The following is a 141,494-nucleotide window of genomic DNA, read 5'->3' on the forward strand; positions in this document are numbered from 1 at the left end:
CGGAAGTCTGGCCAAGGTCAAGTGTCAGGGCCAGGACTCAGACAGCCCACCTTCTCCGAGAAGTCAGTGCTCCTGTCAACACTGCCTTTCCTCAGTACATTTCAGTTAAATTCAGGAATGTGCCGGTGTGTAAAATGAATGACCCGAAGAGGGTCACAGAGTTGTTGCAGTGACTGAAAACTAAAAGGCAAAGGATCCAGCAGATTGGAAAACAGGCGCTGGGTCCTGCAGCTGGAGGCGTTGCTCAGTCGTCTCGGGAATCTTGCTGCCACAGGGGGACAGTCCTCTTCCAGGCCCCTCTGCCTTGCTTGTCCCTGGACCTTCCTGTGCCTCAGATGGCAGCCAACCTCCACGGGGAGCGCCTCGGGCCCGGCTGCTGTACAGAAGGCGTCTGAAATTCGTTCAGCCTCTTAGTCACAAGACCGCAAACATCCTCTCGGTAATTCTGCCTCGTCATGGCGATGAGACAGCTGGTGACTAATGCCTGCATAGCACTGGCTTGGGAGAGTGTTTTCTTGTTTTATTAAATCTGGGCACTCACACCCCAAATCTCCCCATGCCTACCTAATTGCTCACAAGTCCTCGGCTCGCGGGGCTGCCCTAATCAATGCCTTACTGTGTAATGAGGCTAATATAAGCAACCAGCTTGGCAGGGAGTGTCTGTTAAGGGGCAGGCACAATACTGCTTTATATAAGATCTCAAATATTAATCATTTTAGTGATAATGGGACCGTTTTGTTACTGAGCACCTACTTTGTGCCAGGCACTGTACTAGGTGGCTTACATGAGACCTTTGGGTCACATTTATTTCACTTCTCTTACAGTAACCAGGCATCAACCATTCAACTTATATTTCCCTAAGAATCCATCAAAAACATTGAAGGAATGCCTTTTGTGGTGTTTGGATCCTATAGGTTTATCCTTACCATTAAAACATGGGAAAAAGCCGAAACCGGTTTGGCTCAGTGGATAGGGCGTCGGCCTGCGGACTCAAGGGTCCCAGGTTCGATTCCGGTCAAGGGCACGTACCTTGGTTGCGGGCACATCCCCAGTGGGGGGTGTGCAGGAGGCAGCTGATTGATGTTTCTCTCTAACTCTCTATCCCTCTCTCTTCCTCTCTGTTAAAAAATCAATAAAATATATTTAAAAAAAAAAAAAGGAGTCGCCCCTTCCAGGATCTTAGTAAATCCCAATATTGCGTCATATTTAAAAAGAAAAAACATGGGGGAAAAAGAGAGGGAACAGATTAGGGCACAACTCGAGCCACTGGTGCCCAGGTTCCTAATTGGGGTGCTTGAAGATAGTTTTCTCTATTGGGGGGTACTTAAAGATAAAAATGTGGCCCTAACCGGTTTGGCTCAGTGGATAGAGTGTCTGCCTGTGGACTGAAAGGTCTCAGGTTCAATTCCGGTCAAGGGCGCACGCCTGGGTTGTGGGCTCCATCCCTAGCGGGGGTCATGCAGGAGGCAGCCAATCCATGATTCTCTCATCATTGATGTTTCTATCTCTCTCTCCCTCTCCCTTTCTCTCTGAAGTCAATAGAAACAGATATCGTATTTTCCGGCGTATAAGACGACCTTTTAACCCAGGAAAATCTTCTCAAAAGTCGGGGGTCTTATACGCCAGAAAATACGGTAACCCACCCATCATTTGGCAATAACTCACTTTAATTCTAAATTGTATGTACCGTATTTTCCGGCGTATAAGACCCCCCGACTTTTGAGAAGATTTTCCTGGGTTAAAAGGTCATCTTATACGCCGGAAAGTACGGTATATTTTTTAATTTTTTGGAAGGGAGCAGCAAAACCCACCAAAGATTATTTCCTAAATCAAATGAGTGTTTTGATGGCATAAAAGATGCGCTTTCTGACGGAAGCTCTTGTCACATTTACCACAGTGAAAAGGTTTTTCTCCCGTGTGTGTTCTCTGGTGTGTCAGGAAGTGGGAACGCTGGTTGAAGGTTTTGCCACACTCGGGGCACGGATACGGTCTCTCTCCCAAGTGGATCCGCTGATGGGTCACGAAGTGGGAGCTCTGATTGAAGCTCTTCCCGCACTCGCCACACCGGTAGGGTCTCTCTCCCGTGTGGATCCGCTGGTGCTTAATGAGGGCGGAGCTGTCGGCGAACCCTTTGCCGCAGGCGTCACACCTAAAAGGCCGCTCGCCGGTGTGTGTCCTCTGGTGCGTGACCAGATGGGAGCTCTGGCTGAAACTCTTGGGGCAGGAGGGACAGCTGAAAGGCTTTTCTCCTGAGTGCGTGCTCATGTGAGCCACAAAGTGAGAACTGTCGGTGAAGCCTTTCCCACACTGGGGGCATTTAAAGGGCCGCTCCCCCGTGTGGGTTCGTTGGTGCTTGATCAGATCCGAGCTTTGGCTGAAACTCTCCCCGCAGACATCACACCTGTAAGGCTTCACTCCCGTGTGGGTCCTCTGGTGGGTGATGAAATTGGAGCTTCGACTGAAGCTTTTGTGACATTTGAGGCACGTGTAGGGCTTCTCTCCGGTGTGGGTCCTCTGGTGCATGATGAGGTGTGGCTTCCGCCCGAAAGTCTTCCCACACTCTGGGCACTCGTAGGGCCTCTCGCCTGTGTGGGTCCGCTGGTGTTTGATGAGCGTGGAGCTGTCGCCAAATTTTTTCTCGCACCCACTGCACTGGTAGGGTCTCTCTCCTGTGTGTGTTCTGCGATGGGTGACGAGGTCTGAGCTCTGCTTGAAGCCTTTCCCACACTCAGGGCATTTATAAGGCCTCTCGCCAGTGTGGGTTCTGAGGTGTCTAATGAGATAGGAGCTCTGGCTGAAGGTTTTCCCACATTCTGCACACACAGGCTTCTTTCCTGGATATCCATCCAGGAGCTTGTTTAAATCCTTGTCCCGACGGCCCTCCCCTGGAAGGGTCCCAGGTTCTAATTCAAGGCCCCTCTCCCAGCTTCCTCCCCAGCGAGGTGTCTGATAAACATCTGTACTGGCCCCTTCTGAGGATGTTCCGCTTGGTTCTGCTGTTTTAGAAACATCCTGATGGAGTTTTTCCAGCTGACTCTCCAAGTCTGAAAAATTAACACAAGTGACTGAGAATAAAGTTGTCAGGAACGTACATCGGAAGGCAGCAAGAAATATTAAAATTAGTGTTTTTGCAACAGGCTGTACTTAATTTGACTACTTTGATTTTCACTCTGTGGAAAGTTTATTGATGTTCATTGAGCTCACGGAAAACATGAATTCCTAAATGCTTTTTATTTTAAGACTAGAGGCCTGGTGCACAAAATTTGTGCACGGGGGGGGTGTCCCTCAGCCCAGACTACACCCTCTCCAATCTGGGACCCCTCAAGAGATGTCTGACTGCCTGTTTAGGCCCGATCCTACCGGGCCTAAATGGGCAGTCGGACATCCCTCTCATAATCCAGGACTGTTGGCTCCCAACTGCTCACCTGCCTGCCTTCCTGATTGCCCCTAACTGCTTCTGCCTGCCTGCCTGATCACCCCTAACCATTCCCCTGCCAGCCTGATTGATGCCTAACTGCTCCCCTGCCAGCCTGTTTGCCCCTAACTGCCCTCCCCTGCAGGCATGGGTCCCCCCCAACTGCCCTTCCCTGCAGGCCTGGTCGCCCCCAACTTCCCTCCTCTGCTGGCCTGGCCACCCCTAACTGCCCTCCCCTGCAGGCTTGATCGCCCACAACTGCCCTCCCTTGCAGGCCTGGTGCCTCCCAACTGCCCTTCCCTGCTGGCCTGATCGCCCACAACTGCCCTCCCTTGCAGGCCTGGTCCCTCCCAACTGCCCTCCCCTGCTGGCCATCTTGTGGCGGCCATCTTGTGTCCACATGGGGGCAGCCATCTTTGACCACATGGGGGCAGCCATCTTGTGTGTTGGAGTGATGGTCAATTTGTATATTACTCTTTTATTAGATAGGATGACCAGATAAATCTTGCGAGGACCTTTACATCGTTCAAGAGTAAGCCACGTGTTGTCAAAATTAGGCAACTCCTTTCAAAGATGTCATAGTGGAAACGAAAGTGAGATGCTTACTTAAAAAGAGACTTTATTTGGTCAATTTGTGACTGCCCAAGAACTCAAATTTAAACTTCCAGTAGGAAGAACAAAACTCCAGGGCAGCGCTTCCAATTTTTCTCCCACCAAGTAACCCTCACAGCTCACCTGTGTGACTTCCCCTTAGGATGTCTCTTGCCTCAAAATGTCGGGGTGGTAGAAGCCATGACTCGTCTTTCTGTTCCAGCTGGGAGATGACACTGGGTCTAGAAATCCTGTACAGGAAGATGAACAGAGGCTGTGGATCTGAGCCAATCACACAAGGCCTGGCCAAAATCTAAGCCCTCCTCCTTCCCTAGGTAGAAGGGGACACCCAGAGAAACGCTCATGTGTGTTTTGTCTCATTAAAAGGGCAGCCACGATAAAGTGATCAAAAAGCGTGATCTCCCCAAGAGGCTGAGGAAAAGCCCTTTTCCTCCCATTAAAACAAACAAACAAACAAACAGCCCTGACTAGTTTGGCTCAGTGGATAGAGTGTCGCGGTCTGTGGACTGCACGGTCCCGGGTTTGATTCCGGTCAAGGGCATGTACCTTGGTTGCAGGCACATCCCCAGTAGGGAGTGTGCAAGAGGCAGCTGATCGATGTTTCTCTCCCATCGATGTTTCTAACTCTCTATCCCTCTCCCTTCCTCTCTGTAAAAAAATCAATAAAATATATATATTTTTAAAAAGGGCAGCCACGATAAAGTGATCAAAGAGCGTGATCTCCCCAAGAGGCTGAGGAAAAGCCCTTTTCCTCCCATTAAAAAAACAAACAAGGAAAAAAACAGCAGAATCTCAGAGGGAAGGCAGGGGAGGATGTATGGATGGGAGATAATCAACCAAAGACTGTGTATGCATATATGCATAACCCATGGATGCAGACAGTGGGGTGGTGAGGGCCTGGAGTGAGGGGGCTAGTGGGGGTGGGTGAGGGGGCTAGTGGGGGTGGATGGAGGATAAAAGGGGACATATGTAATACTTTCAACAATTTTTTTAAAAAAAATCAGACATAGGCCATTGAAACTCTAGGGTAAGTACAATAACTCATCTCGGAAGGCACAAGGCTAAACCCATGTGGAAAGATAACTTTATCAGAAACAAAGTCGCCGTGACCTCACCCTTAGAGAGAATCAAGGGAGTTAACTATAACATTGGCCTTTAAATTTTTTCCCAGAAGGACAGCAATAGATACAGCTATGAGAAAAAGACAAACACTTGTAAGAAAAAAAATAATGAATAAAGGACATGCATAGGCAATTCACAAAAGAAAGAAAAGTAGCCTATACATATATGGAAAATCTTACTATTAACCAAAGGGGAAATATATATATTTCAAAGAGAAAGGGAGAAGAGAGAGAGATAGAAACATCAATGATGAGAGGGAATCATTGACCGGCTGCCTCCTGCACGCCTTCCACTGGGGATCGAGCACACAATCCAGGCATGTGCCCTTGACCGGAATCGAACCTGGGACCCTTCAGTCTGCAGGCTGATGCTCTATCTACTGAGCCAAACCAGCCAGGGCTAGCCAAAGAAATTTAAATTAAAACGATTGTCCGGCCTGTGTGGCTCAGTGGTTGAGCATCAACCCATGAAACAAGAGGTCACTGGTTCGATTCCTGGTCAGGGCACATGCCCAGGTTTGGGGCTTGATCCCCAGTAGGGGGTGTGCAGGAGGCAGCCAATTGGTGACGTTTCTCTCTCATCGATGTTGCTCTCTCTGTGTCCCTCTCCCTTCCTCTCTCTCTAAAATCAATTTTAAAATCATATTTTAAAAAATTAAAACAGCTGAAACCGGTTTGGCTCAGTGGATAGAGCGTCGGCCTGCAGACTGAAAGGTCCCAGGTTCGATTCCGGTCAAGGGCATGTACGTTGGTTACGGGCACATCCCCGGTAGGGGGCGTGCAGGAGGCAGCTGGTCGATGTTTCTCTCTCATCGATGTTTCTAGCTCTCTATCCCTCTCCCTTCCTCTCTGTAAAAAATCAATAAAATATATTTTTAAAAAATTAAAACAATGATACACTTAGGCAATAAGTGTCCAGATGAAGAGTGTAAACTCAAGAGTCATATTGCCTAAGTTTGAATCCTAACCCTGTCTCTTACTATCTGTGTGACCTCAGGAAAGTTACTTCAATTCTCTGTGTCTATGTCTTTATAAACTAGGGATAATGATAAGATCTACTTTATAGAGTTATAAGGATTAAGTGGTAAGTCCTCAATAAATGTTAGCTAGCCCTACTAATTAACCCAGACTCTTTTTTTTTAAATATATTTTATTGATTTTTTACAGAGAAGAAGGAAGAGAGAGAGAGTTAGAAACATCGATGAGAGAGAAACATCAATCCCCCGCCTCCTGCACACCTCCTACTGGGGATGTGCCCACAACCAAGGTACGTGCCCTTAACCGGAATCGAACCTGGGACCCTTCAGTCCGCAGGCTGACACTCTATCCACTGAGCCAAACCATTTTCGGCTAACCCAGACTCTTAAAATATAATATCTACCATGATGGTAGACTAGAAAGAAAGGGACACTTTCATATAATGCTTTTGGGAATAAATAAATTGATTTAATCTTTTTAGAAGGCATTTGGCAAAAATACCAAATACCTGAGAAATGTACCTATTTGTGGACCCATTATTCTAATTCTGGGAATTGTAAGAAAATGAAAAATTAAAAGTTGTGCAAAAGGTATATTAGCTACTTATTAACTAATTATAATTCAATAAAGAAGACTTTATTAAAAAAGATAATTAGCTAAGAGTTATTTATCACAATACTGGTGAGAATCTGGAAATGACATAAATCAATTAAATGTCCCACAACAAAGGCATAGGAAAGGCATATTTGAGCCATACAAAACTGCTATTTATTTTTTTAAATGCGTTTTTATTGATTTTTAGAGAGAGATGAAGGGAGAGCGATAGAGAGATAGAAACATCGATGAGAGAGAAACATCATCCACCAGCTGCCTCCTGCAAGTCTCCCACTGGGGATTGTCAGAGTCTCCAAGCAGGAACGCACGAGGCCAAAAGGAGAAAAGAATGAACTTATTAGGTCATCTGGAAAACCAGATGGGCTGGGCCCCCAAATGGTGCCAGCACCCAGGGACAAGGAGTCAGAGATTTGAAGGGACTCTAGGTGGGCTTTTTCCAGGCAGAGAATTCTCTGGGCAGGACCAGAGGGGAAAGATAATGGTCTTAGCAAGTGGAATGTGATCAAAGCAAAAGGGAATGTGGTCTAAGCCAAAGGGAATGTCGGTGGTAAAGTGGTCTAAAGGTCAATTCCCAGCCCTAGCCGGTTTGACTCAGTGCATGGAGCATCAGCCTTTGGACTGAAGGTCCCAGGTTCAATTCCAGTCAGGGGCACATGCCTGGGTTGCAGGGCTCAATCCCCAGTAGGGAGTGTGCAGGAGGCAGCCAATCGATGATTCCCACTCATTTTTTTAAAATATATATTTTATTGATTTTTTACAGAGAGGAAGGGAGAGGGATAGAGTTAGAAACATCGATGAGAGAGAAACATCAATCAGCTGCCTCCAGCACACCTCCTACTGGGGTTGTGCCCGCAACCAAGGTACATGCCCTTGACCAGAATCGAACCTGGGACCCTTCAGTCCACAGGCTGACGCTCTATCCACTGAGCCAAACCAGTCAGGGCTCTCACTCATTATTGATGTTTCTATCTCTCTCCCTCTCCCTTCCTCTCTGAAATCAATGAAAATAAAAACAAATAAAAAATATTTTTTAATAATAAGTAAATAAAAATAAAGGTCAATTTCCAGGTGAGGGGGTATCCATTCAATTATTTGATCAGACCTAACAGGCATTGAGTCCACAATCCAGGGGCACCGGGAATCAAACCTGTGACCTCCTGGTTCCTGGGTTGAGGCTCAACCACTGAGCCACACAGGCGAGGCTCTTTCTTTTTTAATTAAATATTTTTTTAAAATCTTTATTGTTGAAAGTATTACATATGTCCCCCTTTTCTTTCCCCATTGACCCCGTCTAGCCCACCCCTACCCCTGCCCTGCCCTAAGCCTTCACCATCCTATTGTCTGTGTCCATGGGTTATGCATATATGCACACAACTTCTTTGATCACTTACCACCTACCCACCCTCCCCCCACCTCCCGAAACTGCCATTTTATCAGTAAAAAATGGTCAAATATCTACTTCAATCTAATGTAAATTATTGTACTCATATGACAAAATACTAAATGGTTATTTTAAGTAGTATACAGGAAGATATTTATTGTTGTCAAAATATATTCATAATATAAGGTATAAGAAAGTAGAATGGCCCAGTTGGCTTGGCTCAGTGATTGAACCAGGAGGTCAGGGTTCAATTCCTGGTCAGGGCACATGCTCGGGTTGTGGGCCCAATCCCCAGAGTGGGGTGTGCAGGACGCAGCCGACCAATGATTCTCTCTCATCATTGATGTTTCTACCTCCCTCTTCCTCCCTCTCTGAAATCAATAAAAATATATTTTTTAAAAGAAAATAGAAAAAAATAGGATGTACAACTGAATATACAGTCTGATCCCAATTTTTTCTTTTTTTTTCTTTTTCTTTAAAATATATTTTATTGATATTTTACAGAGAGGAAGGGAGAAGGATAGAGAGTTAGAAACATAGATGAGAGAGAAACATCGACCAGCTGCCTCCTGCACACCCCCTACCGGGGATGTGCCCACAACCAAGGTACATGCCCTTGACCGGAATCGAACCTGGGACCCTTCAGTCTGCAGGCCGACGCTCTATCCACTGAGCCAAACTGGCTTCGGCTGATCCCAATTTTTTCTTTTGTTTTTATATCATTTTCTAATTCTATATGTGCTTGTTTTTTAATTGTATAAGTATGTATGTGTATTATGCTTTTAATTTTATTTATGGAGGCATAGTAACTTTTCAGTGGTGGAATGGATGACTTTTGTTTTTGTTTTGTTTGGTTTTTTTCTTCAATGAGTATATATGACTTGTGTGTACATACTCCCCATTTTCCACAAAGACCTGATTTGAGCTCTCACCTCTGGCACTTACCTTAGAGTCTCAGTGTCCTGAGTTGGAAAAGGTGGAAGATAATACATGTGTCGAAGAGTTATGGTGAGATATTAACAAGATAATAAATACCAAAGACATCTGCAAACCATAAAGTGCCATAAAGCCCTGACCGGTTTGGCTCAGTGGATAGAGCATCGGCCTGCAGACTGAAGGGTCCCAGGTTCAATTCCGGTCAAGGGCATGGACCTTGGTTGCGGGCACATCCCCAGTAGGGAGCGTGCAGGAGGCAGCTGATCGATGTTTCTCTCTCATCAATGTTTCTAACTCTCTATCCTTCTCCCTTCCTCTCTGTAAAAAAATCAATAAAAAATATATTTTTTAAGTGCCATAAAAATGGAAGTCCTCCTTTCTTTGCCAGGGAGGCAACAGTTATTCTCACAGGGATCTGGAGCTCTAAGAGACCAGCATCCCAAGAGACCAGTTAGACCTAGGCACTTTTATTTTTTGTTTTTGTTTTTTAAGTATATTTTATTGATTTTTTTACAGAGAGGAAGGGAGAGGGATAGAGAGTTAGAAACATTGATGAGAGAGAAACATCCATCAGCTGCCTCCTGCACACCTCCTACTGGGGATGTGCCCTCAACCAAGGTACATGCCCTTGACCGGAATCGAACCTGGGACCTTTCAGTCCATAGGCCGACGCTCTATCCACTGAGCCAAACCAGTTAGGGCTAGACCTAGGCCCTTTTAAAATATAAGGCTTAAATCTAAAGGAGAGTAGCAGTCTGCCTGGCTGGGTATGGCTCAGTGGTTGAGCATCCACCCAGGAACACAAAGGTCACTGGTTCGATTCCCAGTCAGGGCACATACCTGGGTTGTGGGCTTGATTCCCAATAGGGGGTGCAGGAGGCAGTCAATGGATGATGTTTCTCTCTCATCATTGATGTTTCTATCTCTCTCTCTCTTATTCTCCCTTTCTCTCTCTCTAAAAATCAATAAAAACATATTAAAAGTAAATAAATAAAGGAGAGTAGCATCCTTACCCTTTGAGAGCCCATTCTTCTAACGGTGCTGGCTCGTATCCCTGAAGAGGATTCTCTAAGTAGTGCCCGTTCTTCCCTGAAGTCCCCAGCCACATCGTTGAGGGTCATCAGGCCCTAAAGCAACAGACCTCATTATGCATCCAGCTCTCAGGATATCCTCACCATGGTCTGAAAAGCAAAGGACAGCTACCAAGGATATCCGTATACTCAAACAAAGCCCCCCCCCGCCCCGCCACCCTCCACTAGACTAGCTCTCAGGTGAATTCTGTCCACCACAGAAGGTTTGATTTTCTTATTCTATTTCTATTTATTTATTTACTAGAGGCCCAGTGCATGAAATTCGTGCGGGGGGGGGGGGGGGGTGGAGACGGGGGTGTCCCTTGGCCCAGCCTGAACCCTCTCCAATCTGGGACCCCTCGAGGGATGTTCAACTGCCCTCCCCTGCAGGCCTGGTTCCCCCTAACTGCCCTCCCCTGCAGGCATGGTCCCCCCCAACTGCCCTCCCCTGCAGGCCTGGTCCCCACCAACTGCCCTCTCCTGCCGGTCTGGTCCCCCTCAACTGCCCTCCCCTGTAGCCCTGGTCCCCCCAACTGACCTTCCCTGCTGGCCTGATTGCCCACAACTGCCCTCCCCTGCTGGCCATCTTGTGTCCACATGGGGGCAGCCATCTTTGACCACATGGGGGCGGCCATCTTGTGTGTTGGAGTGATGGTCAATTTGCATATTACTCTTTTATTAGATAGGACTAGAGGCCTGGTGCATAAAAATTCATGTACTGGAGGGTCCCTCAGCCCAGCCTGCCCCCTCTCACAGTCCGGGAGCCCTCAGGGGTGGGAGGCAACCCGCTGATCAGGGGAAGGCAACGCCCCCATCACACTTCTGCTGCTGCCACTGCCACAGCGCAAGCCTCGGCCGGCCCTGGTTACCTGAGCCTCAGGCGGCCCAGGGCAGCTGTGCAGCCGACATCCAATGCTTGCCTGCGCCTCGGGCCGGCCCTGGGCGGCTGGGGGGCTGAGGGGACTGGGGGACTCCAGAGGCAGGCGCGCGGAGCGACCAGACCCGCCTGGGGATGGGCCTGGCCGTGCTGCGCCTGCCACCCCGGCAGGGCTGAGGGGACTGGGCGTCACCATCTTGTGGCTGTGGGCACTGCCATCTTTGAGGGCATGGCAGTCAATTAGCATATTCCCTCCTTATTGGCTGTGGGCGCCGCCATCTTTGTGAGGACGTGATGGTCAGTTAGCATATTCCCTCTTCATTAGATAGGATTTTTAATTTTTTTTTTGCACCTCACATTCCAATAAAATATTTATTACTTCAAGAAATAAATCTTTAAAAAAGAGAGAAAAGAGAGTCTATTGCTTTCCCCCAAAGGTCAGGTCCTTGGTTAACTGAGTGTCTGTGGCTGCAGGGCGGCCGGGCAGGGAGAGGGGCCAGGTGGGAGGCACCCTGACCCACCTCCTCCTGATTCTCAAGGCCCAGGGGCTACCTCCATGGACGGGTGGCGGGGCGGCTCAGGAGGGTGGTTGGGTGTTCTTATTCTATTTTTACATAATCCTACCCTTGGCCAACTTTCTCAACACTAGAGAGGCTTGGGCCTCCTCGAGACAGATGAACAGAATCCTGTCTTTGGACACTAACTTTTTTTTAGCATCTATAAAAATAAAAGCCTAAGTGACTGTTACGGTTGACCACTCACTATGATGCGCACTGACCACCAGGTGGCAGACGCTCAACACAGGAGCCGCTCCCGTGCGCTCCCACAGCCAATCTCCCATGGTCCCTCCCCACCTCTGCGTGCCCGCCCCCCTCCCGCCGGCCAGGCCGAGGCACCCCACCTGTGCAAAAATTTACACACCGGGCCTCTAGTGTTTTTATAGATTTCTTTGAGGAAAGGAGAGGGGGAGAGAGAGAGAGAAACATCAATGATGAAAGAGAATCATCGACCAGCTGCCTCCTGCACGCCCTCCACCGGAGGATGGAACCCACAACCCAGGCATGTGCCCTGACTGGGAATTGAACTGTGACCTCATGGTTCCTAGGTTGATGCTAACCACTGAGCCCCACCGGCCAGCTGGACACACTTTTTTTTTATATATATATTTTTATTGATTTTTTATAGAGAGGAAGGGAGAGGGATAGAGAGTTAGAAACATCGATGAGAGAGAAACATCAATCAGCTGCCTCCTGCACACCTCCCACTGGAGATGTGCCCGCAACCAAGGTACATGCCCTTGACCGGAATCGAACCTGGGACCTTTCAGTCCGCAGGCTGACGTTCTATCCACCGAGCCAAACCGGTTTCGGCAACACACACTAACTTTTTGAGGAACAAATGGTTCATGATGGACAAGATAAACAGAGGAGAGAATGTCCAGGTATAACTCGATTTCTGAAAAGCATTAGATTCTCTCCAACTACATTCTCCTCATCAAGCAAGCAACTGTTCATTTAATTATATCAAATATAGACATATTAGTTATGAGGACAGCGACTTCTCGCAGCTTGTAGATTTGGTGTCAACCTCAAGGGACAGAACTGAGCAGAAGCTCAAAGGGAACTGCCCTGGGCACCATTCTATTTCAAGGTTTACTGGAGTAAGAAATGACACTTAAAAAGACCTGAATAGCCCTGGCTGGTTTGGCTCAGTGGATGGAGCGTCGGCCTTCGGACTGAGGGGTCCCAGGTTCGATTCCGGCCAATGGTGCATGCCCAGGTTGTGGGCTCAATCCCCAGTAGGGGGTGTGCAGGAGGCAGCCGATCGGTGATTCTCTCTCATCATTGATGTTTCTCTCTCTCTCTCTCCCTCTCCCTCTCCCTTCCTCTCTGGAATCAATAAAATATATATTTTTTAAAAAATAAAATAAAATAAAATAACAAAAAGACCTGAATAAAAAATAAAATTATAAGGGACCTCCACGGCGCTGGCTGTGGAGACAACGCGGTTGGAGAAGAACTATTGGAAAGAACTCAAATTATTTTCCTACCGGAACACACTGAGTGTACCCCAGCCTTTATGAAAGCCAACCGAGAAACAAAGCGCCTTTTTGTGGGTGGCCTTGGCCGGAGCATTTCTGAGGTGGACCTACAAAACCAGTTCAGCAGATGTGGGGACGTTTCTGATGTGGAGATCATCACGCGGAAAGATGACCGAGGAAACCCACAGAAAGTCTCTGCACATATCAACATCGAAGTAGCAGAATCAGACCTGAAAAAAGGTATGTCTGCTTTAAATAACACAAAATGGGAAGGTGGAACACTACACACTCAATCAGCAAAAGGAAGTTTTTTGCACAGATTGGCCCGAGAGAGAGAAGCAGCACAGGCAAGGAACGAAAAACCAGTAAGAGGCAACACCAACTTGTTAGAAAAGCTGGGAGTGGTGGGTTTCCATATGGAAGCTGGGCCAGGGACAGAAGCACCAGGGCACAAAAACTGGGTTGTAAGTAACTTTGGGAGAGTCTTACCTGTTCTTCATCTAAAGAATCAACATAAACGTAAAATATCCTTTGCAAAAAAAATAAAATAACAGCCTTAGCCAGCTTGGCTCAGTGGATAATGCATCGGCCTGTGGACTGAAGGGTCCTGGGTTTGATTCCAGTCAAGGGCACATGCCCAGGTTGCAGGCTCGATCCCCAGTGCGGGGGGGGGGAGGGGGAAGGAGGCAGCCAATCAGTGATTCTCTCTCATCATTGATGTTTCTATCTCTCTGTCCCTCTCTCTTCCTCTCTGAAATCAATAAAAATATATTTAAAAATAAATAAAATAAAATGATGGATAAGCTGTAAAATCAAGTGAACTTCAATGGGGATAAGTATATAATGATCCTAACCACTGTGCTGTTGAAAACAATCATGAATACATTCATAAAATTGACAGCAATATCAAGAAAAAAATATTTTTGGGGAGATGACCAGATTACTGGATGGATCAGTAATTTCTTCATTAAGTAATATGTTGTAAGGCATTGGGAGTCGCAAAGAAATATGATAGATTCCCTCTCTTTAAAGAGTTTCCAACAGCCTCCCCAGTATGGCTCAGTGGTTGAGCGTCGACCCATGAATCAAGAGGTCATCAGATCAATTCCCAGTCAGGGCACACGCCCGGGTTGGGGTCTCCATCCTCAGTGGGGGGCATACAGGAGGCAGCCCATCCCCGTTTCTATCTCTCTATTCCTCTCTCTCTAAAATCGATAAAAACATATATATATTATATATATATATTTAATTATTCTTTTTTATTGATTTCAGAGAGGGAGAGGGAAAGAGAGATAGAAACATCAATGATGAGAGAGAACCATTGATCAGCTGCCTCCTGCACGCCCCACACTGGGGATGGAGCCGAAACCCAGGCACGTTCCCTTTACCGGAATCGAACCTGGGACCCTTCAGTCCTCAGGCCGACACTATCCACTGAGCCAAAACAGCTAGGGCCATATATCTTTTTTTAAAAGTTTTCAACAGAAACAAACACAAGTCAGCCACGGAACCTGCTACAAAAATATTCTGTGTTCCAGAATTCAGGATGGACCAGATGGGGGTGAGGAAGTTTTTACTCTTTCCCATCTTCGTCTCGCCCAATCAAAGCACCTAGAACTTCTAGGATACACACACACGCATACACACACACACACGCACACACACACACACACTTCTCATGGAAACATGTATCCATTTACAGCCACTGTTATTGGCCACTGATCAAGTCCTGCCTGTTTAAAGGACCCCAAAACCGTAGGAATACATTTCACCTCTCTGGCTTAAAACCTTCACGAACAAAAATCATGTCATCATAGACTGAAGAACCAGAACAGCATCGATCAGACTGTCAGACCTCAGAGGGAAGGGAGGGGAGGGTGGGGATAAGGGAGATAGATCAACCAAAGGACTCGTGTGCTTGCATATGAGCCTAACCAGTGATCACGGACAACAGGGGGGTGAGGGTATGCGTGTGGAGGGGTTTGGAATGGGAATGCGGGGTGGGGAGGGAGGTTGAGGACAAATATGTGATACCTTAATCAATAAAGTAATTTTTTAAAAAATCATGTCATCAGGGAGTGAGAACCGTGCTGAGCTTGGAGCAATCCTTTTATTTCTGCGTCCATTATAAATCGCCAGAGCAGCGCCCCCTGCAGGAGCCGGCGGGATGGGGACGGAGTTCCCAGCCGCGGGGACGGGGACCCTGCCTCCCACGCTGTCTCCGGGGCAGGTGACCTCAAAGGCCCCCCGAGCGCCAGGTGCGGTGCCCGAGTGCCTTTGTGCGAAGCAGCGGTTTGTCACCGGATTTATTAATAGAAACATGACCGCCCGGGACGGGCCGCCACCCATTCTCCCCCCGTCGCCGTGCAGCAGGCCCAATCGGGGTGCTGCGGTCAGGAGCGTGGGGGGGGGGGTGTCCCCCAAAGCGAGGCTGCCCCCCAGGACCACCATCAAGGAGCAAGAAAATGGATACGAGGGTTGCCATCGCGACGACAGCGCAGAAAACCGCAGCTACCGGTCCCCGCTGCTTTAAGGGACCCGCGGGCTCCGCAGGGCGAGCGCGGGGACCCGGCAGAGTCGGCGGCGTCGGGGCGGCAGGCGAGCCGCCCCCTCCGCGCTCCTCGGCAGCGCCCGGCTGCGGCCGCTGTCTCCTCTCTCAGACCCACTCACCGGCCCCCCCGGGGCCCAGCCGGGGACCGAGCGGGAAGGAGACTCCGCCGCCACCGAGCCGCGCCCGGCCCGCCACACCCGGCGCGTCCCTACCAGAATCCGAACAGGGGGTGCGTGACAGGACTGTGGAGACACAGGTGGGACCCGGCGCTCCCCAAGCCAGCCGCCGGAAAACACCGCCCAGGACCTCTTGCCATTGGCTTTCCAGTTTCCGTGACGAGAAATTGTCCCTGTCCGTAGGCTGGTCGAGCTGTCGATCACCGCGGCGCCTGCTGGGAAATGTAGTCCTGAGCCAAGGATTCGGAGTCCGGGACGCCCAGTTCGGAACGGTGACAAGCACTGTAAACACGATTCCCCAGCTACCCGACTGCGGGAACCACGTCTCCGGAGCTGAGAGGGGGCGGTCAAAAACTGTGTCCCCAGAGAGGGATCTGCAGATGCGAACCCCCTGGCCTCACAGGACAACCGCGGAGCAGCCGGCACCCAAGCCGCTGGACCGCGCTGCGCATCCTCCTCTGGCCACCCTCCGCCCCACCCTGCCGCGCGTCCGGGGACCGAATGACGTCTGCCGCCGCGGGTTCCAGGCCAACTCAGACTAAGCATGAGAAATCCCAAGCGGAAGCCGTTCGTGTAAGACAGCTATGCTTCTTGTCATTGACATCACCATTCTCAGGTTATCCCCCTTCCCTGGATGCATCCTCCTGCTCGTAGCCAGAGGAGGCAGGCGAAGGAATCCGGGGTCAGGGACCCGCGTTCTTGCTGTGCCCAGAGTTCTGGTTCTTCACCTCTCTGATCTTCCCAGGGGGTCAGTCCCCAAGCAGGGGCGTTCCCTGTCGTCTCCTTCTGCAATACTCAGGCTGGAAAGGAGCATCCACCGCAGGGACCTGTCCAGCCAGCACAGCTCCCGCCGCGGCTCCACCCGCCTTTCTCTTGCCCCCGGGTTGTCCTTGGTTTCTGCCACCTGGACCGGCCTGGGGAGTGGCGAGGAGATGGGAGGGACCGGGGAGGGACATAAACCTCTGGTCCTCCTTGCCCTGGGCGGCCCCGCCTGGGGCAGAGCCTGCCCTCTCCTGCCCACTTCCCTTACAGAGAAACTGTCACATCGCTGGGGCAATGGTTTCATTTCACCAATGGGTTGAGTCAACTGAGAACGTATTACTGGAAATGAATGAAAACGGTGTTTGCCCTCCGGGGACTCCCCAACAACGCATGGGCTCCTTAAGTTTTAAGGTCTTGAGAAGAAGCTAAGTTGGGGGAAAAAACAAACAAACAAAAGACTACACAGTGTATGGATCCCACCTTGTTTTATTGGAAAATTTGGGGACATAAATGAATATATTTACTTATGTGTTCTAAGCAAAAGAAGTAATTCTAGCGTTCTTTCTTTTTAAAAGAAAGGGTTTGCCCAGTCGGGTGTAGCTCAGCAGTTGAGCGTCGACCCGGGAACCAGGAGGTCACCGGTTCAATGCCTGGGCTGTAGACTCGATCCCCAGTGTGGGGCATGCAGGAGGTAGACGATCAATGATTCTTTCTCATCACTGATGTTTCTTTAAAAAAAAAAAAAAACTTTTTCAAATATATTTTATTGATTTTTTACAGAGAGGAAGGGAGAGGGATAGAGAGCTAGAAACATCGATGAGAGAGAAACATCGATCAGCTGCCTCCTGCACACCCCCCACTGGGGATGTGCCCACAGCCAAGGTACATGCCCTTGATTGAAATCTAACCTGGGACCTTTCAGTCCGCAGGCCGACGCTCTGTCCACTGAGACAAACCAGTCAGGGCCCATAACCTTTTTGTTGTTGTTGTTGTTCATTTCAAAGTCTTTCACTTTTTCCTAACAGTGAGCACTGGAGGAAAAGACCAGGAAATTAGAATATATAAAAATTAAAAACATGTGCCCTGACCGGTGTGGCTCAGTGGATAGAGCGTCGGCCTGCAGACTGAAGGGTCCCAGGTTCGATTCCGGTCAAGGGCATGTACCTTGGTTGCGGGCACATCCCCAGTCGGGGGTGTGCAGGAGGCAGCTGATGGATGTTTCTCTCTCATCGATGTTTCTAACTCTCTATCCCTCTCCCTTCCTCTCTGTAAAAAATCAATAAAATATATTTTTTTAAAAAATTAAAAACATGTGCATGATTGTGTATGTATGTTAAAACTCTTTGATATGTGCACTTATGATCTGTGCATTTCATTGTATATAATTGTACCTCAATTTAAGTAACTTAATCTTTAAAAATTACAAATTGAAAACTTGTAGACATTAAAATATTCGTAACAAACATAAAAGACAATAGATCAGTCTCTTCAATAAATACAGGGCTCACAAGAATCAATTTTTAAATGTATTTTTTATTGATTTCAGAGAGGAAGGGAGAGGGAGAGAGAGATAGAAACATCAATGATGAAAGAGAATCATTGATTGGCCGCCTCCTGCACGCCCCTCACTGGGGATCGAGCGGAAACCCAAGCATGTGCCCTTCACCAGAATTGAATGAGGGACCTTTCAGTTTGCTGGCCGACGCTGTAGCCACTGAGCCAAACCGGCTTGGGCACAAGAATCAATTTTAAAAATTAATACCCCAAGGCCCTGGCTGAGTAGCTCAGTTGGTTAGAGCAGCATCCCAACATGCCAAAGTTATGGGTCCCATCCCTGGTCAGGGTATATACAGGAAGCAACTAATGAATGCACAAATAAGTGGAACAACAAATCGATGCTTCTCTCCCTCTCTTTCAAAACCAATCAATCAATAAATACAAAAATTAATACCCAATAAATAAATAAGCAAAAGATCCTAACAGAAAATTTATAGAAGCAGGGACATAATTTTAAACTATTCATACTAGTAATGAATTGCAAATTTAAAAAAATTTCTTTTTCATCCCCACCCGCTGAGGGTGATCCAGTGATGGCAATAAGAAACAAAATGAGCCGAAACCGGTTTGGCTCAATGGATAGAGCGTCGGTCTGCGGACTGAAAGGTCCCAGGTTCGATTCTGGTCAAGGGCATGTACATTGGTTGCGGGCACATCCCCGGTAGGGGGTGTGCAAGAGGCAGCTGGTTGATGTTTCTCTCTCATCAATGTTTCTAGCTCTCTGTCCCTCTCCTTTCCTCTCTGTAAAAAATCAATAAAATATATATATTTTTAAAAAGAAACGAAATTATATCAGAAGGACTAGGCCCAGATCTTTGTGAGAGGCCAGATGCTCCAGTGCCTCATGGCGAAGGTGAAAAAATACAGAAGGAAGTTCAGATAGTGAATCTTCTTTTAGTGTCTAAGCTTGGTTTTGATAACAGTTACACATAGGCATGTGTAGGTGTGCTTTTACATTCTGTCAGAAAGAGAGCCTGAGCTTGAACTCTTAGTCAATAAAAGCATCAGCCCAGCCAAGCAGCGTGGCTCAGTGGTTGAGCATCGATCTATGAACCAGAAGGTTCAATTCCCACTCAGGGCACATGTCTGGGTCTCGGGCTCAATCCCCAGTGTGGGGCAGCCGGTCAATGAATCGCTCTCACCATTGATGTTTCTATCACTCTCCCTCTCCCTTTTTCTCTGAAATTAATATAAATTTAAAAAATTTAAAAATAAAGCATCAAATGGCCAAATATCCACCACCAACCTTCCTATATGTTAAAATAATAATAATAATAGCCCCGACCGGTTTTCTCAATAGTTAGAGCATCGGCTTTTGGACCTAAGGGTAGCAGGTTCGATTCCTAATCATGTACCTCGGTTGCAGGTTCCATCCCCTGTGCCCCAACAGGTATCGTGTGGGGGAGGAAACCAATCAATGTGTCTCTCTCACATCAATGCTTCTCTCCCCCCACCTCCCTTCATTCTACTCTCTCTCAAAAAAAAAATCAATGGAAAAAATATCCTCAGGTGAGGATTAAAATTTTTTAAGAAAAACAATAAAGCATTTATAACCTGGCCAAAAAAAATTTTTTCTTTCACTTATTCAATGATCAGAGATTTTTAAAAAGTGTTTTAATTACTTTTCATAAGGATGCAGTAAGTTAAGCTTCTGTATCCTGCTTGCTGCTGGTCGTGATACAGTATAGGCTGATAGACAGACATGAGCAGCGCAGGAACCACAGGCCAGGTACCAAGGCTGATGCTGTGGGAATGAAATTTTGTCTCACAGCCGCCCTACAGCGTCACATTGATTTGAATGTGCATTGAGTGACACCTTGTGGCAACTAAGAGTAATTGCAGATACAGCCACTGTCCAGAGTGAAGCCGCTTTGGGCTTTTTCCCCACAGGTGTGTGTGTCCCCAGGGCTGCTTTGTGTGTTACATAAACTCCAGGAGAAGGGGAGATTCACAAAGGAGGTTAATGGCTAATTCAGTAGAGGCTAGAGGTGATTTTAGTTTCCTTTATTTTGGAAAATAATTTAAAGGCATCCTGATGTTGTGGTACAGTTCATATTGGCCACACTCATGCATAGAAAAAAAGAATGAAAGGAAACTCACCACAATGGGACTAGAGGTTATATTTGGGTGTTGAGATGATACATAGATTTTTGTTATGTTTTTGAAGGTTTCTGTATTTTCTGTAAATTCGACAATAAGCATACATCATCACCTTGACTTTTCTTTTTTCTTTCTTTCCTTTTTTTTTTTTGGTTAGGTCTGATTGAATAATTGAATCAATACCCCCTCCCCTGGGAACTGACCTTTAGACCACGTCACCACCGACATTCCCTTTTGCTTAGACCAAATTCCACTTGCTAAGATCACATTCCACTTGCTAAGACCATTATCTTACCCGTCAGGACCCGCCCAGAGAATTTTCCATCCAGAAAAAGCCAGCCTAGAGTACTTTTTTTAAAAAAATATATTTTATTGATTTCTTACGAAGAGGAAGGGAGAGGAATAGAGAGTTAGAAACATCAAAAGCTGCCTCCTGCACACCTCCTACTGGGGATGTGCCCGCAACCAAGGTACATGCCCTTGACCGGAATCGAACCTGGGCCCTTTCAGTCCGCAGGCCGACGCTCTACCCACTGAGCCTAACCAGTTAGGCTGTTTTTACCCTTTTGAAGACCTTTCTATGTTAGCTTATAGAGATCGTTTTTAAAAGGCTAATAGAATTCCAAGGATAGGTGTTCCAAACATTATCCATATTTGCTTTGATTTGCATTTTTACAATTATTTGTGTGGTTGAGCTTTTTTCCCCCTGCCTCTCTCTGTCTCTCTCCACCTCTCTCTTTAACCTGCTTATGCTTATCCTTTGTTAGGGAGCTTGAAGCCTCTTTCGCACGCCAAGTGTATTGCAAGCTTTTACTGAAGGTTGCAAGGTTTTTTTCCCTCTTTCCAATAGTCAACTAACTACTCTAGTGATAACTTTCTTCCTGTGAACTAAACAGCGTAGGGAATGTGTGTGTGTGTGTGTGTGTGTGTGTGTGTGTGTGAGAGAGAGAGAGAGAGAGAGAGAGAGAGAGAGAGAGAGAGAGATTGTGTGTGTAGGCATGTATTTAAATTTCGTCCTTGCTGAAACCGGTTGGGCTCAGTGGATGGAGCGTCAACCTGCGGACTGAAGGGTCCCGGGTTCGATTCCGGTCAAGGGCATGTGCCTTGGTTGCGGGCTCATCCCCAGTGGGGGGTGTGCAGGAGGCAGCTGATCGATGTTTCTCTCTCATCGATGTTTCTCTCTCATCGATGTTTCTAGCTCTCTATCCCTCTCCCTTCCTCTCTGTAAAAAAAATCAATAAAATATATTTTAAAAAATAAATTTCGTCCTTCTTTTTTTTTCTTCCTATCTCTCTATAATTAGTTTTCATTCGTGATAGCTTGGGGGATATTTCTTTCTAGAGCAAAATCCCCTCTGAAACATACCCTGTCTCAAGCCTAGGACCATAGCCCCATTCAGTGAGTGGGGCTGCTCCTGCAATTGATTCATTTCACCAAACCACAGGGTGACAGAGGCTCTGTTCTGCCACTGGTGCCTCTGTGTCCCCACAGCACCCCTCACACGGGGGCTGCCTCCCGAGTCATTCCTTCCATCCCAGGGCACCCCTGCGTCTCCCCAGAAATACCCATGAATGGAGCTGTTCAGATCAGGCCATGGGAACTGGCCGGAGGCTGTAAATCCATTCTCCTCCTTCTTCTTGGCACGATGGGGCTAGAGAAGCCCAGGCCAGCACAAGACACGGGAGAAAGAGGAAGACCAGCCCTCGCCGGTGTGGCTCAGTGGATAGAGCATCGGCCTGCGGACTCAAGGGTTCCAGGTTCGATTCCGGTCAAGGGCATGGACCTTGGTTGCAGGCACATCCCCAGTAGGAGGTGTGCAGGAGGCAGCTGATCGATGTTTCTCTCTCATCGATGTTTCTAGCTCTCTATCCCTCTCCCTTCTTCTCTGTAGAAAATCAATAAAATATGTATTTTTTAAAAAGAGGAAAGCCAGCGTCTCTGGAGGAGCAACACTAGGTCCAAGGGCCTCCCTTTGCCACAATAAATACACATCATTCATTAAAAAAAAAGCCCTAGCTGGTTTGCCTCCATGGATAGAGCATTGGCCTGCAGACTGGAGGCGTGCAGTAGGGGGCGTGCAGGAGGCAGCCCATTGGTGAGTCTCATCATTGATGTTTCTCTCTCTATCTCCCTCTCCCTTCCTCTCTAAAAATCAATTAAAAAAAAAATTTTAAAGGAAAAGATACTGGTTGGTCTTGGGAGGGAAAAATTCCATTTAAAAAAATAAAGTCCTGCTTTAGTTTCTTTTTACATGGGGTGGGCCTACCCCTACCAAGTGCTCTTTCCCTGAATTGAACTCTGAGAGGAAGGCAGGCAGACAGAGATGGCTGTTTGCACCAGGGCCCACGGGTGGGCAGGCTGGACTGCTTCTGCTATGAGATTTTAAAATATATATATATTTTTTATTGATTGCAGAGAGGAAGGGAGAGGGAGAGAGAGATAGAAACATCAGTGATGAGAGAGAATCATGGATTGGCTGACTCCTGCATGCCCCCAGATGGGGATCGAGCCCACAGCCCAGGCATGTGGCCTTGACCGGGAATCGAACCTGGGACCCTTCAGTCCGCAGGCCGATGCTCTATCCACTGAGCCACACTGGCCGGGGCTGCTACAAGTTTTTTGCTGTGGTTCTTGGGGCCTTGCTCTGTTTCCTGGTTCCCAACGTCTCGAGCCTGATCCTTCGGCCCCCATGTACTGTGTGAGTTCCCTGATATTCTTTTACTTGCTAGCCAGAGTACCGTATTTTCCGGCGTATAAGACGACTGGGCGTATAAGACGACCCCCAACTTTTCCAGTTAAAATATAGAGTTTGGGATATACCCGCCCTATAAGATGATACCTGGCGTATAAGACGACCCCCGACTTTTGAGAAGATTTTCCTGGGTTAGAAAGTTGTCTTATACGCCGGAAAATACGGTAGATCTCTGAAGCTTTTAAGCGTGACTACTCCCTGGCAGAACAGAGCCTGTGTCACCCTGTGGTTTGGTGAAATGAATCAATTGCAGGAGCAGCCCCACTCACTGAATGGGGCTACGGTCCTAGGCTTGCTCACAAGAAACTGACACTATCTTGTTACAGGAAAGTTCTGGAGTCAGCCATCTCTGCCCTCTGCCTGATTCTCCAGGAAGTTGGTCCCGGCCCATGTCCTGTCTTAGGCTGGTCTTAAGGCTCTGGCTTCGTGTGGGGAAGCACGGGACTGGGTTGGAAAGTCTGGAAGGAGGATTCTCCGAAAGGTCCGGGGCCTCTACGGCAGCCCCTGCCTTGACTTTTCCAAACAAGTCCGAGCCCCCGGGGTATTTTACTGGTATCTCTATGTCAACTGTCCCAGGTTTAGATAGACAGTAAGACACGACCTTGCCCTGATTGGTTTGGCTCAGTGGATGGAGCGTCGGCCTGCGGACTGAGGGGTCCCGGGTTCGGTTCCGGTCAAGGGCATGTGCCTTGGTTGTGGGCACATCCCCTGTGGAAGGTGTGCAGGAGGCAGCTGATCGATGTTTCTCTCCCATCGATGTTTCTGGCTCTCTGTCCCTTTCTCTCTGTGAAAAGTCAATAAAATATATTTTTTAAAAAATTAAAAAAAGAAAAGAAAAAAAAGACACGACCTTGTCACGGACATGTGTTTCGGAGTAATCCATTCATCTGTTGCTCAGGGTCTGCGGGTCAGTCCCGGCAGTTTGGGGACCAGGTTATGCCAGAAATTGGTCCTTAAATGTGTCTTTTTTTTAAAAATATATTTTATTGATTTCTTTACAGAGAGGAAGGGAGAGAGATAGAGAGTTAGAAACATCGATCAGCTGCCTCCTGCACACCCCCTACTGGGGATGTGCCTGCAACCAAGGTACATGCCCTTGACCGGGATCGAACCTGGGACCTTTCAGTCCACAGGCTGACGCTCTATTCACTGAGCCAAACCGGTTTCAGCCTTAAATGTGTCTTACTGTCTATCTAAACCTGGGACAGTTGACATTGGCCAGGACCAACTTCCTGGAGAATCAGGCAGAGAGCAGAGATGGCTGACTCCAGAATTTTCCTGTAACAAGAGTGTCAGGTTCTCGTGGTCTAGGGTTGGCTTGGGATAGATAGACACAAGCAAAGGTAAGTGAACTCCTAGACTGCTGGAAAGTGTCAGTTATATCCCCACCCCAACCCTAACCAAACATATCTTGTCTTTTGTGTAAATTCACATCTCTAGTGAGGATGGAAAAGTGGAGAAACTAATCTCTGTTAGTACATGATTATCTCCTGGAATTACCATCCTCAAACAGTTTGGATATCTTGCACACTAGGAATGCTGACTGCTGGAGAGGTGCTGGGGGAGGTGGGGTTGGGCAATTCTGCATTCAAGCATTTAGTGCAGTTCTCAGGCTAGCCTGGAGGTGGCGCTGTTTGCACGTAGTCACTTTGGGCTAATAAGACACCAAGAGAGACAGTAAGATTTAACAGTGGAACCTTGCTTTGCATGTTTATACTTGGATTAAAGGGGTTATGATTAGTGAAAAGTGAGTGAAACTCAAGTAATCTTTGGAGTGGGGCAGAGAACTTTCTAAGAATCACAGAATACTCAGAAGCTATAAAAAGACTAGTCTGACAAAATTGACGTCATAAAAATGTCAAAGTTCTATATTTTAAAAACAGCAAAAAGCAATGAAAATATTGAGAAAAACAGCAGCAATTTCTGTGACAAAGGAATCACTTTATTTTTAAAAAAATATTTTATGTTTTTATTGATATCAGAGAGAGGAAGGGAGAGAGAAAGATAGAAACATCAATGATGAGAGAGAAATATGGATGGGCTGCCTCCTGCACAACCCTTACTGGGGAGGAGCCTGCAACCCAGGCATGTGCCCTGACGGAGAATCCAACCCTGACCTCCTGGTTTATGGGTCTACACTCAGCCACTAAGCCACACCAGCAGGACCAAAGGAATCATTTTCTTCACATACAAAGAGCTCTTATGGATAAATACAATTTAAAAAGCGGGAAGAATATAGGAACAATAAGTTCATAGAAAATGAGATTAAAATCACCAATAAACATAAAACCTTTATCAAACATTCACGAAATGAAAATTAAATTTCCATGAAATGAAATGTAAATGCAAATGAAAACAACAAATGTAGTCATTTGTGTGTGCCTCCAATACTTGCTCTGTACAAACATATACGAATTGTTCTATCGCAGATCTTTAAGATTGTCTTTCTCGGCCCTGGCCGGTGTGGCTCAGTGGATAGAGCGTCGGCCTGGGGACTGAAAGGTCCCAGGTTCGATTCCGGTCAAGGGCATGTACCTTGGTTGCGGGCACATCCCCAGTAGGAGGTGTGCAGGAGGCAGCTGATCAATGTTTCTCTCTCATTGATGTTTCTGGCTCTCTATCCCTCTCCCTTCCTCTCTGTAAAAAATCAATAAAATATATATATTTTAAAAAAGTGTCTTTCTCTCCGTTCTTATATTCCCCCTCGGGGAGACCTCGGAAGGTGTGCTGAGGACGGTGTCTCTGGGGGTTTCCTGGTGGAAACAGACGAAAGAATGGGAGCTCCTGGCAGAAGAGAGGACGGGGCATTCCTCTAGACACAGGAATGCCACTTGCGAAAACAAAGGTGTATGCAACGGCCAGGTGCACCTTTAAGTTGGGGGAGGGGTGCTGGGCTGGAGCGACAGGGGGCTATTACTATGCAGATGCCTTTCCTTCCAGGGCTGCTTTTGACCGTCGAGGAGCCTAATCACAGCTGAAAAGGACCTTCAAGTCCCTTCATCTAACTTTCACTTTTTATAGACAAATACAGGAAAGCCTCAAAGAAGTGTAATGACCTGTTCCAGGTCACAGCTCTGGCCAACCCTGCAGTCCTGAGGGCCAGCCCGCGGATTTTCTGCCTCTGGCCCTCGGGCACCGCCCAGACTCTCAACCCCAAACTCGGCTCCCAGGCCTGCAGCCTGGGTGGTCTGGGTGGATGGACTACATCTCCCACAATGCCTTCGGCCTAGCCTCCTTCCCGCCGCCGGCTGGACACCGTATCTACCAATAGGAAAGCAGAGTTTCAGGGGCCGTTCTAAGGTAGCCAATGAGGGCGGTTGGGGGCGGGCCTCTACCGTCCATTGTTCTCGGTGCCCCTCGGGCCGGAGCCGTCGCGACTCCCGGGGCCGGGCCGTGCCCCGGGCGCTTTTGCACCCAAAGCCGCCGCCGGAGCAGGATCTGGTCCCCCCGGGAGGTGAGCCCGGAGAGGCAGGCCTGGAGCCTCGCGGCCCAGGAGGGTAGCGCGAGGCGTGGGAATAACGGGCCTGGAGCCAGTGCTGGCAGCCTGCTGGGGGAGGGGCGTGGGGGGCGCTCCCCGCGGACCCGGGCGGGCTCCGTTTACGCGTTGGTCCGCCCCGCGAACGCGCGCGGGCTCTCCTCCCAGCAGTGAGCTCCCTGCCTGTCCAACCGGGGGCGCAGGGTTCGGACTGGATGCGCCCTGGGCGACGTCCCGCGCGGCTCCTCGTTTTACACGTGGGGAAACTGAGCTCAGAGGGGGCGTGTCTTGGCCCGGGTCGCACGGAGACTTAGCTTACTGGGAACGGTTTCCCCGGGGTTCTGAGTAAGAGTTCTGTTACTCCTGTTTCTTCTAGTCCTTGTAAATACACATGGGGAACTTCGGTTTTCCCACTAGCATTCCTATTTTATTATTTTTTAAAAAGCGTTCCCTTTTTGGGGAGGTGGTGTTATCTGAGTCTTTATGATATATTGATTTTTAAAAATAATTTTTCATTGCTTTTATAGTATTTAAATATTTTGTAATCTCACTGCTCTCAACATCTTGTAGGATTTCCATCCAGCTCTTTTATTTATTTATTTTTTAGTCTTGTGTGTGTTCATTTTTAAAGGGAATTGGGATCATACTATAACTATAGTTTTTTTTTAAAAAAAATACATTTTATTGATTTTTTACAGAGAGGAAGGGAGAGGGATAGAGAGCTAGAAACATCGATGAGAGAGAAACATCGACCAGCTGCCTCCTGCACACCCCCCACTGGGGATGTGCCCACAACCTATGTACATGCCCCTGACCGGAATCGAACCTGGGACCCTTCAGTCCGCAGGCCAACACTCTATCCACTGAGCCACACCGGTTTGGGCTATAACTATAGTTTTAATGCCTTGTTTTAAAAACAACAACAAAAAAACCCCGCCTTGCTGGTTTTGTCTTTATCCCTAATTTTCATATTGAGGCTATCTTAAATCTTTAATGATTAATAATCTTGGTCAGCATACTTTTAAAAATACTGTAAAATACATACAGCAGGGTGCACAAATTTCACATTTATGCTTTTGTGCAACTATCATCAAATCAAGATATAGAACATTTGCCGAAACCGGTTTGGCTCAGTGGATAGAGCGTCGGCCTGCGGACTGAAAGGTCCCAGGTTCGATTCCGGTCAAGGGCATGTACCTTGGTTGCGGGCACATCCCCAGTGGGGGGTGTGCAGGAGGCAGCTGATCGATGTTTCTCTCTCATCGATGTTTCTAACTGTCTCTCCCTCTCTCTTCCTCTCTGTAAAAAAATCAATAAAATATATATTTAAAAAAAAAAAAAAAGATATAGAACATTTCCAGCACCCCAAAAGAGGCTCCTTTGAGCTCCTCAGTCAGTACCTCACAAAGGTAGCCCTTATAATATCAGCATAGTTTTTAATACATTTTACTGTATGGATGTGCCATAGTTTATTAACCACACCCTGGCTGCTGGATTTTTAATGTGTCTGTTTTTTATTTTTTTGCAATTAGAATGCTATGGTTGGATGTCCTTGCAGATAAATTTCTCTTTGCAAAGATAGTTATTCTAAAAGAAAAATTCCTGAGGGGCCAAGGCTAGATTGAAGACTCTGAATATTTAAAACTTCATGAAAAAAATTTTTTTTTAATCCTCCCGAGGATATTTTTCCATTGATTTTTTAGAGAGAGTGGAAGAGAGAAGGAAAGACAGAGAGAAACATCAATTGGTTGCCTCCTGCATGCGCTCCGACCAGGGCCAGGGCCAGGGCCAGGGAGGAACGTGCAACCGAGGTACGTGTCCTTGACTGGAATCAAACGCGTAGGCCAACGCTCTTTATCAGCTGAGCCAAACTGGCTAGGGCAAAACTTCATACTTTTAAATGTGGTAATAATGTGGTTGAGATATTGTCTTTCTTCTAGTGAGGCTCAGTGTCTAGACATCTGAGCCATTGCTAATCCTTAAGATGTCCCCGTAAAATAAGAAGGATGGTGTTATTATCTCTGCTTAGTGGTGGTCATTGAGGTTGATGCGAGTGTGTGAGGTCAAGGTCACTCAGTCTGCAGCAAGTCTGAACTGACTCGGGGCAGGATAACTCCGTCCTGGATTCTTGCCAGGGCTTTGGATTTCTGTCACTCATGCTTCGGTCTTTTGGAAAGAAAAATGCTGTATATTTTGTGTTTATGATTCTTCTCTTGCCATAGAGAGAGATAGGTTTTTCAGGAATAAGCCATTTTGCCTTGAAGAGGGACAGGAAACTGGTTGATTTGCGGACGTGAGAATTACTTGGTGGCCTGGCCTGGGCTGCTGTGGGTTAGATCGTTTTGGGACAGTTGACTTATTGATCCTGGTTCTCTTTCTCTTTTCTCAGCTGGGCTGCTTGTTGAAGTTTGCGGAGGGACGTGTCTTCTCAGAGAGCTTGGCTGGATTAAGACTGAAGTTGAAGGCTGGAAGCCTGAGTGAGTGCCCCAAGAACGTGGGTGATGGCTGCAGAGGTGCCCAGAGTAACCACTCCCCGGAGCCCCCTGGCCCAGGTACCTCAAGAGGAGGACGACCAGGAGGCGGCGGTCGCCACCATGATCCTGGAGGACGACTCTTGGGTCCAGGAAGCTGTGCTGCAGGAGGATGGCCCCGAGTCCGAGCCCTTCCCCCCGGATGCTGGCAAGGGCAGCCCCGGAGAGGAGGTGGCTGGCGGGCCGCAGGGTGCGCTGGGCCGCCTCCGAGAGCTCTGTCGGCGCTGGCTGAGGCCAGAGGTGCACACCAAGGAGCAGATGCTGACCGTGATGCCCAGGGAGATCCAGGCCTGGCTGCAAGAACACAGGCCCGAAAGCAGCGAGGACACCGTGGCCCTGATGGAAGACTTGACCCAGAGCCTGCGGGACAGCGGTGAGATGCTGAAACTCATAGGGAGAAGGCGGGGGCACCCTCCGAGGTGGAGGAGGGCAAGGTGGTATCCAGGACGAAGTTTGGGGCAGCCCCATGTCTCTGTGCTGTCTGGGGAAAACCAGCATGTTGGTTTCCTGTTAATCCTCATTCGAGGGTATTTTTTCCCATTGATTTTTAGAGAGGGTGGAAGGGAGAGGGAGAGACAGAGAGAAACATCGATGTGAGAGAGACACATCGATTGGTTGCCTCCTGCACGCATCCCGACCAGGGCCGGGGAACCTGCAACCAAGGTACATATGTGCCCTTGACTGGAATCGAACCCGGGACCCTTCAGTCCGCAGGCCGACACTCTATCCCAGGGGTCCTCAAACTTTTTAAACAGGGGGCCAGTTCACTGTCCCTCAGACCGTTGGAGGGCCGGACTATAGTTTAAAAAAAAAACAAAACTATGAACAAATTCCTAAGCACACTGCACGTATCTTATTTTGAAGTAAAAAAACAAAACGGCAAAAACACCCGGCGGGCCGGATAAATGTCCTCGGCGGGCCGCATGTGGCCCGCGGGCCGTAGTTTGAGGACACCGGCTCTATCCAGTGAGCCACACCAGCCAGGGACCATTGTCACTTTTTTTTTTTTTTTTATTCCATTGTCACTTCTTTAAAGTCCTTGGGTGCAGTGACGTTTCCAGAACTTCAGCGCAGAAGGGGCTTAGAGGAGCAGTCTTGGAGCTGTATGTGCGTAGCAAGCCTGGTTTTTACTTCTGTGTTTATTCTGAGTGGTTGGGAAGCTGAAGGAGGCTTGGGGGGAGGGGCTGATGACCCTATAAATCACTCCTTGCAACCTTCCCTTGGTTGTGCAATGAACCCCCAAATGTTTGAAGTTCCAGCAGTTAGAAAAACAAATCCTACTTTATTTTTATTTTTTAAAAAATATATTTTATTGATTTTTTACAGAGAGGAAGGGAGAGGGATAGAGAGCTAGAAACATCGATGAGAGAGAAACATCGATCAGCTGCCTCCTGCACACCCCCCACTGGGGATGTGCCCGCAACCAAGGTACATGCCCTTGACCGGAATCGAACCTTTCAATCCGCAGGCTGACACTCTATCCACTGAGCCAAACCGGTTTTGGCAAAACAAATCCTAATTTAAAAAGTGATTATTTTTATGAAACCAAGATGAATGGCCAGTAAACCAGGGACTTTTGCCAAAACCGGTTTGGCTCAGTGGCTAGAGTGTCAGCCTGCGGACTGAGGGGTCCCAGGTTCGATTCTGGTCGGGGGGGGGGGGGGGGAGGAGGGGGCATGTACATTGGTTGCGGGCACATCCCCAGTGGGGGGTGTGCAGGAGGCAGCTGGTTGATGTTTCTCTCTCATTGATGTTTCTGGCTCTCTATCCCTCTCCCTTCCTCTCTGTAAAAAATCAATAAAATATATTTTAAAACAAAACAAAACAGAAACAGGGACTTTTCTGTGACACAGAGTCATGCTGGGCTCTGAAAAGAGGAATTACAAACGAGTTCATTGCAGCAGTTAATATGTTTGTCTCCCGACTCTGCCTCCGCCTGCTCTTCACTAGTCAACGGGACTCCCTGATTTCCAGATATTCACTTCCCTTCCATGCGTGCCCCCCGCACTGCTGCAGGACCCGTGGGAAACAGCCGCCCTGTGCTCATGAGAACTGCAGGAGGGGAGGCGAGCTCAGCGAGGCTTTATGGAGGATGTGGGACCTGAGCAGGAGTTGCAGGCTGGGGTAGAATCTGGAAAGGCGCAGGGCAGGCGGAGGGTGGCATCCGAGAGGAGCTGTGCGAGGCAGAGGCTCAGAAGGCTGGCCCAGCCTGGCCTAGTGCAGGTGGCGGTAAGAAAGGCTGGCTGATTGGAGTGGGAAGGGTGTGCTTTGGAAGTGGTAGGAAGTAGGGTTTGGGGGAAGGGTGGGTGGAGGCTTGGCCTCAGCAGGTTCTTGAACTGGGGCCCAAGGGGCAGGGGAGGAAGCCGAGTTGGGCAACAGGAAGTGGGTTTGATTAGAGTAGGGAGAGGCTGGAGGCAGGGGAGCAGCCAGGAAGCCACTTAGACATCAGGTGTACACGGGTCAGGCCCGGATGGGGACAGTGGGGGCGGGGAGGAGACTGGACACGTGTGAGAAAGAACTCGGTAACAATAGCTAGCGGTTATCCATCCCTTTTTGTGGGCCAGACAGTGTGCGTAGCATCCAATATGCAAAACTCGCCACCTTGGGGAAGGGCGAGATCATTACCACTGCACGACCTGGGAGTTAACCCTTTGCACTCGCTTGCTTTTTTTCTCGATTCCTTTATTCTACTCGGGATTTAATTTTTTAAATATCCCAGATTTTACAAAGCGCGGCAGTAGAATAAAAAACTGGAGTTTCTTTTCATACAAACTTACTTATTTGGATTTTTTTATATTTCAAATTATTGATACATTCAAAGAGTATAAAAAGAGCTGCTACCGATGCTAAACGTGTCGAGTCACACTCGACATCCGAGTGCAAAAGGTTAAGTGAGAGAAGTTCACCAACTCCCATGATGCCATGCAGCTAGCGCGAGGCCAAGACTGGAACTCATGGGCCTGAGCATTGAACTCATGTTCATGTCGTCTGTGATGCAGGGATAGTTCCCAGTGGGGTGTTGGCCGAGGGGACGCAGACAGCACTGAGACAGAGGTGACGCCCCAGGGTGTTTGGCCCTGAGGATCCAGAGGACTGGGAAGAGGAGAAAGGACAGAGGTGGTGACAACCTTCAGGGACTTGGGCGGCACGAGTAGAGCCGTCTTTTGGAGAAAGGGACGGCCCTTGAGGACCTACTGTGAGCCCGGCCCTGCAGTGGGCACCTTACGTGTCCCTCTCACTGACGACATTTTACAGGTGAGGTCATGGAGGTGCAGCAAGGTCAGCCCTTCCTTTTTTCTTTTAAAATATATTTTATTGATTTTTTACAGAGAGGAAGGGAGAGGGACAGAGAGTTAGAAACATCGATGAGAGAGAAACATCGATCAGCTGCCTCCTGCACACCCCCCACCGGGGATGTGCCCGCAACCAAGGCACATGCCCTCGACCGGAATCGAACCCGGGACCCTTGAGTCCGCAGGCCGACGCTCTATCCACTGAGCCAAACCGGTTTCGGCTTCAGCCCTTCCTTGAGGTCACCCAGCGGGTAAGCAGAGGAGCCAGGACTGAAACTCCAGTCTGTTTGCTTCCACATGTGTTGGGTAGATCCTAGGTGGTATCTGAGGCAAAGTACCTGATTTTCTTTGTTTTTGAAAAGTAGCTTTTAACTTTACTCCTATGTTTTTAAAAAAGACAAAGACATGCGAAACCGGTTTGGCTCAGTGGATAGAGCGTCGGCCTGTGGGCTGAAGGGTCCCAGGTTCGATTCCAGTCAAGGGCATGTACCTTGGTTGCAGGCACATCCCCAGTAGGAGGTGTGCAGGAGGCGGCTGATCGCTGTTTCTCTCTCATCGATGTTTCTAGCTCTCTATCCCTCTCCCTTCCTCTCTGTAAAAAATCAATAAAATATATTAAAAAAAAAAAGACAAAGACCTCTCATCCTATTTATTTATTTATTTTATTTTTATTGATTTGAGAGAGGCAGGGAAAGGGAGCAAGAGAGAGAAACATCAATGATGAGAGAGAATCATGGATCATCTGCCTCCTGCACGCCCCCACACGGGATCGAGCCCACAACCGGGCATGTGTCCTGATTGGGAATCAAACCGTGACCTCCTGGTTCATAGGTCAGTGCTCAACCATTGAGCCATGTTGGCCAGCTCATCCTTGGTTTACCTGCCTCCTGATGGACGGGACAGTTTGTCATGAACTTTAGGATCGTAGGCAGATACTGCAGGGAGGCCAGAGGGGCTGAGGGCTGAGGAGAGGGCTCCGGGGTTGTTGTTTGGTTGGGAAAGTCACAAAACATGAGGTTAGGTCTCAGCAGGTGCCTCAGGCGGTGATAGGCACCCACTGCGTGAGCCCTCCCCACCTGGCTTCCTGCTTCCTGCCATCGTCTCTCCTGGGACACCCAGATGTGTTTGTCAGTCCTCTGAAGTCTGCCTTTGAGATCATCTTGGTTGGTCTTTGTTTAACAAATGCTCCGACCTTCCTCATGATTACGCAGAGGAACCTCTGCAATTACCTTCCTCCCTTCTGGAACATGGACTCAGCATGAGACCTCCCCTCTGCCCAGCTTGGGACCTCTGGATGCATTCACCCAGGATGGTGGTTCAGTATTGACTAGCAGGCATGTATCTTACTATCCCGATTGAGATTGGACCTCTACTAATAAAGCGCCTCTGTCTCGGTGAGAGTTTTCCACATGTTAGTCCTTAGCCCTGATTCGGGCTCTTAGTATTTCTCCTGAACTCTTGCAGGACCCTCCAAAGGGAACCTGCTTCTTTCCCCTTCATTACAGCTGCTCCACTCCTACCTGAGTGATCATCACTCTTCTGCTTAAAAGTCTTTTTTTTTTTTTTAAATAATAAAGAGAAAGAGAGAGAGAGAGAAACATCAATGAGGAGAGAGAATCATTGATCAGCTGCCTCCTCCACACTCCTTACTAGGGATTGAGCCTGCAACCTGGGCATGTGCCCTGGACTGGAATCGAACCCAGGACCCTTCAGTCCGCAGGCCGACACTCTATCCACTGAGCCACACCGGCCAGGGCTCCTGCTTAAAAGTCTTCGTGAGTTTCCCAGTGTCTCCAGGTCTTTGTGAGTTCTCCAGCGTCTCCGAATCAAGTGTGACCTTGTTCTGCTGGGAGCCCGGGGCCTCTGAGTCCTGGCTCAGGTGGCCCTGCAGCCAGTTTTCCCAGGTCCCCTTGCGGCAGCTCCTGCTCCATTCAGACCTGGTCTTGCCCGCTAGCATTCACCTGTGCTCCTGAATTTTGACTTGGAATGCTCTGGTCCTGTCCCTGCGTGTTAACATCCCATTGTCGTTTGCGTGTACACCCTTGGAGACCCGCTCCATAAAAGCTGTCCTTACTTCCGATCTCTCTTCCCTGCCCCCGGCTCCACCCACCTGGGAGCATCTCGGATCACCTCTGCTAGCAGTTTTCCCTCCAGTGCATTTTGATTCTTCTTCTCTTTTGGCTTTTTATCGTATTCCATCTTATTTTCTATTTCTGTGAATACTTGTCTCATTTTTTTCTAGGAACCTATAAAATCCCAAAAAGGAAGAAACCAACCTTCCTTCCTTCCTTCCTTCCTTCCTTCCTTCCTTCCTTCCTCCCTCCCTTCCTCCCTCCCTCCCTCCCTCCTTCCCTCCCTCCCTTCCTCCCTCCTTCCCTCCCTCCCTCCCTCCCTTCCTTCCTTTCTCCCTCCCTCCCCCTTTCTCTTCTCTTCTCTTCTCTTCTCTTCTCTTCTCTTCTCTTCTCTTCTCTTCTCTTCTCTTCTCTTCTCTTCCTTTCTTTTCTTTCATAGAGAAACGGAGATTGTCAACCTAAAACCTACTCTTTTCCAACAGGTGAGCCACAGAGCCACCCCCAGCATCACCTGGCTTTCTGGGGGCACAAGCGACAGTTTGCCTACTTTGAGCTTGCAGCCCCAGCATAGTGCTCCCTTCAAGACAACAAACGAACAAAAACATTCATTTTACTTAACAAGAAGGGGAGCGGAGAGGGTTGGGGGCTTGGAAAGGTGTATGTGTTTTTAAAGCTATGATTCTCAGCCTCAAAACAAAATCACTTTGAATCCACTTAAGTATTGGAAATGTATACCATACAGAACTCTTAGATGTAATGTTACAGTGTGAAGTGTTTGGCAGTCATTCGTGTACGCTGATAAGAGAGCTCATGGCTGTTGTATCAGTGGTTAGTCTTTCAAGCAGCCAGAGTTCGAGGAACAATGTTCCCAGTCACTCAGGTGCGATCAGGTTCCTGCCAGGCTTTGATCAGGTTCCCATCAGGCTGTTCAGGGCAGCGCTCCTATGGGGAGAGCCCACGTCAGAGTGGGAGAAGCTGAGGTGGACACAAGCTGTATTGAACCTCTTCTGTATTTTATTTTATTTCATTTTATATATTTTTATTGATTTCAGAGAGGAAGGGAGAGGGAGAGAGAGAGAGAAACACCAGTGATGAGAGAGAATCATGGATCGGCTGCCTCCTGCATGCCCCACATTGGGGATTGAGTCTGCAACCCGGGCATGTGCCCTGACCAGGAATCGAACCGTGACCTCCTGGTTCATGGATCAGTGCTCAACCACTGAGCCACACTGGCTGGGCGCACTTCTGTGTTTTAGACCAGGAGGTCTAAATGCCTCTGAGCACCGTCACAGTCAGGTGGGAAGGGCTTTTGAGCCTGACCCCCCCCACACTAAACACCAGTTAGTGACCAATTCCATTGTTATAAATAAATTAGAGGACCGGTGCATGAAATTCATGCACGGGTAAGGTCCTTAGGCCTAGTGGCGATCAGGACCAATCTGTGGGGCGACTGGCAGGGCGATCAGGGGGCCCCCGCTGGCATCCGCCGTGGCTGACCTGGGGCCTGTGGGCTGGGGGCAGCTCCTGCATTGAGTCTGCCCCCTGGTAGTCAGTGCACGTCATAGTGACCAGTCGTTCTGCTGTTCGGTTGATTTGCATATTAGGCTTTTATTATATAGGACAGTGGTCGGCAAACTCATTAGTCAACAGAGCCAAATATCAACAGGACAACGATTGAAATTTCTTTTGAGAGCCACATTTTTTAAACTTAAACTTCTTCTAATGCCACTTCTTCAAAACAGACTCACCCAGGCCGTGGTATTTTGTGGAAGAGCCACACTCAAGGGGCCAAAGAGCCGCATGTGGCTCGCGAGCCGCAGTTTGCCGACCACTGATATAGGATGACAGTAAAATCAGGTTTATCCCCATATTGACATCAGTTTTCCTCACACCCATTCTGGTATGCTTTCTAGCATGGGAGGGAAAGAGGAGGCCTCTAGCCAGGCAGGGGGCCACACAGGGCCCTGTGAACAGCCACAGGAGTGTAATGTGCATGGGAGTTGAGAGTGTGGGTCGAAGATTGGAAAATACAAGAACCACTGGTTTAGACTGAGCTACGACTGCAAGCTTGTGTCTACTGACCCATGAGGGAAGAGGTCCTATGGCAATTCAAGAACCATTCAGCCCTAGCTGGTATGGCTCAGTGGATAGAGCGCTGGCCTGTGGACTGAAGGGTCTTGGGTTCGATTCCAGTCAAGAGCACATGCAGGGGTTACAGGCTCGATTCCCAGTAGGGGGAGTGCAGGAGGCAGCCGATCAATGATTCTCCCTCATCATTGATGTTTCTATCTCTCCTTCTCTCTTCCTCTCTGAGATCAATAAAAAAAAAATTTTTTTTTAAAAGAAAACCATTCAGTGAATGGTATTTAGACACTGGTCTAACCATTATGGAAAAACTAAAATTGAATCCGTATTCATAACTTACACAGAAATAGATACCTGCTCCTCAAGTTGTACGAAATCAATTCAGTCTTATAAATTATCTGGAAAATACCCATTAAAGCAAGAAACTATTCTTTTGCCTATTAGACTATTAGAAATTTAACAATGTTTCTAAGAATTCTCCTGTCTTGGCTATTGTAAATAAAGCTGCAGTGAACATGGGGGTGCAGATATCACTTTGAGATTGTGATTTTGCTTGCTTAGGGTACAGTATACACCCAAAAGAGGGGTTGTTGGGTCATATGGTAGTCTGTTTTTAATTTTTTGAGGAACCTCCATACTGGTTTCCGTAGTGGCTGCACCAGCTTACATTCCCGTCAGCAATGCACGAGGGTTCCCTTTTCCCCACATCCTTGCCAGCACTTAATCTCTTGGAGTAATCTTTTCCTAGTGTTTATTTTGTAGTATTAAAGACACGTAAACTTCAGTTACATGATTTGTCAATTTTAAATGCTATCCTTCGCCCGGCTGGCGTGGCTCAGTAGTTGAGCGTCGACCTATGAACCAGGAGATCACAGTTCGATTCCCGGTCAGGGCACATGCCCGGGTTGCAGGCTCGATCCCCAGTGTGGGGCATGCAGGAGGCAGCCGATCAATGATTCTCTCTCATCATTGACTTTTCTCTCTCTCTTTCCTTCTCCCTTCCTCTCTGAAATCAATAAAAACACATATTTAAAAAAATAAAATAAATGCTACCCTTTGAGCTGTCGGGTATTTATTACAGATAAGGCAATCAAAGAACATATCCTGTATTCCATCTTCTTTCCCCTCGACCCCAATTCTGATTCGTGTATCATTTCTACCTCTCTGTATAACAATTATATTCTGTTTTAACCCCCTAATTGCCATGGCTCTTGTAGACTTCTGTTCTAAAGTTATATGTATCAGATGTCCATCCCAAATCTTTGTGCTAGAGTTGCCTTTATCTCTTGGTTGAGTGAAATTCATCTCCTAATAGTTTCCTCTGGAAGGGCTCATGGGACCAATAGTCCATGAGATTGTGTATATTCAAAGCTGTTTGCCTGTAAACTGTATACTTGAAGGACAGCTCTGCTGAACATAAAATCCTTGGCATGCATTTCCTTTCTTACATAACTGGCAGCTGCGGCTGCACTATCTGCAGGCACGGAGTGTTACTGCAGAGAAATCTGAGACCCGCTGGTTTTCCTCCCCCATATAAGCGATTCGATCTTTTTCCTTGTTATCCTTCGTCTCATTATTAACCACCCTGGGTTAGTTTTCCTTGGCACACACAATGCCTTTCAGGAGTTCTTTTTTGCCGAAACCGGTTTGGCTCAGTGGATAGAGCGTCGGCCTGTGGACTGAAAGGTCCCAGGTTCGATTCCAGTCAAGGGCATGTACCTTGGTTGCGGGCACATCCCCAGTGGGGGGTGTGCAGGAGGCAGCTGATCGATGTTTCTCTCTCATCGATGTTTCTAACTCTCTGTCCTTCTCCATTCCTCTCTGTAAAAAATCAATAAAATATATTTAATAGAAGAGTTCTTTTTTTTTTAATATATGTTCTTTTATTGATTTCAGAGAGGAAGGGAGAGGGAAAGAGAGAGGGAAACATCAATGATGAAAGAGAATCATTGATCGGCTGCCTCCTGCATGTCCCACACTGGGGATTGAGCCCGCAATCCCAGGCATGTGCCCTTGACCGGAATCGAACCCAGGACCCTTGAGTCCACAGGCTGATGCTCTATCCACTGAACCAAACCGGCTAGGGCTTCAAGAGTTCTTATATCTTCATAGATTAAGATGTTTGTTCTGTTCCTTTGGTTTAGTTTCCTTTTTTGAGAATTCCAGTTATATTTATTGATTCTCTTTTGTCTAACTTCTGTTTCTGTCATTCTCTTTCATCCTTTTCACCTCTTCCTTTGTTTCCATTTTCCTTCACTGCTCTTCTCGTTTCATTCCCCCTCCATTTCTGTGCTTTCCATGGGGCCCGTATTCCTCTGTGTTTCTTCCCATTTGTGTTCATTTCTCTGGATTTCCCCTCCTTTCCTTCGCTTTGCCAGCTCACATTTTCCTGTCTCACCGTCTCTTCCTCGCGTTCTCCTTCAGGATCTTTCTGCACAGAGGTGGTTGCTTCATTTAACTTTTTTTCTGGATGAAAAATTGCCACTTTTCTCCATAATAATAATTCCCAGGACGACTGCCCGAGATTCAAAGGCGCTCTCCTCATGTGGCCCTTCTATGTGGTCCTGGGTGTAGCCTCACTTCCTCTTCTTCTCTGAACCACGGAGGCCAGCCTTGCCGGTCCCAGTCCCCAGAGGCAGTGTTGCCTAGAAGGCAAGTCCGTACCTTCAGAAAGTGCATTCCTGCCCGAGCTCTTGGAGATCTCCTTCCCCTGAGGACTGGCCCTCTCCTCCCGCTACTCTCCATGCTTGTTCTCCCTCTCCCTCCCTCACTGGCTGCTGCCCAGTCTCCGCTGTTTTTGGAAGAATATGCCAGCCCTTCCTGATATATTACATAAATTAGTGTCTGCAAATTAATCCTCTTTCTAATCTCACCGAAATGAAGCTTGAGTGTTTGTTTTCCCTGTTGCTTCTGAGCTCATCCTAGAACATACCAGGGCTTCAGGTTTTAAGGCAGCAAAGCCTTTAATGGCTAATGTTCCTACTCAGAAGAGAACAGTTCCTAAAGTCATAAAAAAATGGTTTTGGCTGAAACCGGTGTGGCTCAGTGGATAGAGCATCAGCCTGTGGACTCAAGGGTCCCAGGTTCGATTCCGGTCAAGGGCATGTACCTTGGTTGCGGGCACATCCCCAGTGGGGGGTGTGCAGGAGGCAGCTGATCGATGTTTCTCTCTCATCGATGTTTCTGGCTCTCTATTCCTCTCCCTTCCTCTCTGTAAAAAATCAATTAAATATATATATTTTTAAAATGTTTTTGGTTGTGTGACCTTGTAAAAAATAAACCATGGCCTCAACCTGGAAGCCCTGTTTTATAGCAAATCTCTGTGCTAGAAACTTGCAAAACCCTGTTGTAGGAAGTGAGGAACCAGAGACCTCCTGGCCCTGGCATGGTCTACATTGTGCCCGTCATGCCTACACCCATACCCTGGAGATCTAGGGGACGTGGGACAGAGGGCAATTATATGTACTCACAGATTACCAGCAGTGTATGTCAGTGTGAGCACGAATTGTAATTATATGCCTATTTGCAAGTTTAAATACAATTTTATATTGACTAAAGGCATGAGTGGAACCCAGGTTCTACCTAAAGGATACATGTCAAATTTAATCAGGTGCATAAATGGAAATTTACAGTAAGTCATATAAACTAATCACTGGCCGAAACCGGTTTGGCTCAGTGGATAGAGCGTCGGTCTGCGGGCTGAAAGGTCCCAGGTTCGATTCCGGTCAAGGGCATGTACATTGGTTGCGGGCACATCCCCGGTGGGGGGGGTGCAGGAGGCAGCTGGTCGATGTATCTCTCTCATCGATGTTTCTAGTTCTCTATCCCTCTCCCTTTCTCTCTGTGAAAAATCAATAAAATATATTTTAAAAAAAAACACAAAAAACTAATCACTGAATTGAGCATTACTGTACATATAGTTTATTAGCTTTAATAATGGAAATGTCACTAGGACTTTGTGATCATCTTGCTAATTATCTTCCCTGCTATGAATAGATTTTTTCTTTTTTAAAATATTTTTTTTATTGATTTCAGAGAGGAAGGGAGAGGGAGAGAGAGAGAAAAACATCAATGATGAGAGAGAATCATAGATCAGCTGCCTCCTGCACACCCACTACTGGGGATCGAGCCCACACCCCGGACATGTGCCCTGACCGGGAATCAAACTGTGACCTCCTGGTTCATAGGTTAACGCTCAACCACTGAGCCATGCTGGCCGGGCTAGATTTGCTTTTCTAAGTGGGGTCTGATGTTAGGTCTTAGAAATAATCAGGCTATGGTCTTTATCAATAAACCATTGATTTATTTCTGAATATGCTACAGAATTAAAAAAAAGAAAAGAATTGAAGACGCCTTATAGAAATCGTGCACAGGGAAATAATAATGAAAAAGAAAATAATGGGAGGGAAAAAATGAAAGAACACACACTGCATGCTGTAAAGCCATCCAGTGTTCCTGCTCTGAGTTTTTGGCTCCCAGTTTCCAAGCAGGCAATGCAAAGACGAAGCCACAGCCTGGGGAACGAGGCAGACACAAATTGGGTGCTCAGAAGAGCAGCGTTTCGGTAGTTTGGTCAAAGGGAGATTTCCCCTTGGGCTCATCGAGAGGACATGGTGTGTTAGAAACAATGTCATGGGCAACTTCCTGGCAGTGTCAATGCTTCTGACAGCCATTAAGTACTAATGACACTCCTTATCATGCTTGTCACAGTCAGCCAGAGCCATTACACCAACACACAGTTCCCTGAGCGGGTTCCCCGGGGGAGCCGGAACAGTGTGGCCCAGGCTTACAGCTTTCTGCTTAATCCTGGGATGGATTTATTAGAGTCTCTAATCTCAGGAAAGGCTTGCATATTCTTCCAGAAATCCTCCCTCGTGATTTCTTTCACCCAAACGCTTGGTAAGTACTGGATAGTAGAGGGCTTGACAAGCTTCTGGAAGGTAGCTATTTTGTATTACAGATGGGAAATACATCTATAGGCGCACTCCGTACATAAAGTTAAGGGCTTTTTATTTTATTTTATTTTATTTATTTATTTAATTTTATTTTTAAAATATATTTTATTGGTTTTTTACAGAGAGGAAGAGAGAGGGATAGAGAGTTAGAAACATCGATCAGCTGCCTCTTGCACAACCCCTACTGGGGATGTGCCCGCAACCAAGGTACATGCCCTTGACCGGAATCAAACCTGGGACCTCTCAGTCCCGCAGGCCGACGCTCTATCCACTGAGCCACACCGGTTTCGGCTTAAGGGCTTTTTAAACTGCCCACTTCCTAGTTCCCAGTCACCTGGAGGATTACAAGAGCCCTGTTGCAGGGGTCCTGTCGTCTTGTCTGTGTCTTACAGGCCAACTAAGATTAGAAACACGAGACACATTTTAATGCATGAGGTGATTACATAAGCGGCTTTCGAAAGGAGAGTCAGCTTTAGGGAAATTTCTGCGATGCCAATAAAAAAATTCACTCATCCAATTTAATTGAGCACCTACTAAGCATCAGGCACATGGTGTGAATTGGGGGTCCTGTACCCCGTTTCTTTCCCTTGATTAGGATCTTCAGATTTCTACTTGCCCTCATTTCCCAGTGGAGAAACAAGTAGAGACAGAACCCAGAGCTTTGAGACTTAGAAATTCTGGGTGATTACCAGCAAGTTTGAGGCCTGGTAACTAGATAACCAGTTAGAAGAAAATAAACCCGGTTTTTAAAAGTTTTCAGGATTCTTAAGCCTCTTTATTTTCACTAGAAGTTGAAGTTTTAAAAATTTCCCTCTTGGTTTCCTTTTTTCATCATCACAGGGAATTGAGTCTAAATTGTATGTTTTTTCTTCATTATTTCAGATTTTGAGATCCAGAGTGAAAACGGGGAGAACTCTAATCAAGACATATTTGAGAATGTGGAATCACGTGGGATCTTCTCAGAAACACCTGAAGGGGAAGGCGTTCCGCAGTCTGACTGGGAGAGTGACTTTGAGAGAGACTGTGGCTCTCAGGGTCCCCAGGGACAGGCCTCAAGTGAAGACCACAGGGATGTGCCCTCACAGGGCAGGGAAGCTGAACAGCTCATCGGCCTTCAGGGCACCTACCTGGGTGAGAAGCCCTACGAGTGTCCCCAGTGCGGGAAAACCTTCAGCCGGAAATCCCACCTCATCACGCACGAGCGGACCCACACGGGAGAGAAATACTACAAATGCGACGAATGTGGAAAAAGCTTTAGTGATGGTTCAAACTTTAGTAGACACCAAACGACTCACACCGGGGAGAAACCTTTTAAATGCAGGGATTGTGGGAAAAGCTTTAGCCGGAGCGCAAACCTTATAACCCACCAGAGGATCCACACGGGCGAGAAACCCTTTCAGTGTGCCGAGTGTGGCAAGAGTTTCAGCAGGAGCCCCAACCTCATCGCTCACCAGCGAACCCACACGGGAGAGAAACCATACTCCTGCCCTGAGTGTGGCAAGAGCTTTGGCAACCGGTCCAGCCTTAATACACATCAGGGAATCCACACTGGAGAAAAGCCCTACGAATGTAAAGAATGTGGCGAGAGCTTTAGTTACAACTCCAACCTGATCAGACACCAGAGGATCCACACCGGGGAGAAACCATACAAATGCCCCGACTGCGGGCAGAGGTTCAGTCAGAGCTCAGCCCTCATCACCCACCGGAGAACTCACACAGGAGAGAAGCCCTATCAGTGTGGCGAGTGTGGGAAAAGCTTCAGCCGCAGCTCCAACCTGGCCACACACCGCAGAACCCACCTGGTGGAGAAGCCCTATAAATGCGGGGAGTGTGGGAAGAGCTTCAGCCAGAGCTCCAGCCTGATCGCACACCAGGGGATGCACACGGGTGAGAAGCCCTACGAGTGCCTGACGTGCGGGGAGAGCTTCAGCTGGAGCTCCAACCTCATCAAGCACCAGAGGATCCACACGGGCGAGAAACCCTACAAATGCGGCGAGTGTGGGAAGTGCTTCAGCCAGCGCTCCCAGCTGGTGGTGCACCAGCGGACCCACACGGGCGAGAAGCCCTACGAGTGCCTCATGTGTGGCAAGAGCTTCAGCCGGGGCTCCATCCTGGTCATGCACCAGAGGGCCCACTTGGGGGACAAGCCCTACAGGTGCCCGGAATGTGGGAAGGGCTTTAGCTGGAATTCAGTTCTCATTATACACCAGCGAATCCACACAGGGGAGAAGCCCTACAAATGCCCTGAGTGTGGCAAAGGCTTCAGCAATAGCTCCAATTTCATTACACATCAGAGAACTCACACGAAAGAGAAACTCTACTGACGTGGCGAAAAGGAAAAGTGAGGGGGCTAGCCCAGGACAGGGAATTGTCCCACTGCGCCCAAGCAAGGCTGTCTCATTAGAAGAGCCATTCTTCCCGAATGGTCTTTGGGGATGTGTGCCAGAATCTCACCACTGCTCATCCTCATTCCTAGGATCCCATCATCTCAGTGGTCGGAGCCAAACCCCAAGAACAGTGTAGGAGTGGAAGGTCGGAGAGTTGGTTCTTTTTCTGTTTTGTTTCATGGCTTGATTGACTTTGTCTCTCCTGATCCCTCTGTGCCTCAGTTTCCTCTGTGGTAGACAGGGGAGTGTTTCTCCACATCCCACAGAGTCCTCAGAGAAATACTGGGAATCTATTGGTGCGGCCTGGTTGTTGTACTGCCCCTTGGTTAGGCCGAGGCGCCTTCAGCCCCAGCTGCTAGCATTCCAGGCCCCTTGTCCACGTCAGCACTAGCTCTTCCTGGTTCCGTCCTGGGCTTTGATTTCAGGTCAAGGTGGAGCGGCCTCTGTAATTCTGAGTCACCACCTGAAGGAGAAGTCCTCTCTACAAAGTGTCGGGAACACTGAGACACACCGTATATGTCCTGGAACCAGCGTCCCAGTAGCCTTTCCATTGTGAGAGTTGAACAGGGCCTGCCAGGGGAGGTCTAAAAGGAGATTTACATCTTTGCGTTGTCTCCGCTATTGTCCCGTGGTGAGTCAGCTGCCAGGGGGAAGGCACTAGTTTTTGTGGGGCTTCGTTTTTGGAGTGTGAAGGCGGAGACTCCCAGCTGTCCGCCCTGGTGGGTGGCAGTTTCTCTCTCACCGGGTTCAGTGAGGCAGCCCTGCACTCCGCGGGGTGGGCCTGTGTCTACCCCCACAGACACAAAGCTCCATAATCATTACTCTGTGCGCCTGTCAGTTCCTCATTCTTACGGTTTTTTTTATTTTCTACACGCAGAGCCCGAAGTCTGTCCAGCAGCTTTTGTACACTAAGAATGGTATTTTGAAGGAAGCGTTGGTTTTGAGGACATGTCATCTGTCCCCTGGAGAGATCTGGGCTTGAGTCAGGAGTTGTCCCACAGAGTTGCCTTTGCTTTTAGGGTGCCACCAGGGCTTTGTTCTTGGGTCCTGGAGCCTTGAAACAGTGAAGATGGGGTGATAGCAGGTGAAGGGGTTTGTTAGGAGAAAAGGCGAGTAGATAGGGTGTTTCTGGGAAATGTGAATCCACCTCCTATGCATGGGGCCTTGGTTCTCATAGGATGGATGCTCAATGTTGCCTAATAAAGTATAGAGTCCTATTCTCTTCCTGACTCTGTCTTTTTTTAAAAAAAAAATATTTTTATTGATTTCAGAGAGGAAGGAAGAGCAAGAGAGAGAGAGAAACATCAGTGATGAGAGAGAATCATTGATCGGCTACCTCCTGCATGCCCCCCACTGGGGATTGAGCCCGAAACCCAGGCATGTGCCCTTGACCGGAATCGAACAAGGTACCCTTCAGTCCGCAGGCCTATGCTCTATCCACTGAGCCACACCGGCTAGGGCCTGGCTCTGTCTTTTAATGTGTGTCAAAAAACCTGAACTTGACTGTCATTAGGAAACCCACACCTCACTTCCCCACCATCCCACCTCCTGCCCCAAGCTGAAAATGGTCCAAGGCCTCCAGGAAGTAAAAATCAATTACTCCAAAGAGCACAGGTTTGGGTGAACCTAGATCTGTGTGCTTGACCAGTGCACACACCTTTCCAGAGTCCTCTGCCACTCTACCCAATCTGTCCACGAAGACTCGGAGCCGCAGCGTTGGCTAAGGAGCCAGATGGCCTCCTGAATCATCTCTATCCACAATCACCTAAATTGGACACAAGGAGCAGTTTCTAACCTCGGTAGTGACTGTTGTTAAACCAACCACATTGGCGGTAACATTTGCATCATTAATTCCATCACTGCTAGGTACTGGGGAAGGTTGTGAACAGGAAGTCCCATGACCTGGCTTCATCAAGTTTTACTAGAAGAAAGATTCCCACCACCTCCTCCATGAGGCCTTCCCTGCACTTTCCTGGTAGGCCTGACCCTGCCTACCATACCCCTACCCTCTCCAACTTCAGTGCCTGGGACCTATTACATCTCTTTTTCCCCAATTTTTAAAAATTGATTTCAGAGAGAGAGACAGAAAAACATTGATTTGTTGTTCCACTTAATCGTGCTTTTTATTGGTTGATTTTTGTATGTGCCTGACCAGGGATCAAACCCACAACCTTGGCATATCAGGACGACGCTCTAACCAACTGAGCTGCCCGGCTACATCTCTCACATAATTTTGCCCCCTCCCTCTTCTATTTTTTATGTTCACACCCATACTGAGGTCCCAAACTCTGTCTCCAGCACTCAGCTCAGGGCCTGGAATACAATAAGAACTCAGTAAATTTTGGCAACTGAGTTCTCTTCATGGATATATGGGGTGTCCCATAAAACTGTATACACACTTTAACAACTGATGATTCAGTTTTCACTCCTTTTCAGATTTAACGGACACTGACTTTATAATCATTCAAAATATGTATGTATTTTTTTTGGAGACACCTTGTATATAAAATGCAAGAGGCAGGTGGAGTTCAAAATTCTGGCCTGAAAAATGATTAGATTTTCTACACTTTAGTAAGACAATAAATATAAGTTTTAACTTCAGGGCCACCTCACAAAAGTTGCGATCTATTGCTATTGATGAGACAAAGCTGAAGACATCTATAAAAACCAACCAGCCTGTATCCTAATGAAAACTTCTATTTTTGAAATGTCACAGAGCCTTAAAAGCCATTGAAAAACCAGTGGTGTGGTGGATGGAATCCTGGGAGCTGGACAGACCTGGTTCTAGACACACTTGTGCCACTAACCACACATTCTCATCAGAGATTGTACCATTCCAGGCAAGTCACAATGAGACTTCCTTTTTTCCGTGGGATTTTACTTCCCTTTGGGGTGCATTTGTAGTTTACATAAGCCACCATAGGTTATATAGTAACACAGTTTATGGAGTGGTTACTCTGCACAGGCTCTGTGCTAAGCTCTTGACATGCATGTCTCAGCCTTATATATATGTGTGTGTGTGTGTGTGTGTGTGTGTATATATATATATATATATATATATATACACACACACACACACACACATATACATACACACACACACACTGAGTGGCCAGATTATTATGATCTCTGAACGCATAATAATCTGGCCACTCAGTGTATATCCTATATAATAAAAGGCTAATATGCAAATTGTCCCCTTGACCAGCAGGCAGGCTGGCCAACTGCCCATGTCCCCTCCCCCTGGCCAGGCTGGCCGGACCCCACCCATGCACGAATTCATGCACCAGGCCTCTAATATATACATACACACACACACACACACACACACACACACACACACACACACAGAGTGGCTAGATTATTATGATTTCTGAATGCATAATAATCTGGCCACTCAGAGTGTGTGTGTGTGTGTGTGTGTATTGATTTCAGAGCGGAATGGAGAGGGAGAGAGATAGAAACATCAATGATGAGAGAGAATCATTGATTGACTGCCTCCTGCAGCCCCCTACTAGGGATGGAACCCACAACTCAGGCATGTGCCCTTGACAGGAATCAAACCCAGGACCATTCAGTCTGCAGGCCGACACTCTATCCACCAAACCAGCTAGGGCAATGACAACAAACCTATGACAGGTCTGTATCCTGACTCCCCAGCTGAGGAAGTGGGACTCAGGAAAGGTGAATAAGTGACTTACCTAGCACCTGTTACTCAACCACTCTAGTCCTGAAGACGGTTAACCCCATTGCATTCTCAAAGCCAGGAGCAATATCTATGGAACAGATTGAGAAAACAAAATGTTAAAAACAATATATTGGTTACATGGTTTGAGTCTTGTCCCTGGTTAGTGTCAAAATGATCCGTAACAGCAATTGGTCCTTGCTTGCATGTGACTAGTGGCTGCTCTTTCCAGCCCTTTATCCACAGATGGGGTTCCTGTCTCATAACCAAGGGGTTTAGCTGGGGCCCAGTATACTAGGTTTGCTGCACCCACCGTGTCCCAGAAGCCTCTGGAGTTTTTCTTTGTTTTGTTGTGTGTTTTTTTGAGCGAATGTAAAGGTAAAGGTTTATTATTATTATATATTTTTAAAATATATTTATTGATTTCAGAGAGGAAGAGAAAAAGAGAGAGAGAGAGAGAAAGAAACATTAATGATGAGAATCATTGATAGGCTGCCTCCTACATGCCCCCCACTGGGGATTGAACCTGAAACCCAGGCATGTGCCCTTGGCCAGAATTGAACCTGGGACCCTTCAGTCCGCAGGCTGACACTCTATCCACTGAGCCAAGCCGACTAGGGCAAGGTAAAGGTTTATTACAGAAAAGCTTCCTGCCGCAGGGAGGAGACCCAAGTGGGTTGCTCGGCCATGGAGTTCTTCAAGTTCAATTTGAGTTCTTCAAATTCAAACTTTGCTGCCTGGAAACTATTTCAAATCTTTGGACAGAATATTAGAGTCTTTCCTTTTTTCACCTCTTTTCTTGATAAAATAGCCAAAGGCCACAGAGGAAGTAGAAGTAGACTTGTACGGATGGTCAGACTTTGAGACAAGATTTCAGAACCTGGTGGAGAGCAGGGCTGGTGGTTCATTCCCTTTGGCTTTCCACCCAGTCACTGGTACAAATGAGCTCATGCCTCTGGCATCAGCAAGAGGCTGTGGCTCCAGGGCCCACCTGCCCTTGGCTCCCTCCTTCTCCCTCGCCCCTAGTACCAGCTGAGAATTTTCCATCTGTTCACAGGCCCAAGGCAGCTGTAGAACTGCTACAGGAAGAAGGGTCTGGCTCCAAGGAAACATTTGCCTGGGTCCCTCCTGGCTCACAGGCCTGGCAGCCACAGCATCGCTGCTGTTTGTTTATTCTGTTGGTGTCTGAGGGAGGGATGACTGCCAGGAGGCCTCAGGGGGTGGTACATCTTGGCAAATGTACCACGGCTGAGTTCTGGTCCCAGCCTTTCTGATGCAGAGACTGGGTTTCCTCAGTGCACTCAGAGGTGACTAGAACTCAGGTGCTAAGCTTCTGTTAACAATTTCCAAGAGACCAATAGATTCTGGAATCCTATTTATTATTGACAGTGGAGGAATCTCCAATACTAAGCCACCTGCAGAGGACAACCTTTCTCCTGGTCTCCGGTGACTGAAATGGTGGCTTTGTGATCAGAGAGTGGTTGATCCAACATGTAATGAAAGAAAGGGATCAAATGAGGGACAGGTAGACACCAGCCATGATCCCCCTCACTTCAAAGTCCTACTTCTCTTCCCTGCCCCCAGTGCTGTCTGCTCAGTGCCCAAGGTTCCCTCCTTAACCCTTCCAGGTTTCCCTGCTGAACATGCCCCTTTTGCAGCTAGGTTAGTGTCACTGGTTAGGTTGGAGTTAAATGGATGATCCAGCCCTAGCCGGTTTGGCTCAGTGGATAGAGCGTTGGCCTGTGGACTGAAAGGTCCCAAGTTCGATTCCAGTCAAGGGCACATGCCCGGGTTGTGGGCTTGATCCCCAGTAGGGGGTGTGCAGGAGGCAGCCAATCAATGATTCTCTATCACATTGATGTTTCTATCTTTCTCTCACTCTCCCTTCCTCTCTGAAAAAAAAAAGAAAAAAAAGGATGATCTAGTAGGCCTAGGAAACATTGACCTCCACTCATTACCTGTGGCTGTAATTAGTTGAATTCCTAGAGAATATGCCTATTTCCTTCATCTCAAAATCTTCTCTCCTTATGCACTGCTTATAGACCCCTCTGTGCATTACTTTTCTAAATATATCAGTGATCTAGAAACTCTTGCTGAAACTGACATTTGCCTCTCTCGTTGTCCCATATGGTGCTTCCCTTCAAAGTTATTAGATCCTGTATTGAAATCTGTGATGTAGTGGATGGAGTATTGGAGCCCAAGAGACATGACCGAGCTGGTTCTGGACACACTTGGGCCACTAACTAGCAGTGTGACTGGGGCACATCACTTCTGGAGGCCTCACTTCCCTCATCTGAAAAAAAATAATTTATTATTTTTTTTAAATTTCAGAGAGGAAGGTAGAGGGAGAGAGGGATGGAAATATCAATGATGACAGAAAATCATTGATTGGCTGCCTCCTACACGCCCTCTACTGGGAATCGAGGCCGCAACCCGGGCACGTTCCCTGACTGGGAATTGAACCGTGACTTCTTGATTCATAGGTCTATCCTCAACCACTGAGCCACATCAGCCGGGCTCATCTGCAAAACTGATGACAGTACTTGCTTTTCCCATTCCAGAAGGCTGCTGGGAAAAGGTAAGTCACTCTGTATGGCAGTGAACATGGACATCCTATTCTCTGTGATAATATTGATAACTCTGACCTACATGGGGCAGTTTCTAGATCATTGATATATTTAGAAAAGTAATGCACAGAGGGGTCTATAATTCTTTGCTTTCACCAAAGAATTTTCTGTCTAGCTTTCTTTTTTTTCTCTATATATTTTATTGATTTTTTACAAAGAGAAAGGGAGAGGGATAGAGAGTTAGAAACATCAATGAGAGAGAAACATTGATCAGCTGCCTCCTGCACACTCCCCACTGGGTATGTGCCCCCAACCAAGGTACATGCCCTTGACTGGAATCAAACCCGGGACCCTTCAGTCCGCAGGCCGATGCTCCATCCACTGAGCCACACCGGTCAGGGCCTGTCTAGCTTTCTGAGACTAACTGTCCTCTGAGGAACCCGGAAGGCTGCAAGTGGAAAAGCATCCCGTCTATGTAGACTATTGGGGTCCTTTAGTCCCAGTCTTTGGGACGCAGCTCAAGGACATGCATGCACGTCTTCTTCCTGAAGTACTGCGTGTGGTGCAATGGTGAAGGCGATTTAGGAGCTGTGTTCGGGGCTACCCTTTTCACGGTTGATTTCACTGCCAGTCAGAGTTCCATGTGCTCAGAAGCTCCCTGAGTTACAGGACTGGGCATGAACTTGGATTAGTTTGCAATTTTCTTTTTTTAAATAGTGGAACCTCTTTCAATGCAAAATCTTATAGTAACAGAAACATGTGGCAGCAGAGCTGCTGTGGTGACCAGACCTGGGCTGGGCTCTGCCCACCTAGCAGTCCCCGAGGCCGCCCTGAGGGACTCCTAGGCTGGCCCAGGGAATGGGTTGAAAGCCAGCGTGCGCGTGCCGAATGTGCTGGCCTGAATGTCCACAGTGGCCCTCTCAGAACCACTGCTCTTAAGGTCCGAAGTCCTCCTGGCCCAGACTCAGTGCTGGACTGGGGGCTCTCTGGAGAGCCCCGGTCACTCTGTCCGCCCCTCGCCCCACCGCAGGCTTCCCCTCCTGTGGGGAGGATCACAACTTCATCCACTTTCAACTGAATGTTGAACCTTCCATCTGTTACACAGGGAGTGAGCCCACACTGCAGGACTCATTGTCAAGATCCAAACCATCCTATATAATAAAAGACTAATATGCAAATCGACCAAACAACCGACCAACCAGTCGCTATGATGCGCACTGACCACCAGGGGGCAGACGCTCAATGCAGGAGCTGCCCGCTGGTGGTCAGTGCACTCCCCCAGAAGCGGGGCTCATGGCTGGCGAGCACATAAGCGGTGGTGCTAAGGATGTCCCATGGCCATCAGTCGGACATCCCCCGAAGGCTTCCAGACTGCCAGAGGGTACAGGCTGGGCTGAGGGACCCTCCCACCCCCACCCTCCAGTACACGAATTTTGTGCACCGGGCCTCTAGTATAAAATATGTAAAGTAGGTGCTCAAAGAGTGTCGTTTCCTGCCCCCTTCCCCCTAGGGCCTAGGCCCGTGGTCGGCAAACTGCAGCTCGTGAGCCACATGGGGCTCTTTGGCCCCTTGAGTGTGGCTCTTCCACAAAATACCACGGCCTGGGCGAGTCTATTTTGAAGTGGCGTTAGAAGAAGTTTAAGTTTAAAAAATTTGGCTCTCCAAAGAAATTTCAATCGTTGTCCTGTTGATATTTGGCTCAGTGGACTAATGAGTTTGCCCACCACTGGTCTAGGCTAACCGGCTTCCCTCAGGGCTCTCCCAGCCGCCCCCACTATTTCTCTCCTCACACTTGGGGCGCACCTCACTGAGCAGGTACCACACTCACCGGGGCCATTAGCGCCGCTCACAGCAGGGCTGAGGAGATGCATGCTGCTGGACGGCAGTCCAGTCCGTGAGAGGACGGTGTTTGCTGGGCTCGCAGTGGTCACCCCACAGCCCACGGCTGCGCGTTAGCGTCGGCGGGGTCCCCCTGCCTCTCCCAGGGCTGTGCTCACAGACGTGAGGGAGTGTGTGTGCGGGTGTGTCGGGCGAGGACTGAGGGGTGAAGCATCACCACAGAGGACAACCCGGACGGAAAAGGACTTTCTCTTGTGGCAAAATAACCGAGTCTCATGAGGCTCCACACTGAGCGGCCTCGGCCGGCCGCCCTGGGGGACCACCGGTGTCACTCGGGTCAGAGGGGCTCGCAGGGACAAATACCCGCTTTCGGCTGCCAGCTCCCCGAATTCCCGCTGTCACTTCTAGCTGTGGCTCCGAACCCCGAACTTACTGTGGGAAAGTCCCACCCCTCAGCCATGATTCGTCCGGAACAAAAAGGCGCCTAAGCCATCTCCAAGCTCTATTGGTTGACGCTGCCGTCAGTCTGCGGGCACAAGCGGAGACCTGTGGGAAATGAAGTCCCGGCGAAGCTCGACAACGCCTGGGGCTGCCGTTTTCACTTCTGGTGTTTGGTGGGGGTCCGAGGGCCCGATTTGGGGTCTGGACCAGGGTCCGAGTGCAGTGTGGGGCCAGACCTCCCGCAGTCGCAGGCCCTTGTCAGGTGGGCGTGGCGGGGATCCTGGGTCCAGAGCTGACCCGGGGCTGGATGGGTCGTCATGCCGGCGGCACCCTTTTCCCCACTGTCCCCCGGGGACGACCTCGCCCCCAGCCAGGGTACCCCGTGGAGCAGCGTAACTCAGGCTCTGCAGGCCTGTCACCCAGTCCATGGTCAAAGGGCAGAGCCATTGTCCCATTTCTTGCCATAAACCATCTATGTGACCTTGGGGGAGTTTTGAGTCGAAGCCAGAATATCTTAACTTTCCTTCCAACTATTAACACCCTGTGAACCTGTTTTTATCATCTTTGCTCTTAAAGCCTGTAACCTTAACCATGGTAAGTCTTCCTGTTTGGGAGAGTTATGGTGCCAGGACTGAGGAATCCTGAACGGGGCGCCCAAACCTGGGAACTCAGCCAGAAGCGAGGCAGCCGAGCAGTTGGAGCATTTGAATCCGAAGGGCCGAGCCGCCTCCACCCGCTGCTGCTCTCCAAGGTGCTGCTACGCTGGGCGCCCTCTGTGCTTGCCCTGCACATTCACTATGCAACACTGGTGACCAGTGGCGTGGGAGGGTGGCAGTTTATTGCCTTTGCCTCCTCCTATCAAACTTCTGGAGCTGCCTCCCCAGTGACAGAGGGCCAGACCCCACGGGCACCAAGACACGGGGAGGGGAGAACAGGAAGGCTCTTTCTTCACCTCAATCCTGCTGGGATGACTGACATTTGTGGCTTTCACTAGGGTCCACTCTAATGTATGCCTCTGGTTTTGGTTCTACTGAGTGGCTCCCCTCTGATGGCGGCTTCCCCACGAGGTAAAGAAAGAGGTTTTGATTGCAGAGCATGGTTATAAGGTTCTTCTCTCAGGTGAACAATGGCTGTAGCTGGGGACCAACACATCCAGGCTCCTCAAGTACAAGCAGAGCTTCGAATAGTGAAGCTGGAAGAAGATTCTCACTGTGAGCAGGAAATTCCCTTCAAGGGAGTGGCCCCGGACCAGGGACCTCCTGCCAGCGCTTTGGGCATTTCCACCATCAAGAAGCATCAGCACCCCAAGAGGCTCGCATCCAACTCCAGGAGCTCTGTCGCCAGGCGCTGAGAACAGAGAAATGTACGAAAGAGCAGATCCTGGAGTTGCTAGTTCTGGAAGAGTACCTGACTGTCCCTCCCCAGGGGACCCAGATCTGGGTGAGACAAAACACCCAGGAAGTGGAGAGGAGGCAGTGGCTGGAGGACTTGCAGAACCCGGAAGATGGGGGCTGCAGGTGAGATATGGAACCTAGTTCTGACTAATCAAAATAGAGGAATGTGAGAGACAGAGCAACCCGGATTGCCAGCAGTGAGGGGGATGTGTAATACTCCGCTGTTTGTGTCAAAGTGGCATTTGCTTATTCCTTGGAAATGCAGTTTTCCTCCCAAGTTCAGACGGACTCTTCAGAGCATGCACAACCTTGGTTGCTCTGAGCGATCCCTGTTGTTAAATGAAAACTTCTTAAAATGCTGATCCTTTGGGTCCTGTTGCAAAGTAGCTGTATTGTTGGATGGATCTCTGAGTTTTGTTTAGGGGTTGACAGGAGCAGCCCCAAGAGAGGGTGCAGTGGGCCTGGGCCCCAGACCTGTCTCTGAAGCCTTCTACACATCCACCCTCTGATGTGTCTGACTCCAACACAAGTGTCTTAATCACTATGTTGTATCAGCCTCCCAACTGTACAAAGTGCTGGGAGCCAGAGCTCACACAGGGATTGGGCTGTGAAGTCAGTACACCGGGAATGAGTGTGCATCGTCAGCATTCCTCTCGAGAAGGCCTCCCACAGTCCGTTAGGTGAGGAAGGCGTCTCTCGTGCCCAAAACCTGAGGGATTGACACCTGCTGGAAGCAGCAGGATCCTGTCGCCCACAACTGTCTGATCTAAGAGTAGCCACCAAATCTCTATCATGTGCCCTGACCGGGTTGGCTCAGTGGATAGAATGACGGCCTGCAGACTGAAGGGTCCCAGGTTCGATTCCGGTCAAGGGCATGTACCTTGGTTGCAGGCATATCCCCAGTAGGGGGCGTGCAGGAGGCAGCTGATGGATGTTTCTAACTCTCTATCCCTCAACCTTCCTCTCTGTAAAAAATCAATAAAATATATTTAAAAAAAAAAAAATCTCTATCATGCATCTTACCTGGTATTTTCCCATATATTTCTTCTAACTTCCCCAACCACCCTGTGAGGTAGTTACTACTATTCTCATTTTACCAATAAAGACACTGAGGCCAAGAGAGGCTGCTTAACTGGCCCAATGCCACTCCGCTGGTAAGAGGGACTGTGAGTCCTAAATCAGGACCCTTGTTGTACATACAGCAGCTCCTCTTCCAGGGGCCTGGCAGGAAGACGCCGGTGTCAGCGGGAGGCACGGAGGTCCACCCAGTCCCACACGTGCACAGAGGCATCACTTGCTGCCGACAACAAAGTCCTGGGCTTGCGGGGGTGCCAGGTGTGGGTGGTGACCAGTGGAGCAGCGCCTGTCCCATGGTCATCCAGGAAGACGTGACCTCTGTGAGTGAAGAGAGGTTCTACGCGGCCCTCCATTCCATCCTGAGACGTGACATCATAGACCTGGACTGTCCCATCAAAACCTGAGGAAGAATGAGAAATGAGAAGACCAACGATGAATCTCTAAAGTAATTTTTATAACTTGCTCTACGGCACCAAAACAGGCTATGGGACGAGGAACTTAATAGTAAACAAGATACTGATACTTAATGGCCAACCGAGGGCGTGGAACATCTGCCCACATGCCGGCAGCTGCCAACTCCACGGGGCACGTGACGACGAGAATCTGTAGTATATCATGTGCCAGGTCTGAGGCTAATCCTGGATCTACATTCTCTCTTTTAATTCTCACAACTGTATGAAGTAGGTACTAATACTTACCCCAGGAAACTGAGGCTTAAGACTTTTGTAAACCTTTCCACTTGCCCCAGATTCTAATCCATCTGGGTCTCAGTAAGATGGCCTCATCTCCACACTGATGGAGAAAATAGAAGCCTTTAGAGCAGTGGATCTCAACCTTTCTAATGCCGTGACCCTTTAATACAGTTCCTCATGTTGTGGTGACCCCCAACCATACAATTATTTTTGTTGCTACTTTGTAACTGTAATTTTGCTACCGTTATGAATTGTGATGTAAATATCTGTGTTTTCCGATGGTCTTAGGCTCTATAGCAGCGACCCACAGGTTGAGAACCGCTAGCAGGGTCGCCTAAGACCATCGGAAAACACAGATATTTCCATCACGATTCATAACAGTAGCAAAATTACAGTTATGAAGTAACAACGAAAATAATTTTATGGTTGGGGGTCACCACAACATGAGGAACTGTATTAAAGGGTCGCGGCATTAGAAGGTTGAGAACCACCGCTTTAGAGGAACATTCTCACGTTCCCCCCACGACCTAGCTCCATCTGCTTTCTTCTTGTAGGAAGCAAGTCGCTTTCCCCACACATGGTTCTTGCGCTCTTTCTGGATCCTGCCATTATCAATAATCCTTTCTTGCTCTCTCAACCTCTCCCCCTCTCAATGGATCCTTCGCATTGGTCTTTATTATTATTTTTTTTATATTATTATTGATTTCAGAGAGGAAGGGAGAGACAGAAACATCAATGATGAGAATCATTGATCGACTGCTTCCTGCACGTCCCCTACTGGGGATTGAGCCCACAACCTAGGCATGTGCCCTTCACCGAAATCAAGCCTGGGACCCTTCAGTCCACAGGCTGTCGCTCTAGCCACTGGGCCAAACTGGCTAGGGCCTTCCCATTGGCCTTTAGATACTCTCACTAAATATCTTCTTTCAACAAGATATTGCCAGGCCAGGAGCCTGCTGACCTAGGGGCTTGCTATAATTCAAAAAGCAGCCCTAGCTGGTTTGGCTCAGTGGATAAAGTGTCAGCCTGCGGACTAAAGGGTCTCAGGTTCGATTCCGGTCAAGGGCACATGCCAAGGTTGCGGGCACGGTCCCCAGTGTGGGGCGTGCAGGAGGCAGCCAGTCAGTGATTCTCTCTCATCATTGATGTTTCTGTCTCTGTCTCTCCCTTTCCCTTCCTCTCTGAAATCAATAAAAAAACTAAAAAAACACAAAAAACAAAAAGCAAATAGACTGATTCCACCCTTGGAATCCTATAGCCTCTTTCTGGTCGAGCCCCATGGCTGTTCTAGTGTCTTCCTATCTGCAGGCTCTCGACCAACCTCAGAACGGAATTCCTGCTAGGATAGGCAAGCCCTGCTCCCCTGTATGAAAGTTGTGTAGCCAAATGGGGAAGGGCCTGCCCCTGAGGAAGGTGGAGAGTTCATCTGGAGATTCTCGGTGAGCGACTTTAACTTTTGGGGCTAGCGGCTCCTTCCTCAGCACTCGATAGTCCCTTGGAAGAGAAAGCTCAAACAACAGATGCAAAATCCTGCTCAGCGTTACCTGAAATGGCCAAGCAGTTGTCCAGGCCTGGAGCCCAGGTCACTCGCAGCAGCTCTGGGTCAGGGCTGGGTGTGGACACTGGGCACTGCACTGAGCGCACAGGATGGCAGAGATTCCGAGGGTCAAGAAGACGGAGCAGCCCATCTGAGCACAGGCTGGCAATGTTGGGCCCAGGGTCCTGGCACTTGCCCCTGACTTCTGCACACCACCTCCCTCCACCAGACCCGGGGCCGACATTCTCTGCCGGCGCCCACTTCTGGCGGGTGTCAACGAGCCCCAGCCGGCCCGAGGTGCAGCAGAAGGCAAAGGTGTCTGCATCCAGGACCTGCAGGCTACTCAGCTCCTCGCTGTCACTGACACCTGGAAGACAGAGGGCGAAAGAGGAAAGCTGCTGGAGTCACATGGGTCTGGCAACCTGGCAGGGCTGGCTGGTCACAAGTCCCTTCCTATGGGAAGCATCCCCAATCCCAGGCAGGATAAACCACGTCTCTGCCCTAACCGGTTTGGATCAGTGGATAGAGTAACGGCCTGCGGACCGAGAGGTCCCAGGTTCGATTCCGGTCAAGGGCATGTACCTTGGTTGCGGGCACATTCCCAGTAGAGGGTGTGCAGGAGGCAGCTGATCGATGTTTCTCTCTCATCGATGTTTCTAGCTCTCTATCCCTCTCCCTTCCTCTCTGTAAAAAAATCAATAAAATATATATAAAAAAAAACACACACAAAAAAAACACGTCTCCCCTCTCCTGTTCATTTTACAACTCTACTCCACTGGGTGGTGCTGGTCCCAGCACTGCCCCCTCCAATCCTAGAAGGGGAGTCCCTCGAGGCCAGGGCTTGCCTCTCATTCATCTTGTGTCCCCAACATCCGGCACACAGGGTTGGATTCAGTTCAAACGCGGCTGGGTAGAGCTGGAGGAGCCGCAAGGGGCAAACGGCGTCGTACCTGAGGTGTACGTGATCTTCTGGGATTCCAGATCCACAACCTTCAGGCCGCTGAGCCGCGCCCCGTGGAGGACTCCAGGTGCCACTGACGAGCAGATGGCGATCCTCGGCCAGAGACTCCCCTCTTTCTCAGGCACAGCAATGGTGCTAACAGCTTCAATGACGTCTAGGGGCAAGGGGAAGAGGGGAAAGTCCAGAATGTTAGTGAAGGTTTGAAACATAACCTGCTGAAAGCCGGCCAGCGGTCTTCCCCTGTACAGACAGAAGGTCAAGGAAGAAAGAGAACTGACAGCTGGCTAGAGAGGATGTGGCATCATAAACACTCTGTGTTATATTTACACTAGAGGCCTGTTGCACGAAGATTCGTGCAAGAATAGGTCTTCCTTCCCCTAGCTTTGCTCCCGGCCACCTAGGAGCCTGCAAGTCCTTGCTCCCGGCCACCCAGGAGCCTGCAAGTCCTCGCTCCCGGCCACCCGGGAGCCTGCAAGTCCTCGCTCCTGGCCGCAGTGCCACTCCTGTAGCTCCCTCCTCCCCCGATCCTTCCCCTCATAGCAGGTGTCCTGCCCTGCCCAGCAGCTCCCGTGCCTGCATATGCAAATTAACCCACCATCTTTGTTGGGTTAATTTGCATACTCACTCCCGATTGGCTGGTGGGCATCATGGAGGTGTGGTCAATTTGCATATTTCTCTTTTATTAGTGTAGATTTTGAAACTGTCAGAAGCACTTTCATTTCTTTTTTTTTAAACTACATTTTTATTGATTTCAGAGAGGAAGGGAGAGGGAGAGACAGAAACATCAATGATGAGAATCACTGATCGGCTGCCTCCTGCACACCCCCTACTGGGGATCAAACAAGCAACCCAGTCATGTGCCCTTGACTGGAATCGAACCCGGGACCCTTCAGTTCACAGGCCGACATTCTATCCACTGAGCCAAACCGGCTAGGGCGCACTTTAATTTCTTTATAAATTGTCTTATGAACTGTTTTGCAAATGGGCGATAATGAATCTCAGATGCCATCTCAAAAGCCCCAGAGCAGTTCTGGCTTTTTATACTTTTGTGGAGTACAAATAAAAGGAAAGAATCCACTGATGGTGTCATTTACACTTTAGGTGAGGAAAATAACAGGAACAGAATTCATGAACTACCATTATTTCTTCAAAAACTTATTATACAACCTCAGCGCTTTGTAGGTAAAGGTCACAAGGCAAATGTCACTGTCTCCAAACACAAACTGGACCAGAAAGTCCATGTCCTTTTTACTCTGAACAGAAGGAAGACACTTGACCTCAAGTTGAATCAAATTTTAGTTTTGTTTGTCTCAGCCTGCTTTGTGGTACAGGCAGGCTCTCGCCTCTGCATCTGCAATTGAGGCTTCTCTTAACAGGAGCCAATTATAACATGGTTCACAACAAGTTGTCTACTGCACAAACTGCTTAAAGGAGACGCATACTTTCCTGCTCCAAGAGGGGACTCATGCCCTAACCAGTTTTGCTCAGTGGATAGAGCATCGGCCTTCGGACTGAAAGGTCCCAGGTTCGATTCTGGTCAAGGGGGCATGTACCTTGGTTGCGGGCACATCCCCAGTAGGGGGCGTGCAGGAGGCAGCTGATCAATGTTTCTCTCTCATTGATGTTTCTAACTCTCTCTCCCTCTCCCTTCCTCTCTGTAAAAAATTAATAAAATATAAAAAAAAATAATAAGAAAAAAAAAATAGGGGACTCATTATTTGGTTCCCACAATCCCTGAAGAAAAGGGAGACGTACGTATTTTTTAAATTCTGAAGGAGGTAAAAGTCAGCCTGTGAATAGAATGGATGAGGAACACGAACTAACATGACTTATGTAGCAGCAAGCACGTGAGCAAGGCCCCTCCAGACGGTTCACAAGCCAGGAGCGCACAGAAGGACCGGGGTAGGCTGAGCGAGAATGCCGAGGACCTGAGTGCCTACTGCTCCCCAAGCCCGAGGGCTCTCACAGCCCCGAATCCAGACTTGCTCAGCTTACTGCTCCCGCTACAGGAGCTGCGGAGGTTCACGCAGACACGACACCGGAGCCTCAGGACCGGAGTCTGCGTCGGGGGGAGCTCCAATGAGGCTGTGATCCAAACCAGCCCCAGCAGAGCTTCCAGGCCACACTCTCCCAGGCCGCACCGAAGCAGCTCCCTCTTCCCTTTTCAGACTCGGAGGAGCCAGGACCTGCTGCTCTGAGCCAGGGCATGGCTCTCAGATGTGATTTGTCTCCTGACGGGGAGGAGCGGGGGGGTGGAGAGGAAGCCTTCAAAGACGTATTTCAAAGAGGCTTTGGAGCCTCCTGATGAGAGCTGCTCTCCAATCACAGTGGAAATGCAGGCTTCCTCCTCCTCTCTCTCTAGGAAAATGCCCTCCTCTAGGACATCCACACCACACTTACCAAACCAGCCCTGCACTGCAAAGAGAAAGCACTACAAATCAAAGCAAAAGACTCAGGAAGGCATCTCCAAGAACTTGGCGACGAAAGACGGTTGTGTATGCAGATTAAACCAACACAGAGCAGGTCAGAGCAGCGGCAGACACATCCTTCAGGAGTCGGAATGGTTCCCAGACCGTCTGACTGAGCACACGCATGAACAGCTCTGAAGTGGGATCCAGGGGAAGGAGGGCTGACCAGCCAAGGGGTCAAAGAAAACGCTGAGGCCTGTCCGGGCCTCACCACACCAGACTGAATATTTAACTTCAAAGTGGAAGCAGCAGGTGACACTCAGCTGAGACCGTTAGATGTTTATTTATCCAGCTCAGTGGTTCCCACAGCCCAGAGCGGAGAGGAGGCCTCGGGCACTGTCCAGGGACTTGGACAGCAGGAGCCTGGGCAGCTGCCTTCACAAGTTTCATACTTTCTGCCTGAGAGAGCCACGAACACACTCTGGAAACCTCTGAGCTGATTCCTCTGGTGACGGTTACCTTTCTCATGAACCCTCTGATCCGGTTCGGTCTTCCACCAGCAAGAAGAAGGGCCTGCCATAACCGGTTTGGCTCAGTGGATAGAGCATCCGCCTGTGGACTGAGGGGTCCTGGGTTCGATTCCGGTCAGGGCCATGTACCTGGGTTGCGGGCACATCCACAGTGGGGAGTGTGCAGGAGGCAGCTGATCAATGTTTCTCTCTCATCGATGTTTCTAACTCTCTATCCCTCTCCCTCCCTTCTCTGTAAAATATCAATAAAATATATTTAAAAAAAAAAGAAGGGCCTGAAATATTCCATATTTAAGGGATACTTATTTTTTCATTATCTATAATAATAAAAGCATAATATGCTAATTAGACCAGATGTCCTTCCGGACGAAGCCGGGCTGCGAGGGAAGCCCGAGTCCGGGATGCCAGAGGGAAGCTGGTGCTGGCAGCCGGGAGAAGGCAGGCCTACTCTTACATGAATTTTTTGCAGCGGGCCTCTAGTAAACTAATAAAATTGCATTCTGGTTTATATGGCAGTCTCGTGAGTCTGATGGGTGCTTCTGCTCCTATGAACAGGTTGGAATTGTTTTAGATGTGCTGACAAAATCAGGTTTGAGACACCAAAGCTGTGGGTCAACACTGGACCCTGGAAAATTCACCCAAATAACACTATGCTTTTAAGTTTCCAGGAAAACAGCTGGCCAGCCTTCCCCAGGCTCTAGAATATTCTGCACTAATATCTGGGGAAGATAACTCTGATTTCCTAATCCCACACGAATATCAGAGCAGCCTGGGCTCATCAGCTCCCCTGGGCCTGGGCTACAGGTTCTACGAGGCGCCTGGTACCCCAGGCACTGGCAGGACAAAAGGCGCCTCCAAATGGCTGGTAACACTCCAGTCTCTCTCATCTTTAACCCTTTGCACTCGCTTGCTTTTTTCTCGATTCCTGCTACCGATGCTAACCGTGTCGAGTCACACTCGACATCCGAGTGCAAAAGGTTAAACCACTGCGGCCCCACACAGGCTACTTTTGGGCAAACTACAAGTTACTGGCATAAGGGCAGATATAAAGATCAATGGGCCAGAACTGAGAGTCCAGAAGTAAATGCTTAGATTATGGTGGATTGATTTTCAACAAAGGCACCAAGGCAAATCAATGGAGAAAGGTTAGGCATTTTGACAAATGGTGATGGAACAACGGGATATCCACATGCAAAAAGGTAAACTTAGATCCTTACCTCACACCATATACAAAAGTTAACTTGAAAGAGATCATAGATTTAAATGTTGAAGAGAAAAAAGCCAAAACTTCCTTTTGGGAAAAATAAAACACGGGAAAATTTATGCGTTAAATAAAGATTTCTTAGATATGACATGACAAGCATAGTCCCTAACAAAAAACAGTGATAAATTAGACCTCATCCAAATCTAACACTTTTATGTTTCAAAGGACACTATTAAAAAAACGAACATTGCCCTAGCCGGTTTGGCTCAGTGGATAGAGTTGGCCTGCAGATGGAAGGGTCCCAGGTTCAATTCCGGTCCAGGGCACATGCCCAGGTTGCGGGCTTGATCCCCAGCAGGGGGCGTGCAGAGGCAGCCGATCAATGATTCTCTCTCATGATGTTTCTACCTCTCCCTCTCCCTTTCTCTCTGACATCAATAAAAATATGTATTAAAAAAAAAACAACAGTAGCCCTAGCCGGTTTGGCTCAGTGGATAGAGCGTCGGCCTGCGGACTGAAGGGTCCCAGGTTCGATTCAGGCCAAGGGCACATGCCTGGGTTATGGGCTCAAACCCCAGTAGGGGGCGTGCAGGAGGCAACTGATCAATGATTCTCTCTCATCATTGATGTTTCTATCTCTCTCTCCCTCTCCTTTCCTCTCTGAAATCAATAAAAGTATAAACAAAACAAAAAACAACAGCAATCATAACTATAAGTAAGTGACACAAACACCTGGAAGCAACAAGAAGTGACAAAAAAGAAACAATAAAGGAAGGTGCAGAGGCTCAGTGACCTCAAAGCAAAGGAGCACAACAACCGCCTCTCTACAACGACGCTGGGAGAGAAGCCAACCCCGCGGCCAGTTCCTGGGAAGCATCCAAGTGAGGGCGGGGACCCGCGGGCAGGCACAGAGTCACAGGCAAAGGGGCAGTTCCAAGACCAACAGCCTGTGTGTCTGAGCCACTGTTCCACGCTGACCCAGGATGCTCTAACTGAAGGCGGGAAGGAAGGGCTGCATTGGGGCTGCAGGCTCTGACACCTGCCTGACCGGAACGCACAGAACTGCCCTCCAGCCCTAACAGGTTTGGCTCAGTGGATAGAGCGTCGGCCTGCAGACTGAAGGGTCCCAGGTTCAATTCCGGTCAAGGGCATGTACCTTGGTTGCGGGCACATCCCCAGTAGGGGGTGTGCAGGAGGCAGCTGATCGATGTTTCTCTCTCATCGATGTTTCTAACTCTCTATCCCTCTCCCTTCCTCTCTGTAAAAAATCAATAAAAGATATTAAAAAAAAGAAAAAAAAAGAACTGCCCTCCACTCCCAGAAGGAGCCGGAGTAGAGTGACTCCTCTGAGGGAGATGGGTCAGCCCAGCCTCTTGCTCACTCTGTTTTCCTTTCCTGCGGCTGCCAGGCTGGGCAAAGAGAGGTGACCTCCTGCGGCCTCCTCCTCCTCCACTGCACCTGCCCGGAGGAGAGGAAGCTCACTCCGTGCTCCGCCTATGACTGGGTTGGTAACCTCAGTTCCTGAAGCAAGTTACAGGAAGCTCCATTTGGGGCTTGTGTGCCATGCTGTAGTTGCTAATTTGTCTATACCTGCATTAAAGTAGACACTGAATTTTAATTCCCACCTGGCTCTGAGTCTACTTCTTTAAAAAAAAAATATATACACACACACACACACACACACACACACACACACACACATATGTACATATATATATACATATACATACATACATACATATATATATATCTATATATATCTATATATAGATATATATATATATATCTACACTAATAAAAGAGTAAGATGCAAATTGACCATATCTTCGCGACGCCCACCAGCCAATCAGGAGCGAGTATACAAATTAACCCAACAAAGATGGAAGGTTAATTTGCATATGCAGGAGCCAAGCGGCCAGGGGCGGGGCGGGACGCAGGCATTCCGCACTGCCCCAGCCACTCTGAGCCTCTGGGCAGCATGGGAAGGCGGAAAGGTGGCTCCGGGCTGGAGTGAAAAGGAGGCTCCAGCTGGAACAAGGGTGGTGCCGGCAGCCAGGGGAAGGAAGGCCCATTCTTGCATGAATCTTCATGCATCGGGCCTCTAGTGTGTGTGTGTGTGTGTATATATATATATTATTGATTTCAGAGAGGAAGGGAGAGGGAGAGAGAGATAGAAACATCAATGATGAGAGAGAAGCATTGCTCTGCTGCCTCCTGCACTACTGGGGATATGAGCCCACAACCCGGGCATGTGTCCTGATCAGAAATTGAACCATGACCTCCTGGCTCATAGGTCAACGCTCAACCCTGAGCCACGCCAGCCAGGCCTGAACCTACTGCTTCATTGACTCGGATTAGGGGATGGAGGTATGTGTCAACCGGCACCAAGTCAAATTCACTCACCACTGTCCTCCGCGATCTGCCACACCTGCAGGTAACAACCGGGAAGGCCACTGGTCACCAGCAACCTGTTTAGGAGGGAGAGGAGACCTCAGTTCAGACAGCAAGGAGCTCACCCGCCTCCCCCCAGCCTTTCCGCTCTCCAGCCCACTCAGCTTGAGGTTCCTACATGCCCACCTCAGGAAAGCTCACTGCACGAAGGGACTGTCCCGTCACCTGCATTTAACAGAGGAAGAGCAGGCTCACTCCACTTTAGGGACAGACCCACAGTCATGAGTCACGAGACTGAGCCCAGGCTTCCATGTGGCATGAGTATCCCAGACAGGACAGCAGCATGGAGCCTGAACACACAGCCGGCCCAGACTCTCAGCATCTGCCAATGGAGTCATTCGCCCCAGCCACCCACCATCAGCTCTCTGAGAAACTAAGAGCATCTTTCTACTCTCTATCTATTTGGAGCAGCTCTGGAGATCTGTGGGTCACAGTCATTGAAAGGTCTGCAGAGGGACCATGAAGCCGCCAAACAACAGGTTCTCTGTATTCCAGATTTCTGTGTGCGTGCGCTCACAAGTACCCATGTGCTCAGGGGTTAGGGGTGGCATGGTGATAAAGAGGCAGAATACCCTTGACATTTCCAGCCACTCCATCCTGAATGGGGGGGGGTCTGAGGAACAGAGCTGACCATACCTGGTGTCTGGCACGTGCTTCAGATCAAAGATAGACCTGTCTGAAAATCCTCCGTGGCACACCTTGAAATCTCTTTCGGGGAGTAAGCCCTGAAATGCGGAAGGGTGGCCAATCAGATAGAGCCTGCTCTCCGAAGGGACCTTTCAGACATGCTCTAGGTAAGGAGCCAGACCCCAGCCTGACAGGAGGCCACGGAAGCAGGAGGCCACGGAGGCCACCCTTCTGCTACCATTTCCCCGAGCCCCTTTCGTTCTAACACAAGTGTTACATTTCCGGCCTTCTTAGGGGAGTCACAAGGCTTAACAGCTTCATCAAAAAAAGCTAGAGCACGCCCTCGCTGGTTTGGCTCGGTGGATAGAGCATTCCCCTGCGGACTGAAAGGTCCCAGGTTCGATTCTGGTCAAGGGCACATGCCTGGGTTGTAGGCTGGATCCCCAGTAAGGGGCGTGCAGGAGGCAACTGATCAATGAGTCTCCCTCATCATTGATGTTTCTATCTCTCTCTCCCTCTCCCATCCTCTCTAAAATCAATTTAAAAAAATTAAAAAAAAAAGCTAGAGCCCTGGCTGGGTAGCTCAGTTGGTTAGAGCATCACCCAAATATGCCAAGGTTGCGGGTTCAATCCCTGGTCAGGGCACATATAAGAGTCAATCAACCCTAGCTGGTTTGGCTCAGTGGATAGAGCGTCGGCCTGTGGACGGAAGGGTCCTGGGTTTGATTCCGGTCAAGGGCACATGCCTGGGTTGTGGGCACGGTCCCCAGTGTGGGGCATGCAGGAGGTAGCCGATCCATGATTCTCTCTCATCACTGATGTTTCTCTCTCTTTCTCCCTTTCCCTTCCTCTCTGAAATCAATAAAAATACATTTAAAAAAAGTCAAACAATGAGTGCATCAATAAGTGAAACAATAAATCTATGTTTCTCTCTCTCCCTTCCTCTCTAAAATTAAATTTTTTAAAAATATATTTTTATTGCTTTCAGAGAGGAAGGGTGAGGGAGAGAGAGATAGAAACATCAATGATGAAAGAGAATCATTGATTGGCTGCCTCATGCACACCCCACACTGAGAATTGAGCCTGCAACCGGGCTTGTGCCCTGACCGTATGCTAGCCAGGCTAAAATTAATTTTTTTAAAAAGGTGGAATGTATGAGCCAACTAACATATCTCCATTTCTCATGCCACTTCCCATTGGAAATCAGGTGGGTTCTTCTAGTAATAAAAATATAACAACTACCAATTATCCAGCATTTACCGTATCAGGCACTGTGTTTATGCTTTACATACTTTATCACATTGAATTCTAGAAGTAGATACTATAATTAACCCTATTCTAAACTGTCAAAAATAGCCCTATATGGTTTGGCTCAGTGGATAGAGCATTGGCCTGGAGACTGAAGGGTCCCGGATTCAATTCTGGTTAAGAGCACACGCCTGGGTTCTGGGTTCGATTCCCAGGCAGCCGATCAATGATTCTCTCTCATCATTGATGATTCTACCTCTCTCTCCCTCTCCCTTCCTCTCTCTGAAATCAATAAAAAATAAATAAAATAAAACAACAACAAACACTATCCTTTAAATAAAATAAAATAAAATGTTAAAAATAAGGCCTGGGGAATTTAAACAAGTTTTCGAAGATCCCAGAGGGGATTATGTTGTGAATTTGAACCTAAGTCTGTCTACCAGTCCATGCTCTTAGCCACTGGATTACTATCTCCATGTGAGGATCTGGAGGCAGGGAAAAAGGAAGTGGAAAGAGGAAAGAGGAAAAGCCAGGGGTGAGGTGGGAGGTCAATCAGGTCTCTCATAAAGGCCCAGTTGGGGAGCTCCTGGCTCAAGCCTGAGTGGCGGGGATGCGCTAGGTTGGAAATCTCCCCCAGGGCAACACCAGGCGGCTACCAGCTCTTTTCTTTTGACACATTCTCTTCTCTTGGCTTCTGAAACACTGACCTCTTCTGAGACTCCTCCTACTTTAAAGATTATTCCTTCCTAGCATTGCTTGTGAGTTCATTTTCCTCTGCCCATTCCTTAAATGTATTTTCTAAAGTTCTGTCTTTAGCCACCTTCCCCTCTTATTTCTTACTAGAGGCCCAGTGCACGAAATTCATGCACTTGGGGGGAAATGGGTCCCTCAGCCCGGCCTGCACCCTCTAAGCTGGTAGTCAGACATCCTTAGTGCTGCTGTGGAGGCAGAGAGGTTCCCGCCACCACTGCTTGCCAGCTGTGAGCCTGGCTCAGGGCTTCAGGCTGAGCGGCTCTCCCCCTGTGGGAGCACACTGACCACCAAGGGGCAGCTCCTGTGTTGAGCAGCTGCTCCCTGGTGGTCAGTGCACATCATAGCAACTGGTCGTTCAGCTGTTGGGTAGATTTGCATATTAGCCTTTTTCTTGTATAGGATACATTACGCACATTCATTCTTAACCATTCTAAGGGTTTCATCCATCTTCTATACCCTAATGGCTCCAGGTATCTAATTTTGATAAACTAGAATGGACTTCTTCCTTAGTGACCCTCTGTAAATCATGGGAGGCTCCTTAGTACTTATCTATGTGCATATTTGCCTCCCTCTAGTACAGTGGTCGGAAAACTGCGGCTCGCGAGCCACATGCAGCTCTTTGGCCCCTTGAGTGTTCTAACGCCACTTCTTCAAAACAGACTCGCCCAGGCCAAAAACTCACTTCTGCGCATGGGCCACGAAGTTTCAATTGCACTGTACGTGCGTGCCTGCATGTGGTATTTTGTGGAAGAGCCACGCTCAAGGAGCCAAAGAGCCGCATGTGGCTCGCAAGCCGCGGTTTGCCGACCACTGCTCTAGTAGACCAGAAGGGCAGGCCCAGGGTTTCTCTCTCTCTCTCTCGCTCTCTTTCTAGTATCCAGGACAATAGCTAGTAGACAACAGGAGCTCCATAAAGGTTTAACAAATGACTAAAAGGAGACACATATACTCAGCATTTATATTTCAAATTACCTGGTTTTCTTTTACAGAAAGTCGGGGAGGTAATGTCAGGTGAAGAATTTCATTTTTTTTCAACTTTTCATAGCCAGCAACAAAAACTCCTGGGGGAAAAAAGAAGCAGAAGTAGCTGTGACAAACTGCTGGCAAGATTGTGGACCATGGCTGGCTCTAGAACAGGCGTCCTCAAATTACGGCCCGCGGGCCACATGCGGGTGTTTTTGCCGTTTTGTTTTTTTACTTCAAAATAAGATATGTGCAGTGTGCATAGGAATTTGTTCATAATTTTTTTTTAAACTATAGTCCGGCCCTCCAACGGTCTGAGGGACAGTGAACTGGCCCCGTTTAAAATGTTTGAGGACCCCTGCTCTAGAAACTCCGCCAAACCCGCTGAGGCAGATACATTCCCTTGTCATTGAGATGCAGCCTTGTGCTGGGGGATGGGAGAGATCTAGAACTTAGGAAGCGCTGATGGAGCACAAAATCGCCACAAGTGAGCGAGGGGCCCTCAGCAGAGTGGGCTGGGGCCCTCTGGGCTGAGGTCTCGAGTCCCAGCCTGAGTGGGATTCCATCTCCTCACCTCCGTCACCAATCCATTCAAGGACTCGAGTGGCTCCTGGGAGGTCGAATGCATGGAAATCCTGGTACCTGCAGAGAGGGACACCATGTCAAGAACTCTGAGAGGCATCACGGTTTGGAGGTTGGAGGCCCAGGCTCTGGAGTCAGGCAAACCTGGAAACAAGTCTTGTTACACATTCTGCTCCCTGTGTGACCGGGACCAGGCCAGTCACAATAACCCTGAGCCTTGGTCCTCCTCTGTAACACGGAACTCCCAGAGAACCCACACTTCCCCGGGTTGATGTGAAGAATCCATGAGACAGCCTAGCCGGTTTGTCTCAGTGGATGATAGAGCGTGGGCCTGCCGACTGAAGGGTCCTGGGTTCGAGTCAGGTCAAGGGCACATGCCCAGGTTGTGGGCTCGATCCCCGGGGCGTGCAGGAGGCAGCCGATCCATGATTCTCTCTCATCATTGGTGTTTCCATCTCTCTCTCCCTCTCCCTCTGCCTTCCTCTCTGAAATCAATTAAAAAATATTAAAAAAAAAAAAAAAAAAAAAAGATGCCAAGACCGGTTTGGCTCAGTGGATAGAGCGTCGGCCTGTGGACTGAAAGGTCCCAGGTTCGATTCCGGTCAAGGGCATGTACCTTGGTTGCGGGCACATCCCTGGTAGGGGGTGTGCAGGAGGCAGCTGGTCGATGTTTCTCCCTCATCGATGTTTCTAGCTTTCTATCCCTCTCCCTTCCTCTCTGTAAAAAATCAATAAAATATATTTTAAAAAAAAATATTTAAAAAAAGAATCCATGATGCCCTGACAGGTTTGGCTCAGTGGATGGCGCGTCGGCCTGCAGACTGAAGGGTCCCGGGTTCGATTCCAGTCAAGGGCATGTACCTCAGTTGTGGGCACATCCCAGTGGGGCGTTGCAGGAGGCAGCTAATCGATGTTTCTAACTCTCTATCCCTCTCCCTTCCTCTCTGTAAAAAAATCAATAAAAAAAATATATATATATATAAAATTTATTAAAAAAAAAAAAAGAATCCATGAGACAATTAATGTGGGGTTCAATTCAGAGGCTGGTGCAAATTACTGGTCACTTATTATTACCCAGCACAGCACTGCTCTTACTAGTACCGCAACACAACTTGCGCCCGCAGGGTTGTGCTGTCTCCCAGAAGCGGGATCCGAGGCCCAGGCGGAGTCCTCGTGCGGTCCCGCCCCGCCCCGCCCCGCCCCGCGGGCATTAACCGCCCGGCCCAGACCCGGATTCCCCACGCGCCAAGCCTCGCGCCCGCCCGCCCCGCCAGCTCAAACCCGAAAGCCCGATCCCAGGCCCACACGACGTACAAGCGCAAGGATTCCACCAGCCAGTCCTCCGCGGACTCCATGGCAACTGTCGCTCAGGTAGCTCACTTCCGCCACCCCACTTCCGCCTCAGAACCTTCCCGGCGGGAGGGGCCTTCTCGCGAGGAGAGTGCGCGTCCTGCTCCGACGCAGAGGGCGTGGCCTCGCGCCAGGGGCGGGGCTAGAGTTGCGGGAGCGCCAGTGACCCAGCTGTACCCTTTGCTAGGCTAGGTTAGGGGTTCTCTGGGCAAAAGTATGTAGAATCAGGGATTCCCAGGCTATCAGCTCCGGCCGGGGCCTGAGGGATCCAATACCGTTAGTTTTACGACCGGGAATTTGCAGATCAGAGGGCCAAGGCCAGATAAGATACAGGACGGCCAGTTAAATTAGAATTTTAGATAAACAACGGAACATTTTTTCTTGCATGTCCGTGCAACATTAGGGCATCTTATACGAAAAAAATGACTGCTTATCTGAAATTCGAATTTAACTGGGTGTCCTTTATGTTTTGCTAACTTTGGCAATCCTACGGAAAGCCAGAGAAGAGTGAGAGAGGACGGCAGGGTCTGGATCCCAGCTGGCCCTCACCCTTGTAGGCGCTGGGGGCTCCCCTCAAAGATTGGCACGATCATGAAATGAATGGGGAAAGCAAAGCCCTGAGTAATGTAGGGGTAGTGTAGGCAGCTCCATTTTATGGGCGAGGAAACCCGAGAGACTTGCTTGTGCCAGTAGGTGGCAGAGAGAGAGCAGAACCAATTGCCTGGCACAGGACCTGGTGTACAGCAGGTGTGGAGTACCTGTTTGCTGCATGAGCTAATGAGGTGTCCTGAGTCAGTACCAGGCTGGTACCATGGAGTGTTCTGGGCATTTTGGAGCCAACCCCATCTCCAGCCCCCTTCCCCCCACTCCACCCCCTCAAACACACTGGAAGGAGAGGACCAGACATTCTATGTAAAGAGCAGGGTTTTATTCACAACTTCAACAGGGAAGCAAGAAATACAGCAGGAACATAATTTGTGTCTGCACTGGTGATACTCCTGGTGACCCGACCACAAATCACAGTAATGGAGTAACAGAGATTTGAGCCCAGAATTTACATCCAGATGGGGCCACTACCAGGGTCCCCTTCAGCACCTTCCCGGGGTGGGCACAGTCTAAGCCACGTTGTTGTGTCTTCCTCGTTAATGGCATCACTTCTGCAGCATTTGCACCAGCAGCCTCCTATACTGAAGGGGAACACAGAACTGACCTGAGCACAGGGAGCAAATAATAGGGCATTCTGCCATTCCTAAGTGCTAGGCATCCACAGAGTCGGACAGGGACAGACTCTCGTCTGAGGCAGCCCCCCCCCCCGCCACCCCCCAGCACCTGAAGAAGGGTGATTTTCTCACATTAGCAGCCCAAACCTCAGAGTGGTCATGACATTCAAGGGAGACCATGGAAGTAAATTCCAAGTAGGTGGCTGGCCCTCTGCCAGGGTTAGCATTTTCACTCCCGCACACCTCACTTCTGAAGCCCGTCCCCAGGGCAAGGTACTGCTTCCTCTGAGGTTCTCTAGTTGGTCTGCATATTTCAGGCCTTCCAGACCAATGGCCCCAGAGGAAACATCGTCTCCCTTCAGAGTAGCCAGTCCTTTCACCCGAGGTCCCCAGGGGCGGGTGGTTCTGTGCATCAGGAGAGTCACAGCTGCACCTTCTCGAGGGCATGCCCCTCCCTTCTTTCAAAATGTACGCTTTACACACTAGGCACAGTGGTGGATTCAAAGGCGAGTCAGGCCCAGCCAGTGTGGCTCAGTGGTTGAGTGTCAACCTATGAACCAGGAGGTCACAGTTCGATTCCCTGTCAGGGCACATGCCCGGGTTGCGGACTCAATCCCCAGTGTGGGTGGTGTAGGAGGCAGCCGATCAATGATTCTCTCTCATCAGTGATGTTTCTCTCTCTCCCTCTTCCTTCCTCTCTGAAATCAATAAAAATATATTAAAAACAAAGGTGCGTCAGCAACAGGTGCTGCCAGGGATCTCAGACCATACCAGCTCCCATTTACTAAGCGCTTTCTGTGTGCCGGGCATCATGCTGAGCAAATGATATGGTCTCATTTAACGGGAGATGGCACTGTTATCCCCATCTTATGGGTGAGAAAGTTGAGGCTTAGAGGGGTTAAGTGACATTTCTAAGGTTACACGGCTACTAAGAGCTAAAGTTTTGAATCGAGCACACTGTCACCAGAACCCACACCCACCACTCACTCTGCCTTCCACACACAGCAACAGCAGACCTGGGAAGGCGGTGTGGGACAGGGACCGGCCCGGAAGCAGGGAATGGCTACAGACTAAGGCTGGCGTGGTCAACCAAGGATGATTTTAACTCCCACTCGTGTCCCCTTGCTAGAGCACCCGTGGCAACATCTGAAGGCATTTTTGGTTCTCACAATTGGGGAGGTGGGGCGATGCTCTGGTGGACAGAGACCAGGGATGCCGCTCAACTTCCTAGGATGACCCCACAGCCCAGACATTCTGTCAAGAGTGTGCTGAGGCTGAGAAACCCTGCCATAAGCCACGGAGGCAGAAGACAGTCTGGGAAGGGCACTGGTCAAGGTGGACAAGGTCGGACTCTGTCTCAGCTTCTAACTGACGCCCCCTCTGTGGGCCTCAGTGTCCCAACTCTAACCACAAGCATATTCAGGGCACAGCAAGGGTGGACAGGTGGGGTGGGGATGAGTCTGTCTAGACTGTGGGTGCAAGAGGCTGGATAATCCTAGGCTGTGACGTCAGACTGGGCAATCAGAGGGGAAACTCCTTCCCCTACTTCTTATTCCCTGGGGTTTGCTGGGAAGGTTAGCTTCCTTTCTCTCTCTCTCTCTTTCTTTATTATTTAGCTTCCTTTCTTATTTAAAAAATTTTTCCTTTCTTTTGATTTCTTCACCTTCCTTTATTTCTTTTTCTTTTAAAAACATTTTTATTGACTTCAGAGAGGAAGGGAGAGAGATAGGAATATCAATGATGAGAGAGAATCAATGATGGGCTGCCTCCTGCACGCCCCCTACTGGGGATGGAGCCCTCAACCCGGGTATGTGCTCTTGACTGGAATCGAACTCGGGACCCTTCAGTCCGCAGGCTGAGGCTCTATCCACTCACTGAGCCAAACCAGCTAGGGCATCACCTTCCTTTCTTTGGAGTCCTCTCCCTTTGAGCTCTGCATCACAAAGCGAGCCTGGAATCCCTGATTTCTGGGGCCCATCAGACCCTGGTTGGGCAGGCACTCCCTGATCCCAGCGCTGGACCCAGGGGCAGCCCTGGCTAAGCCTCTCCTGGGCCAGTGGTGGGGGCCTGGCTCACCTGGGCGTGAGGTGCTGGGCCGCCGGGTCTCATGCCCAGAGCTTTCTTCAGCAGGAGGATCCTGAGCAGATCATGACTCAGCTGCAGTCTCTGGTCCCCCAGCGAGACGTGGGGAGCTGTCTTGAGTAGGGATGAGCCAGGGGGCTCCAGACTCTTCTTGCCCATGAAGTGACCTAGAAAAGCAGTTCCGATTAAAAAAAAAAAAAAGAAAAAAAGAGGTGCCTGGACATAAGGAAGTCAGGGAGCAAGGATCCTATCACAGCCGGGAAGCTGCCCACCTCTCCCACCTTTTAGTTCTCATGGAAGGAATATACTCTTCACCAAGGAGCAGTAAAGACCCTTGTGGTGGCAAAGCCTGAACAGGTGGAGGGGGGGGGAGAGGATGGCGCAGCTAGAAGGTGGGATGGGCCAGGGTCAGAGCCAACTCTGCCAGCTGTGCTGCCTGCTTAGGAGAGGACAGCAAAGGGCAGAGAAGGAAGTGGACAGTGAGGAGGTTTCTGGAAGGAGGAGGGGCAGGGAGCAGACAGAAGTGGGAAGAGTCGGTAGGGTCTTGTTTAAACAAGAAGGGGCAGAGCTGTGAGGCAGAGGTAGCGGCCAGCCTCCGCTCTGCTTAAAACGAGCTGAGTGATCTTAGCCCCTCTCTCACCTGTCTGGGTCTCAAGTTCCCCATCTAAATTAGAGGAGTTCCAGGGTCCCCACCAGTCCAGACACCAATGTCTGTGGCTCAGGGGCGGCCAGAGAAGGAAAAGGGGGTGAGAGCATGCTGGTGAGGGGCGCCTGCCGGGTCCCAGAGGGTCCCAGACACTTACCGGTGGCCCAGAGGTTGCCTCGCGGGTGCACACGGATCTTGCCGGCCCGGCTGCGGATGCGGGGCTCCCGGAGATCCCAGCTGAGTGAGGCGGCGCTGGCAGCGAGCAGAGCGAAGAGCAAGACAGCGCCGAGCCAACGAGCGCCCCCCGCCCGCAGGGCCATCGCTGTGGCCTGGACGCACCGCGGGGCTGCGAGCTTCCACAGCGGCTCGGCTCCCGGCGGGCTTCCCAGCTTTTAAACCGGCGCCCCTGGGGGCGGAGCCTGCCTGAGCCCGCCCCCCAGTGCCCGCCCCGCCCCATCAGCCCTTCTCCCAGGTCTGGGTCAGGGGCCCCCACAACCTGCACGCCCGCAGTCCTGCCCCAGTGGCCACCGCCTCACGCTAAGGACCTGGCCCTCCCTCTCCACTCCCACCGGCTTCCGCCCCAGTGATTATTTCACCTCGAAGCCTCCCTTCATGAGGGCAAAACTGGGGGCGAGGATGCCTCCTCCCTTGTCGCAAAGGCGTTAGTGCCCCGCAAAGTGCCAGGTACTGGAGCTCCCTCCCCCTTGGGGGCTCTGGCCAGCACTCACCAGAAACCACAGCAGGTGCCTGGGATGGGAAAGGAGAGTGGTGGTGGGGTAAGGAGACGCCCCTCCCACCCCCCCACCCCGCCCCGCTGGGGAGAGCCTGGCCATCAGGTGGGGCAGGAGGCGGCAGATCTCTGGGTCAGGGACGTGAGCACTGGATTAGGAGTCCGTATACCAGCCGGGTGACATCCAGGAACTTCGCTTTCTTGAACTACAAGGTGGGAATAACTTCACTGCCCTGTTTTTAATCCTTTTACGGTTTCTGGCGGCTTTCGCGTGGCCGAAAGTAGCAGCCCCGTAGCACTGCCCCCTCCCAAGGAGAGGTCCAGTCGTTCTAGGAAGGAACTTGTGGGTCAGTGGCATTGCTTCCTGAGCAGCAGAGAAGCTGCGCTCCAGGGAAACACACTTCCTCTGGCTTCAATGTTGACTACACAATCATGTTCAGAGCACTATGCTAGGCACTGAAGGAGGGGGAACAAAAGATAATTCCCTGCCGAAACCGGTTTGGCTCAGTGGATAGAGCGTTGGTCTGTGGACTGAAGGGTCCCAGGTTCGATTCCGGTCAAGGGCATGTACATTGGTTGCAGGCACATCCCCGGTGGGAGGTGTGTAGGAGGCAGCTGGTCGATGTTTCTCTCTCATCAATGTTTCTAGCTCTCTATCCCTCTCCCTTCCTCTCTGTAAAAAATCAATAAAATATATTAAAAAAAAAAAAAAAAGATAATTCCCCGGCCCAGCCACAGTGGCTCAGTGGTTGAGCATCGACCTATGAACCAGGAAGTCATGGTTCTATTCCCAGTCAGGGCACATGCCCAGGTTGTGGGCTCGATCCCCAGCAGGGGGCGTGCAGGAGGCAGCCGATCCATGATTCTCTCATCATCGATGTTTCTATTTCTCTCCCTCTCTCCTTCTTCCTTCCTCTCTGAAATCAATAATAATTTTTTAAAAGGTAATTCCCTGCTCCCAAGGGAGTCAACCATCTCACGGGAGAGAGAGTACACAGGAGGAGGTGGACCCTGGATGCTTCCCTGAAACCCCTCACACTATGGCTGTGGAAGAACCTGGTCAGTGATGGCACGGCTGCCTGCTAGCTCTGTGACCCCCCCCCCCCCAAAGGGGAAGCGTATATGAGAAGCTGCTTGTCATGCTGAGCCCCGAGGAGCATGACACGCAGGGCAGGGACACTCCACCTCTAACCTGGCTTCCCCCCCCATCTCCTTGCTTCTCATCCCCCACCCTGGCATTTACACCTCTCGACATTCTTGTCACTGCTTAGCCACGGTGTACAGATACAGCTTATCACCTCCCGTAATAGTCATCCCCTGCAGCCCCCTCCCTCTCCGCTCATCAGTCACACGCCCACCCTATCTGCTCTGGTCCTCGGATGCAGTCATTGGAGGGAACACGCAGGCGCTGCAGAGTGCTTGAAGGAATCTTATTTGGTGGGTTTATTTCTCACTCGATAGCTGGACACAGCTCAGGGGTTGAGCCACTTGCCCAGACATCACACTGGAATCAGACTTCGGGTGCTGCCTTGCCTAAACCACACCCTCTCTGTTTTTCCACCCCAAGTTTAAACATCAAGTTCCTTTAGACTTCCCAAGGGGAGAGGGAGCAGGCATTGATTTCGAGTGTCACCTCTCTTCTGCAGGTGACCCTGGGATTCTGCTCTAAGGTTCATTTACACTTAAGCCAAGCCTCCTCTGACAGCCTGTTCACGGCTCCAACCACGGCCCTGAGACTGACCCCAGATGCCCTGACGATCATTTTCTGTCCACCTACAACAGGAAAAAGGGCTCCGAGGCCCCCGGGGAAAGCAGGGCGGCAGCTGCACGGCCAGTTATAAACACGGGAATGAGGAGCATCAGGCACAGCAGAGGGCGGCTTCCCCAAGACAGCACTTCTAAGTGGGATCTCCCGGGAGTACCAGGCTCTGGGTTTATTTTTTGTTTTCATTTGTTAAAACTTTTTAAAAAAAACATTTTTATTGATTTCAGAGAGGATGGGAGAGGGAGAGAGAGAGAGAGATAGAGATAGAGAGAGAGAGAGAGACACCAAAGAGAGGGAATTATTGATTGGCTGCCTCCTGCATGTCCCCTACTGGGGATCGAGCCCACAACCCAGGCATGTGCCCTTGATTGGAAGCGAACCCAGGACCCTTCAGTCTGCAGGCTGAGGCTCTATCCACTGAGCAAAACTGGCCAGGGCTAGGCTCTGGGTTTAGAACAAGGACGTCAGCTGCCCACAGCCTGTTCCCCAAGTCTACAATGATGGCAAGGGAAGTCCACGGGGAAGACCAACAGTGAGTCACATGGAGGCGCATAGGGAAGCTCAGAGCACCCTGGGGGCGGGGCCTGCCTGAGCCCTTCCCAGGTTTCTACCACATTCAAGGACATCCATGGACAATGCAAAGAAAACTCACAGGATAACCCAAGCGACAATGAAGCAGGAAAAGATACATGGCAAATCCTGTTATAACCGGTAAAACATTTCAACTGCACCATGGCTATTTTTTTTTTGTTTAATCCTCACCTGAGGGTAGGTTCTTACTGATTTTTGAGGGGGGTGAGAGGGACATCGATAGGTTGCCTCTTGTAAGTGCCCTGACCAGGGACTGAACACCCACAACCTAGTATGTGCCCTGACCGGGAATTAAGCCCAAAACATTTCAGTGTACGGCATGAGGCTCCTCCAAATGAGCCACCCGGCCAGGGTTGCGCTGTGGTTTTTAATCAAAGATTGCTTGAAATAAAGGACATTATTTGCCATATTTTCATTACATTGGAATCCATTTCAAGTAACACCTTTCATAACTGAGTCTTTGTTGCTTTCTAAAAGCACTTACACACATGCTCCTTGGTTACCAACATGATTTTGATGTAGTAAAGACTATTGAGGGTGGGGGGATATAGGGGGATAAGGACACATATGTAATATCTTAATTGATAAAGGAAAAAAAGGACTACTATTATACCCATTTTATAGATGAGTTAACTCATGCACAAGGCATTAATTGCAGAGAAACTAAACATATGGAGAAAACCAAAGTGTGGTGGTTTCCAAACACATGAAAGGTACAGAGGACAACAGAGAAAGTAAAAGCAGAAATTTTAAATTAGACAGCCATCTAATAAAAGAGTAATATGCAAATTAACCATCACTCCGCTACACCCACCAGTTACGCCCACCAGCCAATCAGGAGCGAGTATGCAAGTTAACCCAGCCAAGATGGCTGCAGCCACAGAGTGAGCAGGAGGGAGGCTTGGGTTTCCCCTGAAATGGAGGAAGCCAAGCTTTCCGAACACCCTGGCCGGCCCAGGCCTCTGCTTAAGGCTACAAAGTTTAAATTATAGAAGATAAATAAATTCCAACAGAAATGGCTTTGGCTGTGTATAGAGCAGGAGGATTGGCTCCGCTCCAGGCTACAAAGTTTCAATTGTAGAAGATAAATAAACCCCAGATACCAGGGCCTCCACTTCGGTTGCAGGGGGGCGTGGCCAGCCTGCATACCACCATAGGCCCCTCGCCCAGGCTGCCCTACACCCCAAGGGAACTCCCACCCTGATCCAGGACACCCTTCAGGGCAAACCAGCTGGCCCCCACCCATGCACCAGGCCTCTATCCTATCTAATAAAAGAGTAATATGCAGATTGACCATCACTCCAACACACAAGATGGCTGCCCCCATGTGGTCAAAGATCCTGCCACCATGTGGACACAAGATAACCACCACAAGATGGCCTGCAGGGGAGGGCAGTTGGGAGGGACCAGGCCTGCAAGGGAGGGCAGTTGGGGGCAATCAAGCCTTCAGGGTAGGGCAGTTAGGGGTGACCAGGCTAGCAGAGGAGGGAAGTTGGGGGCAAACAGGCTGGCAGGGGAGTAGTTAGACATCAATCAGGCTGCCAGGGGAGTGGCTAGGGAGTGATCAGGCTGGCAGGCAGAAGCAGTTAGGGGCAATCAGGAAGGCAGGCAGGCGAGCAGTTGGGAGCCAGCAGTCCTGGATTGTGAGAGGGATCCCAGATTGGAGAGGGTACAGGCTGGGCTGAGGAACACCCCCCGTGCACGAACTTTGTGCACTGGGCCTCTAGTTTCTAATAAAAGAAATGATGACAAGCATAGAGCTGCTCAGAGTAGGGCAGGGTAAAATCCCTCTCCTGGCAAACTTCTGAGCACAGATCGCCATCTGTGTGGGCTGGGGAGCTGGCGGGAGACATCCTGAGATAACCCAGGTCCTTCTCTTTAGTTTCAGAATAAGAAAGCCGCTGAGGAGTCAGGAAAACAGCAGAATCTTTAAGGGAGGCTAAAAGGAGAATCAGGAATAGTCCATATAGTTTCCCAAAGTCAGAGGGATTAGCTAGAAAATCGAAACATTAGTCATTAATAAGGGAATATTTCAGAAACTGAAACTGTCAAAATACTTTTTAAAAAATTATTTTTTTATATATTTTTTTACATGTTTTTATTGATTTCAGAGAGGAAGGGAAAGGGAGAGATAGAAACATCAATGATGATAAGAGAATCATGGATAGGCTGCCTCTTGCATACCCCCCACTGGGGATCAAGCCCGAAACCCGGGCATGTGCCCGACTGGGAATCGAACCCGGGACCCTTCAGTCCGCAGGCCGATGCTCTATCAACTGAGCCAAACCAGCCAGGGCCAAAATACTTTTTTTTTTTTTAAAGGCAATATTCACAAAAGGAGAAAATATGGTCGGTGTGGCTTAGGTGACTGAGTGTTGCCCCATTCTCTAAGAGGTGGCCCATTCAATTCCCAGTCAGGGCACGTGCCTAGGCTCGATCCTCAGTAGGGAGCCTGTTTCTCTCCCTCCCTCTCCCTCCCTCTCTCTCTAACGCGAGTGATGACAATCCTCACAGTGGCTAAGAAAGCTAAGCAGCTGCTCTCAGGGAAATGGCACAGATGGTCAGGGAAGGTATGAATATCTAAGGAAGCGAGATGCCCCGGCCCAGCCTTTGTCATTATTTGGGTGTAATTGTCACGTGTTTCAGGAGGCATTTCAGTAGCTGAAGTAAATACTCTTTAAACCTCAAAAAGGTTTAAAGGCTTGGAAATCTGCCTGAGAATCTCACTATATCTGTGACATGATAAAGTGACCGACTTCCAGCTCTGGCTCCCTCTTCCACGAACCGGAAGATGCTGGGCAAAGCACAACTTCCGGTTTCTCTCTTTTGTAAAATGGGGTTTATTTTGAGGACTGAATGAAAGAAAAGAAAAATCTATTATAAACTCAAAAGCACTTAGCAGAGCACATGGCGAATTCTAAGTTCTCAGTATTATTAGCTGGACCCTGGGGAAAGCAAAGCCTGCTTTAAGCCTGAAGCCTGTTACAGGGCGAAAGGTTCCCTGGATAGCAGCGAAGGCCCTGGTGTTGACACAAAGTCAACAAAATGCCGTGGCAAATGCCTATTCACCGTGAACTTCTTGATAAACTAAAATGCTAGCACATCTACCTCTCCTTTTGACCAATCCCAAGAAACAAGTTCTATACAAAGTTCTCTCTTTTTCACTTAACTAAGTTGCCAGGCTGACAGCTTTGATCAAACTTCATGCTAGTTGATTTAATTACTTGCCTGATGTAAGTCCTGAGAACAAATCCTTTTAACGAGACTACTGGAATTAAATCTGGGACCCAGCTAAACAATGTAAACAAACTGACCAACTGCAGGGAGGGCTCAAGAGAAATGATTCTTCATCGAGGTATTCTAGAAACTCCTAAGATTCGTAGAACAATCTACAGTTTGAAAGTCATATTCAATATAGTAACATAGCTGTATAGGAGAGGAATAACTGTTGTTTTTATAACACAAACTTAAGAAAAAGCAGGATAAAATATTCTCAGCTGGTGAGGATAAGAGGTTGGCTATAGCCGAAACTGGTTTGGCTCAGTGGATAGAGCGTCAGCCTGTGGACTGAAAGGTCCCGGGTTCGATTCCGGTCAAGGGCATGGACCTTGGTTGCGGACACATCCCCAGTAGGAGGTGTGCAGGAGGCAGCTGGTCGATGTTTCTCTCTCATCGATGTTTCTAGCTCTCTATCCCTCTCCCTTCCTCTCTGTAAAAAATCAATAAAATATATTAAAAAAAAAAAAGAAAAAGAAGAAGTTGGCTCTAACAGACCTGAGGGGAATTTTATCAGAATGGAGCAGAGGTATGACGTTTTTATGTTTCTTTAAAGAGGTGATGAGTTTGAAAAGATGAGGAGCACTGCTCCACTGGAAAGCTAGGAAAAGGCTCCTGACTGACTAATGTGGAGCCGGTCTCCCGTCAGGTGGCTCTTGGCAGAAGCTGCAAACTATACCTGCACTGAAGGAGCATCCTCTGAAACAGCTCATACATACAAACATCAGGCTCATACAGACATTTGGCTCAGTGGATAAAGCATCGGCCTGAGGGCTGAAGAATCCCAGGTTCGATTCTGCTCAAGGGCATATGCCCGGGTTGCAGGTTCAATCCCCAGTAGGGAGCATGCAGGAGGCAGCCAATCAATGACTCTCTATCATCATTGATGTTTCTATCTCTCTCTCCCTCTCCCTTCCTCTCTGAAATCAATAAAAAATAATTAAAAAAAAACAACCAACAAAACAAAAACAAATAAACAGTAGGCTAATAAATACAGGGATTACAGAACAGCAGCTCACAGTGCCCTTGCAAGGAGGTCCCAGAAGAGAAATTTCTTGGTCCCTGATATCACTACAAGTTGTTGATTTTTATTCCACTTAGCCTAGTCCATAAAGGACAGACATGATTATTTCCCTCTTTACATCAACCCCGAAGGAGCTGAGAACCAACCAGACAACAGAATCTTTCAATGTGTCTTACCCTCTATGTTCTCATCCTTTTCTCTTCCCACACTATTTCAATCCCAAATTCTTCAATTATTTTATATATCCCATCATATGCCTTAAGAGCATCTTTGTGAGCCAGTCCAAATCCCTTTTGGAACAACGCAGGGTATAAATAAGTCTAAACTGTGCAAAGCACTATGGCAAGCACCAGGGGACACACCGGGATAAAACAGAGGCTGGCCCTGCCTTAATGCCTGCAGGGAGCTGGTCGGGAGGGGGACACACATCACACGGTATCACAGAGGAGCGTGACCTAAGTCTGGCAGCACGGAGCAGGGAGCACTTGAGAGCTCAGTTGAGAATAAAAACACTCCTCTTTCGAGCTCCCTGTGCATCTCTACCTCTGCACCTAGGATCCTATGTGGAAAACATCTGTTTCAAGTTGCCCCTCTTTTTTTTTTTAATATATTTTATTGATTTTTTACAGAGAGGAAGGGAGAGGGACAGAGAGTTTGAAACATCGATGAGAGAGAAACATCGATCAGCTGCCTCCTGCACACCCCCTACTGGGGATGTGCCCACAACCAAGGTACATGCCCTTGACCGGAATCGAACGTGGGACCCTTGAGTCCGCAGGCCGACGCTCTATCCACTGAGCCAAACCGGTTTCGGCCAAGTTGCCCCTCTTAAGGCACTGGGTTCCTGGCAGAGGAGGGACCTGGTCTTACTCATTTTGCATCCCCAGGGCCTAGCCCAAAATCTGGCACAGAGTAGATGCTCAATAAATGTCTGCTGGATGAGAAAGCTTTTAGCAGGTAGAGCAGTGAGCTGCCACTCCAGGGAAAGCGACCAGCGGAAGCAAAGACTGGAGGTCTGTACAGTGAGACCAATGTCAAGGATACAAGAATGTGGAATACGTTGAGAGCTGAGCGCTTAAGAATGACACTTTGAACACTTTCAAGGTGATGTCTTCACTATTTTTAAAAAAATATATTTTTATTGATTTCAGAGAGGATGAGAGAGGGAGAGAGATAGAAAGAAACATCAATGATGAGAAAGAATCATTGATTGGCTGCCTCCTGCATGCCCCCTTCACGGAGGATCGAGCCTGCAACCCAGGCATGTGCCCTGACCAGAATCGAACCTGGGACCCTTCAGTCCACAGGCTGATGCTCTATTCACTGAGCCAAGCCAGCTAGGGCTTCACTATTTTTTGATAGCACCTGCATATTCTAGTCTCTCACACTTCTTGGTCCGGTACTCCTTACAGTCATAGTAAACTAGAGAGGATAGTGACAGATACACTCAGCTGGAAAAACAACAACAGCCTAGACAGGATGGCCCGACTGGAGGAGCACCTAGTCCTAGAGGAATGTGGACAATCCATCCAGCTGCTAGAATCAGCTGCATCGTTTCTGAAGCTCAACAGAGTGACACGTGTCATAAGAAGGCTGCCTCAGATGCTGAGATACCCCAAGTTCTAAGGGGTCACTTGGACTTGGAAACAACTTAAGGATAACAGAGCCTTTATTCCAAGAGTAGGCTCTCTCAGAAGCCTGAGATTCCCTAAGAACAGTGATCAACACCAATACTTCTCCCACAGCGAAAGAGCACACAGAAGAGCCCAAGGGCACCCCACAAAAGGAGGAAACAGGATTCACATGAACCGTTCTGAAGAGGGAACATGCTGTTTAAACGGAACCATGGAGAGAGCAAATTTTCAGATTCAAATTTGGCAAGACCAAGATAATGTACTTAGTAAATAACAGGAAAGTGCAAATTGCTTTAATGATTCATATGCTCTGCCCCAGAATAACAGCTCAATAATAATGCTGCCCTCAGTTACTGCCTCTGGTTCCAACTCATTGTTATGCTGAACAGTCGGTCTATGCTGCTAGATGCTACATAGCAGCATAGACCGATATATATATCTTTTTTTTTAAAAATAAAAATTTCAGAGAGGAAGGAAGTGGGAGGGAAGGAGAAACACAATTATGAGAGAGAGTCATGATTGGCTGCCTCTTGCACGCCCCACACTGGGGATCGAGCCCACAACCTGGGCATGTGCCCTGACTGGGAATTGAACCTGTGACCTCCCGGTTCATAGGCTGCCGCTCACTGAGCCAGCCGGGCAAGAGCAGTATCTATAAAATGGAACTCCTGCACTGGAGCTCACCATGTGAGGGTGAAACTTGAGGCCATATCCAAAAACTTACACCAGTAGCACAAGGCTGCAAATGCTGAGTGAGAGAGGAAGAACAACTGTGAAGAAAGCGAGACTCAGACAAGCAGAAATGAGAGTATGAGGTAAGTGGGAAAACAGCGGTACAGCGCAAGGGTGCTTCATGTTAGCCAAATCCCAAGTTTGAACTTCACACACAGGTAATACGTAGGGTAAACACAATTTATAGTCCAAGTTTGGCTCAGTGGATAGTGTTGGCCTGCGGTCCGGGTTCGATTCCAGTCAAGGGCACATACCTAGGATGCAGGTTCCTCCCAGGCTCGGGTCCTGGTCGGGGCTCGTGCAGGAGGCAACCAATTGATGTGTTTCTCTCACATTGATATTTCTGTCTTTTCCTCGCTCTTCCACTCTCCCTAAAAATCAATGGAAAAATATTGAGTGAGGATTAACAACAAAAAAGTATAGTCTAAAAGAGATACTTCTCCAAGGGCCTACAGTAGGCACAGACTGGCATGCTGCAGGGCAACTGGAACATACAGCCACCCTAGCGACAGGGAGCACTGGGTGAGCTTCTGGATTAGGAGATGGCAGTGGCAATAGAAGGATGGGGGCAAATGTAGAACGAATAAGTGACTAAATGCAGTGGGGAAATGAAAACTCTATGTGAATGCGCCTTCAAAGAAAAGGTGAAAGTGGGGCAGGGGGTGTTGTAGGAACTGCTATGAGCTTAAGTTGAAAGATGGGCCAGCCAAGTGCAAGTGTCCAGTGGGACAGGGACCTGGGACCAGAACTGAGGACAGGCATTGAAAATGCCTTTTAGAGCCCCAGCTGGTTTGGCTCAGTGGATAGAGCGTCGGCCTGAGGATTGAAAGGTCCCGGGTTCAATTCTGGTCAAGGGCACATGCCAGGGTTGTGAGCTCGATCCCCAATAGGGGATGTGCAGGAGGCAGCCGATCAATGATTCTCTCTCATCTTGATGTTTCTATCTCCCTCTCCCTTCCTCTCTGAAATCAATAAAAATAAAATAAATAAAATAAAATATCATCTAGACCCAATAGTTGGGGTAATGAAGTGGATGAGTAACAGCTAAGAGATGATCCCATTATCAAATTCTCATTTGAAGTTTTATCGGTTCTTATTCTTTTCTGTACCGTTCACTCACAATGGTTAAGCCCTCCCGGATCTCAGAGAGCTTATAATTCCATTAAAACACTACATTAAACATCGCTGGTAGTTCTTACATTTTCAAAGAGCTTTTATAGTGTACTATATTTACAAATACAACCTCCCAGTTTTAAGTCCTATGCTTTAGCACTAAACTAGAGAACATAAAAACTGGGGAAATAATACCTGTTGCCATACAAAATATCTTTTTATCATTGGCTAGTAGAGCAACTCAAATATTAGTACCTGATTTGATTACTTGTCAGGGAAAGGTAGTTGTTGCTTCCAATTACAGCATCCAGCAAAGGAGGAAAAACAGTAATTTCACAAAACTGGGTGTGAAAATATGCAAGTGAGAAAAAATATTAACGTTTTTTTAAAAAAATATATTTTATTGATTTTTCACAGAGAGGAAGGGAGAGGGATAGAGAGCCAGAAACGTCGATGAGAAACATCGACCAGCCGCCCCCTGCACCCCCCCCCCCACCGGGGATGTGCCCGCAACCAATGTACACGCCCCCGACCGGAATCGAACCCGGGACCCTCCAGTCCGCAGACCGACGCTCTATCCACTGAGCCAAACCGGCTTCGGCAATATTAACGTTTTCTTCCCCATGAGTACATGAGGAGAAACCTGGACGGCTAAGGGTGAGGGGACCCTCGGGCAGCTGGGATCCCAGCGGAGTCCTCGAAGGGCTGGTGTGAAAACAGCCAGGGCATGAATGCCTCTGCAGAGGAGGAGGAAAAAGTGGGGTAAGTAGCCATTTTCTGCCATCCACACATGGGGCTAGCTATTTCACGGTGCTCTGCTTGGCTCCTGAGAAAACAAGCCTCCCAGACAGGTCCAAGGAAGCACTCGTTAGCGGTGACTTGCCAAGATTCACCCTCTGTTAGGCTCATTAAGAGCCCACATCCAAAGCTTGAAGGCTGAAGCCTTGTTAATGGATTCAGGATGGCACTGTTCTCCACAGGGGAGGCCTTCCGAAGATCAATTGTCCCTATTCCCATTCCATTAGCATTCAAGTATGAACCCATTCCCACTTTAGTTGAACAAATAATAGAAAGAGTGCATTTAGGGGGGTGGGGGCATGCGTGGGGAGGGGTGTGGGATGGGAATGGGGGGGATGAGGACAAATATGTGATACCTTAATCAATAAATAAATAAAAAAAAATAAAAAAAGAAAGAGTGCATTTAGCCCAACACAGAAAACTTGCTTACTTTGAGATTTCACATTAATATAAGAAAACAAGGAGCTCTAGCCCATTTGGCTCAGTGGATAGAGCGTTGGGTTGCAGTCTAAAGGGTCCCAGGTTCGATTCCAGCCAAGGGCACATACCCGGGTTGCAGGCTCGATCCCCTCAAGTAGGGAGCGTGCAGGAGGCAGCCACTCAATGATTCTCTCTCATCATTAATGTTTCTATCTCTCTATCTCTCTCCCTTCCTCTCTGAAATCAATAAAAAAATATATATTAAAAAAAGAAAATTAGCTGAAACCGGTTTGGCTCAGTGGATAGAGCATCGGCCTGTGGACTGAGAGGTCCTGGGTTCGATCAGGTCAAGGTCATGTACCTTGGTTGCGGGCACATCCCTGGTGGGGGGTGTGCAGGAGGCAGCTGGTCGATGTTTCTCTCTCATCGATGTTTCTGGCTCTCTATCCCTCTCCCTTCCTCTCTGTAAAAAATCAATAAAATATATTTTTTTTAAAAAGAAAATTAAAAAAAAAGAGAGATAACAAGGAATTAAGAGTATTTTGTGATTCAAACACAATGGCTTACCCTACTCTCCCTAACTGCCTCGATAGTAAAAGAAGAAACATCTGGCTTTGCTTTTGATACTGGAAACCTTGCCGCTGTTGCAGAGCAAAGCCAGGAAGTTAAGGTCCAGGCAAATCCTGGTTTAAAAGAGATATGCTTGCCCTCCAGCACCTCCCTCCTCCCACCCCCCTCCTCCCGCCTCCAGGCAGACAGGGCTGCAAATGTGTCAAGTGTGGAAAAGGTTAGGAGTCTGCAGCAGAGTAAGACTTTCTGGACCTCTAAGCAGCACTAGCTGGGTTTACACCCGACTGAGTCACACCCCGGTGGAGAATTTTGTGACTAAGAGACTTCCTACGAACGTCAATGGCCACTCTGACATCACAAAAACAAAAAGAAACACAACAAAGAAACAGTTGGTAGTGTGAGGACAATCTTCCTAGCGCAAGGACTGGTCACATGGCGGCCTCTATCTCCCCAGGGGGCGCTGGGAACCAGGACTGAAAGGCAAACTGCAGAAAGCTTTCCCGACAAACACAAGTCAGGGATAAAGGGTTCAATATGCAAAGTCTTTTATTTAACATTTTAAAACGTTAAAACTTCCGACCACCTCAGTATGCGCCATTCCCATTAGAAGGAGGAACGGTGGCTTCGAACTCTGTAGGCACTTTAAAAGTGAAGCTTGGCTTCAAAATACAAACACTGGGGGCTTTGGCTCAACCATTTAATATAAAAAATCCACTGATGTACAAAAATGCGAAAGTGGGACAATGACAACGTGTGAAATCCTGTGATTGAGAGTCCCCTGGAGAGCGCCCAGCGGGGCGCGCACACCTGCCCATCCAGACTCTGGGTGGAAACTTAAACTAATGCAAACCAGCGCTATCCGGAGGGGCAGCGTGTGCGAGCTCCACTCCACCAGCCACAGACCAACATCTACCGCAAACATCAGTAACACAAAGTACGGCACCTCCCAGGAACAGCAAGGCAGCTTCTTACTCACGATGAACCAGCACGAAGAGGCCCAGCAGAAAGAGCACTGCATACTGGGAGAGAAACAGCCAGTCAGGGCAGCCTTACAGGTAGGTTCCTGAGTCCTCAACAAATAAACTGGCCTTGGTGACCAGAATATAACATTCACTAGCCAATTAGTCTTCTCTTGTAAGGGTAATCCATTTAAGAGTTCCCAAAATTGAGCAAAAGATCACATTTTTAATGAGACATAAAGTATAGGATCTTTATTTTTATTTTTTTAAGTCTTTATTGCTGAAAGTATTATAGACTTCCCCTTTCCCCCTATGGACCTCCCCCAGCCGGCCCTTGTCCCCCACCCCAGGTCTTCACCCCCCTATTGTCTGTGTCCCTGGGTTATGCATATATGCATACAAGTTCACTGGTTGATCGCTTCCCACCTGCCCTCCCTCCCCTGCATTCCCTCTGAGGTTTGACAGTCTGTTCGATGCTTCTATGTAATGAACAACAACAACAAAAACCCGAAAAACAAAAATAGATCCAGAGACATAAAGTACAGGATCTTACCTTAAATTTAGGATAGTCATTCATGAGGATTGTCACAATCCCAATATAAGGAACAAATCTAAACAAAGAAACAAACAAAAAGTTGATTGTCACAGAACTTCCTATGTAGTTATCATTTACTGAGCATTCTCAGTATCTTCCACAGAAAATTAAGTTTCAGTTCACAAAGTCCATTTGTATATACCGTCATCCTATAGATCCTTTCAAGAGCCCAGTGATAGGGAAGTTAGGAACATTGCCACTCTATAGATGAGGAAACAGGTGCTCAGACCCACGGCATGTGGCTCCTGAACAGTACAACCAGTACCGGATCCGCGTCTTAGACATCTATTTGGTGACTCTAATTCTACCTGCTGACTCAGTGCTGGGGACTGGGTTGTGCTCATAACCTTCAGGGACTGTCAATCTAGTTGGGGAGACAAGGTAAACACAGCCAGAACATTACAAGGTACTTCATGCTAAGTGTCCAAAAAGTGAGTGTAAGAGCCCTATTCCAGTACTTAAGATTTCCTCACCTCTCATTTATTAACCACCTGTAATCTGGCTTTGGCTCTCTTAATCCTGGAACTTTCTAGAACAGCTGAAATCACTATATACAGCACACCAGTCTCAGCTTCACCTTCCTTTATTCTGCAGCATTTGACTCAGATGACCACAAAATTGCTGGGCAAGTTGATGTTTTTCTTTTTTTAAAAATATATTTTATTGATTTCAAAGAGGAAGGGAGAGGGAGAGATAAAAACATCAATGATGAGAGAGAGAATAATTGATATGCTGCTTCCTGCACGCCCCCTACTGGGGATTGAGCCCGAAACCCAGGCATGTGCCCTTGGCCGGAATTGAACCTGGGACTCTTCAGTACGCAGGCCGACAACGCTCTTTTCATTGAGCCAAACCAGCTGAGCAAGTTGATGTTTCTTAAAACCTAGATTCCTCTGTCAGAATCACTGGAATAGCTTGTTAAAAATGCAGATCATGAGCCCTAACCGTTTGGCTCAGTGGGTAGAGCGTCTGCCTGCGGACTGAAGGGTCCCGGGTTCGATTCCAGTCAAGTGCATGTACCTTGGTTGCGGACACATCCCCAGTAGGGGGCGTGCAGGAGGCAGCTGATGGATGTTTCTCTCTCATTGATGTTTCTAAACTCTATCCCTCTCTGTAAAAAATCAATAAAATATATATATTTTTTAAAAATGCAGATCAGCCTAGTCAGTGTGGCCCAGTGGTTGAGCATCAACCTATGAACCAGGAGGTCATGGTTCGATTCCAGGTCAGGGCATGTGCCTGGGTTGCAGGCTCGATCCCAGTAGGGGGTGTGCAGGAGGCAGCCAATCATTGATGTTTCTATCTCTCTCACTTCCTTTCTCTAAAATCAAAGAAAACATTAAAAAATGCAGATCACTGTATCTTTTCCAGATTTACTGAGTCAGAGCATCTCTGGAAGGTGGGCCCTAATGACGTCTCTGCACACTGAAGTGCAAGAAGCATGCTCTAGCACATGACATGCATGGAACAGACGTGGTGGCAAATATGATCCCCTCCGAGGGCCCTCACTTTAGTTCCCGCCCCCGGGATGAGCTCTAAGAGCTGAAAATAACAGTCAGTACAGAATGGCACTGCTAAGCTAGGAGGGGAGAGAGAGGTTCTCTGTATTTTTAATGCACAATATTTTCTCTTTAATGTAACAACTCTTTAATGTAATCTCTTGTGTCTCATTTACAACACCTTCATGAAAGCAACAGCTTTCCGTAAAGATAAATCACCTAATTTAAGAATGTAAAGGCAAATGCCTGACGGTACAATGCAGATTAAAAGCAATAAAAGCATCTGTAATTTCTATGAAGACAGGATCAGGCTGCTAATTCTGACCTGATGATCAGTCAGCAACCATTCTCATGGGTAGAGACTTTCGCTGTTCCCTCCTTACAGTCATACTGATGCTCAAACCACCACAACCTTTGGCTCCCAGTAATCACATCGTCTTGCCTGGCAGTTTTCCATGGACACATTCCTTCCCCTAAGGTTGGTTTCTCTTTGCCACCCTGAGTGAAATGGAAGCACCTTGATCTTTAGGAGTCAAAGAACCCAACCTAAGATAGCATATGACAGGCAGTCCAAAGTCAAACAAAGGACTTCATGATCCGTATCCCTCCGTGAACAGGGACAGCAAAGAGTGCACAATGCTATCAGGAGTCACTTTCAGTTCAAATCAGATGCGCTTTTTTCCTCCCTGCACAGATGAAGTCTGCTAAAGCAGAGTTGGTAAAAAGCACAAGAAAGTGAACCAAATGCCACCCACGAGGCCACCTCCAACACCAGCCTGTGCCGAGTCACCAGCTAGAAGGCAGGGCGTGAAGATATGGAAGTCCTGGGTGCTCTGGGATCAAAGTGCTGCTGATCCCAGGAAGCAGCCTCAGAAGGAAGAAGTACCTGCTAAGGTTGGGTCAGAAGAGACTTTGTCAGGTGCCACAAGGGATCTATATCTGGGAAGTCTGGACTACCATAGCTGACTTAAAAAGGTTCATTGTTGCTACCCTAAAATGATCTGTTTCAAGTTAAATATAGATTATATTTCAAAAGCCTCATCCATGAAACTGAGTTCAGCCAACAGAGAGCTCAATTACTCTGCTCCTTCCTTATATTTTTATTCCTCTTTTCTTTTATATTTTTATTGATTTGAGAGGAAGGGAGAGGGAAAGAGAGAAACATCCATGATGAGAGAGAATCACTGATCAGCTGCCTCCTGCACGCCCCCTACTGGGGATTGAGACCACAACCTGGGCATGTGCCCTTGACCAGAATCGAACCCAGGACCTTTCAGTCTGCAGGCCGATGCTCTATCCACTGAGCCAAACCTGCTATGGCTATTCCTCTTTTCAATGTCAAGATTTCTCTATTCCCTGACCCACCAGCTCTCTCTTGCTCCTGTTGTTGTTAACTCTTCTTTGAGTCCTCTCGTGGTTTTCAACTCCCTCCCTGAATTTAGGAAGAATCAACCCTATTAAATTCCTAGTTGGTTCAATATTAATTTCTTTTTTTTTTTTTGTTAACCCTCACCCAACAATATTTTTTCCACTGATTTTTAGATGGAGTGGAAGGAAGGGGGAGAGAAGAGAGAGAGAAACATCAATGTGAAAGACACATTGATTGGTTGTCTCCTGCACAGGGACCCAGCCTGCAACCGAGGCACATGCCCTGGATTGGAATGGAACCCAGGACCCTTCAGTTGGTGGGCCGACACTCTAACCACTGGGCCAAACTGGCTAGGCTGGTTTCATTTTCTAAAATTGTTTTTACTACGTTACAACCTGAATGAACCTTGAAAACATTATGCTACGTGAAAGAAGCCAGACATAAAAGGCTGCCTAGTGTAAGATTAAGACTCTATTTATAAAAATGTCCAGAACAGGGGACCCTTCTCCCCCTCCCCACGTGGGAGTCTGTACTTGTTCTTTAATAAATCTCCACCTTTGCTATTAAAAAAAAAAAAAAGTCCAGAACAGGCAAACCATAGAGACAAAAAGATTAGTGGTTGCCAGGGGCTGCAGGGAAAAGGGGATTGGGAGTGACTGCAAATGAGTAGAGTTTTCCTTCTGGGTGTGGAAACGTTCTGGAATTAGACAGTGGTGATGGCTGTGCACACCTTGTGAATATAATGAAACCCAATGAATTGTACACTTTAAAATGATGAATTTTATATCCCAACTAGAGGCCCGATGCACGAAATTCGTGCAAGGGGCTTGGACCTTGCAGCCTCCACAGCCCCGGCCGGCCCTCGCAGCCCTAGCTTCGTCCAGAACAGTGGTTCTCAACCTTTCTAATGCCGCGGCCCTTTAATACAGTTCCTCATGTTGTGGTGACCCCCAACCATAAAATTATTTTCGTTGCTACTTCATAACTGTAATTTTGCTACTGTTATGAATCGTAATGTAAATATCTGTGTTTTCCGATGGTCTCAGGTGACCCCTGTGAAAGGGGTTGCGACCCACATGTTGAGAACCACTAGCAGGGTTGCCTAAGACCATCGGAAAACACAGATATTTACGTTACGATTCATAACAGTAGCAAAATTACAGTTATGAAGTAGCAACAAAAATAATTTTATGGTTGGGTGTCACCACAACATGAGGAACTGTATTAAAGGGTCGTGGCATTAGAAAGGTTGAGAACCACTGGTCCAGAGGTTGTCCAGACCATCGTTCTGCTGTTCAGTCTAATTAGCATACTAGCTCTTTATTATATAGGATATATGGATTATAGCTCAACGTTTTTTAAACTTGTTTTATTCTGGGTGTTGGGCTTCAGTGTAAAATTTTTTTAGTGTGCAGGCAGCTGTTTGAAAAAAATATTGTTCTTAACGCATAACGACATTTGTACCACAGTTACAGAATGATCTGTGAGAAAGCTCTAGCCTCAAGGTCTGGGTACAGTCTGACGGTGAAATATCAGTTTAGGGTTTTATAAACACAATTTCCACAAAAGGAGGTGATATGCCCCCTTAAGTGTCAAGGTAAGTGGTGGCATAATCAATGGAAAGTGAATTTGTGTAGTTAAGATCCTGTGCCCAGCTGTTCATGCCTCACGGAAAGTTACTCACTTCAGAGAGTACCGGGCTATTTCATTTATTTTATTAAAGCCACAGAGAGGTCTGTATCTTCAATGTTGGGATTTTAGAAATAACATAGTGTATAGTTTAGGTAGGATGATGCATCTTTTACGCAAACAGGGGCCCAAGTGAGGAGACAGAACTGCATTAAGCACCTAACGATGAAGACCCAGATAAAGGAACACTGTCATACTCGTAGGAGCACAAATAAAACACTGTGACAAAATTTATCAAAAGCCTTATGCATCACCTCTGAGAATTGACTATGAAGAAATGGCCGAAACCGGTTTGGCTCAGTGGATAGAGCGTCGGCCTGCGGACTGAAGGGTCCCAGGTTCGATTCCGGTCGGGGGCATGTGCCTTGGTTGTGGGCACATCCCCAGTGGGGGGTGTGCGGGAGGCAGCTGATCGAGGTTTCTCTCTCATCGATGTTTCTAACTCTCTATCCCTCTCTCTTCCTCTCTGTAAAAAATCAATAAAATATATTAAAAAAAAAAAAAGACTCAAAGAGGTTGATGAGTGTGAATAACCATAATAGCAGCATCTTGGGAGCAGAGAGAGACGGGGACAATGATTTCTCAGAAACACGGATGATCATATTTGGATGGTAAAGGCACGTCTGGCTCTCCATGGGGAATGAAGCTCCCTTGAACTGGCGGCATGCGCAGAAAGCCCCCAGCACTGCGGGGCACAAAGCACGTGGTGCTTATTCTGATCAGATCTCTCTTCCCCAAACTGAGCAACCTCATGCTGTCACTGAGGCAGCTTTCACTTAATAACTCGCACTTAATTCTCTACGGGACCCGAGCTCCTCAGTGTGGTGGCCTGTTCGATAGAGCAGCGATTTTCAACCCATGTGCTGCAAGAATTTTAAAAACATGCATTCCCTGACTATTTAGTCAGAGGCATTGACCTCTTTGCCTTTAGGTTGTCAAAATGAAAAAAGCCAACGATTCATTCCTAGCGAATGAGTCAATATTATACCTATTTTTTGTCAGATTGGCAAGAAATAAGATGTGTTTTTTGGTGTGCCGCAGAATTCTATTGATTCTATTGTTTTTTGGTGTGCCACAGAATTCTATTGTGTGTGCTGTGAGGTGGAAAAGGGTGAAAACCGCTGCGCTAGAGGAACCACTCTGAGTTCACACTGTCCGTCCCAGGTGAGAGGAGCAGGTGCTCTCACGGCGGTCAGTGTCACGTGGCATCTGAACGCTGAGAGCCAGCAGCTACCCATTTCAGAGCTGTTATGCCTGTAATTCCGGTGCGATGGTTAAGAAAGTGGGCTGCGAGGTCATCCGGCCACTTACCACCAGGGTGACCTCAGATAAGCAACTTCACTGGCCCGTGTTTCCTCATCTACAGAATGGAAATGTTAGGGTTGGTCTGAGGTTAAAAAAGGTAATACTTGCAAAGCACTTAGAATGAATCGCTGGCACATAGTAAGCCCTAATAAATGTCAGTTATTGTTAATATTATTAAAAACATGAAGGTAGTTACAATCCCATACTTCCTCATACCAATCACTTACAATTCCTGTCCTCCACTGATTTGTTCTCCTGTTAAAATCTGAAATAAACAGGCTTAATATAACTTTTAAATCTCATTTGACCTCAATAATTTCAAGACCAAAAATAAAACAGTATGGTGTAAATTAATATGAACAAGTTAATTTAGACGAACGCTTTAAGTTGCTGATTCAGTAGATACTTAAGAAATGTAAGTTTCATGAAGTGGGATTAAAACTGCTGGGGATCCCCAGAGCCCAGCAGAGTACAAACATGGGAGTCCCTGGGTGGTGCCCAATAACATTTCTTGACTGGAGTAAACAAATGAATTTTTAACACCGACACTCCAATTCGTCATCTCATCACTAATGTTCTATTCTTTTACTGCCCCCCATTCCCGCCCCTCTGGAGCGTATACCTGAAGCTTTAAATGCATTTAAGAAGCCTACCTTTTCAGAGGATACAAGGTGATTTGAAAGAACCAGGACCCAACCATTATGTCAACTGTGTAGGATCAGCGATACGATTGAGGGGGCCAAGTTTCAAGAGACATGAAAAACTTAGCAAGTGCTCCCTCTATACTTACCCCCTCGCTCTCCCCACAACATCTTTTTTCTCTAGCCAATGTTGTCCTTGTTTATAGAGGCCTCGGTCATCAACCGCATTATTGTCTCCTTTGGTTAAAAACTTGATATGTCCATTTTGCCTTAAAAGAATAAGAGAAAACCAAGTCATCAAATACCTTGATGTCATTTCAAAGCGTAAAATTTGCTCTTGTTAACCAAAAATTCCTGTGGAACTGTGGTATTTTAATCACCATTCCCAAGATCAAAAAGAATTATTTATTTAGCTAAAAGGATGTTCATAGCCGTGTAGTTTATAATTCGGAAAAACTGGAAACAAGCTAAAAGTTTAACATTCAGGAGTTGAAATACTAAGCAAGCATTAAGGACAATGTTACAGAAGACTAATGCATTGAAGATCATACAAACTCTATTAAGTGTAGAAAAGATTATAAAATAGTATGTGCAGAATAATCTCATTTTTATATTAAAACAAAGACAAACCACCAATTTTTTTAAAAATACACAGAGCAAAAGAACACATTAAACTACCCTACAGGCAAAATGAAGGTTATATGAAACTACAGAATGACCCAGTTTATTTAACCAATAAATTGTGAAGAACAAAATGTTGGAAAAGGAATTTACATATTAAATAAAAGACACTATAAAGCCATATCAACCAATTTCAACTGAGGACCTTTATCTGAATCTGGATTCAAACTGTTAAAAAAAGCTCACTGATTATAGTTCATAAATATTTACTAAAATATTTACCTATTACATGACGTGTTACCTATGATTTGATTCAAAATAATACATGCAGGATAGGGGGGAAAGTGTTAGTGTAGGTGGGACAGAATTAGCCATAGATTAGTAATTATTGGGCCCTAGCTGGTTTGGCTCAGTGGATAGAGTCCTGGGTTCAATTCAGGCCAAGGGCAAATGCCCAGGTTTCGGGCTCGATCCCCACTAGGGGGCGTGCAGGAGGCAGCCAATCAGTGATTCTCTCTCATCATCAATGTTTCTATCTCTCCCTCTTCCTTCCGCTCTCAAATCAATAAAACTATATTAAAAAAAAATTATTGGGACTGGGTGACAGGCTTTTGGGAGTTCACTGTACTGTTTTGTCTACTTTTATGCATGTTAGAAATTCTCCATATTTAAAAAAAAGAGCAAAAACAACAGTACTTACTTAATCAGAAACTTACTAGTTTAATTCTTCTGAAGAACCATGTGGGCCTGGCCAGTGTGGCTCAATTGTTGAGCATTGATCTATGACCAGGAGATCATGGTTCGAACCCCAGTAAGGGGCCTGCAGGAGGCAGCCAATCAATGATTCTCTCTCATCATTGATGTTTCTATCTCTCTCCCACTCTTCCTTCCTCTCTGAAATCAATAAAAATTATTAAAATAAAATAAAGAATCATGAGGTTTCTAGTAACTTTACATTTTAACTGAAAGCAAAGTACATTTTACAGTTGATAAAAACCATCTTAAAATTAGTTCAAGTGAGTCTGGGTTAGCCATCATACTAGAAAGAAGAAAATTAGCTCCAGACTCCTACTGACTAGTATTCACTGAGATGCTAAGCCAGAAACTGGCTCACTAGACACTAAATCTGCAGATGAAACTAAATTGGGAGGCGTTGCAAACACCACAAACAGCGAGGTGCAAACAGTCCCATTAAAAATGAGGTTCCAATGAGAAAAAATGCAAATATATGCAGAGAAAAATAACGTGCAGCTGACAACTCTGTAAAGGAAAGAACGTCTGAAAAATGCTGGAGGGTAAAAGAGGACAGGTGCAAGCATGGATGCCAGGAGCTGCAGGAAGCGAGTCAATTCAACCATGAAGATAGCAACAACACCGAGGCAGAAAAGTAAAACCAAATAGGAGAGGATGATTGGGAAATGGGAAACTTCCCAGGAAAGGAAAGGGATGCTACGGGAGAGGTGGGTTATTTCCAAATACTTGATTTGCCAACCAACCAACCCACCAAGCAGACCCAATCTTCTCCGCCTCTGCCCAGGGCCCTGACACAGTCAGGAGAGACCACTATAGCTGCTCGCAAAACGATAGTCTCCTTCCTCTACTTAACAGTGTAACCAATATTCTCTGGTGGCAACCAGCTCCTATTAGATGGACCCCAGTACCTCACAACTCACAGGCCCAAAATACTGGCCGATGATACACTAATATCAGATTTTCCCCCTTGCTAGTACAGGGACCAAATATTTAACATTACCCACCTCTAAGGAGTGCAACACACTTGCAATTTAATTTAACCATCGTAATGCTGTGATGTTAGGAAGGAGGAAATAATCACTTATTAGAAAGTTAAAGATAGCCCTAGCCAGCTTGGTTCAGTGGATAGAGCGTCAGCCTGCGGACTGAAGGGTCCCAGGTTCGATTTCGGCCAAGGGCAAATGCCTGGGTTGCGGGCTTGATCCCCAGTAGGGGGTGTGCAGGCGGCAGCCGATCAATGATTCTCTCTCATCATTGATGTTTCTATCTCTCTCTCCTTCTCCCTTCCTCTCTGAAATCAATAAAGAAATATATTAAAGAAAGAGAAAAAAAAGAAAGTTAAACTATGCAAATGTGGCCCTAGCCGGTTTGGCTCAGTGGATAGGTGGTTGGCCTGTGGACTGAGGGGGTCTCAGGTTCGATTCCGGTCAAGGGCAAATGCCCAGGTTGTGGGCTCAATCCCCAGTGGGGGGCATGCTGGAGGAAGCCGATCAATGATCCTCTCTCATCATTGATGTTTCTATCTCTCTCTCCCTCTCCTTTCCTCTCTGAAATCAATAAAAATATATTAAAAAACAAAACAAAAAAATTATGCAGTGTATTTATAAAACAAAAAGAGGTTTACCCCAAATTTAACATTATCTCTGGGTGCTAGGATTACATGTGATTTTGTTTTCTGTATTTTCCAATTTACACAACATCATATATAACAATACACAGGTAATAAGAATGTTCATAAGATGGAGATACATGAAAAGAGAGCTTTATATGCTATTCACAGATTTGCAAAGGCACCTTACAGAAGAAGCAGTAGGAGGAGAAAGGGAGGAATAAACAGAAGAGAGAGGTCAGTTGAACAATTCCTACCTCTAGTCTTCTCAAAGCTCAGGATGTTATTGCTTCTGAAAGAAATGAACAACAGTGCAAAAACCAGCCTGAAAACACCCAGGACAGATCGACTACACAAGACTTAATCCATTTTGTTTGTCATTGGGTCCTATATTTAAGAACAATGCTAATACCATTAAATCAGATGATTATTACAACCAGGTATTTTAGTCTCCGTGAAACAAAGAAGGAAACGGGAAATTTTAGAATATTAATAGCATCTGCTTTTTAAACAGTCGTGCAAGTTGAAGGCATCTCAAGAGTTGGAAAGAAATCACCAAACCGCCCAGATTATACAGTACCACACATCATAACATATTCAAAAATCTGATAAAAATTACTTTTAAGGTCGGCCTGTGTGGCTCAGTGGTTCAGTGGCAACCTAAAACTAGGAGGTCACAGTTGGATTCCCAGTCAGGACACATGCCTGGATTGTGGGCTCCATCCCCAGAAGGGGGCATGCAGGAGGCAACGGGTCCATGATTGTCTCTCATCATTGATGTTTCTCTCTCTCTCTCTCTCTCCCTCTCCCTTCCTCTCTGAAATCAATAAAAATAAGTGTTGTTTTTTTTTAAATTACTTTTAAAATTTAAGGAATCTGTAGTTGATATAACATCTGTCAATGAACTTGCCCTAAAACAAGATGAACTGTTTTAAAATTTAAAATCTCACTGGAAAAAGGAGACATATGTAATACTATATGTAATACTTTAAACAATAAAGAAGTAAAAAAAAATTTTCACTGGATTTCAAAGGATCACACATAAAAATGGGCAGTATTTGCTCTACCTAAAGCAGGGCCTCGGTTTAAATTGATTTTCTCTGATAAACTCTGGGGAAAGGTGGTTCAGCTTTGTCCACAACAGGCAGTGCTGAGAACAAACACCCCAAACCCAATTGAAGAATCTGGAAAATACTACCCATACTGAATAAACCTTTGCAATTCCAAAATAAATTCCAAAAAAATGTAGTTAGTCCTTCCTTGTTAATAGAATGCCATATAAAAATTATCTCTTTCAAAATACATACTCGATTCTGAAAAAAGAGCAGTCAGATCTCTATTCTATAGTGAAGAAAACTCTTCTAAACTGGGATGTTTATGGGGATTTGCAAAAATCAACAACCGACAGTTGCTTCGTCTTTAGGTGGAGAAGATCAACTATGCTGGAGGGTGATCAAATAAGAATATTTATTTATGGCTTCCTCATACTCAAGAACCTACATTACCTTCACCATTTCACTTCCCCTCTGTGCATCCTCCAGGACAACCTTCTTTTTTTAAAAAAAAAATATATATTTTATTGATTTTTTACAGAGAGGAAGGGAGAGGCATAGAGAGTTAGAAACATCGATGAGAGCGAAACATCGATCAGCTGCCTCCTGCACACCTCCTACTGGGGATGTGCCCGCAACCAAGGTACATGCCCTTGACCGGAATCGAACCTGGGACCTTTCAGTCTGCAGGCCGACGCTCTATCCACCGAGCCAAACCGGTTAGGGCCAGGACAACCTTCTTTTTCCTTAATTTCTTTCTTTCCTAGCCTTCTCAAAGTTTTCCTTAACTAGAAATACCACAGATTTAAAGGCTTAGAACTCAGAGACCTCATCAAGCACTTTCCTAAAACTCTCTGTATTACAGATCAGGAAACTGAGACCCAGAGGTGAAATATTTGCTCATTCTTATGCTCTCCCTCAACCCCACGTGACTCTAAAGGTTTTACATACGTCCTTTTTAATTAAAAAATGCAAGTATCTACATTTAAAAGAGTAACTTAGATTTTAGAAATTTTCTATGGAATTTGGAAAAGTTGTATATTTACTCTTATTTGAAATGCCTTGTAGACTGCCTTAAATTTTTTTTTTTAAAGATTGGGGCTTCCTCATTGATTATACCAGAAGATTCTATTTGGGATTAACCTTTATGTCATTTGGGGGAGGGGATTATGTACATCTCAAACACACACACACACACACACACACACACACACACACACACACACAGCAACAGTACACTGTTCATGTGGCCTTTGTCTATCACGTGGACAACTGATGTCACAAAAAATGGCAACTGTGTTCCTCTATCCCCTCTGAGGCTCAGGGACCGTTCCAGAAGACAGGGAAATGTGAGATTATAAGAGCTGATCATGAGGGGTGAAGTGTTAGGCAAAACGATTTCTGGGGCTTGAGTGACCAATGCCATTTTAAGCAAGTTGCTCATAGTGACCGCCAGGCCTGTATCATCTGAAAGGAATGTTCTTATGTAGACAAATAGGCCCATTAAGTTGTTTACTGCTTTGAAACATACAGGGCTACTGATCTGGTTGGGAACCAAGAAAAACCTTCAGGGAAATAAATGAGTTAATAACTAACAATTTCGTTTTCAAATATTCACCAAGCCTTCAGACATCCATAAAAATGAATTGAAAGTAGGACCTAAGAGTTTCCACCCTGTTTTAACCTTTGGGCTATCAAAATTAAATACTGTAAACACCAAAACATAAAAATATTTTCAAACAAAAAATATATAGTTTGCACATACTTTTCATGAATCTTCAAGACTCGATGAACTATAGGAATCTCTCTTCCTTCTATTCTAAAAACAACAATTTCTCCCACTCGTATGGGATCTTCAACTCGATTTGTTAGAAAGAGAAGATCTCCTCTATGAAATGCAGGTTCCATGCTGCCACTGGGAGGGACAGAAGAATACAATAGCAAAGAGAAAATCTGAGATTAAGTTTACTTTCAAAATTAGATATTCAACAAAATAATCTCAAATATCACCTTTGAAATATACTCAATACCTTAACAAATATATTGACAATACAAATGTATATTGTTCTGAAAATATGGTTTCCTCACACTAAGGAGTTATACTAAAGGTTTCTTTAGTTGCTAACATTTATTAACTACTTCCATTTCAAGCATTACTATTCAAAGGAGCTGAAATCTTTGAAAAGGGCAATGCTACTGATTCTTTAACCTTTTAAAATTTCAAGTGACAAACAGAATGAACTTTATAATCACTGCTCTTATCCTCACTTCTTCTGAAAACAATAAACATATTCAAATATTCAAATGAGAACTGGATCATCTTCTCCTGCCATTTATAAAGTTACAGACCAAGATGACCTTATGATAGCAAACCACGAAGAAGGAAGAAGAGCTCAAGGCAGAGAACAGTCCGTTACAGAGATAATGCTTGTGGTATCAATTTATTTATTTTTAAAAGAAAAACAAGAGAGGAAACCAAGGACAAGAAAAGAGACTTTTGCCTAAGAATTTCAGAAATGAGCCAAGTATTCAATTCCATGGTAATTAGCGAGGACAAACTTCTCCTCTCTCATCTGTTCTACCCTATACCAAGTGCTTCAAAGGTCATAAGATAGGTGCAGTCATTAAGGAACCTTTTCTATGAGGAAGAAGGCAATCAGTATGATTTTCAGAAACTCAAGCTCCAGTTTGTCATCATAATACTATATTTAATAAGAAGAAAATGGATAGACAGGGGATAAAAATGAAGACAGTCTTCTGTCGGAAGACTCTGGACTCTACAGAAGGAGAAAGACTGAGGCTTAGAGAGGCCTGAAGTTACACATCAAGGAAATGATAAAGGAGAGATAGGAACCAAGGGAGTCCAACGAAATCCACTCTCACTGTGCCAAACTGCCTCCGAGCCACTCTAGAATTTTAAGCAGCAAGTATCGTAATAATATTTGCATTTAAGAACCATCGCTTCAGAAGCTTTGGATATACACAAGCCATTCAAATATTTATTGAATTAATAAGTAGAATGGATGAGAAGGTAGATTTGGAGACCGGTTGTCCAAGCTATTACTTATAATTGAACATTTTGCAAATATTAAAAGTTTTATTTTAAAAATAGACACAGGAGAATATGGGTGAAAATACAGAGAAAATGATGTATATACAGAATTACCTCAATGATATAACAAATAATACGTGAAAAAAGAGACCAGAGTGTTAACAATTATATCCCATAACTATGGGTGACTCAGTTTCATCTTGATTTGTGTGTGTATGTTTTCAACATTTCATATAATGAAAATATACTAACTTTTTTACTGATTAAAAAGCAGTTTTTTTAAAGGTCACTGCAACAGCCCAGGCTGCTGAGGAGGAAATGATGAGGGCTTGAAATAGCACAGCAGCAGGGGGAAGACTATAAAGGGTAGAACACAGATCGGGAAAAGAACAAACTTGATGGCCAACTGGATATGACAGAATGACTCCTAGGTTTTAACACTGGCAACTGAGTAGATGACAGAGATAGTCACAGAAAAATGAGGAAAAAGGACAGGGTTGTGAGAAAAGATGAACTTCCCTTTTCATTACATGGGGTTCCAGGTGCCTGGTTAACGTGCAGGTGCAAATGTCCAGTGTGAGGTGAAAACAGTCTAGATACCAGGGAGAGAGGTAGATGAGAGAGAAACAGATTTAAAAGTTCAGCTATAGATGACAATTAAACAGACGAAAGTGTGCAGTGAGAGGACCATTAGAGAAAGAAACCAGGGGAGTCCTGGCTGGGTGGCACAGCTGGTTGGAGCATCAACCTGTCCACCGAAAGGTGTGCGTTCAATTCCCAGTCAGGGCACATACTAGGTTGCTGGTCTGATCCCTGTTTGTGTGTGTGTGTGTGCGTGTGTGTGTGTGTGTGTGGCAACTGATCAATGTTTCTCTCTTCCTTGCTGTCTAAAATCAGTAAAAATATATTCTCAGGTGAGGATTTAAAAAAAAAAAATAGAAACCAGGGGAAACTTTTATTTATTTTTATTACATTTTTGTTAATTTTAAAATAGAGAGGAGAGGGAAAGAGAGAGAGAGAGAGAAATCGATTTGTTGTTCCATTTATTCATTTATCCATTGGATGATTCTTGTATGTGCCCTGATCAGGAATAGAACTCACAACCTTGCCATATTGGGATGATGCTCTAACCCAGTGGTCAGCAAACCACGGCTCACGAGCCACAGTTTGCTGCTCTGTTGACTAATGAGTTTGCCGACGACCGCTCTAACCAATTGAGTTACCCGGCCAGGGCCAGGGAAAACGTTTTAAACATTAAACAAATTATTAGTAACCTTCTTAATATTATTTGATTAAACTATACTTTTAAATTTAATCATTAATCATAATTTTATAAGACATTACATATAAATTACTGAAATAATTTAAAATTGGCTTCAGCTCTGTAAAGAGAAAAGTTTTGAATGTTCCCTGAAACGTCAGTTAATAAAATAAATAAGAAGTATTTGTCTTTATCTCTAATGGCTTCACAAAGAGCTTAAAAGTGGATTCTCAGTTGGCCTGAGCCTTCTGAGGCCTATTTGGTTCAGGTAAAAATTCTATTCCTTACAGTAACATGAAACCCTGGCTAGGCCACCCAATCACATGGATTGCCTTTCTCTAATGACTGCTCCTTCCAGTCCTGACCAGATTCTCTTCTAAAATAACTTGGTCTCTTTTAATTTCTTCTTTTTTTAATATGTTTTTATTGATTTTAGAAAGAGAGGAAGGGAGAGGGAGAGAGAGATAGAAACATTAATGATGAGAGAGAATCATTGATCAGCTGCCTCCTGCATGCGCCTACTGGGTATTGAGCCTGCAACCCGGGCATGTGCCCTTACTGGGAATCAAATCGGTAACCTCTTGGTTCTTGGGTCGACACTCAACCAGTGAGCCACACTGGACAGGCTAATTTCTTAATTCCACATTAGCAATCAGAAAAGTTTAGTATATACATAACCTAGGTACCAAATAACTTATCTAACCACAAGTCCCTACTGATTACAAATTTTCCAGCGATAGCAAAACTGGCTATTTTCAGAACCACCAATAAGCAAGTCCTCAGTCATTCGATTGTCTTTATTTATTTATTTTTAAAATCTATTTTTATTGATTTCAGAGAGGAAGGGAGAGGGAGAGAGAGATGGAGACATCAATGATGAGAGAGAATCATTGATCGGCTGTCTCCTGCACGCCCCCTATTGGGGATTGAGCCTGCAACCTGGGCATGTGCCATTGGTCAGAATCGAACCTGGGACCCTTTGTTCCGCAGGCTGATGCTCTATCCACTGAGCAAAACTGGCTAGGGCTCAATTGTCTTTAAACATCTCCAATGAAGGAAACTCCATCTGAAGTAATTCCAGAAGAGTATCCATAGGTGCCTCCCTGGACCCTCTCTCCACACCTGTTCCCCACAGAGCCAATTAGTGTGGCTTCCCCTTCTGTCAGTGTTTGGACATTGCACCAAGCGAAGCTCTCCCTGAATCCAGGACTGTCTGGGAACTTCGGGCCACATGATTTTAGAATTGGAAAGGTCTTCTGACATCATCTAGGTCCGTGGTCGGAAAACTGCGGCTCGTGAGCCACATGTGGCTCTTTGGCCCCTTGAGGGTGGCTCTTCCACAAAATACCACGGCCTGGGCGAGTCTATTTTGAAGAAATGGCGTTAGAAGAAGTTTAAGTTTAAAAAATTTGGCTCTCAAGCCGAGACCGGTTTGGCTCAGTGGATAGAGCGTCGGCCTGTGGACTCAGGGGTCCCGGGTTCGATTCCTGTCGGGGGCATGTGCCTTGGTTGCGGGCACATCCCCAGTGGGGGGTGTGCAGGAGGCAGCTGATCGATGTTTCTCTCTCATCGATGTTTCTAACTCTATCCCTCTCTCTTCCTCTCTGTAAAAAATCAATAAAATATATTTAAAAAAAAATATTTGGCTCTCAAAAGAAATTTCAATCGTTGTACTGTTGATATTTGGCTCTGTTGATTAATGAGTTTGCCGACCACTGGTCTAGGTCCATCCTTCAGTTCATAGATGAAACTTTGGTTCAGTGATTAAGTGCCTTGCCCAATGGTGTAGTCCAGGGGTCCTCAAACTTTTTAAACACGGGGCCAGTTCACTGTCCCTCAGACCGTTGGAGGACCGGACTATAGTTTAAAAAAAAACTATGAACAAATTCCTATGCACACTGCACATATCTTATTTTGAAGTAAAAAAACAAAACGGCAAAAACACCCGCATGTGGCCCGCGGGCCGTAGTTTGAGGACGCCTGGTGTAGTCAGACAATGAAAGAGACAGAGATCCAATTCTCTATACTTTCCCAGCTAATAAAACCCATACATTTCTGTGGAGCTCTAAAGTTAGTTGCATTTGATTATTAACAAAAACAGAACTAAGGTCAAGTAAGACACTGGAGACCCAGTGCTTCCAACCACTTGTTGCTGGAAGTATATCCTATACCAGTGATCGCCAACTGGTGGTCCGTGAGGTCCGAAGGGTTGGCGACCACTGTCCTATACGACAATGAAGGAGTAAATTGCATCTTTTTGAGAGTAATGTTCTATTAACTAGACTCTAGATAATGATTCAGTTTATGTTTGTACTCCATTATCTCCAGAAAAGACTTGGAGACCTTTTATAATTAAGCCCAAAATAAGACAGAACCATAATGACTCAATTAAGTAACCAAGTGGTAATTCTCCAAAAATGAGTAAGTTAAGTTTTAAAGCACTAACATTAGGAATATAAGGAGGGAGAAGAAGTACAGTGACAAACAGAGAGAAAATTCAGTACTATTTGTCACTTTAAGAGATGGCACTAGTAGCCCGGCCAGCGTGGCGAAGTGGCTGAACACTGACCTATGGATCAGGAGGGTGTGGTTCGATTCCCGGTCAGGGCACATGCCTGGGTTGCGGGCTCAATCCCCAGTGTGGGGCCTGCAGGAGGCAGCCAATCAATGATTTTCTCTCATCATTGTTGTTTCTATCTCTCTCTCCCTTTCCCTTCCTCTCTGAAATCAATAAAAATATACTTTTTTAAAAAAGAGATGGCATTAGTATATTCAAGATTCCTGAAATCTATTTAGAAGTGATATTTAAAGGTCAGCAGGAAACATGGAAATAATTAGTAGGATGCTTCTGCACCGACAATGAGAACATGCTGCAGAAAAACAATTTCTTTGGAGATGATACATAATCTAGCAAACTAACAACTAAATACCAGCTTAATGTATCAAAGTGGAGAGCAAGAAGACAGAAGAACTTCAGGAAAATGAAGTACATTGAAACACTTTCTTAAGAGACGTGCTGAAAATAAAGCTCACATAGTAAATGTTTTGTAGAGAGGTCAGAAGCCCTTTGGGGTCTGAATATGAAGTGTCTAACATGTTGAGAATGTCTCACAATTGAGACACAGTAACTAATTTTCTCCCAGGCCCTCTTCTGGGAAGGAGTAGTTTCTAGAGGAATGATACAACAATTATTCAATGTCTCAATGTTTCTCCCAAGCAATGCCATGCCTTGGAAAGAAAAATTATTACCTGAGCACCACCACAATTGGACTTTCACTTCCAGTTATGACCATTAGCCCCTTCCAGATCATTAGTGCTGAGGAGACAATCATTCCAAAATTTAGGACTTGATAATACAGCTGTAAGAACAAAGGAGAAGAGATTAGATCTATGATTATCCCCTCCCAGGAAAGTACTGAGACTAGTATCAATTGAAAGGTTTCAAGTAGCACCATTACAGCAGCTAAAGTTCCGAGAATCTTTAAAACTCTGTAATATACAATCAGCCTTCTCTCTCTCACCCCAAGTACCTTACTCCATTTACTAAAATAGGTTACATTTATATAACTTATTATTTTCAGAACCTTTCACATAAGTTATTTCATTTGTACTTTCACAATCTTTCAGCTTAAATCCAATCACATTCATGATACATACCAGCCAACAGTGACAAACTGGTTCTTTTGAACTCTAGCACTCTGTTGTATACAATATTTATCCCTTGATAATCATGGACTGTTCAATGACATTTAATCCCACCCCCCATCTTACAGTTGAGGAAATTTAGTCTCAGAGGAGAGGAAGTGACTTCACCAAAGTCATACAACTTGTCAGTCACATAGTTAGGATTTGAAGGCCAGCCTTCTTTCTTTCTTAATACATTTGCACTACTTGACAAATTGTAAAATCCTATGACTTGAATAAGCAGACGCAATACTAGAGAGGCATTATAAATGAGGGAAATAATCTGAGCTGATTGTGTTGGTGTAAGACTGCCTAATGGGTAAAAGGAGAGAGGATGACTGGACGCCATGGCAGATGGTTCAAGAAATGAAAAGATGGTGCTGGAGAGTCCTGGGAGAATCTGAATAAGCATATTATTAAGCTCAGATTATAGACAACCTTGAATGTACCATTGAAAATGTGAACCTGAAAAGACATTCATAAGATGCTTTCAAGTGAAAAAACAAAAATATGTACAATGTAAGTTCCCTTTTGTTATTTTTAAAATATATGTGGCATGTGAACAATCCATAAGACAACTGTTCTAGTCCAAAAATCCAGTATCGTGGAAATAAACATGGGAGACTGTTCTAGATTTAAAATAACTAAAGAGATATAACTGAGGACAGAATATTCAGCAAAATAAAAGTGATGGTACCTTTCAATACTATCATTTAACAGGCCATAATCTGAAAGTTGTGTATTGTTCATTTATCTATTATAGTTATCAAACATATCAATTATATTTCTATTCTTGTAAGAGATGTCTGAAGTTCAACATATAGGATATTTTCATAGAAGTCAGACTTCCTGCAATTTTAAGCAAAGACAGTAGTGACCATGGAAGCAAAATGTGTCAGAGCTACAAAATAGCAGTTGACCTGCTCTGGGTGGCATTGCTCAGTGGTTAGAGCGCTGGCCCGTGCACCCAAGGACTGTGGTTCAATTCTGGTCAAGGGCACTCAAGGGCATGTACTACCTGGGTTGCAGGTCTGATCTCTGGCCCGGGTCAGGGTGCGTGTGGGAGGCAAACCAATTGAAGTGTCACATCGATATATGTCTCCCCCCCCCCCCCCCCCGCCACCTCCCTTTCAGTCTCTCTAAAAACCATTGGAAAAAATATCCTCACTCCTATGGTGAGGATAAAAAAAATAAAATTAAACTAGCAGTTGGCCTAAAGTCTTATCTTAGGCCCTCAAACTAACAGACTCATAACCCATAACCACAATTTCCCTGCCTTCTAACTCACAGAAGAAGTGATCAGAAACTAGGGTATTGGAGGCAGGCACACTGACAGCAGCAAAATGTAAAACTGAGGGCACTGGCAAAACAGAAGCATGTTCAGACCAGACACTGTTATCATGGCCCAATAAAGTCACTGCTTGTCCCAGTGAGAACCTTCAATGATAGTGACAACAACAAAAATCCTGAATAGTCCAAACAGGCAGAATATCAGTAACAGTAACACAAGTCTCATTTAAAAAAATCCGTTAGACTGTTTTACAATCTGACAAATGAAAACATATCTATTCATTACACAGGTACAGTAGCTTCATTCATAATAGCCTCACATTGGTAAAAACAAACAAACAAATGTCCATCAACAGATGAATACACTGCAATATTTCCACACACTAGGATACTGTTCAGGAAGAGAAAGAATGAACTACTGATACATACAACACAGATGAATCTCAAAAATATGTTTAGGTCAAGATGGAGTAACAGGGACCAGTTACCTCCCTTCCTGAAATAACTAAGGAACTGGACAAAATAGATGAAACAAAGGGTCTCAGACATTGAACATGTGACTGCATCCACGTAGCGCAGGACTGTGATTGCTTGGAAAGGAGAAACTTGCCCCAACTGACAGACTAGAGAGTTTCTAGAACACGGGCAAAGGGGAATGCAGACAGAGCCTGGAAGTCTCCTTGACTTGAGGAGAAAGAACTGGGAGTTGAGGAGGCAAAGGGAGCTAGAGACCCGGGGCAGGATGGAAATGAGCGCTACACAAAGGTCTGCAGAGGGTCTCTGCTCAAGTCCTTGGCAGAAAGACAACCAGCGACGATCAGCACATGCCTCTGAAGGAATTACCAAGGATGCAAAAGAACCACCCAAAAGGGGCAGATGGAACAATTCTCAGCGTTCATATGGGACAGGAATAGCTTGAGCTCTTGAAATAACAGTAGACTTCTTGAAAGTACAAAGAAAAAAAACTATCAACCTAAAATTCTATACCCGGAGAAATTTCTTTCAAAAATGAAGACAATGCCCTGGCCAGTTCTGCTCAGTGGATAGAGCATTGGCCTGTGGACTGAAGGGTTCCAGGTTCAATTCTGGTCAAGGGCACGTACTTCTGTTGCAGGCTTGATCAATTCCCCGCCCTGCTCAGGTGCATGTGGAAGGCAACCAATTGATGTCTCGCTCTCTCTCCCCCCACCCTTCCACTCTCTCTAAAAATCAATGGGAAAATATCCTCAGGTGAGGATTAACAAACAAACAAACAAAAAGAAAGGCAAGGGGGGATGAGTGTGGGATAGAAGGGGTCAATGGGGGGAAGGCATCTATAATATTTTCAAAATAGAGATTAAAAAAAAAAGAAAAAGGAAGGCAAGCCCTCGTCAGTATGGCTCAGTTAGTTGGGTGTTGTCCTGTGCATCGAAAGGTAGTGGGTACGATTCCTAGTCAGGGCACAAACCCAGGTTTCAGGCTTGATCACAGGTACAAAGCATGAAGGAGGCAACAGATCTACGGTTCCCTCTCATATCAATGTTTCTCTCTCGCTCTACCCTTCTTCCTCTCTGTCTAAAAATCAATAAAAAACCTTTTTTAAAGAATAGAGACATGCCTAGCCAGCATGGCTCAGTGGTTGAGCGTTGACCTATGAACCAGGAGGTCACAGTTCGATTCCAGGTCAGGGCACATGACTGAGTTGTAGGCTCGATTTCCAGTGGGGGGTGTGCAGGAGGCAGCCAATCAATGATTCTGTCTCATCATTGATGTTACTCTCTCTCCCTCTTTGGAATCAATAAAAGCATATTAAAAAAAAAAAAAGAATGGAGACAAAATTAAACCTTTTCCAAAGGCACAAAAACTCAAATATAATTCATCACGAGCACACCTACATTACGAAAAAACCTTTTTTAAAAGTCCTCCAAGCAAAAAGAAAATACCAAATGAAATCTGGGTTTACACACAGAAATGAAGTACACTAGATATAGTATATGTTGGTAAACATATATTTTTTTATTTAAAATTTGTGAGGGCAAAAAAATAAAAAATTAAAAGGTTGTGGGAGATACCTAAAGTAGTACACAGAGGGAATTTTAAAGCAATAAAGGCCTCAAATTATATGTTGTGTTTTTGTTTACACTCAGTTCAAATATTTTGTAATTTCCCTTGCGATTCTCCTTTGACCTATGGGTTATTTAGAAATACACTGTTTAATTTACAAATATTTGTAGCTTTCCCAAAGTAAACTTCTACCTTAAAACACTAGGAAAAGCAAATGAAACCTAAAGTAACTCACAGAAAAGAAATACTGTTAAAAAAAGAAGAGAGCCGAAACCGGTTTGGCTCAGTGGATAGAGCGTCGGCCTGCGGACTCAAGGGTCCCAGGTTCGATTCCGGTCAAGGGCATGTACCTTGGTTGCGGGCACATCCCCGGTAGGGGGTGTGCAGGAGGCAGCTGGTCGATGTTTCTCTCTCATCGATGTTTCTGGCTCTCTATCCCTCTCCCTTCCTCTCTGTGAAAAATCAATAAAATATATTAAAAAAGAAAAAAGAAGAAAGCCCTAGCCAGTTTGGCTCAGTGGACAGAGCGTTGGCCTATGGACCAAAGGGTCCTGGGTTCGATTCCAGTCAAGGGCACATACCTCGGTTGCAGACTCCCAGCCCTGGTCAAGGGCATGCGGGCGGCAACCAATCAATGTGTCTCACATCTGTGCTTCTCTGTCTCTCCCTCTTCCTTCCACTCTCTCTAAAACTCAATAGAAAAAATATCCTTGAGTGAGGAAAAAAAAAGAGAAATAGTGAAACAAAAGACAGAAAACAAAAAGAAAAACAATCAAACAAAAAATGGGCACTCTGGCCGAAACCAGTTTGGCTCAGTGGATAGAGCGTCGGCCTGCAGACTGAAGGGTCCCAGGTTCGATTCTGGTCAAGGGCATGTACCTTGGTTGCGGGCACGTCCCCTGTGGGGGGTGTGCAGGAGGAGCTGATTGATGTTCTCTCTCATCAATGTTTCTGGCTCTCTATCCCTCTCCCTTCCTTCCTCTTTGTAAAAAATCAATAAAATATATTTTTTAAAAAAAGGGCACTCTGAGTTCAATTAGCCAGACTAATCAGGAAAAAAGAGAGAGAAGATATAAATTACTAATATCAGGCCAGCCAGCTCAGTTGGTTAGAGTGTCATTCCAATACACCAAGGTTGCAGGTTCAATTCCTTGTCAGGGCACATACAAGAATCAACCAATAAGTGCATAAATAAGTGGAACAACAAATCGATGTTTCTCTCTTTCTCTCTCTCTAAAATAAAATAAGAAAAGAATGTAACTGTTTAAAGAAATTACTAATATCAGGAAGGAATGAGAGAGGTGACATCACTAGAGTAACTACATATTAATTTGTATTGAAATACAATTATTAAAAGGGTATTATCAATAGTATACCGATATATTACCAACTCCTTGAGACAAGCTAACAAAGCTCACTGAAGAAAAAATAGATAAACTGAATAGACCTGTATTTATTAAAGAAATGGGACCTATAGTTTAAAAACCTCCCCACAAGGAAGAACACCAGGCTCAGATGGCATTCACTGGTGAATTCTATCAAGCATTTAATGAAAAAAGAAAAAAAAATCGTAACAATTCTACACCAACTCTTCCAGAAAATTGCAGAAGGAATACTTCCCAATTCATTCTAAGATTCCTTTCTTCTGAGTGATACAAATGGCCTTTTGAAGACAGTATGGCACCAGCGAGCCACCAACAGCACTTTGTGGGGTTGGGACAATGTCTAATGCCCTCCAGTATGTGGTAAATGCTCTGAATCAGCAACCAATCTATGGGTTATTTCTTCTACAGCAGGATTCACTAGTCTGGAATTGAAGGGTGAGAAGAAGAGTGACTTCTGTCACCCATCTGTACAACTTCGGGTTGTATGGGTTTAAAGGTTTTCATTCCCAAGGGAGATGCCCTTCGACCAGGAGACATGCCCACTCCATTAGACTGAATGTTGAGATTGCCACCTGACGTCTTTGGGCTCCTCGTGCCAGTGAACCAAATGCAGAGGCCAGGGGGTTATTTATCGGCCAGGGTAATTGGTCCTGACCATCAGAGAAAAGTAATGAGGGACGTATAACTGGAATACAGAGAATCCTCTGAGAGAAAACAACAATCCCATTCAAGCAGGACAACTCATGACATTAACCCTTTAGTAATGGGGTCATAGAGGTTGGGGCACTCCACTGGGCAAGATATTATGACCAACTTCGGTTCTTGCTGAGGGGGAAAGGAAGATGCAATGATTAACGGAAGAAAAACATACAGCTATGACCATGCGGCCAAATACAAAAACAAGGAATAGCTGCATATTAGACAGAAGCATAATTTTGCTTTTCTCTTTATTTGAAAAGTTAAATATGATTAAGAGGTGTGCATAGCCTGGCTGGCAAGGCTCAGTGGTTGAGCATTGCCCTATGAACCAGGAGGTCATGGTTCGATTCCCGGTCAGGGCACATGCCCAGGTTGCAGGCTTGATCCCCAGTGTGGGGCTTGCAGGAGGCAGGTGATCAATGACTATCATTGATATTTCTATCTTTCTCTCCCTCTCCTTTCCTCTCTAGAATCAATAAAATTATATTTTGGAGCCCTAACCGGTTTGGCTCAGTGGATAGAACGTTGGCCTGCGGACTGGGGGATCCTGGGTTCGATTCCGGTCAAGGGCATGTACCTTGGTTGCAGGCACATGGATGTTTGAGGCAGCTGATAGATGTTTCTCTCTCATCGATGTTTCTGACTCTCTATCCCTCTCCCTTCCTCTCTGTAAAAAATCAATAAAATATATTTAAAAAAATTATATTTTGGAGAAAAAAAAGAGGTCTCTAGATGCTGAGTAGATAAAGGATTGACTTCAGTTTTGTACTTTGCCAACTTGGCTAACAAAGGTTGAACTAGGTTTCCCTAATCCCCTTCCCTGGTCTGGGTTGGTTGGCCAAAAGGAGTAATCTGCCCAAGATCTGGAAAGTGAAAAGGGAACCAACTGCTATTTTGTTGAAGTTAACTGTGGTTAGAGGTGGTAAGAGACCTCATTAAGGGCCTGGCAGAATCCAACTTGTCATCACTCTCCCCTCCCCCATGTCCAGCGCATCTGACTAATAGAGACCAGTGTAGACGCAACACAGCCTTATGCTTCATCTACTCCCCTTTGGTGTGGTCCCACTCCATCAGGAAGATTTGAAATGCTGCCCAATTCCACGGCAAGCATGGATTTGTCTACCCATAACAGTGCTTCGGAAGAGGTAGTTAGTGATATTTTTCTTTTTTTTTTTTAATATATATTTTATTGATTTTTTACAGAGAGGAAGAGAGAGGGATAGAGAGTTAGAAACATCGATGAGCGAGAAACATCGATCAGCTTCCTCTTGTACACCCCCCACTGGGGATGTGCCCGCAACCAAGGTACATGCCCTTGACCGGAATCAAACCTGGGACCCTTGAGTCCGCAGGCCGACGCTCTATCCACTGAGCCAAACCGGTTTCGGCATTTAGTGATATTTTTCTGATTCTCCACCTCTCAGTTTGAGACTCTTACTTATTGAGCTTCTCCCACAATTGTATAAGATCTTAGTCCTATAATAAATCCCTTAATTCCCCAATATTTATAGTGGTTCTGCTTCCCAGACCAAACCCTGACCCATAAACCATGTTTCCCAGACAACACTTCCTGCCCCTGTGGGCATCTTCTGTTTGGATACTCTAGCTCACCTCCTTCCTTCAAGTCCGAAAAGAGAACTTTTGGGAGAGGTTATAATCACCATTTCTGCTTACGTGGAGCTCATCTTCAGTGTTGTAGGTCTGTGCCATCTAGCCATGGAAATGAATAATCATGCTTGTCTCTATGACCATGGAGAGGATATGATGAAGAAAAAAAACTGCCAAAAACCTGCCGAAACGGGTTTGGCTCAGTGGATAGAGCGTCAGCCTGTGGACTTAAAGGTCCCAGGTTCCATTCCGGTCAAGGGCACATATCTTGGTTGCGGGCACATCCCCAGTAGGGAGTGTGCAGGAGGCAGCTGATGGATGTTTCTCTCTCATCGATGTTTCTAACTATCTCTCTCCCTTCCTCTCTGTAAAAAATCAATAAAATATATTAAAAACAAAAAACAAAAAACTAACTAAAAAATATGACACGTTGGCTCTGGCTGGGTAGCTCAGTTGGTTGGAGTGCTGTCCCATTCACCACAAAGGTGGCAGGTTCAATTCTCGATCAGGTATGTACAGGAGGCAACGGATCGGTTTCTCTCTCTTCCTCCCTCTCCAAACTCAATTTATGTATATATATATATATATATATATATATATATATATATATATATATGTGTGTGTGTGTGTGTATACACCAGGCGTCCTCAAACTACGGCCCGCGGGCCACATGCGGGTATTTTTGCCCTTTTGTTTTTTTACTTCAAAATAAGATATGTGCAGTGTGCACAGGAATTTGTTCATAGTTTTTTTTAAACTATAGTCCGGCCCTCCAACGGTCTGAGGGACAGTGAACTGGCCCCCTGTTTAAAAAGTTTGAGGACCGCTGATATATACACACATATCTTGAATGAGGATTTTAAAAATTAGTATAATTAAATTACATTAAAAATAAAGGTAATACTCTAAATTCATGAGTTCCTAATTATTTCACTGCATTTTATTATTACTCTTTGTTCTTGAGGCCATACTTTTTTCTCTATTTTATCCAAAGGTGGAAATTACAGTTGCATGCTACCACATCTCTTCCTAATTCCACATTCAATGATGTCATGTTAGTAGCTTGAAATTAGCCCTGTTAGGAGTATTTACACCACAGAAATAGGCAAACTCTACAAATCAGGATTTCATAGATTAAGGGAAGTTTCAGGAAAATGGTGATCAGAAAGAATGCAAGGGGAGTTCTAAAGATAGTTAAATACACAAGGTTTGAATAGAACAATGTTCATAGAGACATTGATACAAAACAGGTAGGAAAGGTACACTGGAACGAGACTGAAACAGTGAGAAACAGCAGGCTGTAAAATGACTGGGACTTACAGCAAAGGCCTTTCTAAGACAATGGGGAGCTACTGAAGGTTTGAGGCAATAGTGTATAGGATGCAGTGAAGGTAATGAAACACTTTATTTTTGAAAACTGTGAAGCAGACCCTAAAAAATTATCCTATATAATAAAAGCCTAATATGCTAAGTGTCTGGTTGTCCGGTCATCTGTTCAACCAATCCAAGCATAATATGCTAATGATATGCTAAGGCCACTCAACTGCTCGCTATGATGTGCACTGACCACCAGGGGGGCAGATGCTCCAACCAGTAGGTTAGCTTGCTGCTGGGGTTCGGCCGATCGATCAGGACTGAGCGAGACCGGGACTGAGCGAGAAGGGCTAGACATGACCTGGAGCCCTCCCACAGCCCCTCCCCGGCTGGCCAACCTCCCACATCCCTCCCCGCCCTGATCATGCACTGGTGGGGTCCCTTGGCCTGTCCTGTGCCTTCTCACAATCTGGGACCCCTCAGGGGATGTTGGAGAGCCAGTTTCGGCCCGATCCCATAGGCCAGGCCGAGGGACCCCACTGGTGCACGAATTCATGCACCGGGCCTCTAGTATTACATAAAATAAACAAGTCTTGAATGAGTAAGGTATTCAAAATCAATTACAACTCAAAGCTCAAAAGAATACATACTCTGTAATTCCATTTATATAAAATGCAAACCCATCTATACCGACGAAAAGCAAATCCGTGGTTGCCAAGTGCTAGAGGAGAGACGAACTACAAAGGGGAACAGGGATCTTGTATGGGATAGAATGCTCTATTATCTTGATTGTGATGGGTGTATGTAGCTGTAGGAACTTATCAAATAATACACTCAAATGGATGGGTTCATTGTACTCAAGTATTCCTCTATGAACCTAAGGGGAAAAAACACAGCTATAATTCAAACATATTAACCAGACATTTGATATGTATTTAGATGTAAATGAAAAAGTTATGCAATGACAGCAATTTTAGAGAAGCAAAAACCAAACTTATAGTTTCCTCTTTTCATGTGATGAGCTCAGTATCTATAAACACTATCAATTCTTTTTCCCAGAAGTTATGTACAGGCAAAACCTCATTTCATTATTTTCCCTCACCCCATTCCCACACAATCCAATTCCTCCCATTTTCTCCTCACCACCACTGGGAGAGTGTTCATTTTCTTAATCTCAGTAATGGGAAGAAGATTACCTACCTCATATGCATATGTAACACTTTACACATAGCAAAATAGCCTTAACTATTTTCTACACATTTATGCTCATTGAAGGCAGAGTCTGTTATGTATCTCTGCATTTCGCTCACTGTATTTAGCATAAGGTACAATAAGTAGTAGCCCCCAAATAAGTACTTCTTCAGAGAAATGTCTGTAGTACCCAGAAATTCAGATATGGATGGAAAAGACAACACCATACAACATAAGGGAGAATCTGAAGAGTTATCTTCAAGACATAAATGTTCTGTGCAATTTGAAAAGAATGATCAATTATGACCGAAGGAATTAAGAAGCATATCTAAGAGAAGGTGACACTGAGCTAGCTAAAATATGAAGGGGACTAAGAGGAGGTTGCATATCTACTTCCCTAATCGGTATTTTATAAAGACTGCAAAATACAAGGCCAAGAGAAAAATCTTTAATAGTGACATCAGGATAATTCTTTTTAAAAAAAATATATTTTATTGATTTTTTACAGAGAGGAAGGGAAAGGGATAGAAAGCCAGAAACATCGATCAGCTGCCTCCTGCACACTGCCTAGTGGGGATGTGCCCGCAACCAAGGTACATGCGCCCGACCAGAATCGAACCCGGGACCCTTGAGTCCACAGGCCGACGCTCCATCCACTGAGCCAAACCGGTTAGGGCAGGATAATTCTTAATCGTCAAATACTGTAAAAAGGCCCGAGGCAAGAAAACTAGGCTCTACAGACGGACACTGGGTGCAGAAGATGAAAAGGAGCAACTTTTCCTAACGACTGCATAATCACGACAGCATTCCCAATACCATCTGACATACGATCTAGAAGCTCAAGAGACGGAGTAAGATTTAAGGACAAAATGAGGAGATCTGAACATCAAGATCCCTGTGCCACTAATATTGGGCGCGATGGTACACCCGAGGATTCCGAGGGCTGCCACCTTCATGCTAAATGGACTCGAGGGCAAGTATAGTAACTGTTCCAACTTCCAAGTCAGACGTGTTCCAAGGAAAAGTCAGTGCAGGCCACTGGGGCCAACAAGTACCAGAAGGGTTGTGACCTGCTGAAAGAAGCAAAGCGGCTTTTGTGGGGCCCACGACTGCCTTTCCGAACACCCCGGCAGCAGGGAACTGCTAAATCTAGCCTCTGGATGGCATGGGAGTCGCTGCGATGGGAGAAACCCCGGGTTTGCCGCCTTACGCGATGAGCAACCCCAACTCCCACTTTACAAAGCGCCCTCGGGTTTCCATTCGCTCCTCAGCCTCACTGGGAGGAATGGAAGGTGAAGACCGTCTTCCCGCGCCACCCCCAGCAAGCCCCGAATTAACTAGGAGCTAATAATAAATAATAATAATAATAATAATAGGGGGGTGAACCAAGCGACCTCTGGCCACAGACTCCACAAAGAGATGGTCCAGGCATCAGCCCGGCTCAGGGGCTCAGGGGCCCAGAGGCCCGCAGGACCCGCAGTGGCAGCGTCGAAGGGACGAGAGGAGCCCAGGGGAAAAAGCGGGCGGCCAACCTCACCTGCCGCTTGTTCATCCGCCGCACATCGTCCAAAAAATCTAGAGACAGCATGGCGAGGAGGGGCCGGCGACGAGGACACCGGCAGAAGAGAGGCGCGAAGTGACCGGCGGGCGGAACGACCGACGCCGGGCTGAGCTCGCGCTGGAAAGGACCCGCGGCGCCCTCACTTCCGCTTCCGGGGCGGCAACAGGCGCAGCCCGCCCCCTTCGCCGCTCAGAGTGGACAAAAACGGGCTGGCGACCTGCCTGATCCAGCCCTTCCGGCCTGGCCTCGCTGTCGGAGGGCTGTCCCACTCCGGACCTCACCGGCTGAGAACCGACCGGGGCCCGCTGCCGCGCTCGGCCTCGCGGCCCGTCGCGGAGGCTTCGACCCGAGGTTAGAAGGGAAGCCGCCTTGCAACTTCCGGGGGGGCGGGCTCTCGTGCTGGTCTGGCCAATGGGAAGCCGCGTCTCCGGCGGCTGAGGGCAGAAGCGGCCCCTGAGTGGCCGGAGCGGTGAAGCCCCTGCCGCGGGTCCGGGTGTGGCACTAGACGTGTAGCCCCGCGGTGCGGTCTCCAGTGGGGCGTGTTTCCGGAAAACTGACAGCTGAGATGGTTTCAATGAGTGCTTTTCCCGTAAAGGTGGAGGATGCGGGAGACTTTGAAAGCACACCTGAATCTCTCAAATTTAAGAAACTCTTGGTTGGAGAGAAAACAACCCTGTCGATTAGAAAGGAACCAAACCGTGTAACAGTGTGATGAGAAAGCCAGTCGTGCGGTTAATCAGGAAGTCTCTTTCTCCCTGAACTTGACTTCGATAATGGTATCTGACTACCTCCTTGAACTCTACCTCCTGCACCTTGATGTGACCCTTCTCTCGCTGCCTTCTGTCACGCTGCACTATCAACAGCCTTTGCTTTGAGTAGCTGAAGCTCCTAATAGGCATCTAGGGCAAGAAGGACCAGAGCTGGTCTCTTGCTAGTATTTCTACCTTTTTTGAAAATACTGTTTGTAGAAAAAAGAAAAGAAAGAAAGAAAATACTGTTGTCTCACACTGGGGGACAGGGCCCTTCTTACCTTTTCACCCCCAGCATCTTACAGGAAAGAAACATTCAAAAAATTGTCAAATGAGCCCTGGCCGGCTTGGCTCAGTGGATAGAGCCTCAGCCTGCGGACCCAAGGGACCCAGGTTCGATTCCAGCTGAGGGCACATGCCTGGGTTGCGGGCTTGATCCCCAGTGCGGGTGTGTGTGTGTGTGTGTGTGTGTGTGTGTGCAGGAGGCAGCCCATCAATGATTCTCTCTCATCATTGATGTTTCTATCGCTCTCTCCTTCTCCCTTCCTCTCTGAAATCAATAAAGAAATATATTTTTAAAAAATTGTCAAATGAATGAATGGAGGTCTTAAAACCTAGAAAGCCCAACCCTCCCGGACAGATGCAACCAGCAAGACTCTAAGGATGGGATTATCCTCACTCAGCTCAATGAGGATGGTGGCCCGGCAGTGCTGGCTCAAGGCTGAAAGAGGATTTATCACATTAAAAATCGGAAGTTATAGCCCTAGTCCTAGAGAGCTTTCAGTATAATTTGCAGCAAGAAAAAAAAAAGTATCATGAAAAGAGATAAGTTAAGGTATAACTGCTAGCCTCTACATTCCATAGAAACACAGAGAAGAAAAAGTATATTCCCGGCATGGCCTTAGTCAAAGCAGACTTCTGAGGGAAGCTGGGCCCCAGTTGGGCCAGCTTTGCATTATAAAAGAGGAAGCATAATGTCAAGCACAGATTAGAAATAGGGTTAGGTGTTGGGAGGTGGCGAACACTCAGGCTTCCTTTCTGGGAGCTTATAGTCTTGAGGGCAGACTGAGTGAGAAATAATTGGAGTGAAAAGAATGCATTAGGAAGGACTAGGACTGGGAGGGATTAATATAAACTGGGTAGATCTGGAGCGGCTTAAGGAGGTTTCCCTGTAGTGCTGGGGAGGAAACACTCACTCTTATGAAAATAATTCAGATATTTAGGACAGGTGATCCCAGACTAGATAAAGACATAAAGCCAAAGGAATTACATTTTCCAAATGTGGGACTCTGACATGCTATTTTCTCTGCCCACTGTGCTGCCAATTTTCCCAACACATAAGTCTTTTTGGGCTCCATCAATCACAATGGCATGTCTGGTATTTTCCTTCATATATAGACTGCTGGCCCGCCTAAAGGAGGCACCTTATTATAGAGATTAAGTCAGACCCACTTGACTTTGAATCACAGATCAACCACTCACTAGCTGTGTGATCTTGGGCCAATCAGTTAACTCTTTTTTATCCTCAGTTTTCTGGTGTGTAAAGTGGGAATAAAAAAATCATTTATATCATTTGAAGATTAAACAAGATAGTACACATTAATACAGCTGTTGACACAATGGATGACAAATGGTGAGTGTATGAGAAATGTTAGTAGTTATTATTAAAACAAGAAGTGGGTGCAAACTGATGTCCAAATGATCAGGGCTAAGAAAGTCTGTCTGTCATGATAGTTGAGCCCTGGCTAATCATTTCTGTACAAATTAAGGGTGTCTACCAGCAGAAGCAAAGTTGACTCCATGTTTTAAAAGGTTCCTCAAAATAACCAGGATCTCACCAGTTTCTCCTTGTCCTTCTGAATGAAGGAAGCAGTGGGTGGGAGGAGAAGGTCCCCTATGACCCTGCTGGGAAAGGAAGTGGCCCAGGTATATTAGGGCAAGCCACATTGGAAACAGCTCCTCCTGCCACCATCTCCCCAAAGGGAGGACCCATCCACCCAGCCTCCCCACGGACAGGTCAGGGACTAAAGAAATGGGGCTTTCTGTCTGCCTACCAACCCATCAGAGACCATGTTTTTTGGTTTTTGGTTTTTGTTTATTTTATTTATTTATTTTTTAAAATATATTTTATTGATTTTTTACAGAGAGCAAAGGAGAGGGATAGAGAGTTAGAAAGATCGATGATTGATCAGCTGCCTCCTGCATACCCCCTACTGGGGATGTGCCCGCAACCAAGGTACATGCCCTTGACCAGAATCGAACCTGGGACCCTTCAGTCCACAGGCTGACGCTCTTTCCACTGAGCCAAACCAGCTAGGGCGTTTTTTTGTTTGTTTGTTTTTTTGTGTTTGTTTTTTTTAATGCAGCAGCTCTGTATAACATGGGGTGTCAGGAAAAAAAAAATCTCATTCCCAAAATCAAAGGTGCCTTCTGTGCACAGAGATTATTAGAGTCACACAAGTCTCTCTGGAAGATTTTTGGAAAGCTCTCTTTAAAAAGTCCTGGACAGCTGCAGAGACAGCTGGGGGAAGGAAGCACCAGCCTTCTGGGTTGGGATGTGTGTATACTGTGGTGGGGGGTAGGAGTTGCCAGTTTCCTGTTTGGCCATTCTGATTTGGCTAACAGGGGCCTTGCTGTTTGTGTGTAAGCTCTTACAGAGGAGAGAGCCGCGCTGTGAATCTGGGAAGTCTTGGGAGTGAAGGGTCAAGAGTGGAGGCAACCTTAGCCTCTCCCTGTAACCTGGGCTTCCACCTCCTGTCACTGGTTACTTGTCTTTTGGGATTTTGCATCTTAGAGTTTAATGACTGGGGATTGGCTTCTCTTGATAGCTTATGGGAATCCCTGCAGGAAATGTGGCTTGTGTAAACCTGGATTTGAATATAATGTTCTCTTAGGGCAACCACATTCAAAGATATCATTAGCAATCATTTATATATGCAGTCAAGTAATAAAAACCATTTCCCGACAGGCTGCTGGTGCTTGTGTTGACATGCATGATTTGGCCACTGCCTGCCTCAGAGAGTTGGATCCTGACATTCCTAGCCAACCCTTCACCCTACACTCCTGGGCATACACAGCCCCAAGATATGACAGAGGGGTTAATGCAGTGAGCTCTGAAGCCAAAATGCTCTACGCCTTACAGACTGTGACACTAGACAAGTTATACCTCCTTTCTGTACCTCAGTTTCCTTATTTGTAAACAGGGATTGTGGTATCTAGGGGTTTTTATGGAGATCAAGTGAGGTAAGAATGTAAGCCACTAGAATAAAGCCGGACACTTCCTAGATAATAAAGAGCTAATATGCTAATTAGACTGGACTGCAGAATGACCTTCTGGAATGACTTCTGGAACGACCAATGGGGCGGGGGGAGTGTAGGCAGCCAGGGCTGTGAGGGCTGAGCCCCTTGCACAGATTTCGTGCATCGGGCCTCTAGTACTAAAAAATGGTTATTAATATCAGAAAGTCCTTCTGAATCAAGGGAACGTAGAAGTTGAGACAGATAGTGATTCAAACTGGCCCCATCCAGCATCCTGACTCACCTTCCTCCTTCTCCCTTACACAATCACTCCCTTAAGCACTAAGTCCTCAGGACAATGAGGTTTTGATCAGGATCAAATAATCTTAGGAGCAAAGCCTTGGGTACATTGACCACACAAACACAGTTTTGGCCAAACTAGAGATACTATCTAAGCCTCAGTTGTGTTTCAGCTCCAGGCCCAGAAAAGCAACGAAACCAGATGGAGCGAGTCCACTGCGGGCTGACAGCAGGACTAGATGCAATGACCAATGGCTCCCTACCCTAGCACTGAACAACCAGTAGAGACCACAACCCTGAGAGGACACACCTGGAAAGCTGACGAATATTCTCTGAGGACCCCCCCCCCCACAAGATTCCTGCCTTTAGAAAACAGATAAAAATCCTTAAGGGGAAGGACCCAGTGCACTCACCCTGTGGTCTCTCTAGAGCAAGCCAGCCCCTTTCCCCTCCTTCTTTCCTTAGTTGCATATCTTCGCTTCCTTTCTCCAAGCGCCTTTCTTCTGCCTCTGTAACTAGTTTCCTGAGCTCACGCAGCCCAGGTGGCTCACTTCTTCTGCCTCTGTGACTTTCTTTCTAAAGGGCTAAGGCAGCCCTGGCTGGCTTGGCTCAGTGGATAGAGCGTTGGCCTGCGGACTGAAGGGTCCCAAGTTCGATTCCGGTCAAGGGCACATGCCTGGGTTGCGGGATCAATCCCCAGTAGGGGGCGTGCAGGAGGCAGCTGACCAATGATTCTCTCTCATCATTGATGTTTCTCTCCCTCTCACTTCCTCTTTGAAATATATATATATACTAGAGGCCCGGTGCACGAAATTTGTGTGTGTGTGTGGGGGGAGGGTTCCCTCAGCCCAGCCTGGACCCTCTCCAATCCGGGACCCCTTGGGGGATATCCGACTGCCGGTTTTGGCCTGATCCCAGGGATCGGGCCGAAACTGGCAGTCGGACATCCCTCTCACAATCCGGGACCGCTGGCTCCTAACTGCTCACCTGCCTGATCACCCCTAACTGACCTCCCTGCCAGCCTGATCACCCCAACCACCTCTGCCTGCCAGCCTGATCTCCCCTAACTGCCCGCCCCTGCCAGCCTGGTCACCCCCAACTGCCACCCTCTGCTGTCCTGGTTGCCCCTAACTGCCCCCCTCTGCTGGCCTGGTTGCCCCCAACTGCCACCCTCTGCTGTCCTGGTTGCCCCTAACTGCCCCCCCCCCCCCACTGACCTGGTCACCCCATGCAGCCTGCTGTTCAGTTGTTACTGTGAAGGTGTCGTGACCAATTTGCATATTACCCTTTTATTAGTGTGTGTATATATACACACACACATATATATATATATATATATATATATATATATATATATATATATAGCCAAGGCAGCCATGCCTAGGCTCACTCCTGTTGCTGTGATCTTGCCTCTTCTATCTGAAGCCCTTCCTTTGTTTCACTGTCCCAGCGTCTCCAGCTTCAATAGTCATACTCTCAAAATCACCCGGACTTGTGTTCTGAAATCTTTTCTGCCTGAAGTCAAAAACAAAGAGCCGCCGAAACTGGTTTGGCTCAGTGCATAGAGCGTCGGCCTGCGGACTCAAGGGTCCCAGGTTCGATTCCGGTCAAGGGCATGTACCTTGGTTGCGGGCACATCCCCAGTGGGAGGTGTGCAGGGGGCAGCTGATTGGTGTTTCTCTCTCATCACTGTTTCTAACTCTCTATCCCCCTCTCTTCCTCTCTGTAAAAAAAATCAATAAAATATATTAAAAAAAAAAAAACACAACAAAAAAACGAAGAGCCCACATACCTGCTAACACTTCCGCCTGGCGGCCTGGCAACTCTAATTTCTCCTTTCAGACCCTGCTTACGTGCCATCTTCTGGTGGGAAGCCCAACCAGACCTTCCCTGGGCAGAGTTATCATCCTTTCATTTGTTCTACCCCTGTAAGTCCTTTATTACATGGAACGTCAATCATGCTCAGTTTTCTGAATCAAATAATAAGACATCAAGGCTTGACACGATCTGAAAAGAGAATTCTCACTGTACGAGAGATTCTTGCTTTGATAAAGAACAGCTCATTAACCGGTTTGAGTCCCTAACTAGTCACCTAGCAAACTTGAACTGAACTGGTGAGGGAATATTTGTGGGGCGGAGGACTTCCTGTGCTGGGCCTGCCTATTCCAGATCTGTCAACATCCTGCCTGCCAACTCCCACCGTTAAGTAGGCTGCCAGAGAATAACGCAGATCAGCCTTACCTCTCACCCTCAGGCCCCCAAAGGCTTCTGGGTCTCCCCTAAGCTGCTCTTTCTGCCCAGAGCCTTTTCCCAGTCCTCCCTTCTCCCTTTCTGAGCCATTTTTTATTCAACCTTCATTCTCTTCTCCACCCCCCAAGCCTTTTCTTATCTCCCAAAATGGTGATAGCATTCTCCTAGGTAGCCACTTCGCCCCTCGTCCTGCCCCAATCACACTTACTACATTTCATTGTAATTATATGTCTCCTTTTCTGCTAAATTGTAGGGTTCTCAAGCCAGGAAATATGCCTGTAAAACTAGCCCTAGGCACGGTCCCTGACCCTTAGCTGATGTTTGATAACTGTTGTTAAGAGAAGCAATGAGCCCTAGCCGGTTTTGCTCAGTGGCTAGAGTGTCTGGTCTGCAGACCTGCGGACCGAAGGATCCCGGGTTCAATTTTGGTCAATGGTACATACCTCGGTTGCAGGCTCCTCCCTGGCCTGGGCCCTGGTCAGGGTGCGCGCAGGAGGCAACCAAGCCATGTGTTTCTCTCACGTCGATATTTCTGTCTTTCCCTCTCTCTTCCACTCTCTCTAAAAATCAATGGAAAAATATCCTCAGGTGAGGATTTAAAAAAAAAGAGAATGAAATGAATAAATAGAAGGAATGATTGGGAGCAAGCACCTGCATTATATTCCCCTGCTTTTTTATCTTCTCAAGCGATTCACCATGGAGAGAAAAAAGCCATCTCTCAGGTATAGAAAGAAAATTGCCTAGGAGAGATGGCCCTGAAATATTTAAAATTTCAAACTAGAGACTCTCAGAATAGGAGCGTTTTTCCTATTCCCTTCGAAATTCAGCCTTACCCAATTCAACATGTTTTGAAAGAAAGAGAAAAGTAAAGAAAAAATACAGACAAAACACTTCAATGTCAAAATAGTAAGTATGGTTCTCTCTAAGCCTCGGTTGTCCAACACAAAAGCCACTGAGCTCTTGCAAGGGGGCTAGTCTGGATTGAGATTGTGCTATGAAATACAAGGCCCTGGCTGGTTTGGCTCAGTGGATAGAGCGTCGGCCTGTGGACTGAAGGGTCCCAGGCATGATTCCCATCAAGGGCACATGCCTGGGTTGTGGGCTCAATCCCCAATAGGGGGCATGCAGGAGGCAGCTGATCAATGATTCTTTCTTATCATTGCTGTTTCTATCTCTCTCTCCCTCTCCCTTCCTCTCTGAAATAGATCTTGAAGACTTAGGGAATGTAAAGAGCTATTGATCCTATCTACACTAATAAAAGAGAAACACCCAAATTAACCATCACTCTGCTATACCCACAAGCCACGCCCACCAGCCAATCAGGAGTGAGTATGCAAATTAACCCAACCAAGATGGCGGCCAGCCACAAGCTGGAGCAAGCAGGAGGCTTGGGTTGCCCCCGGCGATGGAGGAAGCCAAGCTTCCCACCCTGGCCAGCCCTGGTCTCCGCTCAAGGCTACAAAGTTTCAATTATAGAAGATAAATAAATTCTAGATACTTGCTTCCAGCTGGCCCTGGCCTCTGCTCAAGGAGGCGCTGGGAAAAAAAGAAAAAGAAAAAGAAAAAAAGGAGGGGCTGGGACCTTGGGTTGCCGGGGGGGTGATCAGGCCAGGATGGGACAGCAGGGGCTGTTGGGGGTAAGCAGACCAGCAGGGGGCCAGTTGGGGGTGAGCAGGTCGTTAGTGGGGGTCAGTTGGAGGTGATGAGGACAGCGGGGGGGCAGTTTGGAGTGAGAAGGCCAGAAGGGGGGCAGTTGGGGGTGAGCAGGCCAGTGGGGAGGGGAGGTGGAGGCAAGCAGGCCAGCAGCGGGGGCCAGTTAGGGGTGAGCAGGCTGGCATAGGCGCAGTTGGGGGGATCTAGCTGGTGGGGGGGCATTTGGGGGCGAGCAGGGTGGCGGCAGGGGGAAGTTGGGGCGAGCAGGCCAGCAGGCAGAGTGGTTAGGGGCAATCAGGCAGGCAGGTGAGTGGCTGGAGCCAGCAGTCCCGGATTGTGAGAGGGATGTCCGGCAGCCAGTTTAGGCCCGATCCCTGTAATCCAGCAGTAGGACATCCTTTGAGGGGTCCCAGATTGGAGAGGGTGCAGGCCGGGCTGAGGAACACCCCCCCTCCCCGTGCACGAATTTCATGCACCGGGACACTAGTCTATATATATAAAAGGCTAATATGCTAAGTGTCTGACCATCCAGGTAATGACGTCACGTAGCAACACCCGGCTTCCTCTCCCTAGCGACTAGCCTCCTTGCAGTTTGTTCAGCCCAAGAACACGACTTGCTTTGTAGCCAGGTGGAAACATTTCACACTTTAACCAAATGTTTGTGAAGCATTTTCCCATCCCTCATCTCATTTGATCCTCACAGAAGTCCTGCAGTAGGTAGATAGGAGACTCAGTAGAATCGTATTTTCTTTTCATTAGCCAGAAAATGGAGATTTAGAAAGCTGAGAAACTTGACCCGACTGAAAAGAAGTAAGAAATGGTGGACCTTGAAAATGACTTCAGGTTTTCTCCCTGCGCAGAATATAGTCAAACACTGCTGCGGCTAAATATTTTACCCTTTGTTCTCCCTGCGTGATCTACAATAATAATCTGCTTCGTGTTGATATTTACCTCTGTGTTGCTTACAATTACCTGAAAGAGAAGTTGGGGTGCTTCACTGGGCTGGGAAAAGTTTAGCTAAATCAGAAAGCAGCTCTAATTAAGCAAGTTTATTCTATATATATATAAAAGGCTAAGTTGACTCACGCATGCATGATACATATAAAGCTCTCACCGGCGCCAATCGCACGCATGTGTTTCGATCTGTCATTGTCGATCGTGAATTTGGTTGACACTTCTATTATAGAGAAAGGGCAAATAGCGATATTAAAATATTTCTTCTAATTAATTTCTTTTCAATGTGCACGAATTCATGTACCGGGCCACTAGTAGATTATAAGTTGAAATAATACTTTGATACACTGAGTTAAAGAAAACAAAATATATTAGCTTTAATTCCACCTGCCTCTTTTCTCTGTTTTCACTTTGACTACTAGATCATTTACAATATTTTCCTGTGGGCGTGTAGAGGTTAATGTGCAAGCGGAGCTGGGTCAGGTGGCTACCTCCTCTCCGCTCAGATCTGCTTTTTCAGTCTCTCCCTGGTCAACTAGGTGCCCTTGAACCCTGGCATTTTCTCCACTGCCGTTGGTATGATCTCTGGGGGCAGGACTTTGGTGTGGCAATCGGGTCTGCCCCCTGTGTCCTGATCTTGGGTCCTGTTGGCCCAGTTACTCTCCACAGCTCTCAGTTCCTGTCTCTGGCCCTAGCCCGGGACTTGACCATAACACTGCCCAGTTCCCTTTGGCCTGTGGATTGGTTTTGGTTTTCTCTGCGTTCACTGCAGATGGGAGTTTGGCAAGAAGAGATGAAGTCTGTTCTTTTTTTTTATATATATATATATTTTATTGATTTTTTTACAGGGAGGAAGGTAGAGGGATAGAGTTAGAAACATCGATGAGAGGGGAAATCGATCAGCTGCCTCCTGCACACCCACTACTGGGGATGTGCCCACAACCAAGGTACATGCCCTTGACCGGAATCAAACCTGGGACCCTTCAGTCCACAGGCCGACGCTCTATCCACTGAGCCAAACCGGTTAGGGCTGAGGTCTGTTCTTCATGCAGAGATTTTGAAGTCACCTATGGGGAAATATTGATAGATGAGACATACATCACAAAATGCCTCCAGTTGATAATTGTAATAAACCACTGTTAATATGTGCCAACTGTCTTCTCCTCCATTCCCTTGGATTAGGGGACTGATTCTCCCCTGAAGCAACTGTTTGGGTGGAGGGTTGGGTGAATCAATTGGCCACACAAATGTCCTGAACCTTCAGCTGTAACTTTCTTGACCATCTCCAGTCAATTCTCACTACAGAAAGGCCAGCTCAGTGCTGTGGCTGGCGTTTTCTTCTATGCAAAGTGCCATTTTCCCAATCATGCCAACTTTATTTTATTTATTTTTTAAATATATTTTTTATTTCAGAGAGGAAGGGAGAGGGAGAGAGAAATATCAATGATGAGAGAGAATCATTGATCGGCTACTTCCTGCACGCCCCCTACTGGGGATCGAGCCTGTAACCTGGGCACGTGCCCTTGATCAGAATCGAACCCAGGACCCTTCAGTCCGCAGGCTGACACTCTATCCACTGAGTCAAACCGGCTAGGGCAGTGGTCGGCAAACTCATTAGTCAACAGAGCCAAATATCAACAGTACAACAATTGAAATTTCTTTGGAGAGCCAGATTTTTTAAACTTAAACTTCTTCTAACGCCACTTCTTCAAAATAGACTCGCCCAGGCCGTGGTATTTTGTGGAAGAGCCACACTCAAGGGGCCAAAGAGTCGCATGTGGCTCGCGAGCCGCAGTTTGCCAACCACAGGGCTAGGGCAATCATGCCAACTTTAAAAGTCCACATGCTAATATATGTGGGGGAAAGAAGAATAATTCTAAATAAACACATATTTTTTAAAAATTTAATCCTCACCCAAGGATATTTTTCCATTGATTATTAGAGAGAGTGGGAGAGAGGGAAAGACAGAGAGAAACATCGATGTGAGAGAAACACATCAATTGATTGCGTCCTGCACAAGCCCCAACCAGGGCCCGGGCCGGGGAGCAACCTGCAATTGAGGTACATGCCCTTGACCGAAATCGAACCCAGGATCCTTCAGTCAGCAGGCCAGCGCTCTATCTACTGAGCCAAACCGGCTAGGGCTAAATAAATGCAGATCTTAAGCACAAATGTCTCCTCCAATTCTTCCTTCCTTCACTCAGTGCCTACAGAAGTATTTATTCCCCCTCCTCAATTGTGCCGGCTTCTCTATCTGTGATATAGAAACACATCCAGATTTAGATCTGACTTTCAGAAACAAATATACAAACAAAACCCTCACTTGACTCAGTTACTCTCTCTGGTTAGTGTTTTACTTTTCTCTTTCTTTTCGAAGGCAGTGTTATTGGATTGCACGTGCTTTATAGCCTCACCGTTCCTTCTCTCTTTCCTTCTCTGCCGTTTTGTCCTCTGCTCTGACACTCCTGTGACCCCTGAGACACTGCTTCAGCAATGATCAGGTCCGATGGCAAGTCCAGCAGTCCCTTCGTGTCCCCATTCTTCCTGACTTCACCCCTGTGACGTTCAGCACTCACCGCCCTGTCATGCTTCTCTCCTCCTGTAGCTCCCATCCCACCAGAAATGATCAGCCAGGCAGACACATCAGTATTCCTACAAGTGCCCTGGCGCTGAAGAATCCCTGGCAATCTCATCTCCTCCCTCCAGACACTGGCTATCTCCTCTCTAAAATGGTATCTCATTGACCAGCTGGCATGGCTCAGTGGTTGAGCGTCGACCTATGAACCAGGAGGTCACGGTTCAATTCCCGGTCAGGGCACATGCCTGGGCTGTGGGCTGGATCCCCAGTGTGGGGCCTGCAGGAAGCAGCTGATCAATGCCTCTCTCTCATTGATGTTTCTCTCTCTCTCTCTCTCTCTCCCCCTCTCCCTTATTGATTGATTGGAACCAATGAAAATATATTTTAAAAAATGGTAAGTCACAACTTCTCTCTCCTCAGACCTCCCACCAGGCACCACTCCTCGCCCCAGCCCCTCCCCTCCCCCACGGGTGACATTCTTTCTCCCTTGCCTGTGGTTACTTCAGAGCCAGCACCTGCAGCCACACCATGTTCTACTCCTCCCCTCCAGCTCGAAAGCGGAAGTGGCTTCCTTGCTCACGCCAGGCCCTCCACCTGTGCCCTCAAACCCTCCCTCCTGCCATCGGGGCACCTTTATGGAAAAAGACAGACCGTCAGCGATGTGTCTTCAGCCTCTCCCACTCCACTCCATCCTCCCTGTCAGCATTTAGGATCCCTTCCATCTTAAAAAGTAAACAATCTCCCTTGCCCTCACTTCCCCTCTCGTCACTGCCTTCTCTCTCCTCTTCCATTTCAGCTACAGTTCTCAAAATCAAGCCCGTGCTCTCTGCTTCCTCCTGTTTTCCACTCAGGTTTCTGCCTTCAGGTTCTGCAGAGAGCTCCCGGCATGCCATGAATTCTAAGTGCCTTCTGGGAATGGAGGGTTCCCTTAAAGGCGAGGTGGTGATAGCACTGTGTCTGTAAAATACCTAGGAAGTGCAGGTGGCTTCAGTAAGTTAGCCAAGCTCACCGGGCAGGAGTTGGAAACCTGACGGCTGGGCTCAGAGTCTGTGCTCTTTTTTTTTTTTTAAGCCTTGTCGAAACAAGGCCACCTGTTATAGTAATCTATAGAAATGTTTTAAAATGTTTAAAAAATGTTAAAAAGGTTTTAAAAGGTTTGAGTTAACTTTCTTGAAACTTAAAGTGTGATATTAAGGACACATTCCCCACTGTCCTGAAGCGTATGTACCCCATAGATAAGGATTTGAACTTCAGTTACTGACTTAGAAGTGACTTGCTAAGATAACCATATGTGTGAGTGATGTACTCTCCCTCGATAACCACATGAAGACCCTCTCCCTGTTTGAGATTAACATGTGTGCATTGACATCATTCATTGATAGCCACCTGAACTGCTAGGGGTACTAAACAGGCTTTAAAAATGGGCCCTGACCAGCCAACAGTGCTCGCCTGTCGAGACATCCACAAAGGCACGTCCTTTTGCCAGTCTGGAAAGCGACGCTGCTCCACGCTCCTCTCTCTGCCAGACGACAGAAGAACGGCTAGTACCTCCTGATCAAGATGCGACTGAGCTCCCAGGTGAGGATCGCTGGCCCCCTGCATCCGGGCCAGCCCAGCCCAGCTGCCGGACCCCAGAGGACAGCACCACCGGGATCCCGTTTAAGCCTGTACCTGCAGCATCAGGAACTTGTGTGAGTAATAAAGTGCTGTGTGATTTGCAATTGCATATGTTTCATGTGGTGAATTCCTCCAGCAGTTAAGTGAATCATTTTGCGTATGCTTAAAATTGAAATTAAAGCCCTGGCCGGTTTGGCTCAGTGGATAGAGCGTCGGCCTGTGGACTGAAAGGTCCCAGGTTCGATTCCGGTCAAGGGCATGTATCTTGGTTGCAGGCACATCCCCAGTAGGAGGTGTGCAGGAGGCAGCTGATCCATGTATCTCTCTCATCAATGTTTCTAACTCTCTATCCCTCTCTCTTCCTCTCTGTAAAAAAAATCAATAAAATATACTTTTTAAAAAATTGAAATTAAAGCTTCTGGTCTTTTCGGTCCTGGGCCTGCCCTTGGTCCTGCTTGTGTAGAGAAGCCTCTTCGCTAGCAACTACTTGAATGTCCCAACACCTGCATGGTTAAAGTTTATCTCAAGGGACACCTTAGATAAACACCCCAGATCCTTTCCTGGGATCTACTTGGGACACCACCAAAAATTTTGGTTGCCTCCCCACCCCCCCAAAAAAATTGGGAGAGAGACAGATAATGTGCTCTTGACCACCATGCCATACTGCACCCTATGCCCCACTGAATGGTGCTTGTTCTCAGCATTTGGCACAGTGCCTTGCATACAGTTGGAGATCAATAACTGCCTGGATGAATGAACACATATTGCCACCATGGTTCAGGCTTTTCTTTTCTTACTTAGAATAACGCACAATTAGTGGGTTCTTAAAAAGTGCATGGGGCCCAGCTGGCGTGGCTCAAACCCTGACTTCCTATGAACAAGGAAGTCAGGGTTCGATTCCCGGTCAGGTCACAAGCCTAGGTTGCAGGCTCGATCCCCAGGGTGAGGCATGCAGGAGGCAGCCAATCCATGATTCTTTCTCATCATTGACGTTTCTCTCTCTCTCTCCCTCTCCCTTCCTCTCTGAAAACCAATAAAAAATATATTTTTTTAAAAAGTGCATGGGCTTGGGTTTATGTCTATCTTTCTGAAAGAACGTATTTTCATGAGTTTTTCATAGGAGTCTGTGTCCAAAAAAAGTAACTTCTGGATTCATTCATTTTTCTGTCTTCAGTTTCATTTTCACCCACCTCCTCCCCATTACATCCTGTACATTGCCATAGATGGCTAGGTTGTTAATATTTTGTTTTAATTCTGTGACTGGTTGGGACAAAGAACTTCCCTTCACCTAGAAAGTCTTGACTGCCTCCCTGGCTGACTGCATCCAAGATCAAAACCAAACACTTTGCCTGACAGCCAGCACTTTTGATAATCAAGCCACAGCACATTTTACCAGTACCACCACCCATTTTCCTCCTCTGTTCCAGTCAAACTGGTCTTTTTATAATTTCCAAACATCTGTTCTAACCCACCTTTCAGTCGTTCGCTCAGTAACGTTTGTATTGCATTCCTGATCTAGGCCAGGCACTGTTCCCGTGGCTGAGAGCACAAAGATGAATAACACAGTTCTTACCCTGGAGAAACTATCAATCCAATTTGGGAGAGAGGTGTGAAAACAAAATCCCCCAAATAAAGGATGACAAACTATTCATGGCAGTTATTCCTGCCTGGAGGCTGGATGGAGCCGGGAGTAAAGGAGACTTCCTCTTTCTAAGTTAAACGTGTCCATATGCTTTACTTGTTTCTTTTACAACAAGCACGCAGTAATTTTGTAACCAGGGAAGAAGTCACATCACGTGACCATTACACTAAATCCAATTCTGACCACCTGTGTTTCAAGTGGGACAAGCCATAACTGTCAAAGAATGAGCAAAACGAATAAGGAAAGAACAATCAACCAATAGAAACATGGGCAAAAGATATGAATAGACATTCCCCAGAAGATAAAACATTTATGGTCAATAAGTATATGAAGACATGTTCAATCTCGTTAATCAGCAAAAAGTATAAACTGAGGCCGCCATGTGATTGCATTTGAAATCTGAGTGGTGAAAATGAAGAAATCTGACAATATCAAGTGTTGGCAAGGATGTGGGTCAATGGGACTTCATATATAATGTTGCCAGAAGTGTGCATTGGTAAAAACAACTTTGGCAAACAGTCTGGAATTATCTTGTAAAGTTGAAAGTTCCCATAGCCTCTGCCCTTTATGTAAACATGCAAGAGAAATTCTTGCACGTGTGCACTGGTGGGTTTTCCATGAAGATTCTCCTCCAAACCACCCCCGCCCCAATTGATCCTTAAAGAGTGTAGAAGGGAGGGAAGAGGGGGAGAAACATTGACCTGAGAGTTGCCTCCCGCACAGGCCTCTGACCCCTGAGGTATGTGCCCTTGACCGGGAATCGAACCCAAGACCCTTCAATCCTTGGGCCGACACTTTAACCACGGACCCAAACTGGCCAGGACTACACAAAGATTTTTAGTAGCACTTTTGCAATAGCAAAAACCCGCACCACCCCAATGTTCATTATCAGGAAATTGGTTGGATTGCATGGGGTTCCCCAAAAGCAGAGCCTGGGACAAGGATTTGGGTGCTGGTTGTTTATTTGGGAAGTGACCTCAGCAGCAGGAATGATGGAGGGAGGAAGAATGAGGCAGGGGAGAAGGAAAAGTCCGTGTTAGAGGTGTGATTCCATGGAGATCTCTGAGAAGTGTACAGAATGCTTCCCGGAATTGTCCAAGTGAAGGATTGGAGCCTGAGGCATTTACCTTTTTTTTATTTTTTAAAATATATTTTATTGATTTTTTTTACAGAGAGGAAGGGAGAGAAATAGAGAGTCAGAAACATCGATGAGAGAGAAACATCTTATCAGCTGCCTCCTGCACACTCCCTACTGGGGATGTGCCCGCAACCAAGGTACATGCCCTTGACCGGAATCGAACCTGGGACCCTTCAGTCCACAGGTCGACGCTCTATCCACTGAGCCAAACCAGTCAGGGCATATTTATTATTTTTAATAAAATATTTTTAAGAGCAAGAAAACCGTAAGTACAAGCTTAAGCACTGGGTGGGCGGAACAGGGGGGAAATGTATACTTGTTAATTCTAGTGTTCAGGGTGAATTATGAGTAACAAAAGAGGGCCGCACATGAACCAATGAATAGAGGGTCCTGACCCATGGATTACGGGTAATCCGATCCCGTGCCCTTGAGGTCTAAGAGATAAGGTTATATGGCATGATAAAGACATTCGGGGCTATGAAGATGTGCTGACAGCACAAAGGAAGAAGCTGGAGGATACTCCCTTATTCCTGGGAAGGTCAGGGACCAAAGAGGTGACAGTTAATTGCATAGAAGTATATGGAGAGGATTGCCAACTGGGAGGAGCAGAGGGTGTGGCCGTCTATTCCAGGTGGAAAGGTACTGAAATGGAGGACAGTGTGGCATGATCAATGGACTACAGATAATTAGTGTCGGTAGAAAAGGAGAATGAGAGCGGGAGGCAAATGATGGACTCCGAAGATAAAAGGCAGACATTGCACACTGCAAGCAAACCAGAGCACTGGAGGACTTTAACCTTTTGCACTCGGATGTCAAGTGTTACTCGACACGGTTAGCATCGGTAGCCCATCCCTTCCCTCCCTCCATCCCTCCTCCTTTATTTGGGCTTTTCTTACATTAAATAAATAAGTTTGTATGAAAAGAAACTCCAGTTTTTTATTCTACTGCCGCGCTTTGTAAAATCTGGGGTATTTAAAAAATTAAATCCCGAGTAGCATAAAGGAATCGAGAAAAAAGCAAGTGAGTGCAAAGGGTTAAGGAGGGTGTTGTCAGGATTCACCTCAGGAAGAGTCTCACAGCAGAGGGAGGGGCTGGTTGGAGGGTGCTGGAGGCAAGAAGGTCAATGAGGACATGATGGTCTTAGTCCAGGACAGAAATACTGAAGGCCTAATTTTTAAAAAAAATATATTTTATTGATTTTTTTACAGAGAGGAAGGGAGAGGGAGAGAGAGCCAGAAACATCGATGAGAGAGAAACATCAATCAGCTGCCTCCTGCACACCCCCCACTGGGGATGTGCCAGCAACCAAGGTACATGTCCTTGACCGGAATCGAACCTGGGACTTTTCAGTCCGCAGGCCGACGCTCTATCCACTGAGCCAAACCGGTTTTGGCCTGAAGGCCTAATTTATGTGGGTGCTCTGGTGTATGGGGTCATGTGTGGTCTAAATCAAGAGGTTTTTAAGTAGAATGATAATTTTGTTTCCCTATTCTCCTGTGCCTCTCTCTTTTTTTTTTCCTTTTTGTTTTGTTTGTGTTTGCCTTTCTTTTCTTTTAAAAAATATTTTTGGGCCCTAGCCAGTTTAGCTCAATAGATGGAGCTTTGGCCTGCCGATGGAAGGGTCCCGGGTTCAATTCCAGCCAAGGGCACATGCCCTGGTTGCGGACTCGATCCCCAGTAGGGGGTGTGGAGGAGGCAGCCGATCAATGATTCTCTCTCATCACTGATGTTTCTATCTCTCTCTCCCTCTCCCTTCTTCTCTGAAATCAATAAAAATATATAAAAAATACTTTTCGGTATGTGTGCCTTTCTTTTCTTTATTAAAAAAATATATTTTATTGATTTTTTTTCAGAGAGGAAGGGAGAGGGAGAAGGATAGAGAGTTAGAAACATCAGCGGGAGAGAAACATCAATCAGCTGCCTCCTGCACACCTCCTACTGGGGATGTGCCCGCAACCAAGGTACATGCCCTTAACCGGAATCGAACCTGGGACCCTTGAGTCCGCAGGCCGATGCTCTATCCACTGAGCCAAACTGGTTAGGGATGTGTGCCTTTCTTTATAGCATTTATCACCCTTGGCATATTTACTTATCTGTGGTCTGTTCCCCCCACCAGCATGTAAACTCCAGCAGAAAAGAGATGTTCATTTTGTTCCCCTTAATCCCCAGGGAATGTGATAGGTACTAAACAATTACTTGCTCAAGGCATGAAGTTAAAGCTAGGAAGGAGAAATACAGCGTGATATCCAAATAGGGGAAGTTGGCTAACACGCAGGTCTAATGTAGCTCGTACATATCCCCCATAATCTCTTCCTGAGCTCAGACTCTAGCTTAGTACTTGATCATCTTGGTCTCAGTGTGAGTTAACAATTTTTCCTGACCCTTCACCTATCCTACCTGCTCTCTAGCTATCTCCACTTTTTACCCCTAGAAACCCTGGTTTTCAGGTTCCCTTAAGGTCCCGGTCATGTGCGTAGACAGTTCTCACATTGTTATAGGATCACCTGCCTGCTGGATAATTCTGCCTTTGTTCATCCAGATCCACTCTCCAACCTTCTCCAGGGCTGACCTTGAAGGACAGCATCACCTGGGCTCACGTTTGGGTTCAGCCACTGGGAGGTACCACAGGAGATCTGAGGGAGAGAGGGAGGGAGGGGGAGGGGAAGGGAGGGGAAGGGAGGGGAAGAGAGAGAGAGAGAGAGAGAGAGAGAGAGAGAGAGAGAGCTGTATTCCTCTAAGTTTCTGTTGGCCCTCCCTCCCCTTTGACTATTTCTCTCACTGTGTACTGGTTACATCGATTTACCCCTTCAGGCCTAGGGTTGATAATGGCTTCTTTTTTTTTTTTTTTTAAATCCTCACCAGAGGATATTTTTCATTGATTTTTTTAGAGAGAGTGGAGGAGAGAGGGAAAGACAGAAAGACATCGATTGGTTGCCTCCTGCACGCCCCTGACCAGGGCCTGGGCCAGGGAGGACCCTGCAACTGAGGTACGTGCCCTTGACCAGAATTGAACCTGGGACCTTTGGTCCACAGGCTGACCCTCTAACCACTGAGCCAAACCAGGTAGGGCGATAATGGCTTTTCAGCAGATGCTAGCCTTGGGGTATTTCACTATCCCTTGTTGGTATCCCTCACTCCTGCCCACAACTTTGTATGCTGTTCATTCATTAACTCTCTTCAGCTACACATTTTGAGCCAGCCATCTGTGTACTCTGATGCTGATCTTGGCTGATACAAAAGCAAAAAGGCAGATTGTATCATTTAAAAAAAAAATTAAGATATGAGTCACAAAATTCACTCTTTTAAAGTGCAGGATTCAGTGGTTCTTCATGAAGTTGAGCGACTTGTATCTTTTTGCATTTAATATGTAATTAAGTGTTTTCCAAGTTACCAGTTGTCTGAGTACTCAATGGTAAGTTATACAATGTTGCAAAAGTTGAGTTAGATGCCTAACAAGAGTCTTGTGTTTGATCCCAAACCTGCTTATGACAACTAATATGCCCGAATATAATTAATTAATTAATTAATTAATTTCAAAAATACATTTTATTGATTTTTTTACAGAGAGAAAGGGAGAGGGAGAGAGAGTTAGAAATATCGATGAGAGGAAACATCAGTCAGCTGCCTCCTGTACACCCCCCACCGGGGATGTGCCCACAACCAAGGTACATGCCCTTGACCGGAATCGAACCCGGGACCCTTCAGTCCGCAGGCTGACGCTCTATCCACTGAGCCAAACCAGTTAGGGCCTGAATATAATTAATTTAATTAAAATATACAGAAACTGATGAAACGTAATCGTGAAAAGAAAATCTCTGTGAAATATCAGTTGAATGCTTTGGAAACATTAGCTAAAGACCAGCTGAAAATTACTATCAAACCAAATCTGGGTGAGATGATTACAAAGGATTTTTAAAAATTATATTTTTATTGATTTAGAGAGGAAGGGAGAGGGAGAGATAGAAACATCAAAGATGAGAAAGAATCACTGATTGGCTGCCTCCTGCACACCTCACACTGGGGATGGAGCCCACAGCCCACAACCCAGGGATGTGTCCTGACTGGGAATTGAACCGTGACCTCCTAGTTCCCAGGTCGACGCTCAACCACTGAACCACACCGGCTGGGCTTTTTTTTTTAAAAAGGAGCCTCTACTTATATTGCTTTGCAAGAAGCTTTAAGTCCTCAGTTAACCTTAAAGAAACACTTGGAAAGCATTGGAAACACATCATGAATATGACTTAGGTAGGAAAGAGAGCTCAAGAACTCTAATCAGCACTCTTGCTCCAAGAAAAGATTTGGCCTCACAAAGGAAATTTGGCAACTTGGTTTTCCTAATAGGTTTTAAGTGAATATGAAATGTTAAGATGTGTATGTAGCCAAAACCGGGTTGGCTCAGTGGATAGAGCATCGGCCTGCAGACTGAAAGGTCCCAGGTTCGAATCCGGTCAAGGGCATGTACCTTGGTTGCGGGCACATCCCCAGTAGGGGGTGTGCAGGAGGCATCTGATCGATGTTTCTCTCTCATCCATGTTTCTAGCTCTCTATCCCTCTCCCTTCCTCTCTGTAAAAAAAAAAAAAAAAAAAAATCAATAAAATATATTTTTAAAAAAAGATGTGTATATATAATTAAAAAAAAATAATTCACTGCTTTAATATACCTTTTAACCTAACTGACCTACCTTTGGGCCAGATTTGCTTGGGAAGAGATAAATCCTTATTCACTAATCCCGTTGTTTTTACAGAAGAGCAGGTAGGGGAGAATTTGTCTTGGTTCTTCCAGAAGATTTACGTAATTGGGTCTGCCTGCCCTCAGAGAGTGCAATCTTCTCTAATCAGACATGGTTAAAGTAGCTAGACCTCTGCAAGGGGGAGGCTGGAGTTTTGGGGGAACTAATTTTAATTCAGGGGATATTAAAAAGCCTATTGGTCGTCATCCAAGCCTCATTCTTCAGTTCAGCTTTATGGTAATAGAAGTTGATATTCTCAGCCCTGACCGGTTTGGCTCAGTGGATAGAGCGTCGACCTGCAGACTGAGGGGTCCCGGGTTCGATTCCGGTCAAGGGCATGTACCTTGGTTTCGGGCACATCCCCAGTAGGGGGTGTGCAGGAGGAAGCTGATCAATGTTTCTCTCTCATCTATGTTTCTAACTCTCTATCCCTCTCCCTTCCTCTCTGTAAAAAATCAATAAAAATATTAAAAAAAAGAAGTTGATATTCTCATCTTTTCATTGGTTCCGAACTTATAAGAAAGAGATGGTACTCACTGTCCCTGTGGAAAGGATGGTCTCTATGTACTGTCACAATCAAGACACATTATTTTCCCTTTTATCTTAGTCCGTGATTCTGTTCATTCAGACAAAAAGTTGTCTCTGGTTTGTAGGCGGTAGTCTAGCCTTGTACGAAGTCCATTCTGTATCTCAAGCTAGACAAAGAAACACACACACACACACACACACACACACACACACACACACACACACATTATGGCTCCTGAGGAATATTGATATCAGGAAGTATTTACTGAGAAGGGAAGAGGAACCCAAACATTGCTCCTGCCAACCTTTCTATCCCCTCCCCCACCACATCCTGAGAGTCTTACTTGTCCTGATTTCTGGAACAGGCGAACATGGCAAACTTAAGATCACAGTCTGTGCGGCTATCTAAATGAGACCAGCAAACATCGAAGGGATTTGTCTACTAGTCTTTTTTTTTTTTTAATATATTTTATTGATTTTTTACAGAGAGGAAGGAAGAGGGATAGAGAGCTAGAAACATCGATGAGAGAGAAACATCGATCAGCTGCCTCCTGCACACCCCCTACTGGGGATGTGCCCGCAACCAAGGTACATGCCCTTGACCGGAATCGAACCCGGGACCCTTCAGTCCGCAGGCCGATGCTCTATCCACTGAGCCAAACTGGTTTCAGCCCACTAGTCTTTTAGTGGGTCATAAAATCAATGTAGTAGGTCCTGACCAGGATTTAAAAATAAATAAAGTTGAAACTATTAGCATGCAATGGGTGTGTAGAAGTTGAAACAAAAATGCACATTTTAAGTATATGTGGTTTATTGTATGTCAAGCATACCTCAATAAAGCAGTAAAAACACCTAAAAAATCCATCTTAAAATAAAGATGAAGTAGAAAAAAACATTAGCATGCATTGCATAAAATAAGGGTAATATTTCAGGAAGCTTCTTTTTCAGAGGTGTGTGTGTATCTGGGCGCATGTGTATATACATTTTGGGTTGAGAATTGGAATGTGTTTCTTCTTATGGGGGGGGGGCACAGTCACAAAAGCTTGCAGAGAATATTATTTACTAGTAGCTATAAGAAAGGAAATCCAGCCATTTCAAACACCATGGTTAGATCTTGAGGGCATTATGCTAAGTGAAATAAATCAGGCAGAAAAAGACAAATACTGTATGATCTAACTTGCATATGGACTCTTAAAAAAGCATTCCTCACCCAGCTGGCATGGCTCAGTGGTTGAGTGTCTACCCATGAACAAGGAAGTCACGGTTTGATTCCCGGTCAGGGCACATGCCTGGGTGGTGGGCTTGATCAAGCCCATCAATGATTCTCTCTCATTGTTGATGTTTCTTTTTTTCTCCCTCTCCTTTCATCTCTGAAATCAATAAAAATATATTTTTTAAAAAAGCAGCCCTAGCTGGTTTGGCTCAGTGGATAGAGCGTCGGCCGGTGGACTGAATGGTCCCGGGTTCGATTCTGGTCAAGGGCACATGCCTGAGTTGTGGGCTCACTCCCCAGTAGGAGGTGTGCAGGAGACAGCTGATCAATGGTTCTCTCTCATCATTGATGTTTCTATCTCTCTCTCCCTCTCTCTTCTTCTCTGAAATCAATAAAAATACACATTTTTAAAAAAAGCAAAACTCAGAAAGTTGTGAAAAAAAAGTTTGCAAAGCACTGGTTTGAGGTGCACCTTTCTTCTTCATCTTTGCTCTTTGCTAATTTGCTCTGAAACTGCTGCCTTTTGAATAGAACCTATCCTTAACAATGAGAAGGGCCAATTCTCACTCTGTAAACAGCTGGGATGCAAAAACTATTGCTCCTCCCTCATTGTTCTAAGCCCCTGGTCGGCAAACTGCGGCTCGCGAGCCACATGCGGCTCTTTGGCCCCTCGAGTGTGGCTCTTCCACAAAATACCACGGCCTGGGCGAGTCTATGTTGAAGAAGTGGCGTTAGAAGAAGTTTAAGTTTAAAAAATGTGGCTCTCCAAAGAAATTTCAATCGTTGTCCTGTTGATATTTGGCTCTGTTGACTAGTGAGTTTGCCGACGACTGCTCTAAGCCAATCAAATGCCCAAGAATCATTAAGCTAGAAGGGCAATGGTCCTTCCTGTCCAGCAAGTTACTAAAGGTTCATGTGAGCGTTCAGGACCACAACCCTAGCTTACCTTTCCGACTGACTCACTTCCTCTTCTCCCACAGGAATCCTGTGCTCCAACCAAACTGACTTCTTGGTGTTCCAGAACACTCCTTCCAGCTCTCATTCTGTGTCCTTGATGGCACTGTTCCTTCGGC

General features: G+C 46.8%; 5 protein-coding genes across 8 annotated transcripts; 1 reads left to right on the forward strand and 4 right to left on the reverse strand.

Annotated features, from left to right (window-relative positions):
• Window positions 1-1,739: 1,739 nt before the first annotated feature.
• Window positions 1,740-16,239, reverse strand: ZNF774 (zinc finger protein 774). 2 transcript variants are annotated; one of them, XM_079764112.1, is made up of 4 exons: window positions 15,810-16,239; window positions 10,072-10,185; window positions 4,151-4,257; window positions 1,740-3,044 (listed from the first exon to the last, which is right to left on the reverse strand). In XM_079764112.1, the coding sequence occupies exons 2-4, from the start codon at window positions 10,164-10,166 to the stop codon at window positions 1,825-1,827; spliced, it is 1,422 nt and encodes a 473-aa protein (XP_079620238.1). In that variant the 5' UTR covers window positions 10,167-10,185; window positions 15,810-16,239; the 3' UTR covers window positions 1,740-1,824. The 2 variants fall into 2 exon arrangements, with proteins under 2 accessions (XP_079620238.1, XP_079620239.1); XM_079764113.1 differs by having other exon boundaries at window positions 10,072-10,239.
• A 10,034-nt stretch (window positions 16,240-26,273) lies between these two features.
• Window positions 26,274-43,691, forward strand: ZSCAN2 (zinc finger and SCAN domain containing 2). Its single transcript, XM_079764096.1, has 3 exons — window positions 26,274-26,398; window positions 28,809-29,323; window positions 42,238-43,691. The coding sequence occupies exons 2-3, from the start codon at window positions 28,921-28,923 to the stop codon at window positions 43,677-43,679; spliced, it is 1,845 nt and encodes a 614-aa protein (XP_079620222.1). The 5' UTR covers window positions 26,274-26,398; window positions 28,809-28,920; the 3' UTR covers window positions 43,680-43,691.
• A 3,436-nt stretch (window positions 43,692-47,127) lies between these two features.
• Window positions 47,128-70,116, reverse strand: WDR73 (WD repeat domain 73). 2 transcript variants are annotated; one of them, XR_013813150.1, is made up of 9 exons: window positions 70,016-70,116; window positions 68,694-68,761; window positions 68,129-68,217; window positions 65,165-65,253; window positions 64,481-64,545; window positions 57,925-58,089; window positions 56,982-57,341; window positions 51,823-55,145; window positions 47,128-47,518 (listed from the first exon to the last, which is right to left on the reverse strand). XR_013813150.1 is itself a non-coding variant. In XM_079764132.1 (8 exons), the coding sequence occupies exons 1-8, from the start codon at window positions 70,054-70,056 to the stop codon at window positions 54,910-54,912; spliced, it is 1,113 nt and encodes a 370-aa protein (XP_079620258.1). In that variant the 5' UTR covers window positions 70,057-70,116; the 3' UTR covers window positions 51,750-54,909. The 2 variants fall into 2 exon arrangements, 1 of the variants encoding a protein (XP_079620258.1); XM_079764132.1 differs by lacking the exon at window positions 47,128-47,518 and having other exon boundaries at window positions 51,750-55,145.
• Window positions 70,117-70,976: 860 nt separating this feature from the next.
• Window positions 70,977-78,467, reverse strand: NMB (neuromedin B). 2 transcript variants are annotated; one of them, XM_079764179.1, is made up of 3 exons: window positions 74,157-78,467; window positions 73,348-73,520; window positions 70,977-71,233 (listed from the first exon to the last, which is right to left on the reverse strand). In XM_079764179.1, the coding sequence occupies exons 1-3, from the start codon at window positions 74,317-74,319 to the stop codon at window positions 71,069-71,071; spliced, it is 501 nt and encodes a 166-aa protein (XP_079620305.1). In that variant the 5' UTR covers window positions 74,320-78,467; the 3' UTR covers window positions 70,977-71,068. The 2 variants fall into 2 exon arrangements, with proteins under 2 accessions (XP_079620305.1, XP_079620306.1); XM_079764180.1 differs by having other exon boundaries at window positions 71,058-71,238.
• Window positions 78,468-87,180: 8,713 nt separating this feature from the next.
• SEC11A (SEC11 homolog A, signal peptidase complex subunit) lies at window positions 87,181-118,186 on the reverse strand. Its single transcript, XM_079764176.1, has 6 exons — window positions 117,809-118,186; window positions 106,307-106,416; window positions 100,510-100,659; window positions 94,859-94,978; window positions 88,165-88,222; window positions 87,181-87,671 (listed from the first exon to the last, which is right to left on the reverse strand). The coding sequence occupies exons 1-6, from the start codon at window positions 117,857-117,859 to the stop codon at window positions 87,621-87,623; spliced, it is 540 nt and encodes a 179-aa protein (XP_079620302.1). The 5' UTR covers window positions 117,860-118,186; the 3' UTR covers window positions 87,181-87,620.
• Window positions 118,187-141,494: the final 23,308 nt, after the last annotated feature.

Source organism: Cnephaeus nilssonii (assembly GCF_951640355.1).
Source record: "Cnephaeus nilssonii genome assembly, chromosome: 24".
NCBI lineage: Eukaryota > Metazoa > Chordata > Mammalia > Chiroptera > Vespertilionidae > Cnephaeus > Cnephaeus nilssonii.

Coding starts and splice junctions, on each gene's coding strand:
- ZNF774 (XM_079764112.1), bottom strand. CDS start 10,166: ATGTGGCTGGGGACTTCAGGGAAGAACGGGCACTACTTAGAGAATCCT. Junction 4,258..10,071: donor GAAGAATGGGCTCTCAAAGG/GTAAGGATGCTA, acceptor CTTCCTGTACAG/GATTTCTAGACCCAGTGTCA. Junction 3,045..4,150: donor CCTAAGGGGAAGTCACACAG/GTGAGCTGTGAG, acceptor TTAATTTTTCAG/ACTTGGAGAGTCAGCTGGAA.
- ZSCAN2 (XM_079764096.1), top strand. CDS start 28,921: ATGGCTGCAGAGGTGCCCAGAGTAACCACTCCCCGGAGCCCCCTGGCC. Junction 29,324..42,237: donor CCAGAGCCTGCGGGACAGCG/GTGAGATGCTGA, acceptor TCATTATTTCAG/ATTTTGAGATCCAGAGTGAA.
- WDR73 (XM_079764132.1), bottom strand. CDS start 70,056: ATGGAGTCCGCGGAGGACTGGCTGGTGGAATCCTTGCGCTT. Junction 68,218..68,693: donor TGAATGGATTGGTGACGGAG/GTGAGGAGATGG, acceptor TTTTTCCCCCAG/GAGTTTTTGTTGCTGGCTAT. Junction 65,254..68,128: donor TTTCTGTAAAAGAAAACCAG/GTAATTTGAAAT, acceptor TCCGCATTTCAG/GGCTTACTCCCCGAAAGAGA.
- NMB (XM_079764179.1), bottom strand. CDS start 74,319: ATGGCCCTGCGGGCGGGGGGCGCTCGTTGGCTCGGCGCTGTCTTGCTC. Junction 73,521..74,156: donor AGGCAACCTCTGGGCCACCG/GTAAGTGTCTGG, acceptor CTGCTTTTCTAG/GTCACTTCATGGGCAAGAAG. Junction 71,234..73,347: donor GCCCAGCACCTCACGCCCAG/GTGAGCCAGGCC, acceptor CCTTCAGTATAG/GAGGCTGCTGGTGCAAATGC.
- SEC11A (XM_079764176.1), bottom strand. CDS start 117,859: ATGCTGTCTCTAGATTTTTTGGACGATGTGCGGCGGATGAACAAGCGG. Junction 94,979..100,509: donor GTCTTGAAGATTCATGAAAA/GTATGTGCAAAC, acceptor TATTCTTTTAAG/GCAAAATGGACATATCAAGT. Junction 87,672..88,164: donor ATGACTATCCTAAATTTAAG/GTAAGATCCTGT, acceptor TTTCTCTCCCAG/TATGCAGTGCTCTTTCTGCT.